This window comes from Elephas maximus, chromosome 17, assembly GCF_024166365.1.
Source record: "Elephas maximus indicus isolate mEleMax1 chromosome 17, mEleMax1 primary haplotype, whole genome shotgun sequence".
In the NCBI taxonomy this organism is placed as follows: Eukaryota; Metazoa; Chordata; class Mammalia; order Proboscidea; family Elephantidae; genus Elephas; species Elephas maximus.
The window spans coordinates 44,491,232-44,635,410 of record NC_064835.1 but is presented as its reverse complement, the minus strand read 5'-3'; the positions used below and the strand labels follow the sequence as shown (position 1 = coordinate 44,635,410).

The 144,179-nt window shown below is 39.8% G+C and overlaps 3 gene segments (V, D, J or C); all 3 read right to left on the bottom strand.

Annotated features, from left to right (window-relative positions):
- Positions 1-44,643: 44,643 nt before the first annotated feature.
- LOC126060235 (immunoglobulin kappa variable 4-1-like) lies at positions 44,644-45,390 on the bottom strand. The segment is given in 2 exon segments: positions 44,644-45,098; positions 45,312-45,390. Coding segments are annotated over 2 exon segments (504 nt in total).
- A 24,907-nt stretch (positions 45,391-70,297) lies between these two features.
- On the bottom strand, positions 70,298-119,310 carry LOC126060234 (immunoglobulin kappa variable 4-1-like). The segment is given in 3 exon segments: positions 70,298-70,446; positions 118,613-118,984; positions 119,208-119,310. Coding segments are annotated over 3 exon segments (570 nt in total).
- A 21,409-nt stretch (positions 119,311-140,719) lies between these two features.
- LOC126060233 (immunoglobulin kappa variable 4-1-like) lies at positions 140,720-141,912 on the bottom strand. The segment is given in 3 exon segments: positions 140,720-140,760; positions 141,151-141,624; positions 141,849-141,912. Coding segments are annotated over 3 exon segments (564 nt in total).
- Between the last annotated feature and the right edge of the window lie 2,267 nt (positions 141,913-144,179).

Genomic DNA, 144,179 nt, shown 5'->3' with positions numbered 1-144,179 from the left:
TGCTGTGTAAGAGCCAATGGTTTTATATGCTAAGGGATCACCTACCACTTCCCTGTGTCTTCTTAACTCTAAACTCAACTGTTTAAAGCCTTCCCAGACTCTTTTCCTTCCTCCTGCCCCTGTTGTTATTCTCAAACCGGGGAGCTTTCCCTTCAGATTTCAAACCTCCACCAAAAACCCTAGTATGCTTGTCTCCCTCTCTCCCTCCTGAACCCTCTTTTCAAGCCAGGCTTTTCTGCTTCGTGTCTTCTGATCGTGCTTTCTGCAGTCCTACTTCAGTTCCTTGGCTCAGTGCTGCCCTGTCTTTGAAAGCAAACTAACACAAAATAAACAATATAGGAAAGTCATCTCTCTCAGTCCTTCTACTCCTCTTAAGGTTCCTCTCTAAGCTATGATCCTAACCATCAATAAATGTGTACAGATTTCCCATGACCTTCATCCCTTGGGTATGATTTTTTTTTTTCTTACAGCTCTGACCCTTCCTTGCCATGGATTTTTGAATGTAAAATGGGTAAAATAATTCTACCTCTTTTGTCGGTTTGTTGTGAAGCAAATGAGTCAATAAACATAAAGTGCTTTGAGCAACACCTGGCATATAAAATTCTTGAATACTACCATCGATGCTATTTTTAATCTCTCCTGTATACGTGGTTATTGTTTCTCAGATTTTTATTACTGCATTAATTTCAGTGGTTGCTGTAACGAATTACCACAAACTTGTGTGCTTAAAACAGTAATTTTACTCACTCACCTTTCTGAAGCCCAGAATTCTGAGATCAACATCATTAGCCTGAAATCAAGGTGTAGGCAGAGCTGTCAATATTGCACAATTACAGTGATTCTTCCAACCATGTGGTTTCATCTGCCTAGAGCTATAAGCATGTGCTGTTGTTTTCTTTGCCGCCGGTGTTTTTATGGTTGCTGGTTTGTCAAACTTTCTGGTGTTTTAGCTATATTCTTGCATTTGTATTAGTAATTACTGTTTGCAAACCTATATCAAGAACTTTTTTGAGAATGAAGTAGTAATTAAAGGTTAAAAAAAAAAGACAGTTGTTGTTGAATCCATTCAGACATACAGCGACCGTATAGGACAGAGTAGAAGTGCCCCATAGAGATTCCAAGGAGTGCAGTTTGCTGACCTTTTGGTTAGCAGCTGAAGCTCTTAACTGCTACACCACCAGGGTTTCCCAGCCCACTGCCATCACATTAAAAATGTATCCTCAAACCTCATGAGTCCTCTGGCCACTGACCTTACTTCCATTTGTTGTTTCCATTTCTTACGTGTTCGTCTCTTGAATGCTCTGCAACTTTTCACCCACCATGTCGTGAAGGTCAGCCATGGACCCTTAGTTTCCAAATCAAATAGACATTTTCAAACATTATCCCAGCTTTCATTACTTTGAGATTTGTACACATACAATAATGATCAACTCTTAAGGTATGCTTTACATATCTCATTTAATCCTCATAAGGTGTATTGAAGGGATGTTACAGAAGGAATTGGCTCCCGAGTTGATGGATGCTCAATGAAGTGGGTATGAGGACATTTTGTCCCACCCACACACAGATCATATGTTCCCTTGGTAACTTTGCAGCCCTTACACAGCCTGGTGATCACCTTTGCATAGCCCTCTTAACAAGGACACTGTGCTTCCAGGTTTCCCTTCTACACCAGTATCCCCAATCCCTCTGCATAGCTGCCCACCCCACCAGCTACTGTGGCTCTCCTGTGTAGGTCTGTGCCCTGGAGGAGGACTTCTTCCTTGCTAAGTGACTACAGTCCAGCTCTGGCCTGTGCAAACTAGTGAACTTCTCTGCCATCCAGTGGGTACAACTACACTTTCTCCAATGAGATCTGAACATCAAGATTTGTTCAGAGCTCCTAGGGCTCCTCCAGCCCCAGGGTGCCATGCAGATTTCTCTTACGACTTATAGTTATTCTTGTAAAAAATAATCAACACTCACTGAAATTTGATCATGAGGTTCATTCTAAGCAGTCGTTCTATATGCATATAGGGATTCCAGAAAGAGCAAACAGATTGAAGAAGCTAGGTACGATGGTGCTTATAAAGAGGAGTGATTAATACAGAAGATAAACCACTGGCTAATCTTAACATGACTGACTGAATGCTGCCCTAGCTCCTTAATGAGATCAATGGATATCAGTTCACAAGATGGTCTCTGCACCGCCACCCAGCCTTATCTTTTGAGATTCAAATTTCGTAAGCCTGGTTTCCAACAGGAAAGGAAGGATTTGCAATTTAGGGTGAAAGAAAAGCTTCTGGTAGATAAGTTTTTGTCAGAGATTCCCTTAAAGTGAGTCTTTGGTTTCGTAGATTTAAAAAACCCAAAATCAAAGAAAAATACCTGCTATCTATTTCCTTCTTCGACAGTCTTTTATCATCTATTAATAATTCTTTGAATTAAACTTCTCTTTTCCTACTTGTTGACTCTCCTCCAGAACCTATCTGGTTTTGTTCATGATCTAGAGGCTTCAAGTGGATGCTTTTTGAATTTTGTCCAGAATGTATACCTGTGGGGTATCCTGTCGTGTCAGTGCATGGTTGATCACATCAGAAGCAGAACATAGATGTGTTTTTATTAATTTATAAACACACAGATATTCTCTAATTATGTTTTATTATTGATCTTTAGCTTAGTTGTAAGCTGCCCAGAAATATATTTTCCTTATTTTTCAGTGCTTATAATTTACTTTTTGGCTCAGCATAGATCAATGTTCGCGTGGTTCCATATGTGCTTGGGAAACCCTGGTGACAGAGGTTATGAGTTTGGCTGCTAATCAAAAGGTCAGCGGTTCGAATCCACCAGAGGCTCCTTGGAAACCCTATGGGGCAGTTCTACTCTGTCCTATAGGTTTGCTGTGAGTCAGAATTGACTCTACAGCAATGGATTTGGTTTTGGTATATGTGATTGAAGAGAATGTGTGTTCTGGAGTGTGGCTGCCATCATGTTTTGGTCTTGTTATTTAAATCATATATATATATATATATATATTTCCTGTATGATCTTCAAATTTCATGTTCTTATTAATTTTATTCTTCTTGTTCTATAAAATACTAAGAGTGGGGAGCTAATACATCCCTGTATGATTGTATTTTTTCTCCTTTAAGTTTTGTGACATTTTGCTTTATATATTTAGAGGTTCAGCTATTAAACGGATGCAATTTAAAGTTGTTATATGTACAAGGTGGATTGAACAATTTATCATCAGGAACTGAAACTTTTTCCTTGAGCAAGGTTTTATGTATTGAAGTATATATGTACTGGAGATTATTGCAGCTAATTTACTTTTGTTTTAGAGAATATGAGAGTAAAAGGGAAAGGAAGAGGATGATATTAAACAAAACAAAACAAAAAACATAAAACAAACAAACGTTTTCCCCTGCAGTTGATTCCGACTTATACCGACCCTGTGTCACATAGGACAAGATAGGGCTGTCCTTCAGGGTTTCTAGGGTATAATCTTCACAGGAGCAGATTGCCAGGTCTTTCTCCCCAAGTGTGCCTGGTGGGTTCAAATCTCTGACTTTTCTGTTAGCAGCCTAGTGTTAAACCACTGCTCCACCAGGGCTCCTGGGTGATATGTATATTAAAAAAAAAAAAAAAAAAATCACTGCTGTCCAGTCGATTCCGACTCATAGTGAACTTATAGGATAGAGTAGAACTACTTCATTGGATTTCCAAGGAGCAGCTGGTGGATTCGAACTGCTGACCTTTTGGACAGCAGCCAATCACCAATTAATATTCAAAACACCTTGATTGCATGTTTGATCAATTTCAGACTGCAGAATTTGGTAAAAATCTTCAGTTTCTTCATACTTGGTATTAGTAAATTTGAATATTAAGTGTACTAACTGGTCTTCCCTGTAGGCTTGTGGATATCCTATAATAGCATTGTACTTCAGGATAGATCTTGAATTGTTCTTTTTAAGAATGAATGTGATGCCATTCTTCTTCGATTTGTCCTTCCTGGCATTGTAGACAATATAATTGTCTGATCATAATGACCAATACCAGCCAATTTCACCTCACTAATGCCTAGGATGTCGATGTTTATTTGCTCTATTTAATTTTTGATGCCTTTCAATTTTCTTAGATTCATACTTCTTACATTCCATGTTTCTATTATTAATGAATACTTGCAGCTTTCTTCTCATTTGAATCGTGCAGCCTAAGCAAACGAAGGTCCAGAAAGCTTTCCTCCATCTACGCCACTAAGGTCGATTCCATTTTGAGGAGGAAGCTCTTCCCCAGTGGTAACTGGAGTAACTTCCAACTTGAGGGGCTCCTCTTCTGGCGCCATATCAGAAATTGTTCTGCTGCTATTCACAAGGTATTCACTGCCCAGTTTTTTCCACAAGCAGATCACCTGGACTTTCTTCCTTGTCTGCCTTAGTCTGGAAGTTCAGCTGAAATGTGTCCACCATGGGTGACCCTGCTGGTTTTTGAAATACAGATGGCATAGCTTCCAGCATCACAGCAACACACAAACCACCAAAGTACCACCAACTCACAGACAAGTGGTGGAAAAAAAAGTCCTTAGATAGTCTTTATTCTTGAAGGGCATCTTTATATGTAGAATGCTTTCTATGTAGTTATTTTCTTGCATTATTTTAAAAATATCATTCTACCGTCCTCTTGTTTTCATGGTTGCTAAGAGTAGCTCCACTGAAGAAGATCTTTTTCCTCTCTTTGCTTCTAAGATTTTTTTTTTTTTTTTTTGTCTTTGCTTTCCTGCAGTTCTCTGAGATTTGTTTAGGTGTGAAATATTTTTTGTATTTATTTGGTTTGGGGTTTGCTGGACCTTTGAGTCTGCAAATTGGTGTCTTTTACAAGTTTTGGCAATTCTCAAACATGATTTGTGCAAATATTGAATCTGCCCACTAACTCTCACCTCTCCTTCAAATCTGTATTAGATAATTTCACTGTTTCTGTCATGTCTGTATTTTCTATTGCTTCTGTCTCCACGTTATATTTTGAATGATTCCTTCTGCTTTGTCTTCTACTTCAGTCTAGCTCAGACAATAAATCTCTTACCATTTTCAATTACCTCCATTAAGATTTTATTCTTGGATATTCTAGGTCTACTTTCTAGAAATTCTAGTTGATTCTCTTTAAGAGTGTAATGTACCTTTTACACTCTTTTTTGTTATTCATTTCTGTAAATGAACTCAGTGATAATATTGAAATCTGCAGTGTAAGGGGGACTTTTCTGACGTTTGTAATTCTGCTGCTGTTCATATCATTCTTGTTCATGCAGTCTTGTGTCCTTGGAGTCAGAAATTGCTGACAACATGATGATATTGACCCTTAAGAAATTATTTTTGGAGTTTCCTGACACAATAGAATGGATGTGCCCTCCCTCAAGAGGACTTTTACAGTTTCTGCCAGGTACTTGAGGACTCGTCCAGTAGGTGGAGCAGCTAAACCAAGTTCAACGCTGCCAAGTTCCAGACCCACCTGGGCATGCATAGGTGGAGTGAGAATCCATGCAGGAACTGATCTGCAATCAGGACTTCTTAGGGAAGTTTTCATTTTCACCGTCTGCCTTTCCTTTTTCATCTTGTGTTCTGTAACAAACTTAAGCAGTTCTCCTTATAGTTCCAAGATACTAAGGGGAGTGGGGGTCAGAAAAGATCTGGTTTGTTCTTACCCTGAGAGTGGAGCCCCCAGGGGTCTTAGGGTCATGTAGGATTGATTTCCCTCAGAAACCCCATCTGGGTGAGCTCTGGCCACTTGTACTACTCTGGCCTTACAAGGTCCTGGAACCCAAACTCACTTCTTTGTACTGTTGTTTTCTTTTTAGCTTCCAAACATTTTTTCACTATTTTTTTTAAATTAATTTTTATTGTGCCTTAAATGAAAGTTTACAAATCAAGTCAATCTCGCATACAAAAATTTATATACACCTTGCTATATACTCCTAGTTGCTCTCCACCTAACAAGACAGCACACTCCTTTCCTCCACTCTCTCTTTTCGTATCCATTCGGCCAGCTCCTGGCCCCCTCTGCCCTCTCACCTCCCATCCAGACAGGAGATGCCCACAAAGTCTCATGTGTCTACTTGATCCAAGATGCTCACTCTTCACCAGTATCATTTTCTATCCCATAACGAGTCCAATCCCTTTCTGAAGAGTTGGCTTTGGGAATGCTTCCTGTCTTGGGCTAACAGAAGGCCTGGGGGCCATGACTTCCAGGGTCCTTCTAGTCTCAGTCAGACCATTAAGTCTGGTCATTTTACAAGAATTTGGGGTCTGCACCCCACTGCTGTCCTGCTCCCTCAGGGGTTCTCTGCTGTATTCCCTGTCAGGACAGTCATTGGTTGTGGCCAGGCACCATCTAGTTCTTCTGGTCTCAGGCTAATGTAGTCTCTGGTTTCTGTGGTCCTTCCTGTCTCTTGGGCTCATAACTACCTTGTGTCTTTGGTATTCTTCATTCTTCTTTACTCGAGGTGGATTGAGAGCAATAGATGTTACTTAGATGGCCACTTGCTGGCGTTTAAGACCCCAGACGCCACTCATCAAAGTGGGATGCAGATTATTTTCTTAATAGATTTTATTATGCCAATTGAATTAGATGTCCCTTGAAACCATGGCCCACAGACCCCCTCCCCAGCTACGCTGGCCCTTGAAGCATTCAGTTTATTCAAGAAAACTACTTTTGGTTTAGTCCAGTTGTGCTGACCTCTCCTGTATTGTGTGTTGTCTTTCTCTTCACCTAAAATAGTTTTTACTTACTATCTAATTAGTGAAAACCTCTCTCCCTCCTGTCCTTCCTCCCTACTCTCGTAACCATCAAAGAGTATTTTCTTCCCTGTTTAAACTATTTCTTGAGATCTTATAATCGTGGTATCATACAATATTTGCCTTTTTGCAACTGACTAATTTCACTCAACATAATGCCTTCCAGATTCCTCCATGTTATGAATCTATCACAGATTCATCATTGTTCTTTATCGATGCAAAGTATTCCATTGTGCAAACATACCATAATTTATTTATCCATCCATCTGTTGATGGGCACCTTGGTTGCCTCCATCTTTTTGCTATTGTCAAGAGTGCTGTAATGAACATGGGTATGCATGTATCTGTTCTTGTAAAGACTCTTATTTCTCTAGGATATATTCTAAGAAGTGGGATTGCTGGATCCTAGGGTAGTTCTATTTCTAGTTTTTTAAGGAAGCGTCAAATCGATTTCCAAAGTGGTTGTACCATTTTACATTCCCACCTGCAGTGTATAAGTGTTCCAGTCTATCTATAACCTCTCCAACATTTGTTATTTTGTGTTTTTTTTTTTTTTTTTGATTAATGCCAGCCTTGTTGGAGTCAGGTGGAATCTCATAGTAGTTTTGATTTGCATTTCTCTAATGGCTAATGAGTTTCCAAGGAGCACCTGGTGGATTAGAACTGCCGACCCTTTGGTTAACAGCTGTAGCACTTAACCACTATGCCACCAGGGTTTTTTTTTTTTTTTTTTCAGTGATGGTGAGCATTTCCTCATGTATCTGTTAGCTACTAGAATGCTGTCTTTGGTGAAGTGTCTGTTCATATCTTTTGTCCAGTTTTTTATTGGGTTATTTGTCCTTTTGTAGTTGAGTTTTTGCAGTATCATGTAGATTTTAGGGATCAGAAGCTTATCTGAAATGTCATAGCTAAAATTTTTTTCCCAGTCTGTAGGTAATCTTTTCACTCTTTTGGTAAGTCTTTGGATGAGCATAGGTGTTTGATTTTTAGGAGCTCCCAGTTATCTAGTTTCTCTTCTGCATTGTTAGTAATGTTTTGTATATGGTTTATGCCATGTATTAGGGCTTCTAACACCATCCCTATATTTGCTTCCATGACCTTTAGTATTTTAGATTTTATATTTAGGTCTTGGATCCATTGTCAGATAGCTTTTGTGCTTGGTGAGAGATAGGGGTCCTGTTTCATATTTTTTGCAGATGGATATACAGTTATACCAGCACCATTTGTTAAAAAGACTGTCTTTTCCCCATTTGACTGACTTTGGGCCTTTGTCCGGTATCAGCTTCTCATATATGGATGGATTTATGTCTGAATTCTCAATTCTGTTCCATTGGTCGACGTATACATCTCCAATAAGATTTATTCCTAAGTATTTTATCTGCTCGGGTGCTAGTATAAATGGTATTGATTTGAAGATTTCCTCTTCGATGTTCTTTTTGTTTGTGCAGAGGAATCCAATTGATTTTTGTATGTTTCTCTTGTATCCTGACACTCTACCGAACTCTTCTATTAGTTTCAGTAGTTTTCTTGAGGATTCTTTAGACTTTTATGTGTATAAGATCATGTCATCTGCAAATAGAGACACTTTTACTTCTTCCTTACCAATCTGGATGTCCTTTATTTCTTTATCTAGCCTAATTGCTCTGGCTAGGACCTCCAGCGCAATGTTGAATAAGAGTGGTGATAAAGGCCATCCTTGTCTGGTTCCGGTTCTCAAGAGGAATGTTGTCAGGCTCTCCCAATTTAGGATGATGTTGGGTATTGTCTTTGTATAAATGCCGTTCATTATGTTGAGGAATTTTCCTTCTATTCCTATTTTGCTGAGAGTTTTTACCATGAATTTGTGTTGAACTTTGTCAAATGTCTTTTCTGCATCAATTGATAAAATCATGTGATTCATCTTTTGTTTTATTTATATGATGAATTACATTAATTGTTTTTCTAATGTTGAATCATCCCTGCATACTTGGTATGAATCCCAATTGGTCAAGGTGAATTATTTTTTTGGTATGCTGTTGAATTCTATTGGCTAGAATTTTCTTGAGGATTTTTGCATCTAAGTTCATAAGGGATATAGGTCTGTAATTTTCTTTTTTTTGTAGAGTCTTTGCCTGGTTTTGGTATCAGGGATATGCTGGCTTCATAAAATGAGTATGGGGGTATTCCATCCTTTTCAATCTCTGAAATACCTTTAATAGTAGTGTTGTTAATTTTTCTCTGAACGTTTGCTAGAACTCTCCAGTGAAGCCGTCCAGTCCAGGGTTTGTTTTTTTTTGTAGTGAGTTTTTGATACATTTTCAATCTCTTCTTTTGTTATGAGTCTATTTAGTTGTTCTACCTGTTTGTGATAGTTTAGGTAGGTAGTGTGTTTCTAGGACTTCATCCATTTCTTCTAGGTTTTCAAATTTGTTAGACTACAATTTTTCATATTAATCTGATATGATTCGTTTAATTTCAGTTGGGTCTGTTGTAATATCGCCTATCTCATTTTTTAATAGGGTTATTTGCTTCCTCTCCTGTTTTTCTTTTGTCATTTTGGCCAATGGTTTATCAATTTTGTTAATTTTTTCAAAGAACCAGCTTTTGGTCTTGTTAACTCAATTTTTTTTCTGTTTTCTATTTCATTTAGTTCTGCTGTAATTTTTATTATTTCCTTTCTTCTAGTGCCTGAAGGTTTCTTTTGTTTCTCTCTTTCCATTTGTTCAAGTTGTAGGGATAATTCTTTGATTTTGGCCTTTTCTTCCTTTTGTATGTGTGCATTTATTGGTATATATTGACCTCTGATCACTGCTTTTGTTATGTTTGAAAGGTTCTGATAGGTGGTGTTTTCTTTCTCATTGGATTTTATGAATTTCTTTACTCCCTCCTTTAATGTCTTCTATAACCCAGTCTTTTTTGATCAGGGTATTGTTCAGTTTCCAAGTGTTTGTTTTCTTTTCCCTGTTTTTTCTGTATTGATTTCTACTGTTATGGCCTCATGGTCAGAGAAGATTCTTCGTAATATTTCTATGTTTGGATTCTGCTAAGGCTTGCTTTATGACCTAATATGGGGTCTATTCTAGAGAATGTTCCATGTGCCCTAAAAAAGAAAGTATACTTGACTGCTGTTGTGTGGAGTGTTCTGTATATGCCTATAAGGTCGAGTTGATTGTGACATTTAGATCTTCTGTGTCTCTAGTGGGCTTCTTTCTGGATGTCCTGTCCTTCACTGAATATGGTATGCTGAAGTCTTCTACTATAATTGTGGAGCTGTCTATCTCACTTTTCAGTGTCGTTAGAGTTTGTTTCATGTATCTTGCAGCCTTGTCATTGGGTGCATAAGTATTTCATATGGTTATATGTTCCTGGTGTGTTGCCCCTTTAACCAATATATAGTGTCCTTCCTTATACTTTGTGGTGGATTTAACTTTGAAGTCAATTTTTTCAGAAATTAATAATGTCACACCTGCTCTTTTTGATTGTTTTTTGCTTCGTGTATTTTTTTCCATCCCTTGAGTTTTAGTTTATTTGTGTCTCTAAATCTAAGGTTTGTCTCCTGTAGGTTGCGTATAGACGGATCGTGTTTTTTTAATGCATTCTGCCAGTCTCTGTCTCATCGTTGGTGCATTTAGTCCATTAACATTCAGCGTAATTATGGATGGGTTGAGTTTACTGCTGTCATTTTGATGTCTTTTTTTGTGTTGTTGACAGTTTCTTTTTCACACTTAATTTTTCATGCTAAGTAGTTTACCTTTATATATTGTCTTTTCATCTTATTCGTTGTTGTTGATTTTGTGTCTGCCAGGTCTCTATTTTTTTCTTGTATTTTATTTTGATGAGTAGGATAGTTTGTCTCCTTTGTGGTTGCCTAATTATTTACCCCTATTTTTCAAAGTTTAAACTTAACTTTTATTTCTTTATATTGTCTTGTCTTCCTCTCCATATTAAAGATCTATAACTACATTTCTTAGTCCCTCTTTATTAACGTTTTCTTCTTTTACATATTAACATCACTGTTTCCCTGTTTTGAGCTTTTTTTTTTTAATTTTGATTTATTTTTGTGATTTCCCTTTCTGAGTTGACATCTGATTACTCTGCCCAATGTTCTAGTTTTGGGTTGATACTTGATATTATTGATTTTCTAACCAAAGAACTCCCTTCAGTATTTCTTGTAGTTTTAGTTTGGTTTTTATGAATTCCCTAAACTTCTTTTTATCTGGAAATGTCCTAATTTCTCCTTCATATTTGAGAGACAGTTTTGCTGGATATAAGATTCTTAGCTGGTAATTTTTTTTTTTTTTTTCCTTCAGGTTTTTATGCAAGTCATCCCATTGCCTTCTTGCCTGCATGGTTTCTGCCAAGGCGTCTGAGCTTTTTCTTAATGACTCTCATTTGTAGGTGACTTTTCACTTATCCCTAGCTGCTCTTAAAATTCTCTCTTTATCTTTGGTTTGGACAACTTTGATTATATAGTGTATTGGTGATTTTCTTTTAAAATCTACCTTATGTGGAGTTTGATGAGCATCATGGATAGACATCTTCTCATCTTTCATGATATCAGGGATTTTTTTTTGCCAACAAATTTTCAACAATTCTCTCTGTATTTTCTGTTATCTCTCCCTGTTCTGATACTCCAACCACTCGCAAGTTGTTTCTCTTAATAGAGTCCCACATGATTCTTAAGTTTTCTTCATTTTTTAAAATGCTTTTATCTGATTTTTCTTCAAATATGTTGATGCCATGTGCTTTATCTTCAAGGTCCCCAGTTCTGCCTTCCACTGGCTTGATTCTGCTCCTCTGAGTTTCTATTGAGTTGTCTAATTCTGTAATTTTATTGTTAATCTTCTGAATTTCTGATTGCTGTCTCTCTGTGGAATCTTGCAGCTTATTATATTTTTCATTATGTTCTTGAAGAACCTTTTTAATTTCTTCAACTGTTTTATCTGTGTGTTCCTTGGCTTGTTCTGCGTTCTCCTTCCTTATGTCTTGAAGAGTTCTGTTTATTAATCTTTTGTATTCTGCATCCGGTAATTCCAGGAAGGCACCTTCATTCGGAAGATCCTTTGATTCTTTGTTTTGAGAGCTTGTTGAAGCAATTATGGTCTGTTTCTTTATGTGGTTTGATATTGACTGTTGTCTCTGAGCAGTCTGTAAGTTATTGCATTAGTTTATTTATGTTTGATTACTGTATCCAAGCTTCTCGTTTTGTTTTGTTTTGATATACCCAAATGGGTTGCTTGAGGGAACTAGCTTGTTTTTTTTCACCTTTTGGGCTCTGATGTCCTGCCACCAGATGGCTAGAGCTGTTATCAGGTATTTGAGTTTGTGAGTCCATTAACTTTTCTTGTGTGGATTCACCTCAGGAGTCCAGGTAGTGGTGATCAAGGGTGTGGTACAGGCTCTTTCCTACAGTCTTAGAGGGGCAGGGGTGTTTGCTGTAGGTGCCGGTACCTGGTTGGAGCAGGGAGTCAGTCTCTGAACCAGGCAGGGGGCTGAGAACCATCCCCCAAGTGTCTCTGATGAAAGCGTGCCCCTGTTCCCTACAGTGTACAGGTGGGTGGGTTCTGCAGATGGATCATGGGCACCCAATGCTTTTGGTCATAAGGTCTGGGAGGTACCAGTTATCCTTGGACCCCCGTCATGGGAACTGGGTGACCTGAGAGGAGCCACCAGTGTTTAGGCCCCTGATGTGGGTAGGTGAGGACTCCGTTTAATTGACAAAGTGGTGTCAAATATCAAACACACCCATCTTTACCACACAGCTTAAACAGTAGCAATCTGCCAGCAAGGGCCTATTCTTCTGGAATAGGCCCACACAGGTCCACGCAGGGGGGGGAAAGGTAGTCAAAGTCCATGGACTGTTTACACCTGGACAGGAGCTGCTTCTGTCCTGAACTCCCCAGGTTAGTGGAGCTGGCAAATTATCTTTTCCCCCTTTTGTGAATTTATTCCTTCTCAACATCCAGAAGCATGGCTCAGGGTGCTCAAATGGGCCTATCTCAGGCCCAGGGAAATCAACAACCTCTGAAGTCAGCTTGTGGGCAGGGGGCACAGTAAAATGTACACAAGTACTTAGCTTTGGCCGAGAGTGCTGTTCTTCTCTGGTTCCGGAGGTGTAAGTACTTTGTGCAGCTGGCTGCTTTTCCCTGAGGAAACTGCATATGAATGCTACCACCAGCCCACCGCGTCCACTTCCAGGAATGGTGCCTGAGAGATCCCAGCAATTCAGGTCTGGCAACTCCCTCTGGTTCTGAACTGTCTCACTCTCTCCCTGCCACTTAGTCTGTTTTCTAACTTTTCTTTGATGTTCTGGGCTCCTAGCTTGTCGTAAATATAATCATTTCACTTCATTTTTCATGTCTTTGTTGTAAGAGGGCTTGCAAGAAGCATCTGGCTATTCTGCCTTCTTGGTCCCTCCTCACCAGTCCCATAAAAAAAAAAAAAATTGACAAATACATAAAGTCATCTCTCCACCATTATAAGATCATACACCACCACCTGAAAAAAGCCCTGTGCTCCACCTATTCATCCCTCCCTCTTCCTCCTGAATTCTTTGCAACCATTTACTTTTTATTGTCTTTATCATTTTGCCTTTGGCCTCAGATTTTTAATTTTCTAATAAAGTATCATTTTTAAATTTTCATATACAGTCATTATGAGGTAGAATCAACTCAACAGAAATGGGGTTCATTTTTTGTGGGTATTTAAATGACTTTGATGGTTTTAAGATCTCTCCCTCCAACCCACCTTAGCGTCTACCATGGTCTTAGCTGATGAGACCCATGCATCTTGCACAGAGCTCTCCCTTTAATATGAGGTTAAATCTTAGACTAGAAATAACCAATCTCAATTTTCCCTGTCTTTTTCCTCTTCATCTTGGGATCTTAATCCCTTAGGCACCAATATTTTGATAATTTTTGACGAGCTTTTCTCAGTCGCAGGTGGTGATGGGTGAAATATAGGTTGCTTCTGTTCTCACCAGTCATGTGGTTTGCCAGCCAATTGTGCCTTGGCCTGCAGCATGTCCAAAGCTGCCAGGCTGCCACTCAGGAGGCAGTGGAACATGTTAGAAATAATAGCCTAGTTATAAGGAAAATATGTGGTGGAAGTGGAAACTCTGCAGTTCTGCCATGAAAGTAATGGAGAACAGTCTGTAGTCTCTTACCACAGTGGTTTTGTCACTTAATGTATGATGTGAATTTGTTACTCTTTTATTGCTTGGTAACCGTTTTTTTTTTTTTTTTTTTTTTTCAGGCAGCAATAAGATAAAAAATAAAAGTCCATGCTTGACACAAAATTAACTATTGAATTTTTGTGTTTCAAATAGAAGATAATGAATGTGTAAATTGCAGACAATGTTTGTTGACATTTACCATACACCATGGGATTGACCACATGAAAACAAGCAGACACAAATTTGTTAAAGGATCCTGTTGTTTTTAGTTGCTGTTAAGTTGGTTCTGACTCATGGTTACGCTATGTGCACAGAATAGAACCGCACTCCATAAGATTTTCAAGGCTGTGACCTTTTAGAAGTCAATCTCTAGGCCTTATTCCCAAAGCAAGAGACTCTGGGTGAGTTTGAAATGCCAGCCTTTTAGTAGTCTAGAATGTAACCATTTGCATCACCCAAGTAATCCTTTGTTAAAGAATATTAGCATCTATTTCAAATGTAAGTTTTTTTTTTATTTTCAGAGTACTGGGCCCAACTGCATCTGAAGCGGTTTTTATTTGGATCTTCTGAATTAATTTTTCTCATCCTTGTTTTCGTGTTTGACTGGGGAGTGGAAAAGATTATATTGGTAGTTACCCAGTGCTCTTTCTCCTGGTGGGACCCCTGTGAAGCTGCTTTCCAGTATGTCCTGTCTGCTGATCTCAAACAGGAGTCCAAGATGGCAAATCTGTGCTGCCTTAGTTGATAGGAGGCCTCTGCTCGAATTTCTCCTCATTCTCTGATCGCTGTCTTTTTCTTATTCCATTTGGTTCTTGGCTGAGTTGCTTATCTTTTCTTTTGATGCTTAGGGTTCCAGGATTGATGTTTGTCTCTGGCTCACTTAGTTTTTCTGGTCTTTGCTGTGGAGGGACAGTGTGGTGCTTCTGTCTATAGTGCCATGTGGGTTCCTCCTTTTCTTTCTTTTTATGACAATAAAATACCAAAGTCATCATCTCCAAAACATTGTTTAGCTTAAAAATAAAAGAAATTTCCATTTCCAAGTAGAAAATTGCAGGAGTTGGAAGACCAGCACAACCATTGTAAAAAATACAAAACCAAAAACAATAAAATGCAAAAGTGTTATTTTAGTGATATCAGAGGCTGTAGAGAAAATGAGAATTAGATCATCTAAAATTTCAGAGAGGAAAAACCATTCATAGCTGTGAAGATATTCAATTGACTTTTCGTTCTCCTGCAGTATTTACCAAAAATATGTGTAGCCAGAATTCTGACCTTGCCCTGATGGAGAAACACAGCTAGGAAAGAATCCACAGACCAATAGCTGGCCTCTGTTATGTGCCCTTAATGATTCCATTTTCTGCAGTCCACCCACAGTCTTAAAATTTTTACCTTTGGAAAGAAAAACACTCCTGTCACTCTGTATCCTTCTAGTAGTTGATGGAGTAAATTCTTTCAGTTTCTTCTTGTTTTTTAGAAACTCACCTTATAAAATCCAAGAAATCCTTATTTTTCTCAAAATGAAGTAATTGGAGAAATTCAACCCTTGTGGAATTAGCATCATGTGTCTGATATACATTTACATTCATGCTTCAGCCAGAGATTGAACAGACCCATGGAGGAAAACAAGACTAAAGGAGTGCACCAGCACTGGGGCAGGAACTGGAAGGCAGGAGGGAATAGAAAAGATGGTAATAGGGAACCCAGCATTGAGAAGCGGAGTGTTGACATGTCGTGGGGTTGTTGACCAATGTCATAGAATGACGTGTGTACTAACTGTGTGATGAGAAAATCATTTGTTCTGCAAACCTTCATCTAAAGTACAATAAAAAAAAAAAAGATTACCAGTAAAAAAAGATTGTCTGGTATCTGCTGATACCAGGCTAACTGTTTAAGAGTATTAGAATCAAGTACTACAGATTCTATTTCCCTGGGACCCAGTGAATTAAACTAATAAAGAGCACTCAAGTAAAAAGAGCTTAATAGAGAAGAAAAAAGATTGTCTTTTACACGAAGACAGCTAATACCCAGTTTAAGGCATGGGGAAAAGAGGAAAGGACTTTTATGCCTCAGGTAGTAAATATGATATTCCTGGTAACCACGTCTTAAAATTGATGAATATCCTATCTTATTTCTCTCTCTTTCTTTACATGTATATTTAAAGTTGTTGTTAGATGCTGGCAAGTTGGTTCTGACTCATGGCAACCTTGTGGACACCACAACAAGACACTGCCCAGTCCAGCACCAGCCTTAGAATCATTGTTATGTTTGAGCCCATTTTTGCAGCAACTGTGTCAATCCATCTTGCTCCTCTTTTTTGCTAGTCCTCTACAAAGCATGAAGTCCTTCTCCAGGGACTGGTCCTTTCTGATAACATATCCAAAGTGCATGAGAAGAAATCTCACCGTTCTGGCTTCTAAGGAGCATGCTGGCTCTACTTCTTCCAAGACAGATTTGTTTGTTCTTCTGGAAGTTCATGACATATTCAATATCTTTCGACACAGCATAATTCAAAGGCATCAATTATTCTTCGGTCTTCCTTATTTATTGTATAACTTTCACATGAAAGTTAGGCAAGTGAAAATGCTATGGTTTGGGTCAGGTGCACTGTAGTCCTCAAAGTGACATGTTTACTTTTCAACACTTTTTAAAGATTTCTTTTGCAAGAGATTTGTCCAATGCAATAAGTTGTTTGATTTCCTGACTGCTCCTTCCATGAGCGTTGTTTGTGGACTCAAGTAAAATGAAATCCTTGACATTGTCAACCTTTTCTCCATTTATCATGATGATGCTTATTGGTCCATTTGTGGGGATTTTTGTTGTCATTATGTTGAAGTGTAATCAAAATTGAAGGCTGTAGTCTTTGATTTTCATCAGTAAGTGCTTCAACTCTTTCTACAAGCATAGTTGTGTCATCTGAATATTACAGATTATTAATGAGTCTTCCTCCAATACTGATGCTGTATTTTTCTTCACATAGTCCAGCTTTTAAATTATTTGCTCAGTATTCAGATTGAATAAATATGGTGAAAATATGCTTCCCTAATCTATACCTTTTCTGATATTAAACCATGCAGTACCTCTTTCCTCTGTTTGAATGACTGCCTCTTGATCTATGTACAGTTTTCTCAGAAGCACAATTAAGTGTTCTGGAATTCCATTCTGAACAATTTTTTTGATTTCCTAATACGTTGAATTAAAATATCCAGAAAATGAAAAATCTTGTAAAAAATATTTCTTGCTCAGAAAATGACTTGAAATTTTCTTATGTTACCTATACACAGACAGTATAATATTCCTAATTCTAAAAGAATCACTGTCTTGTGTATGTTATGAAACCATACTCTGGCTTGGACGACAAAACTGACCAACAGTCAAAGGTGGTCACTCCACACTGGACACAAAGAATAAGAGTTGGTAAAAGAATGGTAAAAAAAAAAAATCCTCCATTTGGTCCAGGTGGGGTGCAGCAGACCCCTCTAATTCTCTCATCTTGATCATACTTGAAAGAATGAGGAAACTTATATAGGTAGGTCGTATAGTAGATTTTCTCTGTTGCCAGATGCTGGTAGTTTGGTGTGCATTGAAAGGGAAGATAGGGTATGATTTGTAGGATTGGGAAGACAGCTATAGAGGTGGAAGTCTTTGAGTCTGTTACCCTAGTGTCAGTGTTTATGGGACGGAGAGTGTGATACTCTCCCACACTCTCTAGACTTTGTTCTGTAGACTTTGTTACCCAAATAGCCCAAACCCTCACAGATTTATACAAGAGCCCAATTTCCCATCTAAAACCAAATGGAGGTTCTTTCTGATAAAAGGTGAGAGTTTTTTCTTGGGTAGGGTTTGAGATCAAGCCCCTAGCAAAGGGAGATTTCCAACTGCAGGTGATCTTGAGTGGATTCCTAAGGTTCGAGGCACCTGTGATTAAAGCTGATTGCCTTTAATAAATAACAGCAAATTGTCACCCACTAGTTTTTTTTTTTTTTTTTTAGGGGATACATTCATGGAAAAATATTCTGACTGCAGGGAGGTCAGGACAGCTCTGTGAATGTGTTTATCTTCTGAGTTTAGATGTTCTCTCTAACCTCTGTGAAAAATATCGATGTTAACATGCCTGTCTTTTCTGGAGGCTCAAAACCCTATTCTCCATCTTCCTAATCTGAGTCTGTTTCCAAATATATGAATTATTTTTCTTTCTTTTTTCTTCGAATAAATACGAAAATCCCATAGAGACACATATCTGAGTCTTAGGAGAGGTGGCAGAAACATGTGCTGGCTCTTTCTGCTGATCCCCAGCTCACTGCAAAGAAAGAAAAAAAAAATTAAAGGGGGCCTTAATTCCATTGACTATCTGGGCATTCTCTGGCTTGTAAGTTATTTGCCTCATCTGAGATCCCCTCTCAAGACTCACCCTTGAGGAAAAGGGCCCCTGTCTTCAAAACAGGGCCTCCTTAGAAGTCGCTACTTGCATGGAAGTTTAATGGTGATGTCTGTCTTTTTGTCTGACCTTGTAAGAAGGCTCGGTTCACCTTAGAGTTAGAAAGTGGAAGACCCAAGAAAACTTTGGGGGCCAAAAGGGAATTCTAGTCTTTGTAAATTGTTGCTGCAACTGCCTTTGTCACGAGAATTTGTGTGGATATGTCAAGATGACAACGAAAATGCTGTTTTTGAAATAGTTTTATTTTGATATTACGGTTTACCTGCATTAAAATAAAATAGACTGACTGAGTTCTCCAATTCCATGATTCTTCTTCTATATTAAACAGTTTCAATAATTCTAAAAACTGCTTATATGGAGTTTAATAAGGACATTTTCGACCCTCTGGGAAATCGAACACGAATTAAATCACTTAAAATGATCTCTGAAGTCAATTGATTCTGCCTTAACCACTTTGTCTCACCACCCATTAGCAAAAGTTGAAAACTGAGAGCGAGAGTCAAGGGCTCAATGAATTATCTAGTAGCCTTTCTTTTTCTTATAATAATAATGCAATCTATTAATTAACAAGTGGAAACAGCAGCTTTCTGCTTTAAGAAAGAAGCATTCCCTCAGCAGTAAACTACAGCCCTATCTTGGACTACTTGATCAGGACCAAGGATAACCCAAAATTGCTGCTCTTTGAAGCGTAAACTACTCATCTTTCAGTACTTCATTGATAGAATTATGTACCCCCCAAAATGCGTGTATCAGCTTGTGTGGCTGTCCTCCATTTTGTGACTGTAATTTTATATTGAGAGGATTAGGGTCGATTGTAACATCAGCCTTACTCAGGTCACTTCCCTGATCCAAGCCAAAGGGAGTTTGCCTGGGGTATGGCCTGAACCACCTTTTATCTCTCAAGAAATAAAAGGTAAGGGAAGCAAACAAAGAGTTGGGGACCTTATACCACCAAGAAAGCAGCACCGGGAGCAAGAGTGTGTCCTTTGAACCTGTGGTCCCTGCGCTTGAGAAGCTTCTACACCAGGGGAAGATTGATGACAAGGACTCTTCCTCCAGATCCAATAGAGAGAGAAAGCCTTTCCCTGGAGGCAACACTCTGAATTTGGACTGGTAACATCCTAGGGTGTGAGAAAATAAATCTCTCTTTGTTAAAGCCATCCACTTGTAGTATTTCTGTTATAGCAGCACTAGATGACTAAGACACAGTACTTCTAGAAATTTTTATGCTCCTCTACAACACCTCTTAGGCCAAGGGGAGAATGGAGGGTCAGTAATAAATTGAATATAATTGAATCAAATTGAATTAAATAGGATAGAATGAAATAATACCATAAGATAATATAAAACAAAACCAAATCAGATTTGAGCTCTCTAGAATAATAAGGAGGTAAAACCATAGAATTTAACAAAAAGTTAGAGGCTATATAGACAATTCCTTGGGCAGATCTTACTCCTCTTTCACATTCTTTTCCTTGGAAACTAAGAACCTCCTCATTCGGTTCTCTCATACGCGAATATCCTGGAAGCCCTAGGTGAAATTTGAAACTGATTATGAGAATTAAGCTTCAACCACAGAATGCACAAGCATCACTTATTTAAGGCAAAGTAAAGATTCAAATAGTCCCTGGGTGGTGCAAATAGTTTGCACTCACCCACTAAGTGAATGATTGGTGACTCAAACCTCCCCCCATTGGTGCCACAAAAAAAAGGTCTGGAAATCAGTTTCTATAAAGATTAAAAAAAAAAAAAAACAGAAATCCTGTGGAGTTTGCTTCTACTGTGACACGAATGGAGTAAATATTATTTGGAAATACTATGAAGATAATGGGTTAGGTATTTTTAGAAGTTATTTTTGTTTTTAAAAGGGCAGAACATGTTGACTATACGAAAAAAAGTATAGCAAATATTTGCTTGTCAGTAATATTTCTGAGGAGCAAAAGAGCAATATCTTTTGTTTCTGGCTTAATAACTTAAGTTCGAGGGAGGATAATTCATATTATGCATTCATCAGCATGTGTGAGCCCTAAAGTAAACTAAGGACTTTAGTTAATGATAACATACCCTCATTGGTTCATCAATTTTACCAAATGTAGCACACTCACTGGAGATGTTAATAATAGAGGAAACTGAGTTGGGAGAGAGCGTATACGGGAACTTTCTGTACATTCAGTTTATTTTTTTCTGTAAACTAATAGCTACTCTATGAAATAAAGTCTATGATAAAAAAAGTGAAACTATTCAAAAAAAAGAAGAACAAAATAAGGTGAAAAACAACAGAGACTTTGGGAATTTACATCCATAGATATGCGGGAGTGTAACATGTTCAAGTTCGTACCATTAGGAAAGTACCAGTCTGAAAGTAAAACATAGACATTAGCCACTTCACAAAAAACTGAACGGGCAGACTTGAGTAACTTCTCAGAAAGGATTCCATGACAGGAAAAGTCATATGGAATCTTTAGGCAAAATTATTATTGCACTGTACAGACGTGAGACTCCTGTGAGTCTTGACTTGGTCAAAAGTCAAAAATCATGAAAGTTCAGACAGCTTTCTATTCTTCTGATAGTTAAATGAGACCAATGATTCATTTGGCAAAGGCACAAAAATGTGCAATGAATAGGTTAAGGGGCAGCAGGTGATTCCAACCAGCACAACAAAGGACTCATTCAATACTATAGAAGGAATTATGATCAATTGACTAAGGTAGTCTCCCAGGTTTCTCCATTGTGAAAGTTACTCTTTCTCTACGTATAATTTTGTATTTTGTTGGCCATTATTTTATAATCATGTAAATATCCCCCTTCTTATCAAACTTTTAATTTATTATTGGATTTATTCATGTCATGGGCTCATATATTCTCATTTTTTCATTGAGTTATAATCCATTATCAAAGTAGTTTACCTTGATTCTTATATTGTCCCAGATCATGCCAGTGTGTACCTTTCTGTGTCTTTTGACATATCTCATTGTTTTCTGAGCTCTTCCTTGATTGCTACCACAAAATGTGCAATGCTTATATAGCACTTTCCTGGAAAGTGCAGTTTGGAAATGGCCATTTCTCTGAGGAGAGTGGGTTCTTTTTACTGGAGAATGGTACTTAAAAGCCAAGATTTGTTATTAGGTGCACAAATCTCTATTGAGGTGCATTGCTGACAGGCTCTTCAGTCAATAATTTTAACCTAATTAATTTATTAGTATGAATCAGTGTATGTAAATTTCCTCAACTTTTCTTCCTCAGGCTATGACCCATGCGTTTTCACAGGTGATATCTCTGACAAAGACTCTTCAGGCACAGCTGAGTTAATCTCATCAGATGGGGTTGGAAAGGATAATGGTTTTACTTGGGAGGACAGCTTAACAGACAAAGAGGGAGTGATCTCTTCATATGGGAGTAAGAGGTCTGGTTCTGTTGGCAGGAGTGATTCAAAGGAATTTAGTGGGTCATTGTCCCCAGCTTCCTGATTATCTGCCCTTATGTCCCCATCCCATATTTCAGGATCTCAGTTCTTCCCAATTAATACCTTCACTTTAACTTCAGACACAATTTGAAATTGGGAATTCAATTGGTGTTGTAATTCAGCCACTCTTATGATAAGACTCTGGGTTTAGTTTTCAGCAATATCAGCACTACAAGAGATAAGGATTTTTTTTTTTTTTAGGACACAAGTGGCAACGTCCAGGTCTTTTTATATTACACTTGAGCTGTGATTCTGAAACCCTGAGCTCATCTCTCTCTTTTACAACTTTGTCTGTTGAAACCAGGACCAACTAACCAGCTTTCATATGCTCCTCATTCTGTCAAAATTAAAGACAAGTATCAAATATGCAATGACACAGTGCATATATAGTTGTATCAGTGAGCACATGCATACACAGTTTTGTATGTGCTGCATGTTTGTCCACATATATAATAAACCACATAGGGGCACGGTTACAAAGCCGTCCTAGATATATCTAAAAAACTCATGGGGTCGGTTTACTGGGTCAAGGGGCTTGAGATCATAATCTCAAGGGACAACTTAGTCAATTGTCATAACATAGATCACAAAGATAAAGTTCTATGTCTGAGCTTGGTGAGTAGCACCTGGGGTCTCAAAAGCTTGGGAGCAGCCATCTAAGATCCAACTATTGGTCTCTACGCACATAGAGCAAAAGAGAATGAAGAAAATGAAAAGCTCAAAGAAGAAACTAGTCCATGAGACTAATAGCCCATATGAAACACAACCTTTTCTAACCTGAGGCCAGAAAAACTACATGGTGTTCAGCTACCACTACTGAATGTTCTGGCTGGGGACACAATAGAAGATCCTGGATAGAATGGGAGAAAAACATAGGGCAAAACTTAAAGTCTAAAAAAGCCTGGAACTAGTGGACTGATAGACACAAGAAGAACCCCTGAGACTATCGCCCTAAGATACCCTTTGTACTTGGAATTGAAACTATTTTTGTAGGTTGCCTTTCAGCCAAATAATAAATTGGTGTATAAAATAAACAGTATTGCCTATGAGTAATGTGCTCCCTTAAACAATTAACTATATGAGGCTAATCTGACAAAAGCAAAGATGAGAAGGAAAGTACAGGAACGGAAGGAAGATCAAGGGAAACAGAACAACCTGAATGTAGATAATGTGAATACTGATACATTGAGAAAATTGTAATCAATGGCACAGAACAATTTATATAAAAATTGTTATAAAAAAATCGTTATAGGGGAACCTAATTTGCTGTGTAAACTTTCACCTAAAACACAATAAAATATTATTTAAAAAAGTGAAGTGGAATGTTTTGAAGTCCAGTGTAACAGGAGTGGGGATTTGGGGACCATGGTTTCAGGAGACATCTAAGTCAATTGGCATAAAAAAATCTACTAAAAAAACATTCTGTACCCCACTTTGGAGAGTGGCATCTGGGGTCTTAAACAAAAGCAAACAGCCATCTAAGATGCATCAACTCGTCTCAACCCACCTTGAAAAAAGGGGAATGAAGAACACCAAGGACACAAAGTAATTACAAGCCCAAGGCACAGAAAGGGCCACGTAAACCAGATACTACTTCAGCTTGAGACCAGAAAAACTAGATGGTGCCCAGCTACAACCAATGACTGCCGTGACAGTGAACACAGCAGAGAACCCCTGAGGGAGCAGGAGAGCAATGGGATAAAAAAAAAAAAAAAAAAAAAAATTTTAATGGGATGCAGACCCCAAATTCTCATAAAAAGACCAGATTTAATGGCTTGACTGAGACTGGTGGTCATGGACTCTGGTGGTCATGGCCCCCAGACCTTCTGTTGGCCCAGGACAGGAACCATTCCCAAAGCCAACTCTTCAGACAGGAATTGGACTGGAGAATGGGTTGGAGAGGGGTGAGCTTCTTGGATCAGGTGGACGCTTGAGACTATGTTCGTATCTCCTTCCAGAAGGGCTGATGAGAGGATAGAGGGGGTTAGAAGCTGGTGAAATAGATGGGAAAAGACAGAGTGGAGGGAGGGAGCAGGCTGTCTTATTAGGGGGACAGCAATTGGAAGTATGTAGCAAGGTGTATATAAGTTTTTGTGTGAGAGACTGACTTGATTTGTAAACTTTCACTTAAAGCATAATAAAAACTAAAAAAAAAAAATAGTTGCATATAAGATGCCTCAACAGCTGCTCCTTTTTTTTCTTTTCTTTTGTAAACAATATTTTCTAATTCAACATTTTTCAGGTGTACCTCTTAGTGATATCAAGTACAGTAATCAATTGCACAAACCATTACCGTTAATCAGTGTTAAATTTTCCATCATTATAAACAGAAACTCACCACTTCTCAAAAAATGGTTACACTTGTCCCCTTCCCTCCCAACCCTGTTATCCACTAATAAACTTTGGTCTCTATATATTTGCCATGTCTTGTCATTTTATGTAAGTGAAGTCATACAATATTTGTGCTTTTGTGATTGACTTATTTTACTCAGCATAATGTCTTCAAGGCTCATGAGAACATGTACCAGCACTTTGACTCATTTTCAGACTAAATCTTATTCCATTATATGTATGTATCACAGTTTGCTTATCTATTCATCCATTGATGGACATTTAGGTTGTTTTTCACTTTTTGGCTACTTTGAATAGTGCTGCAGTGAACATAAGTGTACATACGTCTGTTCGTATTGCTGCATAGGAACTGCCAAATTATCTTCCACAAAAGTTTTATCATTCTGCATTCCCACCAGCAGGGGATAAGAGTTCCAATTTTCCCACATTCTCATCCACATTTATTTCTATTTTTGTGTGTGGGTGTGTGTGAAATAATAACAATGATCTCATTACATAACTCAGCAGTGATTAGATTTTGGACTCATCCTACTTTGGTATGGCCTCATTAACATAACAAAATAAAAACCCTATTTCCAAACAATACATAAGTACAGGGGTCTTGACTCCAATACATATTTTTAAGAGCACATAATTCAATCACCAACAATAATAAATAAGAAAATGAGATGACATTCTTGAAGGAAAATGGGCAAAGAATAAATAAGAGGCAGGTCAACATAAAAGAAATGTAAATGGGGAAGAATTTTGTTGAAATTATTCAAACTCATTGTAATTTAATAAATAAAAATAAAGATGCTTGGAATATTCACCAAAATAGATCAACCCAGAGTCATAAAATAAACCCTAACAACTTTTTAGAATTAGAAATCTTATGTAATATGTTCTCTGATCAAATATGGAGTCTAGACTTACAGCCAACATGCCACCATAGACAGAAGCACCACGTCATCCCTCCACAACAAAGACCCAAAGAACTAAGTTAAACAAAGATGAATGTTATTCCTGGAATACGAAGTGTCAAATGAAGAGATAACGAACTCCATTAAACACTGAATGGAATAAGAAGCTGACAGAGAACAGAATGAGGAGAGATATGTATGGAGGTCCCCTATCGGCTAATGTAGCATGGATATGCCATCTTGGACTCCTGTTGGAGACTGGTGGAGAGGGAGCATGGGAAAGCAGCTTTACAAATTTCCCAGCCAGAGAAAAGCACCTGGTAAGCAGCAATATATCCTTTCCTAACCCCTATACTTTCCCCTCCTTTCACCTCCTCTGGTTTCTGCAGGCTGCAATCTTTTGGCTGGGAGGCAACTGCTTTGGCCCCAGGCCATTTGGATTCACCCCACTCACACTGGCTGGCTCCCTGAGTGTTGTTTGTATGTTGCTGATGTTGCTTTATTCTGTTTCTTTTGGTTTCTTCCCTTCCTCCCACAACCTCCTCCTCCTTTCTCTTGAACACCTGGCTCCATGTGCCATCTTTGCTTTTTCTTGAAAGTCTCTGAAGTGCTGCTCAGCTGGGGAACCACTCCCATGACCTGCCATACCATGCTTGTGGGATCCCAGGGGCTTTTTTTTTTTTTTTTTTTTTTTTGCTTTGTTCTTTTGCTTTTCTTTTTGAGGCTAGGGAGCCACTTCTAACCAGGCTGTACTACAAGGCTTAGGAGCCACTTCCCCAGTCTACACAGCCCCTGGTGGCATTTCTTTTTTCATTTTTTTCTCTCTCTTTTTCCTTTTGATAGGGGCAGCATGAAAGATTATAGGGACCTAAAGTCCTGGGTATTGTAGCATTGTTTCTACGTGGCTTTCATAGTTAGCTTTTGTATACCCAGGAGATTTTGTGATTTGTGGTTTGTTTCCTCCCTTCCCTCTCCCATTCTCCATAATTCTATGAAGTTTAAAATTAACCTATGTTCTTCTTGGAGAAGCAGAACAGCAATCAATAAGATCTGAGATGAGACAGCTAGACAATGGGGGCCATCATATCACTGAATCCAGGATGGCATCAGAAGACCTCTAAGAATACCCACAGAAGGTCAACATGCCCCATTAAAGGGAAACTGCCATTCTCCAGACTCTTCAAACCTAAGCCCTAACCCTATAAAACCACCTGGTCTGTCTCTGAGAGACAAATTTTGTGCTTACCTCACCCTGTCTCAGTATTAGCTTTGTGGCGGGTAGCTCGAATTCGTGTTTTGCAGTAACAAATTTTGATGCCCAATGTTGGGTCGCATCTTTGAGACACAGCAGCCCCGGGGGCAGGGCCTGGGACTGATTGACAGCCCTCCCAGTAAAGCGGCCGCAGGAGGTCCCATTCACCTCCAGGGAGGCCATTGGCCAGTCCCACCCCTTTCACAGCACCGCTGGTCTCTAACCACGCCGAACAAGGTGAGGAAAAGCAAGATTGACTTAGGAAAAATCCCCAAGGGGTGAGTCCGTGATTTCTCTCCATGTTGTGCTCAGGGCCGGGGCAGATAGGGTAGGCTTAGGGGAAGCCTGAACCTTTGGTTTTTGGAGCAAGTGGCACTTCAGATGACTGACCCCATGAGTAGGATTGCAAAAAGGGACTCGTGGTGACTCTAGATTCTTGGTTTTTGGGTGTGTGAATGAGCTTAAGGCTGTCAAGACCACCTCTGTCACTCTAGCGATTGTCTAAAAGGTTGAGATTGCCAAGAGTGAGTGTGAGGCTGGCCAAGTAGCTGAGTGTGTGTGTGTGTGATCTGTGTGTATGACAGTGGAATTGTCCTTGTGAAGCTGAGGAGATCTAACATCGTCTTCGTCATTGTGCTAACCCCTATTTGTACAAAACCTGTAGTCAGACTCATGAAAATTTTTGGTCCCAGTTCTTTAATCATGACAATTGGTCCCATAGGTCATTGGAAGTCTACCATGCCCAAGGTGTCTCAGAGGAGCATCTCAGAGGAGGTTGGAGACCCAGGGTATGGGTAAGGGGGGTTCTGGCTGAATTAAGTTTAATTAGAAAACAGCAGGTAGACTTCCAGGTAAACCTTGAAATTAACCATCATCAGGTTCAAAAGGGAAGAACCTGCCCATTAATAACTACTAAACATTTGAAAAGGGCACCCAGTATGGGGGTAGACTCATTAATCCATGCTGAATCCCCCCTGGGGTGCATCCTAGCAAACTGGAAAAGGTAGAGCTATGAACCCATGACATAAAAAAAAAAATAAAGTTTTTATACAATAATGTTTGGCTTCAATATCAGCTGAGAAATCAGGAATGTCGGCAAGGGTATGGTTTCTTGATTTTAAGTATGATTCTTCAGCTTGATTTATTTTGCAATAGACAAAAAAAAAAATGAGATGAAATCACCTATATCCAAAATTTTATGTCTCTTTGCCAATCTTTAACCCCTCTAACCAGGTTATTTTCCAGGGGAAGCAGAAACCAAAGGAGCTTTTCAATTCCTCAAATGAGGACCCCTTTTTGAAGGATGGGCTCCAGCCTCAGCTTTGGCTCCCTATCCCCTGAACAGGGGAGGTGTGCTAGAAGCCGAGGGTTCTGACTGTGGAAAGAAAACAAGATCTCCTACTAGGTAGTTGAGCCTGATTCTAGCCTGGCCAGCCCACCGGGGCAGACAGGGAAAGAAGATCAGACAGTGTGGGTCCAAGTTCATCAGTTATGGTCTCCCCCTCTCATGCCCGTCAGGGTACTGTTTCCATGAGGATGCCCCAGGAGTCCAGGCAGGGCAATATCACTTGAGGTAAGTAAACTCTGAGGGGTGACCATGAAGACAAATGCTAGTTGCCTTTAAGGTCTTCAATAATAGAGACCAAGCAGCAGAAACAAAAGGAGAAACAGAGAATGAAACAAAAGGCTGCCTTGCTGGCCAATGTCTTAACCCCTTCAGGCCCAGGAAAGAGGCTGGGAGCCAAAAAAAAAAAGAGAGCGAGAGACAAATCCAGGTCATAGAGCGAGACCACCGCTAAGACTGAACCAAGGTGCTTCATTTTCAGTGTTAGATTTAAAAGATGCCTTCTTTTACATTCCCCTTCGCCCTGAGTCTCAGCCTCTATGTGCCTTTGAATGGATTGACTTACAACAGAGACTAAGAGACATCTTACATGGCAGGTTTGGGTTCAGGGATTCAAAAATTCCCCCACCATTTATGGAGGAGTACTAGCCAAGGACCTAAAAACATTCAGACTAAAAAGGGGTCTTGTCTTACAATATGTAGAATAGTATATGTGCCAATATCCTAGAGGCAAGTGAGACTGAGGAAGGTTCTGACCAGATACTATTTCCATTCTAAATCACCTGGCTAAGTGTGGTTACCAGGTATCCAAGAAAAAGGCCCAGATTTCACAACAACAGGTAAGATACCTGGGATTTCAAATCTCCCAGAGACAATGGGACCTTCTTCAAGATAGGAGGGAGGCCATCATGCAAGTGGCATCTCCAACCTCTAAGCAACACCTGAGAGGTTTCCTTGGGATGGCTGGGTTTTGTCAAACCTGAATACCAGGATTTGACTTATGGCAAGTTTTTAAGCCCCTATATGAGGCTGTTAAAAGAGAAGAAAAAGAGCCCTTGTTATAGACAAAACAGTGTCGACAGGCCTTTGAAAAGTTTAAGTACAAACTGATGACGGCTCCAGCACTAGGGTAGCCTGACCTCCAAAGCCTTTAGAGCTATTCATACATCAAAGGCAGGGGATTGCTGCGGGAGTATTAGCTCAAACTCCAGGACTGGCCAGGGGCCCTGTAGCTTATTTTTCCAAACAGCTGGACAGAGTATCCCAGGGGTGACCCCCTTGCCTTCAAGCTGTGGCCGCGACCTGTGACCTGCTACAAGAACCCGAGAAGTTCACTCTTGGACAAAAGGTAACAGTGAAAACACCACACACGGTTTCACAATGTTTAGAACAAAAGGGGGGCTTCTGCCTCAGGGCAGACCAGATGAGAAAATATCAGGCAATCTTGTTGGACAACCCAAATGTAGTTTTAAAGGCTGTCTCCTCCCTGAATCCTGCTACACTGTTGCCTGTTTCAGAAGACGCTCCCATACTTGAATGCCTGGAAATAATTGAAGAAGTCTATTCTAGCAAGCCGGACCTCTCAGATGTCCCCTTGAGTGACTCAAAGATTAAAATGTATACAGACGTCAGTTGTTTTCTATATGAGGGGTGTCGTAAGGCAAGATATGTGGTAGTAACATGAACTGAGGTTTTAGAAGCAGCTTCACTTCCTCCTGGCACTTTGGCTCAAAAGGCTGACTCATAGCTTTCAGGTGAGCCCTACAGCAAGGGGCAGGAAGGTGTGTAACTGGGTATACCAATGGCAAATATGCCCACCTTGTCCTTCACTCACACGATGCCCTGCAGAAAGAAAGGGGACTTCTGACATCTGTCAACAAAGAAAGAAAACATGTACCAACAATTCTTGAACTCCTAGAAGCAGTCACCCATCCCCGCCAGGTGGCGGCAGTGTGTTCTCCCAGACACCTGGAAACTTCAGTTATCCGTTGGTCTTTATAAACACCTACCCAAGATGGGTAGAGCCTTTCCCCTGTAGAACTAAACAAGTTCGAGAGATGACCAAGATATTGCTTAAAAAAAATCATTCCTCGGTTTGGCCTGCCACTTTCAATTCAAAGAGACAATGGGGAGACTTTATGGCACAAATAACTCAAGAGGTCAGTAAAGCCCTAGATATAAATTGGAAGTTATATTCTGCCTGGAGCCCACAGTCAACAGGAAAGACTGAGAAGTTGAACCACAACCTAAAAAGGACCTTGGCAAAGCTTTGTGAAGAAACAAGCTCCACGTGGATACAAGTTTTACCCACTGCCCTGCTTAGAATCCAGGTGGCCCCTCAAAGTGGGCTTAAGTTAAGCCTTTAGAAATTAATATATGGCAGACCATCCCTAAAAAGATCGACTTTCTGCACTTCTGTGATCTTTGAGGTAGGAAAGAGAGACTGAGTCTGCTCTTTGAGAGTTGTCATAGGCACCATTAATCAACATGCTTCTCATCTATCCTTCCCCTCTGATGTGGCCCTCCACAGGTTTCAGCCAGGAGATCAGGTCCTGCTAATGGTTTAGAAAAACCAACGTCCAGAAGAGCAGCTGGCCCCCACCTGGGAAGGACCACTGGAAGTTCTCCTGACCACTCACTTGTCCTTTAAGCTGGTGGGAGTGGCAGCTTGGGTACATCACCCGAGGGTGAAGGCAGTTCCTCCGGAAAAAGAAGAACAGAATGAAGAAACTACAGTCATCATACACTTGTACTCCTGTCCGAGGCCTAGAAGAATATAAGTTCACAAAACCTGTAAAATAATGATCTTAACTTTCATTCTTTTATTCCAGACAAAATATCATGTTGCCTCTGGGAAAATGGATCCAGAGCCTACAATTCTTCAACGCAGAGGAAGTTTAACCCTACAAGTAGGAGATACCCTAACCCTACCGTGTGTAATTTCCTCTCTGACCTTGGTGGGCCCTGTCGAATGATACAAAAAATTTCCAGAGAGAAGACAAATAGTGGTTTGAGAGGTTAACAATAATTCTCCCTGAGTAGTCCCGATGACTGACACAGAAAAAAACCAAGACGTTTTGATTTACATTTGTGTTCCTTGTTCTGTAAAATCTTGTCAAAAGGGACTACAAACACTCTCAAAGCTAGAGAAATCTTTGTTCTAATAAATCAAGGCACTCCTTTATCACATCAGGGACATGCCTGTTAATTAATCCACCAAGACGCAGCTGCTTTGCACTCTAATCTACCTCCTGACTCTCACCCTTGATGAATATGAGAAGTGTCTCACCCCAATATATGCCCCTAATCAGCAGGAAGTAGCCAGAAAAGAATGGCACCCTGTTTCCCAAGATTGAGAAACTTCCAATAAAAAGGGGGACTGAAAGGCACAGCATAAAAAAGAGGTTGGAGGGGCCTAATGTCCCGGTATTTTAGCATTGTTTCTACATGGCTTGCATAGTTAACTTCTTTTTTTATATATAATTTTTATTGAACTTTAAGTGAAAGTTTACAAAACAAGGCAGTCTCTCCCACAAAAACTTATATACACCTTGCTACATACTCCCAATTACTCCCCCCCCCCCCAATGAGACAGTCTGCTCCCTCCCTCCACTCTCTCTATTTCTGTCCATTTCGCCAGCTTCTAACCCCCTCTACCCTCTCATCGACCATCCAGGGAGGAGATGCCAACATAGTCTCAAGTGTCCACCTGATGCAAGAAGCTCACTCCTCACCAGCGTCCCTCTCTCTCCATCCCATTGTCCAGTCCAATCAATGTCTGAAGAGTTGGCTTTGGGAATGGTTCCTGTCCTGGGCCAACAGAAGGTCTGGGGGCCATGACCACCAGGGTCCTTTAGTCTCAGTCATACCATTAAGTCTGGTCTTTTTATGAGAATTTGGGGTCTGCATCCCACTGCTCTCCTGCTCCCTCAGAGGTTCTCTGTTTTGTTCCCTGTCAGGGAAGTCATCCATGGTTGCCGGGCAACATCTATTTCTTCTATTCTCAGGCTGATGTATTCTCTGGTTTATGTGGCCCTTTCTGTCTCTTGGGCTCATAATTGCGTTGTGCCCTTGGTGTTCTTCATTCATTTTTGATCCAAGTGAGTTGAGACCAATTGATGCATCTTAGATGGCTGCTTGCTAGTGTTTAAGACCTCAGATGCCACTCTCCAAAGTGGGATGCAAAATGTTTTCTTAATAGATTTTTTTATGCCAATTGACTTAGATGTCCTCTGAAACCATGGTCCCCAAACCCCTGCCCCTGCTACACTGGCCTTCAAAGCATTCAGTTTATTCAGGAAACTTCTTTGTTTTTGGATTAGTCCCGATGTGCTGACCTCCACTGTACTGTGTGTTGTCTTTCCCTTCACCTAAAGTAGTTCTTATCAACTATCTAATTAGTGAATACCCCTCTCCCACCCTCTCTTCCTCCCCACCCCTCGTAACCATAAAAGAATGTTTTCCTCTCAGTTTAAACTATTTCTCAAGTTCTTATAATAGTGGACTTACACAATATTTGTCCTTTTGCAACTGACTAATTTCACTCAGCATAATGCCTTCCAAGTTCCTCCATGTAATGAAATGTTTCACAGATTCATCACTGCTCTTTATCGATGCGTAGTATTCCATTGTGTGAATATACCGTAATTTATTTATCCACTCATCCATTGATGGGCACCTTGGTTGCTTCCGTCTTTTTGCTATTGTAAGCAGCGCTGCAATAAACATGAGTGTGCATACACCTGTTCGTGTAAAGGCTCTTAGTTCTCTAGGATATATTCTGAGGAGTAAGATTGCTGGATGGTATGATAGTTCTATTTTTAGCTTTTTAAGGAAGTGCCAAATCAATTTCCAAGGTGGTTGTACCATTTTGCATTCTCACCAGCATCGTATAAGTGTTCCAATCTCTCCACACCCTCTAAAACATTTATTATTTTGTGTTTTTTGGATTAATGCCAGCCTTGTTGGAGAGAGATGATATCTCATTGTAGTTTCAATTTGCGTCTCTCTAAGGGCTAGTGATCGTGAGCATTTCCTGCTGTATCTGTTAGCTACCTGAATGTCTTCCTTAGTGAAATGTCTCTTTATATCCTTTCCCCATTTTTCAATTAGTTTGTCTTTTTGTAGTTGAGTTTTTGCACTATCATGTAGATTTTAGAGATTAAGTGCTGATCAGAAATGTCATGGCTAAAAACGTTTTCCCAGTCTGTAGGTAATCTTTTTATTCTTTAGGTGAAGTCTTTGGATAAGTATAGATGTTCGATTTTTAGGTGCTCCCAGTTATCTAGTTTTTCTTCCGCATTCTTAATAATGTTTTGTATACTGTTTATGCCATGTATTAGGGCTCCTAACACTGTCCTTATTTTTTTCTTCCATGATCTTTATTGTTTTAGACTTTATATTTAGGTCTTTGATCCATTTTGAGTTAGTTTTTGTGCATGGAGTGAGGTATGAGTCTTGTTTCATTTTTTTGCAGGTGGATATCCAGTTATGCCAGCACCATTTGTTAAAAAGACTGCCTTTTCCCCATTTAACAGTTTTGGGGCCTTTGTCAAATATCAACTGCTTATATGTGGACGGATTTATGTCTGGATTCTCAATTCTGTTCCACTGGTCTATGTATCTGTTGTTGTACAAGTACCTGGCTGTTCTGACTACTGTCGCAGTATAATAATCCACCCAGTGCCATCGTGTCGAGCAGTATAATAGGTTCTAAAATCCGGTAGGGTAAGGCCTCCCACTTTGTTCTTCTTTTTCAGTAATGCTTCATTTATCTGGGATCTCTTTCCCTTCCATATGAAGTTGGTGATTTTTTTCTCCATTTTATTAAAGAATGTCATTGGAATTTGGATCCTAATTGCCTTAAATGTATAGACTGCTTTTGGTAGAATAGATATTTTTATAATGTTAAGTCTTCCTAGCCATGCGCAAGGTATGTTTTCCATTTATGTAGGTCTCTTTCGTTTTCTTGCAGGAGAGTATTGTAGTTTTCTTTGCATAAGTCTTTTACATCTCTGGTAAGATTTGTTCCTTAGTATTTTATCTTCTTGAGGGCTACTGTAAATGGCATTGATTTGGTGATTTCCTCTTCAATGTTCTTTTTGTTGGTGTAGAGGAATCCAATTGATTTTTGTATGTTTATCTTGTATCCCAATACTCTGCTGAACTCTTCTATTAATTTCAGTAGTTTTCTGGAGGATTCCTTACATTTTTCTGTGCATAAGATCATGTCATCTGCAAATAGAGATACTTTTACTTCTTCCTTGCCAATCTTGATGCCCTTTATTTCTTTATCTAGCCTAATTGCTCTGGCTAGGTCCTCCAACACAATGTTGAATAAGAGTGGTGATAAAGGGCATCCTTGTCTGGTTCCCAATCTCAGTGGGAATGCTTTCAGGATCTCTCCATTTAGGGTGATCTTGGCTGTTAAGAAAAAATAGTAATTTGTATAATAAAAAAAAAAATACCCTTTATTATGTTGAGGAATTTTCCTTTTATTCCTACTTTGCTGAGAGTGTTTCTCATGAATGAGTGTTGAACTTTGTCAAATGTCTTTTCTGCATCAACTGATAAAAAATGTAATTCTTGTCTTTTGTTTGTGATGGATTTCATTAATTGTTTTTCTAAATGTTGAACCATCCCTGCTTATCTGGTATGAATCCCACTTGGTCATGGTGAATTTTTTTTTTGGATATGTTGTTGAATTCTATTGGCTAGAAATTTCTTGAGGATTTTTGCATCTAAGTTCATGAGAGATCGCATAAAAATGAGATATAGGTCTATAATTTCCTGTTTTTTTGTGGTGTTTTTTTATACCTTATTTTGGTATCAGGAATAAGATGGCTTCATAGAATGAGTTCGGTAGTATTCCATCTTTTTCTATGCTCTGACATACCTTTGGTAATAGTGGTTTCAACTCATCTCTGAAAGTTTGGTAGAACTCTGCAGTGAAGCCATCCAGGCCAGGGCTTTTTTCTTTGTAGGGAGTTTTTTGATTTCCTTTTCAATCTCTTGTTTTGTTATGGGTCTATTTAGTTGTTCTACCTCTGTTTGTGTTAGTTTAGGTAGGTAGTGTGTTTCTAGGAATTCATCCATTTCTTCTAGGTTTTCGAATTTGTTAGAGTATAATTTGTCACAGTAATCTGATATGATTCTTTTAATTTCAGTTGTGTCTGTTGTAATATCACCCATCTCATTTCTTATTTGGGTTATTTGCTTCCTCTCTTGTTTTTCTTTTTTCAGTTTGTCCAGGGGTTTATCAATTTTGTTGATTCTTTTCAAAGAACTAGCTTTTGGTCTTGTTAATTCTTTCAATTGTTTTTCTGTTTTCTATTTAATTTAGTTCTGCTCTAATTTTTATTATTTGTTTTCTTCTAGTGCCTGACAATTTCTTTTGTTGTTCTCTTTCTATTTGTACAAGTTGTAGGGAGAATTCTTTGATTTTGGCCCATTCTCCTTTTTGTATGTGTGCATGTATTGATATAAGTTGGCCTCTGAGCACTGCTTTTGCTGTGTCTCAAAGGTTCTGATAGGAAGTGTTTTCATTCTGTTTGTATTCTATGAGTTTCTTTGTTCCATCCTTAATGTCTCTTAATGGCTTCTATAATCCAGTCTTTTGTGAGCCGGGTATTGTTCAGTTTCCAAGTGTTTGATTTCTGTTACTGATTTCCACTTTTATGGCCTTATGGTCAGAGAAGGTGCTTTGTAATATTTCAATGTTTCAAATTCTCTTAAGGCTTGCTTTATGCTCTAATATGTGGTCTATTCTAGAGAATGTTCCATGTGCACTACAAAAGAAAGTATGCTTGGTTGTTGTTGGGTGGAGTGTTCTGTATATGTCTATGAGGTCAAGTTGTTTTACTGTGGCATTTAGATCTTCTGTGTCTTTATTAATCTTCTTTCTGGATGTCCTGTCCTTCACTGAAAGTGATGTGTTGAAGTCTCCTACTATTATTGTGGAGCTGTCTATCTCACTTTTCAATGCTGATGGAGTTTGTTTTATGTATCTTGCAGTCCTGTCATTTGGGTGCATAAATATTTAATAAGGTTATATTTTCTTGGTATATTGTCCCTTTAATCATTACATAATTTCCTTTCTTATCCTTTCTGGTGGATTTCACTTTAAAGTCTATTTTGTCAGAAATTAATATTGCCACTCCTGCTCTTTTTTGACTGTTTTTTGCTTGATATATATTTTTTCCATCCTTTGAGTTTTAGTTTGTTTGTGTCTCTAAGTCTAAGGTGTGGTCTCTTGTAGGCAGCATATACACAGGTCTTGTTTTTTAATCCATTTTGCTACTCTTTGTCTCTTTATTGGTACACTTAGTCCATTTACATTCCAGGTAATTATGGATAGGTAGGAATTTAGTGCTCTCATTTTGGTGTCTTTTTTTATGTGTTGTTGACAGTTTCTTTTTTCCACTCAATTGTATGTGCTGAGTAGATTATCTTTATATATTGTCCTTTCCTCATATTTGTTGTTGTTGATTTTGTTTCTGCTGAGACTCTATTTTTTTCTTGTATTTTATTTTGATGAGTAGGATAGTTTGTCTCCTTTGAGGTTGCCTTATTATTTACCCCTATTTTTCTAAATTTAAACCTAACTTTTATTTCTTTGTATTGCCGTGTCTTCCTCTCTGTATGGAAGATCTATGACTACATTTCTTAGTCCCTCTTCATTGTTTTAATGTTGTCTTCTGTTTCATAATAACATCACTGTTACCTTACCCTGTTTTTAGCTTTTTTTTTTTTTTTTAATCCTGCTTTGCTTTTTTTGATTTCCCTGTCTGGGTTCACTTCTGATTGCTCTGCCCAGTGTTGTAGTCTTGGGTTGATATCTCATATTATTGATTTTCTAACCAAAGAACTCCTTTTCATATTTCTTGTAGTTTTGGTTTGGTTTTTACGAATTCCCTAAACTTCTGTTTATCTGGAAATGTCCTAATTTCACCTTCATATTTGAGAGACAGTTTTGCTGGATATATGATTCTTGGCTGGAAATTTTTTTCCTTCAACTTTTAAAATAAGTCTTCCCATTGCCCTCTTGCCTGCATAGTTTCTGCCCAGTAGTCCAAGTTCATTCTTATTGACTCTCCAATGTAGGTGAGTTTTCGTTTATCCCTAGGTGCTCTTACAATTCTCTATCTTTGGTTTTGGCAAATTTGATTATAATATGTTGTCGTGACTTTCTTTTAACATCTGCCGTATGTGGAGTTCGATGAGCATATTGCATAGATATCTTCTCATCTTTCATGATATCCGGAAAGTTTTCTGCCAACAAATCTTCAACAATTCTCTCTGTATTTTCTGTTATCCCTCCCTGTTCTGGTACTCCAGTCACTCAAAGGTTATTTCTCTTGATAGAGTCCCACATGATTCTTAAGGTTTCTTCATTTTTTTTTTAATTCTTTTATCTGAGTTTTCTTCAAATTTGTTAGTGCCAAGTGATTTATCTTCAAGTTCAGAAATTCTGGCTTCTACCTGCCCAGTTCTGCTCCTCTGACTTTCTACAGAGTTGTCTAATTCTGTAATTTTTTTGTTAGTCTTCTGTATTTCTGATTGCTGTCTGTGTATGGATTTTTCCAGCTTATTAAATTTTTCACTATGTTCCTGAATAATCTTTCTAATTTCTTCAATTGCTTTATCTGTGTGTTCATTGGCTTGTTCTGTGTATTGCCTTATTTCCTTCCTGATGTTTTCAAGGGTTCTGTATATTAATCTTTTGTATTCTGGCCCTGGTAATTCCAGGAATGCACTTTCATCTAGAAGATCCCTGGATTCTTTGATTTGAGAGCTTGTTGAAGTGATCATGGTCTTTTTCTTTATGTGACTTGATATTGACTGTTGTCTCTGAGCCATTTATAAGTTGTTGTATTAGTTTATGCTTGCTAACCGTGGCATAGCTTCTTGCTTTGTTTTGTTTTGATGTACACTAATGGGTTGCTTGAGTGAGCTAGCTTGATTATTTTCAGGTTTGGAGCTCTGACATCCTGTCCCCAGATGGCTAGAGGTGTTATCAGGTATTTCAGTCTAGGAGTCCATTCACTTTTCTTGTATGAATTCAACTCAGGTGTCCCAGTAGCTGATCATCAAATGTGTGGTACATGCTCTGTCCCACAGTCTTAGAGGGGCAGGCATGATTGGTGTATGTACTGGTATCTGATTGCAGCAGGGGGTCACTCTCTGATCAAGGCAGGAGGCTGACAACTGACTCCTGAGTGTCTCTGAGGAAAGCGCATCCCTCTTCCCAAGAGTGTGCAGGTGGGTTGGTTCTGCAGACCGACCATGGACACCCAACATTTTTGGTTGTAAGGACTGGGAGGTACCAGTCATCGTTGGAACCCTGTTGCAGGTGGCTGGGTGACCTGAGTGGAGCTGCCAGTCCTTAGGTCCCTGATGTGGGTAGGTGAGGACCTTGTTTAATAGCAAAGTAATGTCAAACATCAAAGACCCACCTCTCCGCTGCACGACGGAAATTGTTGAAGACTTCCAACAAGGGTCTATTCTCCCAAAATAGGCCCACACTGGACTATGCAGAAGGGAAATATGCTCAAAGTCCATAGACCGTTTATGCCTGGACAGGAGCCGCTTCTGTCCTGAGCTCCCCCAGGTAGTGGAGCTCGCAAATTATTTTTTCCCCCAATTGAATTTTTTTTCCTTCTCCAAGGCTGGGAGAATGGCTCTAGGTGCTCAACAGGGAATTCAGCACCTGAAGCCAGATTGGGGTTGTGGGGGCGCCGTGAAATACATGCACGTACTTAGCTTTTGCTCAGAGCGCCATTCTTCTCATGTTCCAGAGGTGTGAGTAGCCTGTGTGGCTGGCTGCTTCTCCCTGAGGAATGTCCAGCAGAACACTAGTATCACCCCTCCACCACCACTCTGGGAATGGTGCCTGAGGGCTCCCCGTGACTCAAGTCTGGTAACTTCTCTCCGCTTCTGAACTGTCTTTTCCTCCCCCTGCCCCTCAGTTTGTTTTCTAAGCTTGCCTTTGAAGCTCAGAGCTCCGAGCTTGTGGCAAATATACTCATTTCACTTGTTTTTTTTCAGGTCTTTGTTGCAAAGAGGGCTCTCAGGAAGCGTGTGTCTATTCTGCCACCTTGGCTCCCGCATAGTGAATTTTGCATACCCCGGTGATTTTGTGATTTGTGGTTTGTTTCTTCCCTTCCCTCTCCCATTCTCCATGGTTCTATGAAGTTTAAAATTAACCTGTGTTCCTCTTGAACAAGCAGAACAACAGTCAATAAGATCTGGGATAAGACCACCAGACAAGGGAGGCCCATCTTGAGACTGAAAACAGAATGGCATCAGAGGACCTCCAAGAATACCCACAGAAGGTCAACATATCTGTAACGTGCTCAACGTGCTCCCTCAAAGGGGAACTGCCATTCTCTAGATTATTCCAGCCTAGCCCCAACCCTATAAAACCATCTGGCTGGTCTCCAGCAGACAGACAGTCTTTGGAGGAGTGCTATCCCCCCTTTCTCTTGTATACCCATATACAATAAAGGCCTCTCGCTGCTTACCTCATCCCTGTCTCAGTGTTGGCTTTGTGACAGGGGGCTCTAATCTGTGTTTTGTGGTAACAATGTGACTTCTTACCAGAGCAGAGGTAGGGGAAGTGTCCCACTTACTAGGCACTGTCACAGAGACTGCTGTGTTTTATTTGTTTGTTTTGGCCACACAAAAAAGTTGGCATGAAGTAGTCAGAAAATCAACAGCTGGGTTGCCTCTGGCTCCAAAATGAGCAGGCCTTCTGGTCTTCCTGCTCACTTCCTTTAAATCTACTCTCAGCCATCACTCTGGGCTTTAGCCCATGGCAACTTGCATGCCCATCTGATCTTCTCTAGCCTGACCTGAACTCTGACTCCTAAACGCCTTTACTGCTGCCCAGGAACAGCAGCTCCTCTCTAGGCCAAAGGCTAGAGCCCCTATCCCCTGATCATTCCTGTTGCTGCTTCCCTGCTGAAGTTTATGCCAGAGAAAATACCTCAGGAATGAGAAAACACTAGATCCATGCTTGCCCTTGTGTAAAAGCAATGCAAGTATTATTTTACCAAAAACGTTTTAACAGAAGGATTACTAGTACAAAACTCTGAAGAGAAAATGTTTCTTTAAACATAAGAAAAAATTAAAAATATAGTATTTGCTCTTTCTTATATTTGTATGAATCAGAATTTTACCACTTTCTGAAGTTTTCAATAAATATACTTTGGCTGTCTCTGTACCCCTCGCATTCCCATATCCCCACTTGTTGTTGTTAGCTGACATTGAGTTGATTTTCACTTCATACCCATTGCAAATGCTAATATTCTCCTTTATAATAATTCCCTCCCTGGAACCAAGAACACCATGGCCCCTATCTTATTGCAACATATTCATCTTGTAAAACCTAAACTTTGTGAAAAACTCCACCCACCACATACCTGCCTCCATGTCCCTAAAGTGGCTAGAGAAAAGCACGTAATTATTCTGATTCGTCTCACCATAAATTTATGCACACTACCACAGGACAGCCTTTAATCCTGCCTCACAGTTGTACTTCATTTACCTGGCTCATCCACCCTTTCTCTTTTCTTTTCTCCTCAAGTTTTAACATGGACTTCTCATCCTGACTTTCAGCAAATGACCTCATTTCCTGTTTCTAGGAAGAGCTTCTACTAGCTCCCCTCATGCACCTTCAGATCCACGGGTGTCTACATCCCCATTTTCTGCCTTCCTTCCTTCCTATTACTGTAAATGAGCAGACAGCCTTCTTAGTTGAGGCCAATCCCTCTGCTCCTACACCGCTGTTCCCCCCAAGGGCATTCTTGGCATTTCTCACCCCTCTTTGTTGAACTATCCATGTTCCCCTCACTTTAGCATTGTTTCTGTCCTCATGAGACATCATTTTTAAACTCTCTTGACTTCACATCTGCCTCCAATTTTGTCCTGTTTCTCTCTTCTCCTTTACATTAAAGCTCATTGAAAGACTTTTTTGTAGTCACAAAACCTAGACCATCTCTTTTCATACACCCTAAATCATGCAATCTCTGGCATCGTTTCTATCACCAAGGACATATTTTCCAAACTCTGATTCTTCTTTTTTCCAGATTTTGCATTCCAATCAACAGTAATTATCAGGGCATCCTGATTACATTTCTGATCAGTTTCAGACTTCAGAACTAGGTGAAAATCTTCTAATTCTTCATCTTTAGCCTTGGTGTTGGTGGGTAAATTTGAATAATTGTCACATTATCAGGTCTTATTTGTAGGCCTGTAGATGTTATTTTATCACTGACAGCGTTGTACTTCGGGACAGATCTTGAAATGTTCTTTTTGATGATGAATGCAGCACCATTCCTCTTCAAGTTCTCATTCCCGGTAGAGTAGAACATATAGTTTTCTGATTCAAAATGACGAATACCAGCCCATTTCAGCTGACTAATGCCTAGAATATTGGTCTTTATGCATTCTAATTCATTTCTGACAATTTCTCATTTTCCTAGACTCATACTTCTTACATTCCACATGTCGATTATTAATGGATGTTCAGCTGTTTCTTCTCATTTTGACTCATGCCCCATCAGCACATGAATGTCCCAAAAGACTAACTCGATGCCCCTCATTAAGGTCAACTCTACTTTTAGGCGGCAGCTCTTCCCCCGTCATGTTCTGAGTGCCTTCCAACCTGAGGGGCTCCTCTTCTGACTGTATAAAAGACATAGTTTTGCTGCTCTTAATTAGGCTTTCAATAGCTAATTCTTTCAGAAGCAGACCACCAGGTCTTTCTTCTTAGTCTGTCTTAGTCTGGAAGCTCAGCTGAAACCTGTCCACTGGGCTGAACCTGCTGGTATTTGTCTACTGGCAGCATAGCAACCAGGATCACAGCAACATGTGAGCCCCCTAAGTATGACAAACCGATAGACGTGTATTCTGAATGTAATTTCTGGAATTTTTTTCTCAGATCTGATGCACCCTGCTTTTATTTTTCTGTGCCTTGTACACAATGTAAATTTTATCATTTATTTCTTTAAATTAACTCACATAACTCCCAAATCTAAAGTGTGAGGAGAACACTGTTTTTTTTCTCTGTTATTTCAGTTGTATCACATTTGTATTCATATCCTAGTTATTTTCTTGGAAGTCAAGAATCTCTGATGTCTTGGTGGTATCAGTCTTCCCAAAATTATTAATGAGGATTCCTGAGGATTTATGATGGGTGTGCCCTCTTCTAGAGCAGTTTCCGATGGATTGGGCTTTCTTAAACTAATTAGAAGGAGAGTTCCAGACACACCTAGGCCATACATACCCGGAGGGAAACTCCTTGGAAGGTTGACTTTCAGACACATCTTCCCAAGGAAATCTTGCTTATTTTTTTCTGCCCATTTCCACAATAAACCTAGAGACTTTGATAATTTTCTAGCAGCTCTGAGAAGGATAGGTTCAGTTTCTCTAGTTCACACTGACTTTGAGATTACAGCCCACTCCCCTGGTTCAAGCACAGCGTAGGGACCCTCAGGACTCCCACATAGGTAATTTCTGGGCCTGTCTTCCATTTTCCTGGGTTTTACAAATCCCTAGACTTAAAACTTTAGCACATGGAGTGATTTTAAACTGTCCTTCAGGATAAAATTGGGTTTAGAGCTCAGACATTTTCTGGCCATAAATTTTTATCAAAAAGTGAACCAAAAGTTCTCCACTGTAATCACTTATATACTCTTCTTTCTTTCTTTTATATATCTCCAGCATTTTGTATTATTTCAGGAGAATTGTAGCAATCAGGAAACCAGCCCTAGACCCTTTTCAATTTTTTTGCCTGATTTTAAATAGAAGGTCTTCTTAAGAGAAGCTACTGTTCCTAGTTTTAGAGCTTCTAAGTTGACTACTTTGTCTTTTCTAGTCTTTGGTCTTGATTTACATTGGTTGGTTTCACAACCCACTGCCCATGCAGTTTGCTTTCACATTCAATGATGGCTTTGCAGAGACGATCCAGGCCCAGTCTGGCTGCTCAGGTTCTATAAATGGGGACTTTGCAGTGTGCATAGATCTTCATCAGGCAGATGGAGGCAGGAAGCTGATGTTACAAGGTCCTTTCCTCATGTCCCTGTTGCTCTGGGTCGCTGGTGAGAAAAGAAAAGTGCCTCAATCCCTTTAGAGAAGTATCTTTACAGAGCTGAAAAATGATTTTAGGGCATAGTGGTAAATGATGGGTCACTTAAGTTTGAAGTGTATTCCACTAAAATGCACATTTAAAATGGCATATTTTAATGTGCGTATGAAAAGCTGTGTATATATATGTGCATGGTAATTGTCTTCTCTGATTGCAAGTGCCAGTGTGGACATTGTGATAACACAGTCTCCCTTCTCTTTGACTGTGTCTCTAGGAGAAATGATCACCATCAGTGCAAGCCCAGCCAGAGTGCTGGCAGCATCTTAGCCTGCTATCAGCAGAAACTAGCACAGGCTCCTAAGCTGAATATCTCCTTTGCACATTAACCAGGCATCCAAGATTCCTGACTGCTTTAGTGGCAGTGGGCCTGAGACAGTCTTCACTCTCACAATCAGCAGCTTCCAGGGTGAGGATGTGGTAGATTATTGCTGTTTGCAACATTAAGCCTACGCTCTCACAGTGTTTCAGTCTTGAACACAAGCTCTTCCCCAGGGATAGAGGCCTGTGAACCTTCACTGCACCAGCTGCTTCCTTCACACTCCTGAACATGTACAGTTCCTTTATCTGGCCCAGAAGCCTCATCTCCTAGAGATGGAGTTTTCTCTCCAGAGGGACCCTCCTATTCAGATAGGTCTACATTTTGAAGTGAGATATGAAATAGATGCTTCAAGCCACATAGGCCTGTGTACTTGTTCCAGTTAGAGACCATTTTGGTTTGATTTTCCTTCTGTACTCGATTAGACAGTAACTCTGGATCATCCTTGTGTGCCTTTCATTTTAATTTCAAGAGGACAGATCCTGCTCAGTAGGTGCCAGAATCTCTGCTGTCTCCCAGGAGAGAAAGTCTCTATTAGCTGCAGAGCCAGAGTCTTGTCTACATCGATTGGAAACACTACTTGGGTTGTCATCAGCATCAACCTGATCAGGGACCTACAGGCCTCACTCACCATGCTTCCTCTACACGAGTTGTTGTGATGCTGAGCAGGTTTCAGTAGCACTTACAGACTAATACAGACTAGAAAGAAAGTCCTGGTGACCTACTTCTGAGAAATCAGCCAGTGAAAACCCTATGGATCACAACAATCAGATAATATTATGCATTGAATTTTCATGAGTCAGGGACTCACAAGATGGCAAGTAAAAACGAGAAACAAACATGATTTCCTTCAGTCACTAAATTAAACTTGGGCACCCAAGGGATTAATGTAAAGAGGAATTGACAAATAATGAAAAAAGGAATGGGAAAACTATTACATATTTCTAGAGTGATATGGTTAATGAGTTAGAGTCTGGCCTTTGAAAGAATGAGTGACACTGAAAAACACGGACAGAGGAGAAAGGGGCAGTAAAATGGGATCTTAGAGCAGGAAAATACCTTCACTGATGTTGACCAGGAAGTCTTGGCTGAAAAGCAGGATCCATGGAAGGAAAATGTAAGAGAGGAATACTACGTTCTGTGAGGGAGATTTTAAATACGAAGGGCCCAAGTTTAATATTGGGTTCGATCCAGAGTTATGAGGCATAATGGAAGAGAAAGGAAAAAGTCCAGGAAAACAAGGAAATAAACCGGGAATATTCCAGAGTCAAGAATGCACGGGGAAGAGAAAACTGATCTTTCAGCGTGTAAAGCACACTGGGCACTACCCCAAATCAGTCATGTGATATATCCATGTGAAACATGCAGGTTCCTATGATATGAAAACTCCTGACAAAGTCTACAAGAGATTTTTAGAGTATTTTTTTTTCTTTAGTTTACCACAAAATGGGATCCAGAAGAAGCCACATCCCTTAATTTTCTCCAGGTACCTGCAAATACTCCAAGGAATTCGTCAGGAGATGCAGTCTTTGGGGCAGACAGAGGAAGCGTGCATGTTCAGGGCTGAGCAGAAAGGAAGCAGCTGGTGCAGTGAAGATTCACTGGCCTGTAGCCCCCAGGAGGAGGTTTTTGTTCGAGGCTGAAGCACTGTGGGTGGATCATCATAATCTTGCATACAGTAATAAACTGCAGTGTCTTCAGCCTGGAAGTTGCTGATGGTGAGAGTGAAGTCTGTCCCAGACCCACTGCCACTGAACCGGTCAGGGACCCCAGAATCCCGGTTAGATGCCCCATAGATGAGCAGCTTAGGAGCCTGTCCTGGCTTCTGCTGGTACCAGTTTAAATAGTCTTTGTTGCTGGAGCTGTCAAAAAGACTCTGGCTGGCCTTGCACTTGATGGTGACCGTTCCTCCTGGAGATGCAGCCAGGGAGGCTGGAGACTGGGTCATTATGATGTCCCCACTGGCACCTGTATTCAAAGTGGACAATTACCATGCATACATATACACACACTTCTTCATAGGCACGTGAAAATATCCCCCAACACAACATCTACTGATATTAGGTATCAGCACATAATTGGTTCCAGTTTGGAAATAACCATCATTTCCCACTATTTGTAAAAATCATTTTTCAGCTCTGAAAAGATACTACTCTAGATTGAACACTTTTAACTTCTCACCAGAGGCCCAGAGCAGCAGGGACAGGAGGACGAGAGTCTGTGGCACCATCTTTCTGCCCCTGCCTGCCTGTTGCAGATCAGCTCCCATTGCACAGGCCCCGTTTATAATATCTGAGCAGCCAGCGTGGGTGTTGGAGGGGCCTATGCAAAGCAGTCAGTGAACTGAAAGCAGATTACATGGACCACGGTTTGTGAAAGTATCTAATGTACATCGACAACCAAAACTATTACACAAAGTATAATTTTATCACTGGAACAGACACAGCAGTGTACTTAGAAGCTCTAATATCAGCTTAAAACCTCTCACAGTCCAGTGGATTCCAACTCAGGTCAACCCCATGTGTTACACAGTAGAGCTGCTCCATAGGGTTTTCTTGCTTGTATTCTTTATAGAAGCAGATTGGCAGGCTTATATTCCAGGGTACATCTGGGTATGTTCAAACTGCCAACCTTTAGGTTAGTAGCCCGTCACAACTGCTTGAAACACCCATGATCTAATAAATAGCTTTAGTTTCAACTTAAAAACAGTTATAAATGGGTTCAGGTTCCATAAATGATGGAGTAGTTTCCTCAAATCAACAGTTTTGGGAAATAATAAAAAAGGCTGGAAAATAATATCGAAGGAAACGGAAGAATATGGGAAATTTTTTCCTCAATGTTTGATAAAAATTTATAGCTAGAAAATGTCTGAGCTCTAAAGACACTTGTATCCTGAAGGATAGCTAAAAGACACTGCAAGCATTTGAGATTGGATTCCAGGGCTATGCAAGGCCCAGAGAAATGGAAGACAGGCCCAGAATTCACCTGTGTGGAAAGTCCTCATTGATTCCATATTGAGCTAGCTCTTACGAGGGCTCAGATCAGAAAGGAAGTGTCAACCAAAGAGAAAGTAGAACCTATCATGTCCACAATGGCTAAGATCTAAGAAGAGGGCTCTAGATTCATTGTGGAAATGGACAGGAAAAAACAAACAGGATTTCCTTGTAAAGTTGTGATTGAATATCAACTCTTCGAGGAGTTTCATTCCAGGTATGCATGGCCTTGGTGTGCCTGGAGCAGCTGAATCTTCAAGGTGAGACACCATCTCTCTTACTTTGGATATATTATCAGGAGGGGCCAGTCCCTGGAGAAGGACATTATGCTTCTTATAGTAGAGGGTCAGCGAAAAAGAGAAAGAGCCTGAAAGAAATGGATTGACACAGTGGCTGCAACATAGGGCTCAAGCATAGCAAAGATTGTGAGGATGGCTCAGGGTCATGGAGTGTTTTGTTCTCTTGTATAAGGTCACTGTGCTGATTTGAGGGCACATAACTACAACAATAGCATGATATGAATGCCAATGTGATGCAACAAAAATAACAGAACAAAAGGAATTCTGTTCTTTCTTCAGATTTGGGCATTACATGAGTTTATTTAAACAAATAAATGATAATCTTGACATTGTGTGCAAGGTATAGAAAACTGAAAAGGAGGCACTTCAGATCTGAAAAAGAATCAACTGAATTTCTAGAAATTAGAAATAGAATTACCAAAATTTTAAAACTCAGTAGGAGACTTCCACTTGTAGGCTAAATGGAATATCAAGGATAAGATTTACCCTCAAGCATGAAAAAACCAAAAAAATAATTTAATTAACTAAAATTTTATTTAATAGTTAACTCACTCATCTCCGAGTCCACCAACAGTGGTCTCAAAAACAAAACAAAGCAAAAAAAACCCTGGGGCTCTACTTCTGAAAAATCAGTCTTTGAAAACCATATCGATCACAGTTCTACTCAGACACACGTGGGGTCACCATAAGTCAGAAGCAACTCAGTGGTGAACTCTTTTTAATCTTACAGATCTAGATTGCCAGGCCTTTCTTCCTAGGCCCCATTGTTGGATTTCAACTGCTAACCTTTTGGTTAGTAGTCGAGCACAAAACATTTGCTCCACATCACTAGCTTAATTTTAGTTTGGGGCAGATAATCCAAGATGATATGTGGCCTTTACTGCCATATTCAAAAAGTAAGTCAGAAGAGAGCACCCTACAAGATTTTCCACCACAACCCTGTGCTCTCAGACTTCACCATCATACTCCCTGGCTCTTGGCATAAATGCCCCCATGCCAAACCCCATCGTGGGCTCGGCCCTGCTTATCTGAGCCTCATAAAGGAAGCCTTTTCTAAGGAATGGAACCTGAGCAACATTACACAAGAGAGAAGCTTCAGGGTGGTGACACCATCCAAATCCTCAGTCTCCTGCTCTACTCTGTTCCAGGTCAGAAGATATTTACAAACCTGGAATTGGTGTTTTCTCTACAGAGTAATCCTTCCATGAAGACCTACAATTTTAAAAAGAGATATGAAATAAATGCTACAGCCACACAGGCCTGTCCACCTACCACACTTACACTATTTTGGCTGGATTGTTTCTTCTATCCCTGATTGCACAGCATCTCTGCATCATCCCCATGTGCACGCAGTGCCCTGTTGGGTGGTCTGTGGTAAGGTAGTCCTCAGGTTGGGTCACAATGCAAAATCATCAAGGAACCATGTGTTCGAAGTATGTGACTGGGACTGAGAACCAACAAGTGTCCTCACAGTCACCCAACTGACCGACTAGGCAGTCAGCACAGCCCTTCTTCTGCAATGTCCCTCAACACCTTTTATTGGCTGGAATTTTTTTGAGGATATTATTCTGTAATTTTCTTTTTTTGTGGTTTCTGCGTCTGGCTTTGGTATCAGGTTATGCTGGCTTCCTGTAATGAGTTCAAGAGTATTCCTACCTTTTTTACACTCTGAAATACCTTTAGTAGCACTGATGTTAACTCTTCTCTGAATGTTTGGTAAAATTCTCCAGGACAGCCTTCTGGGCCAAGGATTTTTTTTTGGCGGGGGGATGGGGGGGATTTTTTTTTTTTATTACCTCTTTAATTTCTTCTTTTGGTATGGGTTTATTTTTTTTTTCTACCCAAGTTTAGTGTTAGTTTAGGTAAGCAGTGTCTTTCTAGAAAATTGTCCATTTCCACCAGGTTTTCAAATTTATTGGAATACAATTTGTCATAGTATTCTGTTATGATCCTTTTTATTTCAGTTGGGTCTGTTGTGATATTGCCCATCTCATTCAGGTTATCTGTTTCCCCTCCTGGCAGTGGGTTTGGTTTTTGCTTCCTGTTTTTCTTTTGTCAGTTTGGCCAATGATTTGTTGATTTTGCTGATCTTTTCAAAAAAAACCCAGCTTTCGGTCTTGTTGAATCTTTCAATTGTTTTTCTATTTCATTTATTTCTGCTCTAATCTTTTTTCCTTTCTTCTGGTGCCCAAGAGCTCCTTTTTCTGCTCTCTATTACTTCAAGTTGTACGGGTAATGTTTTGATTTTGGCCCTTTCTTCTTTTTCGGTGTGTACATTTATTGCTGTAAATTGATCTCTAAGCACTGCGTTTGCTGCATCCCAAAAGTTCTGGTAAGATGTCTTTTCATTCTCATTTGATACTATGAATTTCTTTATTTTCTCCTTGATTTCTTCTGTAACCCGGTAGCTTCTTTTTTTTCTTCTAAATAGAACTCTAGATGAAGCTTTTCTGAGCAAACTAGTTTCTCATTAAACAGTACACACACTGTTTTATGACATTGGTTAACAACTCCACAACATGTCAACGCTCTCCTTTCTGAAACTTAGGTTCCCTATCACCAGCTTTCTTGTTCCCTTCTGCCTTCTAGTCCTTGCCCCTGGGCTGGTGTGCCCCTTTACTCTTGTTTTGTTTTATGGGCCTGTCCAATCTTTGGCTGAAGGGTGAACCTCAGGAATGACTTCATTACTGAGCTGAAAGCATATCTGGGGGCACAGTCTCAGGGTTTCTCCAGTCTCTGTAAGGCCAGCAAGTCTCCAGCTCTCTCCAGGACCCTCTTTTGTGATTCCTGTCAGAGCAGGCATTGATGGTATCCAGGCACCATCTAGTTGTACTGGATTCAGTCTGCGGGGGGCAGTGGTAGATGTGGTCCTTTAGTCCTTTGGATTAATCTTTTCTTTATATCTTTAGTTTTCTTCATTCTTCCTTGCTCCCGAAGGGGTGAGGCCAGTGGGGTATCCTAGATGGGTGCTCACAGGTTTTTAAGACCCCAGATGCTACTCACCAAAGTAGAGTGTAGAACCTTTTCTTTATAAACTATGTTACTCCAATTGAGAGAAATATTCCCAGGGACAATGGTCCCCACAGCCCTCAGCCCAGGAATTTGATCCCTCAGGGAGTCTGGATGTGTTTATGGAGCTTCCATGACCTTGCCTTGTACAAGTTGTGCTGTCTTCCCCAGTATTGTGTACTGCCTTCCCCTTCACCAAAGTTACTACTTATCTATTGTCTATTTAGTGTTTTTCCATCTCCACCCCTCCCCTCCCTCTTAACCATCAAAGATTTCTTCTTTTTGTGTGTAAACCTTTTTGTGAGTTTTTACAGTAGTGATGTCATACAATATTTGTCTTTTTGTGAGTAACTTATCTCACTCAGCATAATGCCCTCCAGGTTCATCCATAGTAGGAGATACTTCACAGATTCATCATCCTTCTTCATCATCCTGTAATACTCCATTGTGTGTATGTACCACAGTTTCATTATCCATTCATCTGTTGATGGACATCTAGGTTGTTTCCATGTTTTTCCTAGTGTGGAGAATCGTGCAATGAACATGGTTGTGCATACGTCTATTGGTGTAATGACTCTTATTTATCTAGGATATGTTCCTAGGAGTGGCATTGGTGGATCATATGGTATTTCTAATTTTTTTTTTTTAAGGAAGAGTCATGTTATTTTCCAAAATGGTTATGTTATTTTGCATTCCCATCAGCAGCACATAAAAGTTCCAATCTCCCTGCACCCTCTCCAACATATGTTATTTCCTGTTTATTTTGATTGGTGACAGTAATGCTGTGGTGCGATGGTATTTCATTGGGGTTTTGATTTAAATTTCTCTAATGGTTTTTTTTTTTTTTAATGGCTAGTGATTGGGATCATGTTCTCTTTTGTCTGTTAGCTGCTTGAATGTCTTTGGTGAAGTGTCTGTTCATTTCCTTTGCCCATTTTTGAATTGGATTATTTGTCTTTTTGCTGTAGAGGTATTGGATTTTCTTGCAGATTTTAGACATTAGACCTTCGTCTGATTTGTAACTGTGAAATTTTTTTTCCTAGTCTGAATTTCTCTGTTTACTGTTTTGCTGAAGTCTTTTGACGAGCATGTGTTTAATTTTTACAAGATCTCAGTTATCTGGCTTATCTTCTGGAGTTTGTGTGTTGTTGGTTGTGGTTTGTATCCTATTAATGCCTTGTATTAGGACCTCTAGCATTGATCCTATTTTTTCTTCTATGACCTTCATATTTTTTGGCTTTATATTTAGGTCTTTGTTCCATTTTGAATTAATTTTTTTATATGGTAAGAGATATGGGTCCTGTTTCATTTTTTTCATATGGAAATCCAGTTTTGCTAACATCAGTTGTTAAAAGGAGTATCTTTTCCCTATTTGATGGACTTTGGACCCTTCTCGAAGATCAGGTGACCAAAGATGGATGGACTTACATCTGCGTTCTCAATTGTGTTCCATCAGTCAATGTGTCTGTTGCTGTACCAGTACGGAATGTTTAGATTACCGTACTCTAGCTGTACAGTAGGTTCTGAGGTCAGGTAGGGCTAGTCTTCCTACTTATTCTTCTTCTTCGATAGTGCTTTACTTATCTGGGGTTTTTCCCTTTCCATATAAACTTAATGATAAGTTTTCCCATCTCTTAAAGTGTATTGGTATTTTGATTGGGGTTGCACTGTACATGTAAATCACTTCGAGTAGAATTGTTGTTTTCACAATGTTGATTCTCCCTATCCATGAACATGGTATGTTTTTCCATTTATGTAGATGTCTCTTGTTTTCCTGCAGGAGTATTTTGTAGTTTCTTTGAATAGGTCCTTTACATCCTTGTTTAGACTTATTCCTAAATTTTTAAATTTTTTAGGGGCTATTATAAATGGTATTGTTTTCCTGATTTCCTTTTCATTATTGTCTTTATTGTTGTATAGATAACCAACTGATTTTTGTATGTTTATCTTGTATCCTGGGACTGTGCTGAATCTTCCTATTAGGTCCAGTAGTTTTCTTGTGGAGTCTTTTGGGTTTTCTGTGGAGAGTATTGAATCATCCACAAAAAAGGACCGTTTTACTTCTTTAATAACAATTTGGATGCCCTTTGTTTCTTTTTCTTTCCTTCTTGCTCTAGCTAGAAGTTCCAGGACAACGTTAAATAGGAGAGGGGATAACTGGCATCCATATCTTGTTTCTGTTCTTGAGGGGAATGTTTTCAGCATCTCTCCATTAAGAATGATTTTGGTCTTTGGCTTTGCATAGATGGCCTTTATTATGTTGAAAAATTGCCCTTCTATACCTATTTTCTACACCTATTTTATCGAGAGTTCCTATCAAGAATGGGTGTTGGACTTTGTCAGACTCCTTTTCTGCATCTATTCAGATGATCGTGTGATTCTTAGCTTTCCTTTTACTAATGAGGAGGAGTGCATTGATTGATATGCTAACGTGGAACCATCCTCGCATACATGGTATGAGTCCTGCTTGGTTGTGGAGTTTTTTTTTTTTAGTATATTTTGCTGAATTCTATTGGGTAGAATTCTGTTGATAATTTTTGCATCTATATTCATGAGAGAAATTGGTATGTAATTTTTTTTTCAGTCTATTTTTTGTGTCAGGGTTATGCTGGCTTCATAGAATTTATTTGAAAGTATCCCTTCCTTTTCTGTGTTCTGAAATATGTTGAGTGATAATGATGTAAGCTCTTCTCTGAATGTTTGGTAGAATTCTCTAGTAAAGCCATCTGGGCTGAGTCTTTTTTGTTGTTGTTGGGAGTTTTTTTCTTACTTTTTCTATCTCTTGTCATGGGTCTGTTCATATTTTCAACATCATTTTGTTTTAAGAGGTGTAGGTTGTGTGTTTGTAGAAATTTGTCCATTTCTCTAGGTTTTCAAATTTGTTGGAGTATACTTTTTCATAATACTCTGTTATGATTCTTTTTATTTCCCTTGGGCCTGGTGTAATGATTCCCATTTCATTTCTTATTTGTATTATTTGTGTCTTCTTGTATTTTTCTTTTGTCAATTTGACCAGTGGTTTGTCAATTTTGTTGGTCTTTTCAAAGAACCAACTTTCTATTGTTTTTGTAGCCTCTATTTCATTTATTTCTGCTTTGATTATTTTTTTCCTTTCTTCTGGTAGCTGGGGGCTTCTTTTGCTGTTCTCCTTCTATTTGTTCAAGTTGCGTAGCTAATGTTATGATTTTGTCACTTTCTCCTTTTTTGATGTTTGCATCTATTGCTATAAATTAACCTCTGACCACTGCCTTTGGGAAGATGTGTTTTCGTTCTCATCTGATTCTAGGATTTTTTTTTTTTTTATTCCATCTCTGATTTCTTCACTTTCCATTTAATTGATGTTGTCTTTTGTTCTTCCTGTTGTTAATTTCTACTTTTATGACATTGTGGTCAGAGAAGATACTTTGTATTTCTCAGTGTGTTGCATTTTGTTGAGTGTTGCTCTGTGTGCTAATATGTGGTCTATCCTGGAGAACATTCCATGTGCATTGGAAAAGAATGTGTACTTTGCAACTGTGGGGTGGAGTGTTGTATATATGTCTATGAGGTCAAGTTGGCTGATTGTGCCCATTAGTCTTCTGTATCTTTGTTGAGTTTCTTTCTAGATGTTTTGTCCTATAACAAAAGTGGTGAGTTGAAGTCTTCTACTATTACTGTGGAACTGCGAATTTCTCTTGTCAGTGCTGTTAGAGTTTGTTTTATGTATTTTTAGCTGTGTCATTGGGGGCATAGATGTTTATTATGGTTAAGTCTTCACTCTGGATCATCCCTTTAGTCATTATATAGTGCCCTTCTTTGTCTTTTATGTTGGGTTTTGTTTCAAAGTCTATCTTATCTGAGATTAGTATTGCCACTCCTCCTCTTTTTTGGTAGTTATTTGCTTGATATATTTTTTCCATCCTTTGATTTTTAATAAATTTATATGTTTCTTTCTAAGGTGTGTCTCTTGCCTTGTAGACCGTATATTGATGGATTCTGTTTTTTTTTTTTTTTTAAATCCATTCTGTCACTCTGTGTCTCTTTATGGGTGCATTTAGGCCATTTACATAAAGTGTTAATACTGATAAAAAAAATAGGTGTGATTTTATTTCTGTGTTGTGTATTGCTTTTATTTTTGTAGTGCTAACATTTTCTTCTTTGTTCCTCTTACTCTGCTGTGCTGAGTTCCTTTTGTTTGTGGATTTCTTTTTCTTCTCTTTTGTTTATGTATATTTTGTTTTTATTGAGGCTTTATCTTTTTTATTTTGGTGAGTAGGTTCTTTAAATTTCTTTGGGATTACGTTGAAATTTACCCTTATCTTCCTAGTTTGAGCCAGTCTAGTATTACTTGGTATCACCTTGCCTACCTCTTTATTAGAAAGTTCTATACCTGAACTGTGTATTCCCTCTTTAATTGTTCTAACATTGTTCTCATTTACAGATTAGTCTCTCTGGTTCCCTGTTGTAATTATTTTGGTTTTGGATAGCCCTTGAAAGTTTATTTTCTATGTTGGTATCTGGCTGGTAAAATCTTGTGTCCTAGGTTGAGGCTGTGGTCCGATGTCATTTGTTCTCAGGATGAAGGACTCCCTTTAATAATTCTTGTAAATTTTGTGTCATTTTCACATATTCCCTTAATTTCTGTTTATCTGGAAATGTCCTAATTTCACCATCATATTTGAATGAGAGTTCTGAAGGATATAGTGTTTGTGGCCAGCAATTTTTTTCTTTCAAGGTTTTATATATGTTATCCAATTGACTTCTTGCTTGTGTGGCTTCTGCTGAATAATCAGAGGTTAGTCTCATTGTTTCTCCTCTGTATGTGACTTTTTGTTTTTCTCAGGCTGCTTTCAGGATTTTTTCTTTACTTTGGTTTTAGTGAGTGTGATTGTGATATGCCTTGACAATTTTCTTTTGCTATTTATCCTAAACGGGATTCATTGAGCTTTTTCGGTGGATAGCTTTTCATTTTTCATATTAGAGAAGATTTCTGTTAGTAATTCTTCATTGATCCTTTCTGTGTTTTCCATTTTCTCTCCCTGTTCTGGTACTCTGATCACTTGCAAAATTTAACTTTTGATTGTATCCCACATAATTCTCAGGGTTTCTTCATTCTTCTTCTGATTTTTTTTCAAAGAGAGTTGTACCCAAGTCTTTGATTTCAATTTCACTAATTCTATCTTCCATCATTTAGAACCTGGTCCTCAGCCCTTCTATGACACTGTTTATTTCTGAAATAATGTTGTTTCCTTTGGGTTTCTTACTTTTTTCTTAATGATTTCTAGTTGTGAATGTATTTTGGTATTTTGTTCCTGTATTATTTTCCTGAATTCTTCCATTTTTTGTCTTTTTTCCATGAATTTTTCTACCTTTTCCATAAATTTGCCTATTTTTTCCTCATTTTTGTCTTTTTGTTTCTACTCTTGAACAGTTCCAGATATTAGAGATTTGAATTCTGTGTCAGGTAATTCTAATGCCTTTCTGCTACTGGAAATTCATTTGGTGTTTTATTTTGGATGCCTATTGGAACCGTCTTATCCTTTTTTATGTTTTGATATTGTCTGCTATCTCCAGGACGTTCAGTAGTCATTTTCCTCATTTACTGTTGTAGATCTGTTCATTTTGTCCTGCATTTTTATTATTATTATTATTATTATTTGGTTACATCTACTGGGTGGCCTGTGATTCTTTGTTGTTTTCTCGTCCATGGTCATTATATTTTTCACGTCCTTATCCAATGGGCAAGGCCAGTCACTCAGCTATGGTGCAGCAGGGCAGGTCCTGCTGAAGGTGAGTGGCAGGAGGTTTTGTGTGTGGCACGTACTATGGCCAACAGAGTGGAATGGTAATAAGGGCTGGGCAGGTTCACCAGTTGCTGAGTTGTCAGCTGAGACTCATGGTGACCACATATGTGTAACAGAAGATCTGTGCTCCGTAGGGTTTTTAGTGTCTGACTTTTCGGAAGCAGGTCACCTTGCATTCTTCTGATAAGCCTCTTGTAGACTGAAACCTCCAACCCTTCATTTAGCAGCCAAGTGTGTTATCTGTCTGTACCACCCAGGGACTCCTGTGCTGTAGGTTAATAACCGCTGCCATTGAGTCAATTCTGAGTCATAGAAATCTTTTTGGACACAGTGAATTTTCCCCAAAGCTTCCAAAGTATAATCTTTATAGAAGCAGATGCTCTACTTCCCTGGAATTTATTTTGACTCATAGTGACCCTATAGGACAGAGTTAAAGTGCTCCATAGAGTTCCGAAGGCTTTAAATCTTAACGGGAAGTGGAATGCTACATCATACTCCTGCAGAGAAACTGGTGGGTTCAAACCACAGACCTTTAGGTTAGCAGCCAAGCACTTTACCCACTGTAAAACTAGGGCTCCTTGTTAGGAGGGCCAAAAATTTGAGAGTGTAAATCCTGTACTTCTTTTTAATTTAGGAAACGCTGGTGGTGCAGTGATTAAGAATTTTGCTGCCAACAAAAAGATCGGCAGTTTGAATATAGCAAAAAACCCTTTGAAACCTCTTGGGGTGATTCTACTCTGTCCTATAGGGTCGCTATCAGTACCATTCCACTCCACCACAGGTTTGTTTTTCGGTTTTTGGTCCTAAGTTAACAGCACACTAGGGGGCACTCAGGTCAAATTCTTGACGTGTTTATCCTGTTTCAACTTGCAGTCTAGAATGTTTTCTGTATTTCCCTGACTCATTAAAGTGTTACTGTTGTAAAACCAAAAGAAAAGAAAGAAACCAATTCACTGCCATCAAGACAAATTCTTCCTCTCTCTGTCTATTTTTTCCTCTCACCCTTTCTCTGTTTGTCCGCAAATTTTAATCTCAGGCAACTTTCATAAGAGATTTTCCACTGTCTTTTTTTCTGTACAAGTTATGAGGGTAGAAGAGCTACTGTTATGACCAATATTAATTGCGTAGTTTGAATCCAAGGTACATCAGTTTTACTGAATCTTCTGACTTTACTGTTAAGCAAGACACAAAAGATATTGCTGTTTTGGTACTCAGAAATATTATTGACAAATATTTGCTTTTTTAATATAATCAACAAGTTTAGCCCTTTTAAAAACAAAAATTATTAAAAAAATACCAAACCCATTGTCTTCATGGTACTTCCAACTAAAGGTTACACCAAATGTGTCACAGTAGAAGTGATCTCCACAGGGCTTCCCTGGCTGTAATCTTTATACAAACTGATTTCCAGGACTTTCTTTGGTGGCACCATTTTGGGGGTTGAGTCACCAATCTTTCAATTAGTGGATGATGGCAAACTGTTTGTGCCACCCAGGAACTATTTGAATCTTTACTTTGCTTTAAATAAATAATGTTTGTGCATTCTTGGATGGAATATTAATTCTCATAATCAGTTTTAAATTTCATGTAGGGCTGCTAGGATATTCCTCTATGAGAGAACCAAATGAGGAGGTTCCTAATTTCCAGTTAAAAGAATTTGGAAGAGGAGTTAGATCTGCCAAATTAAGTTTCTATGAAGTTCTTATACCATTTAAATTTTTGATCAACATTGTGGTTTTTTTCCCCAAATTATTCCAAGGAGCTCAAATTTATTTGATCTGGTTTTGTATAATCTTATCTTTTTGTGTTATCTCATTCTATCTTTTTTGATTCAATTCAATTTGATTTGATTATATTCAATTATTACTGACTCTCCATTCTCCCCTTGGCTTAGGAGCTGTTGTAGAGGATTCAACATAAAAATTTCTAGAAATACTGAAATGTGAGTAGTTTATGCTTCAAAGAGCAGTAATTTTGGGTTATACTTGGCTTCTGATCAAGAAGATCAAAATCGGTCTTAAGTTTTCTCTTAAGAGAATGCTGCCATCTTTAAAGCAGAAAGTCACTGTTTCTACTTGCTAATGAAGAGATGGCATTACTATAAGACAAAGAACGGTTACTAAATAATTCATTGAGCCCTTGACTCTTGCTCACAGTTTTCAATTTTGGCTAACAGTTGATGAGACAAAGCGGTTAAGGCAGAAGCAACTGATTTCAGAGATCATTTTAAGTGATTTAATTTCGTGTTTGATTTTTCCAGAGGGTCTTAATATTTTCTTATTAAAATTCATATAATCAGTTTTTAAAATTCTTGAAACTGTTTAATATGGAAGAATATTCATGGAATTGGAGAACTCTCAGTCTTTACTCTCCATTATTCTGCAGGCAAACTACAATATCCAAATAAAGCTATTTCAAAAATAACATTTTTCTTTGTTATTTTAGCAAATCCATACAAATCCTCATGGCAAAGGCAGCTTCAGCAATAAAGTAAAAAGACTAGAATTCCCTTTTGTCCCCCAAAGTTTTCTTGGGTCCTGCAATCTCCATCTGTCAGGTGAAGCAGACTTTCTTACAACGTCGGACAAATAGACACACCTCCCCACCAAACTTTCAGGCAAGTTGTGACTTCTAAGAACGCCATCTGTTGAAGATAGAGGCCCCTTTCATCAAGGGTGAGTTTTGAGAGGGGATCTCAGATGAATTAAATAACTTTCAAGGCAGAGAATGCTCAGATACTCAATGGAATTAAAGTCCCCTTCGCGGTGAGCTTGGGATCAGCAGAAAGAGCTAGCACATGTTTCGGCCACATATCTTAAGCCTCAGTTGTGTGTCTCTGTAGGATTTTTCCATTTATTCAAAGAGAAAAGAAGGAAAAATAATTCAGACATTTGGAAACAGACGCAGATTAGGAAGATGGAGAATAGGGTCTTGAGCCACCAGAAAATCAGACACATTAACATTCCCTCTTTTCACAGACGTTAGAGAGAACATCTAAACTGGGAAGATAAACACTTTCACAGAGCTGTCCTGACCTCCCTGCAGTTAGAATATTTATCCACGAATGTATCCCCTAAAAAAGTGGGTGACAATTGGCAGTTATTTTTAGAGGGCAATCAGCTGTAATCACAGGTACCTCAGAGCCTAGGAATCCACTCAAGGTCACCTGCATGTGGAAACTTCCCTCTGCTGGGGGCTTGATCTCAATTCCTACACAAAGAAAAACTCTCACCTTTTTCCAGAAAAAACCTCCATTTGGGTCCACTTGGGGAAATGATCTCTTGTGTAAATCTGTTTGGTTTTGGGCTATTTGGGTAACAAAGTCTACAGAACAAAGCCTACAGAATGTGTGAGAGTTTCACACTCTACACCCCAGAAACACTGACACTAGGGTAACTGACTCAGACAGTTCCACCTCCACAATTCTCTTCCTAAATCCTACAAATCACACTCTAGCTCTCAGTTCAGTGCACACCAAACTCCCAGTATCTGACAACAGAGATAATCTACTGCAGAACCTACCTGTATAAGTTTCCTCCTTCATCTGAGTATGATCAAGATGAGAGAATTAGAGAGGTCTGTTGCCCCCCACTTGGAACACATGAAGGTTATTTTTAATATTCTTTCCCCAGCTTTTGTTATTTGTGTCCAGTGTGGAGTGGCCATCATTGACTGCTGGTCAGTTTTGTTGTCCAAGGCTGAGTATGGTTTCATAACGTACAAGAGACAGTGATTCGTTAGAATTAGGAATATTGTGATGGCTCTGGGTAGTAGGTAACATAAGGACATTTCAAGGCCATTTTCTGAGCAAGAAATATTTTTTACAATATTTTTTATTTTCTAGATATTTTAGTTCAGCATATTAAGAAATCAACCAACAATTTAAAATGGAATTTAAGAACTCTTAATTGTGCTCATGAGAAAACTGTACATAGACCAAGAGACAGTCTTTCAAACAGAGCAAGGATATACTGCATGGTTTAAATCAGAAAAGGTTTAATTCAGGTTAGTAGCTATCCCCCAAACTTTTTCAATCTGTATGATGATTTTTTTTTTTTTAATGATGAAGAAATAATTTGAAAAGGTGGACTATGTGAAGAAGAATGCAGCATCAGGATTGGTAACAACCTGCAATATTTAGATGACATAGCCATGCTTGTTGAAAGAGAAGACATGAAGCACTCACTGATGAAGATTAAAGACTGCAGCCTTCAGTTTTGATTACACTTCAACATAAAGACAACAAAAATCCTCACAAATTGACCAATAAGCATCACCGTGAAAAACGGATAAAAGATTGACATTGTGAAGGATTTCATTTTACTTGAGTCCATAAACAACACTCATGGAAGAAGCAGCCAGGAATCAAACAATTTATAGCATTGGGCAAATCACCTACAAAAGAATGCTTTAAAGTGTTCAAAAGCAAACATGTCACTTTGAGGACTACAGTCCACGTGACCCAAACCATGGCATTTTCATCTGCCTCATTTTCATGTGAAAGCTGGACAATGCCTAAGGAAGACCAAAGAAAAATTGATGCCTTTGAATTACGCTGTGGTGAAAGATACTGAACATGTCACAGGTTTCCAGAAGAACAGACAAGTCTGTCTTGCGAGAGGTAGAGCCTGAATTCTTTTTAGAAGCCAAAATGGGGAGGCTTCGTCTCATGTACTTTGTACATGTCATCAGGAGGAACCAGTCCCTAGAGAAGGACTTCATAATTAGTGTAGTAGAGGACCATCGAAAAAGAGGAATAAGATGGATTGACACAGTGGCTGCAACAATGGGCTAAAACATAACAATGATTCTAGGCCTGGTGCAGGCTGAACTGTGTATTGTTGTGCTGTACACAGGGTTTCCATGAGTCAGAACCAACTCGCCAGCATGTAACAACAACAGCTTTATATATATGTATAACGAAAGAGAGAGTAATAAGATAGGGCATTCATCAATTTTAACAAATGGTTACCAGGAATATCATATTCACTACCTGAGGTATAAAATTGTTTTCTTCTTTTCCCCTTGCCTTAAACTGGCCTATCAGCAGTCTATGTCTAAGAGATTTTTTTTCTTCCCTTTCAAGCTCTTTTGACTTGAGGGCTCTTTAGGAGTTTCATTCACTGTGTCCTAGAGAAAAAGAGTTTGTAGCATTTGATTCAAACATTCTTAAACAATTAACCTGGTATCAGCAGACACCAGACAACCTTGAATGACCCGAAGGCCATCTCATTATTTACAGACACCCTGTGGATCAGCACAGTGAGTGTGGGAGTTGCTTCCTTTTATAGATTAGCTGAGAGATAACCATGCAGGATGGTCATTCAGGGTCCCAGAGGCCAACCCTGGACAATCATCTATACATCATCAGGGTCTCTGATGGTTTCTTACAGTGTCAGGGCCATGTACATTGTGTCATTGACATGAATACATCCTTTTCCAATCCAAAGAGACCACTACTGCAGGCAGAACCAACCTTACCTCTGTTGATTTTCCTCCAAACACAGAAGACACTTTGTTATTTGCTCACCGGAGAGGCCCACCTTCCCCTTGGTTCTCTCCACACTGCTGCGCCCACCAAGGGATTTGCATGTTGTTTCCCAGGGAGGACCTTACCTGGCAAAGTCTGATATAAAAAGTCAGCTCTAATCTGCTTTTACTTATCAGGATTTATTCCTTCAACTTCAAAATGAGGTTTCCTGCTCAGCTCTTGGGGCTGTTAATGCTCTGGATCCCTGGTGAGGACAGAGCGGGGGATGGGAAAGGAGCAGGAGGTGGGGAGGGTGAGCTCTGGGGGCACCTCAGGTTCCTGTGTGTATTCTGTTCTCAAGTTAGATGAGTAAGCCACACCCACTCTGAGAGGTATGTGGTGTTTAGATCAGTGAAACTGAGGAGAACACAAGAGTAAGAGGGACCTACTCCCTGGTGAAGATTTTCACAAAGAAAACCAAAAATCAAGCCAAGCCCACTGCCATCGAGTCAATTCCAACTCATAGTGAAATCCCCGTGGCACAGTGGTTTAGAGTTCAGCTGCTATCCAGAAGGACAGCAGTTCAAATGAACCAGGTGCTCCTTGGAAATGCTGTGGGACAGTTCTACTCTGTCCTATAGGGCCACTATGAGTCGGAATCAACTCGAATGCAATGGCTTCACAAAGAAAGAGCTTCTTTTATGTCTGGTAGTATCAGAGTTTGTTTGTTTGTTTTTTTTATTGCACACACAGAATTTAGCCCGAAATAAATAGCAGAAGGAAATCTTGAAAATGGTTCTTAGTATTGGTACATAACCTTGCTCTTCTCTCTTGTCATTTTAGCATTCAGCAAGGATATTATGACGACTGAGACCCCACTCACTCTTCCGGTCACTCTTGGAGAGCTAGCCACTCTCTCCTGCAAGTAGAGTCAGAGCCTCCTACATAGTAATGGTAAACCTATTTGTACTGGTACCAGCAGAAGCCAGGCCAGGCTCCACAGCTCCTGATCTCTCTGGTTTCTAACCAATTCTTAGGGGTCCCAGAGAAGTTCAGTGGTAGTGGATCAGGGACAGATTTCACTCTGAAATTCAGCAGGGTGGAGGCTGAGGATGTTGCAGTTTATTACTGCATGCAAGCTACAAAATATCCTCCCACAGTGGAGCAACCTTGCACAAAAACTTCTCTGCTTGGGGTAGACCAGCTGCCCAAATGAGTGGCCTGTGTGGGGAGTCAGCCCAGCAGGTAGGTTCTCTGAGTCTGCTAAGAGGAAGATGCTGGAGACCTCAGGGGAATTTGTTGCCTCTGAGGACTCTGCACCATGAGTGACTCTGCTACACCTCAAAAGGCTGCTCCGTTGTGGCCCATCAGGTGGACTAGTCTTAACATGGCAGAGCCAGCAGGGATGATGGAGGAGGTCCAGATGTTCCTGAGAAACTAGACCTGATGCCAGGAGAGCCGACTGAGAGCTCATCCTAAGTCTCCCACCTGTGTACATTTGTCGGTTAAATTTAGTCAGCATGACAGGCAGACAGTTGACACAGACTGTAGCAACACAGGTTGAATACATGTGGAGGTTTAGTAGGCTTCTTTGTATATTTTATCAGGATGATATTTAGAAATTAGTCTTGTCCCACTCTCCCAACCCCCTGCTTCTCATTTTACCACTTACACTTCCCCTTGAATTAAGGTAGTTGAAATATCATTCTATATTAGCTGTCTTCAGGGGAGTGTGGCTGAGAAGGATTTGTGAAGATGTTGGTTATTGAGTCTCCAAAAAGCCTTTTATAAATTTATCAAAGACACAAGATCCTAATTCCATCCGTCTTCAAATTTCCCCAGTTGCTTCCTGTAGAGAAAAATAAGGAGTTCTTAGAATTTTAAAAGTTGTGTTTTTTTTAAAAAGAAAACAAAACATAGACTGAAAGATATAGAACATAGAATTTTATCAATCAAATACTAGAAGGATACAAAATGACAGAAAAGTTTTTCATTCCAAAAGTAAGAATTTTAAGACTGTGGTGGACTGCAAAAAATGGAATCATGAAGGGCACATAACAGAGGTCTACTATTGGCCTGTGGATTCTCTCCCAGTAGTGTTTCTCTGTCTGGGAAAGGTCAGAATTCTGTCCAAGCATATTTTTGGAAAATTCTAAAAAGGAACAAAAAGTCACATGAATATCTTCACAGCTATAAATTTTTTTTTTTCTTTTTGAAACCTTAGGTGATCCAGTTCTCGTTTTTTCTACAGCCTCTGATATCACTAAAATAACATTTTTGCATTTTATTCCTTTGGTTTTGTAGTTTTTATAATGGTTGTGTTGGTCCTCCAACTCCTGTAATTTTCTACTTAGAAATGGTACTTTGTTTCATTTTTTAAAATAAATAATGTTTTGAAGATGATGACCTTGGGATTTTATTGTCATAAACAGAACAAAAAGGAGGAGCTTACATGGCACTATAGACAGAAGCACCACACTGTGCCTCCACAGCAAAGACCCGAAAAACTAAGTGAAACAGAGAACCATCAATCCTGGCACGTGTAGCATCACAGGAAGAGATCAAGAATTGAGCCAAGCACCAAATGGAATAAGAAACTGAGAGAGAATAGAGAGCAAGGAGAAATTAGAGCGGCGGTCTCCTATCAGCTAAGGCAGCATGGATTCACCATCTTGGACTCCAGTTGGAGATCAGCAAACAGGAAGTATACGAAAGCAGCAACACAGAGCTCCCAGTAGGAGACAGAGCATCTAGTAACGAGCAATATAGGCTTTCCCACTCACGATTCAAACATGAAATCAAAAATGAGAAAAATTAATTTAGAAGCACCACCATTTTATCTAAATGAAAACTGCTTCAGATATTGTGGGCCCAGTGCTCTGAAAATAAACAAGTTGCATTTGAAATGGATGCTAATATTCTTTACAACGGGTTACTTGAGTGATGCAAATGGATACATTGTAGACTACTAAAAGGTGGGCGTTTCAAACTAGCAAGAGACTTCTTGGGGATAAGGCCTAGAGATCTGCTTCTGAAAGGTCACAGCCTTGAAAACCCTATGGAGTGCAGTTCTATTCTGCACATCTGGTGTAACCGTGAGTCAGAATCAATTTAGCAGCAACTGAAAACAACAGGATCCTTTAACAAATTTGTGTCTTCTGGCTTTTTTCAAATGGTCAATCCCTTGGTGTATGGAAAATGTCAGTAAACATGGTCTGCCATTCACACATTCATTATCTTCTGTTTGAAAAACAAGAATTCAATAGTTAATTTTGTGTCAAGCATGCTCTATTATGTTTTATTTCATTACTGTCCAAAGGTAGAAAAAAAAAAAAACACTTTTACCCAGCAATAAAAAAGTGACACAAGTTCACATCCTCATTAAGTGAAAAACCACTGTAACAAGAGAATACAGACTGTTCTCCGTTACTTTCACGGCAGAACTGCAGAGTCTGCACTTCCCCCATGAATTTTCCTTATAACTAAGCTATCATTTTGAACAGGTTCCACTACCTCCAGTGAGTGGCAGCCTGGCAGCTTTGGACATAGGCAGGTCAAGGCATAATTGGCTGCAAACCAAATGACTGCAACCAATATTTTACCCATCACCACCTGCAAGTAAGAGTAGCTCATCAAAAATTATCAAAATATTAGTGCTTAAGGGATTAAGGTCCCAAGATGACAAGGAAAAAAGATCAGGAAAAGTGAGGTGGGTTATTTCTAGTCTAAGGTTTAACCTCATGTTAAAGTGAAAGCTCTCTGCAAGTCACATGGGTCTCATCACCTAAGTCATGGCGAAAGCCAAGGAGCTGGGAGGGAGAGGTCTTAAAACCATTGTACTCAGTTAAATAAAAAAAAAAAAAAAAAAAAGCATTTTGGTGGAGTACATTCTGACTCCTAATGGACCTATACAATTTAAAATGATGCTTTATTAGAAAATTTAAAAAAAAATGAGGGAAAAGGCAAAACTATAGAGACAGTAAAAAGTAAGTGGTTGCAGGCAGCTCAGGAGGAAGAGGGAGGGATGAATAGGTAGAGAACAGGGCATTTTTCAGGCAGGAATGTATGATCCTGTAATGGTCGAGCCATGATTTTATGCATTTGTCAAAACCCACAGGACTGTAGAAGACAAAGACTGCACCCTAATGTGAATTAAGGACATCAGCTAGTACTAATGTATCACTATTGGCTCATCACTGGTAATGAATGTACCCTGTGACTGTAAGATGTTAAGAAGAGGAGAAACACCACACAGGGGAGAACAGGTGTGTGTGATAGCTCTCTGCACTTTCTGCACAATTTTTCTGTAAACCTGAAACAGCTCTAAAGAATAAAGTCTAATTATAGACCTATATCCCTCATGAAAATAGATGCAAAAATCCTCAGCAAAATTCAGCCAATACAATTCAAGAACATATCACAAAAAGAATTCACCAAGACCAAGTGGGATTCATATCAGGTGTGCAGGGATGGTTCAACATTAGAAAAACAATTAACGTAATCCACCACATAAAAAAAAACAATAGACAAGAATCACATGATTTTATCAATTGATGCAGAAGAGGCATTTGACAAAGTTCAACACTCATTCATGATAAAAACTCTCAGCAAAATAGGAATAGAAGGAAAATTCCTCAACATAAAAAAGGGCATTTATACAAAGCCAATAGCCAACATCACCCTAAATGGAGAGAGCCTGAAAACATTCTCATTGAGATTGGGAACCAGACAAGGATGCCTTTTATCACCGCTCTAATTCAGCATTGTGCTGGAAGTCCTAGCTAGAGCAAACAGGCTAGATAAAGAAATAAAGGGCATCCAGATTGGCAAGGAAGAAGTAAAAGTATCACTATTTGCAGATGATGTGATCTAATACACATAAAGCCCTAAGGAATCCTCCAGAAAACTACTGAAACTAAGAGAAGAGTTCAGCAGAGTATCGGGATACAAGATAAACATACAAAAATCAGTTGGATTCCTCTACACCGAGAAAAAGAACATCGAAGAGGAAATCACCAAATTAATGCTGTTTATAGTAGCCTCGAAGAAGATAAAATATTTAGGAATAAATCTTACCAGAGATGTAAAAGACTTATACAAAGAAAACTACAATACACTTGTACAAGAAACCAAAAGAGACTTACACGAGTGGAAGAAAATACCTTGCTCGTGGATAGGAAGACTTAACATTATAAAAATGTCTATTCTACCAAAAGAGATCCGTACATTTAGTGCAATTCCGATCCAAATCCCAAGGACATTCTTTAATGAGATGGGGAAACAAATCACCAATTTCATATGGAAGGGAAAGAGGCCCCGGATAAATAAGGCATTACTGAAAAAGAAGGACAAAGTGGGAGGCCTTATTTACATGCTTTTAGAACCTATTATACTGTCAGAGTAGTCAAAACAGCCTGCTACTGTTACAACAACAGACACATGGACCAATGGAACAGAATTGAGAATCCGGAAATAAATCCATCCACATCTGAGCAGTTGATATTTGACAAAGGCCCCAAAACAGTTAAATGGGGGAAAGACAGTCTTTTTAACAAATGGTGCAGGCATAACTGGATATCCATCTGCAAAAAAATGAAACAAGACCCATACCTCACTCCATGCACTAAAACGAGCTAAAAATGGATCAAAGACCTAAATATAAAATCTAAAACGATGAAGATCATGGAAGAAAAAATGGGGACAACATTAGGAGCCCTAATACATGGCATAAACAATATACAATACATTATAAAGAATGCAGAAGAAAAACTAGATAACTGGGAGCTCCTAAAAATCAAACACCTATGCTCATCCAAAGGCTCACCAAAAGAGTAAAAAGACTACCTACAGACTGGGAAAAAGTTTTTAGCTATGACATTTCTGATCAGTGCGTGATCTCTAAAATCTACATGATACTGCAAAAACTCAACTGCAAAAAGGTAAATAACCCAATTAAAAAATGGGCAAAAGATATGAACAGGCACTTCACTAAAGAAGACATTCAGGTAGCTAACAGATATATGAGGAAATGTTCACAATCATTAACCATTAGAGAAATGCAGATCAAAACTACAATGGGATTTCATCTCACTCCAACAAGGCTGGCATTAATCCAAAAAACACAAAATAATAAATGTTGGAGAAGCTGTGGAGAGATTGGAACACTTCTACACTGCTGCTGGGAATGTGAAATGATACAATCACTTTGGAAATCGACTTGGTGCTTCCTTAAATAGCCAGAAATAGAACTACCATACGATCCAGCAATCCCACTCCTTGGAATATATCCTAGAGAAATAAGAGCCTTTACACAAACAAATATATGCACACCCATGTATATTACAGCACTGTTGACAATAGCAAAAAGATGGAAGCAACCAAGGTGCCCATCAAAGGATGAATGGAAAAATAAATTATGGTATATTCACACAATGGAATACATACATTGATAAAGAACGGTGAGAAATCTGTGAAACATTTCATAACATGGAGGAACCGGGAAGGTATTATGCTGAGTGAAATTAGTCAGTTGCAAAAGGTCAAATATTGTATAAGACCACTATTATAAGAACTTGAGAAATAGTTTAAACTGAGAAGAAAACATTCTTTCGTGGTTGAGAGAGGGGGGAGGGAGAGAGGGAGGGTGGGAGAGAGGCATTCACTAATTAGATAGTAGATAAGAACTACTTTAGGTGAAGGGAAAGACAGCACACAATACAGGGGAGGTCAGCACAATTGGACTAAACCAAAAGCAAAGAAGTTTCCTGAATAAACTGAATGCCTCAAAGGCCAGCCTAGCAGGGGCAGGGGTCTGGGGACCATGGTTTCAGGGGACATCTGAGTCAATTGGAGTAATAAAATCTATTAAGAAAACATTCTGCATCCCACTTTGAAGAGTGGTGTCTGGGGTCTTAAACGCTACCAAGCAGCCATCTAAGATGCATCAAATGGTCTCAACCCACCTAGATCAAAGGAGAATGAAGAACACCAACGACACAAGGTGATTACGAGCCCAAGAGACAGAAAGGGCCATATAAACCAGAGACTACATCATCCTGAGACTAGAAGTACTAGATGGTGCCCGGCTACAACCGATGACTGCCCTGACAGAGAACACAACAGAGAACCCCTGAGGGAGCAGGAGAGCAGTGGGATGCAGACCCCAAATTCTCATAAGTCCAGACTTAATGGTCTGACTGAGATTAGAAGGAACCCAGTGGTCATGGCCCCCAGACCTTCTGTGGCCCCAGAACAGGAACCATTCCCGAAGCCAACTCTTCAGACATGGATTGAACTGGACAATGGGTTGGAGAGGGATGCTGGGGAGGAGTGAGGTTCTTGGATCAGGTGGACACTTGAGACTATGTTGGCATCTCCTGCCTGCAGGGGAGATGAGAGGGTAGAGGGGGTTAGAAGCTGGCAAAATGGGCACAAAAAGAGAGTGGAGGGAGAGAGCAGATTATCTCATTAGGGGGAGAGTAATTGGGAGTGTGTAGCAAGGTATATATGTGTTTTGTGTGAGAGACTGACTTGATTTTTAAACTTTCACTTAAAGCACAATAAAAATTATTAAAAAAAAAAAGAATAAAGTCTTTTGAAAATGAAATAAAAAATTCTGGGACAAAGGCTAAACTGGACAGGACCCTGAGGCAGTTGATACATACCAGGAATGTTTCAAACAATTCTGAATACATAAGGTTATACAAAAAACAAACAGATTGACCCCCAGAAAATAAACTAGGCAATATAATCAAAAAGGATAATCATGATTTCCTAGATTAGTTGCATATCAGAATCATCTAGGAACGTATTTTGACTATGAATATTGAGAGCCACAGTTGGCCAAATTGGTGAGAATTCCCCGAACTGGGGTTTGGGAATCTGTATTTTAGCAAGGTCTCCAGATTGTTCTTTTGTCGTGTGTGGCACCAATCCTTGAAATGGCATATACAGACCACTGCTGCATCCCACACAAGCATCCCAGTGATACTGGGGAAAAATAAAACCTGCTTCGTATGGTATTTATGAGGATTAAAAGAGATGCAGAAGGCATATCAAAAATGTTAATCATTATCATTTTTATTCAAATATAAAAGTAATGAAAACACAGCTAAGAATTTTAAATGACTACTTGACTTGGAAATTAAGGGTGCATTGCTAACTTTACTGTAGGCTGTGTAAAAAGGCAAGACATTGCAGAGTATTCAAGAGAAGATCAGATAAATAAGTGGAGGCAACAAATGAAAGGAAGGCCAATAGGGAGATGATGAATGTGGTTTGAAGTTGCCTTTTTACTGTGATAGGAGGAGACTGAATTAGGGACCCCAAAGCTATGAGGTGCTAATTCTAGAATGAGTATATGTTCCCATCCATAGCAAAGAATTTGCAGATGTGATTTGCAGGTAAGGATCTTGAGATATGGAGATTATCCTGGATAATCAGGATGGACCCTAAATGCCACTGCATATATCCTGTTAAAAGAGGAAGATATGATCACACACAGAAAAGATGGCTACCTGAAAACGGAGCAGAGAAAGATGTAAAGATGCTGGCCTTGAAGACCACAGTGATGTGGCCACAAGACAATGAATGACAGCAGCCACCAGAAACTGGAGGAGGGAAGGAACAGATTCTCTACTAGCGCCTTTGGAAGAATCATGGTCCTAACAACATTTTGATTTTAGCCCAGTGATACTGGGACCATCCTAATGGCATGAATCCTTAAAAGCAGAGATCCCATCTCAACTACGGTCAGAGCGAGATGTGAAATCTAAAGAAGAATCATATAGATGCCATGTTGCTGACTAAAGATGGATGTAGGAGACCATGGGCCAAGAAATGCAGGAGTCTACGAAGAACCAGAAAAAACAAGGAATTTGATTTTCCCCTAGTGTTGCCAAAAAGAATAGAACCCTGCCAACAGGACTTCTGTAAAATGACGATTTTAGTCTGTTTGTTTTAATCCACTAAATCTGTGGTAATTTGTTACAGCAGCAATAGAAAACTGATACAGAGGGTTAGAGTGCATGTTGCTACAGGGACTTTCCACCACAGGGAGCCCAAATCAAATCAAAAACCAAACCTGTTGCAGTTGAGTCAGTTCCAAATCACAGTGACCCTAGGACAGAGCAGAAGTGCTCTAAAAGTTATCCAAGGCTGTTATCTTAATGGAAGCTGATGCTACATCTTTCTCTTGCTGAGCAGTTAGTGGGTCCAAACCACCAACATTTTGCTTAGCAACCAAGAATTTAACCATCTACAGGCAACCAAAGAGACATTGAACCCCTGAATTATCCCCTGAGCCCTGCAAACATTCCTGTAGGTAAGTCAGGAGACACAGGCTCTCACCAGATGGAGGAAGTGTGGGAACCCAGGGCCTGTGGGTGGAAGCAGTTGCCCGTGCAGAGACTCGCTGACACACAGCCTGGGGAGGAGGTTTGTGCTCACACTAAAGCACTGTGACAAGAATGCCATTATTTTTCTGACAGTAATAATCTGCCACATTTTCAGGCTGGAGGCTATTGATGGTGACAGTGAAATCAGTCACAGGCCCATTGCCACTGTACCAGATGGGGCCCCAGATGTCTGGGTGAATGCTGAGTAGACGAGCAGCTTAGGAGCCTGTCCTGGTTTCGGCTGGTACCAGGCTAAGTAAGGAGCTCTTCACACTCTGACTGCACTTGTAGTTGAAGGTGACCATTTCTCCTGGAGCTGCAGCCAGGGAGACAGAAGACTGGGTCATGAAAATGTCCCCACTGGCACCTGCATTCAGAGGGAACAATTACCATACACACTTACATTAGGTCAACACATTTAAACACATCATTTTCGTGTTGTGTTTTTTTATAGCATTGCATGTGTAACAGAGTCTGTTTAGGTAATAAACATTGTTTCACTCCACACCTAAAATCATTTTTCCTGAGCTACAAAGATATTAATCTGGATGCATGGATGGGTTTTTTGATCTGTCACCTGAACCCAGAGCAGCAAAACCATGAGGAGCTGGGTCTGTGCCATCATCATTGTGCCATTGCCCTGCCTGATGCAGATCATTCACACCGAGATGACAGAAACTTTTTGAAAAGCTCAAAGCAGACAGCCTTTGGTGCAGTGTTTAAGAGCTATGGCTGCTAACCAAAAGACTGGCTCTGTGAATTCACTAGCTGAAATTTGGGAATCCTTGGGAAATTCTACTCTGTCCCATAGGGTTACTGTGAGTGAGACTTGACTCCACAGAAACAGGTTTTTTAGCAGCTGGCCAGGGCCAGAGGGGCCTATGCAAAGCAGACAGGGGTTCTGGAAGTAAAAGGGGTGGGCAGTGAGTCGTGGAGGTATATGATGTAAACAAAGACTTCAATGTATCATCACAAGAAGTAGCTGACTATGAAGGATGCAGAAACCAGTTTAGAAAGTTTAATTGTAAATCAAATCTTCAGAAGCAAGTTGAAATAAAAAATGCATTTCAAGATGAATAGCCTTGAGGGGCAGAGTAGCAGCGGCCGGGGTTTGGGGACCATAGTTTCAGGGGACATCTAGATCAATTGGCATAAAAAAGTATAGCAAGGAAACGTTCTACATCCCACTTTGCTGAGTGGCATCTGGGGTCTTAAAAGCTAACAGGCAATCATCTGAGATGCATCAATTGGTCTCAAGCCACCTGGAGTAAAGGAGAATGAAGAACAGCAAAGACACAAGGAAAACAGGAGCCCAGGAGACAAAAAGGGCCTCATAAACTAGAGATTCCATCAGACTGGGGCTGGAATAGCTAGGTGGTGCTGGGCCACCACCAACGACTGCCCTGACAGGCAACATAACAGAGAATCCCTGATGCAGCAGGAGAAAAGTGGGATGCAGAACTCAAATTCTAGTTAAAAGACCAGACTTAATGGTCTGAGACTGAAGGGACCCCAGAGGATACGGACCCCAGACTCTCTGTTAGCCCAAAACTAAAACCATTCCCGAAGCCAACTCTTCAGACAAAGACTAGACTGGACTAAAAGGCATAAAATGATACTGGTGAGAAGTGTGCTTCTTAGCGCAAGTAGACACATGAGACTGTGTGGGCAGTTCTTGTCCAGAGGTGAGATGAGAAGGCAGAGGGTTACAGAAGCTGGTTGAATGGACACAGAAAATACAGAGTGGAGAGGGCGAATGTGCTGTCACATTGTAGGGAGAGCAAATAGAGTTACATAACAACATGTGTATAAGTTTTTGTATGAGAAACTGACTAGAATTATAAACTTTCACTTAAAGCACTCTACCAAAAAAAAGAAATAAAATTAATAGCATTCTCTTACACATGTACCAACCAACAAGACAATCTAAACATTCTCTTTTTAAAATAGAAATATGCATATATTTTTCCTTATATGTATATAAAGGTGAAGCAGATAGTTATACACTCAACTAGTAGCTGGAAGTTTGGTGGTTCGACGCTACACAGTTGCCCCTCAGAAGACAGGTCTGGAGATCTTCCAAAAGCTCATAGCCTTGAAAGCCCGATGGAGCAGTCCTACTTTGCACACAGTGGGTCACCATGAGTTGGAATCTTCTCAACAGGAACTAATAACAACATATATAAGTATATATGTATATATATGTACATACACATATACAGATAGATAGATATAGGTATTCATCCATAAATATTTTTGAGAAATGCCGACATAAATCATGAGGTGGTTTGCCTTCCCTATAACTAAGAAATGTGTTAGTACTAAAGCTGATTTTTCCTGAAGGTGACTGAGGATTGTGTAAACAAATGGGCTTGAGTTCCAGGGCCATTGAAAGGCCAGGGAAGCAGAAGTGGGGACCAAGAGTCCATCCAAGTGGGGAGTTCAGAGTGAGATCATCCTGCATTAACCTGAGGTCCCATGTGGTCTCCACTTCAGGTACCAATGAGCCAGATTTAGACTGAATCCAATGCTTTTCTCATTTTCAGAGAACTCCAGAAAAAGGTGCTTAGGTTTATTACAGAACAGGAGAGGAAAAGGTGAAGGAAGAGAGGAAAAAAGAAACCTCCCCTAGGAAGTTCTGACTACAGATCAATCCCTGCAGGGATGTGTACCCCACATACGCATGGCCTGATTGGGTGTGACCCTTTGCAAACTTAAACTTGTTTAGCTGCACCTACTAATGTCAGTGCCCCCTAGAAGCTAGCAGACACATAGATAAAACTTCTCTTGAGGAAGGCATATTCATTCTAGTTTTTAGAAACCCCAGAGATAATTTTTGAAGGGCCAATATTAGCAAGATGCTAGAGATTTCTAGATATCCAAGAAAACAAGACTTTCTGAACATGAACACCTTTCATAAAGAGCATCACAGAGAGCAGTGATGTCCCCTTAGATTTCAGATTTTAAAATTGTCACAAATAGAATTTATTTAAAGAAGTGAATAACGAGCAAGAATGTATGTATAGGGAAAAGAGAAATATAAATGTGACATTACACTTTCAAAAATAGAATGTTCAACTTCATTTCTTGAAATTAGATATGTGAAACCAATACCACAAGGTAATCGGCAGCAGTAAAGGATTCACTGAGCTAGAGGATAAAGCAGAAGAAATGATCCATAATACAACATGGAGAAAGAAAAATATGGAAAAAACAGGCAAAGCAGATGTAATGAAAAACAGTGTGATTACCTAATACTGATTTGAAAGACAAGAGATAGAGTAAATGGGCCTTTACAACATTTAAACCGAGAATGATCAAGCATTAAGCACAATTAGGAAAAGACCTTTTTCCATAGACCCAAGTGCTAGAAAATTACAACCTAAATAAATAAAAATGATTTCAAGCCTACACATATTACAGAGAGCTGTAGAAAACCAAAAACAAAGAGAAAACCTTAGAAGTGGACAGAGAAAGGGACGGGTCACCTTCAGAGGGGCTTGCACAGATCTGATTCTCTCAGTCAAAACCAAACCCAGTGCTGTCAAGTTGATTCCGACTCATAGTGACCCTACAGGACAGAGTAGAACTGCCCCATAGAGTTTTCAAGAAGCTCGTGGCACATTCAAACTGCGGACCCTTTGGTTATCAGCCTTAGCACTTAACCACTAGCCACCAGGGTTTCCAATCTCTCAGTAGCAACGACAAAAACAAGAGGCGAGTAGAATGAGATTTCAAAGAGTTGGAAAAGATAACTACATATCTAGGATTCTATACACAAAAATATCATTTTAGAATGAAGGCCACGTAAGGACATTTTTGGACAAACAAAAGCTAAAATTGTTTATTAACATCAGACCGTCTCTGTAGATGTGCATTGATTCATCTTTACCCAAAATGACACTAAAATACAGGTAGAATTACTATACACTGTGTTGTTGTTGTTAGGTGCCATCGGTTCGGTTCTGACTCAAAGGGACCCTGTGCACCTCAGCAGGAAACACTGCTCCATCCTGAACGTCCTCAAGGTTATTGTAACGCTTGAGCCCATTGTTGCAGCCAATGTGTCAGTCCGTCTCGTTGAGGATCTTCCTCTTTTTCACAGACCCTCTACTTTACCAAGCTTGATGTCCTCTTCCAGGGATTGATCCCACCTGATAACATGTTCAAAGTATGGGGAATGAAGTCTCCCCACTCTTGTTTCTAGGGAGCATTCTGGCTATACATCTTCCAAGACAGATTTGTTCATTCGCCTGGAAATCCGTGGTATATTCCATACTCTTTGCCAGCAGCATAATTAAAAGGCTTCAATTCCTCTTTGATCTTCTTTATTCTTCGTCCAGCTTTAACATGTCTGTGAGGCAATTGGAAATACCATGGCTTGAGTCAGGAACACCTTAGTCCTGAAAGTGACATCTTTGCTTTTTAACACTTGTAAGAGGTCTTTTGCAGCAGATTTGCCCAATTGCAGTATGTCATTTGAATTCTTGACTGCTGCTTCTGTAAGCGTTGATTAGGGATCCAAGGAAAATTAAATCCTTAGCAACTTACAAATTTAAAAATATAGCCTTTGCTCTTTCTTTTATTTGTATGAGTCATAATTTTACCATTTTCTGAAAAGAAGTGTTTAACCAATGTATCTTGGCAGTCTCTGCACCACTCACATTCCCATTTCCCTACTTCTTGTTGTTAGCTGCCCTTGAGTTGATTTTAAATTTGCAATTCCAAGCTTCTCCTTTATAACAATCCCCTCACCAAAACCAAGAATGCCATGGCCCCTCCCTTATTTCATTACATTCATCTTGTAAAACCTAAACCCTGGGAAAAACTCCACCCTCCACATACCTGCCTCCATGTCCCTAATGTGGCTGGGGAAAAAACACATAATTATTCTGATTCTCTCATCGTAAATTTATGAACATTACCTCAGGACAGCCTTTAATCCTGCCTTAGAACCATACTTCACTTACCTGGTTCATTCAGTCTGCACCCTTTCTCTTTTCTTTTCTCTTCAAATTTCACACCGACTTCCCACTCTGGTGGTGGAATGGTTAAGTGCTAGGGCTGCTAATCAAAGAGTTGGTAGTTCCAATCCACCAGTTGCTCTTCAGAAACTCTATGGGGCAGTTCTACTCTGTCCCTTAAGGTTGCTAGGATTTGGAATAGACTCGAAGTCACTGGGTTTTTTAGTTTTCTAATCCTACTTTTCAGCAAATGACCTCATTTTCAGTTTCTTAGAAGAGCTTCCCCTAGCTCCTCTCAGGCATCTTCTGATTCACAGGCATCTGCACCCCCATATGCTACCTTCCTTCCTTCCTTCCTTCCGATTACTGTAGATGAGCAGACAGCCCTCCTACCTGAGGCCAGGCTCTCTGCTCCTATACCCCTGTCCCTCCAAGGGCATCTTGGCATTCCTCACCTCTCTTTTCTGAACTATCCATGTCCCTCTCACTTTAGCATCCTTTCCATTAGCATGAAACGTCACTTTGAAAAACTCTCCTGATTTCAAATCTCCCTTCAGTTATGTCCTCTTTCGCTCTTCTCCTTACCTTAAAGCTCATTGAAAGACTCGTATGTAGTCACCAACCTAAACCATCTCTTTTCATACACCCTAATCATGCGATCTCTGGCATTGTTTATATACCATGGCCATATCTTCCAAATACCGGTCCTTCTTTGTTTCCACTTTCACATTCCAATCACCAGTAATTACCACTGCATCCTGATTGCATGTTCGATCAATTTCACAGATCATATTTTGGTAAAAATCTTCTATTTCTTCATCTTTGGCCTTAGTGGTTCGAGGGTAATTTTGAATAGTAGTCATATTAGCTGGCCTTACTTGTAGGCGTGTGGGTGTTATTCTATTACTGACAGGGTTGTAACTCAGGATAGATCTTGAAATTTTCTTTCTGATGATGCCTGTAATGGACCATACAATTTTCTGACTCAGAATGACAAATACCAGTCCACTTCAGCTGAATAATCCCTAAGATATTGATCTTTATGAATTCTTTTTCATTTTTCACAATTTCTAATTTTCTTAGACTCATACATTGTACATTCCAAGTTGACGTTATTAATGGGTGGTTTCAGGTGTTTCTTCTCATTTTGAGCCACACCACATCAGCACATGAATGTCCCGAAATCCTGACTCCATGCCCGTCATTAAGGTCAACTCTACTCTAAGGAGGCACCTCTCCCCCAGCCGTGTTTTGTGTGCTTTCCAACCTGAGAGGCTCCTCTTCTGGCAGTGTAACAGGCACTGTTTTGCTGCTGTTAGTAAGGGTTTCACTGGTTAATTCTTTCAGAAGCAGACCGCCAGGCCCTTCCTCCTAATCTGTCTTAGTCTGGAAGCTCCACTGAAACCTGTCCGCTGTGGTGATCCTACTGGTATTTGTCTATCGGTGGCATAGCTTCCAGCATCACAGGAACATGCAAGCCCTCACACTATGAAAAACCGAGAGATGTGTATTCTGTATCTATTTCCTGAAAATTTTATTTTTCAGATCTGTAGTGTGCCTGCTTTTAGTTTTCTGTGTCTTGCATGCAATGTAAAGTTTATCATTTACATTCTTTTAATAAACTCACATAGTTCCCATATCAAAAGTGTGAGGAGGACTTTTCTTGTGTGTTATTTTTGTTGCATCACATTCGTATTCATACCCTAGTTACGTTATTTTCTTGGATGTCAAGAATCTCTGACTTCTTGGTGGCAGTAGTATTTGAAAAATTATTCCTGAGGTGTCCTGAGTATTTGTGATGGGGATGCCCTCTTCCAGAGCAGCTTCAACTTGCTGCTCCTATCAGTTGGGCTATCTTAAACTAATATCTTGATCACAGAGTGCCAGACACACCTACACCATATACACCTACAGTGAAACTCCTTGGAGGTTTGGCTTTCAGACATAACTTCCCAAGGAAATCTTGCTTATTTTTTTGTGTCCATTTCCACAGTGAACCTAGAGCCCTTTGATCATTCTCTAGCAGCTGTGGGAAGGATAGATTTAGTTTCTCTGGTTCACAATGACTTTGAGATTAGAGCCCACTCCCTTGGGCCGAGCTCAAAATAGCTTCCCTCAGGACTCCCCACACTTCTGGGCTTGGCTTCCATTTCCCTGGATCTTACATACCCCTAGAATTAAATCTTTAGTGTATGCAGTGATCTTAAACTGTCCTTCAGAGTAAAGGTTCTCCATTTTCATGTCTTTCTTTTATTTATTTCAAGTGTTTTGTATTAGCTCACCAGGATTATAGATCTCAGGAAACTAGGTTATCATTTAAGAAAATGAACACGTTTCAACATTTTTTCTCATTTTAAATAGAGGCTCTTCTTAAAAGAATCTACGGTTTGTAGTTTTAGAGCTTCTAAGTTGGTAATAGAGCTTCTCAGTTGACTACATTGTCTTTTCTAATCATTGGTTCTTGATTTGCACTGGTTACTTTCACAACTCACTGCCCATGTAGTTTGTTTCCACATTGACTGCTGGCTTTCCATAGACCGACCAGGCCCAGTCTGGCTGCTCAGATTTTATAAAAGGGGACTATGCAATGGTAGATGATTCTTATCAGGCTAGTGGAGGAAGCAGGATGGTGTTACAGGCTCCTGTCCTCATGTGCCTGCTGCTCTGGGTTTCTGGTGAGAAATGAACAGTGCCTCAATCCCTTTAGAGAAGTATCTCTGTAGAGCTGAAAAATGATTTTAACACGTGGTGGGAAATGCTGGCTGTTTCCAAAACTGACTGAATAATGTGTGACATGCATACCCCTAAAACGCACATTTAAAGTGGCATATGATAATGTGCCTATGAAAAAGCGTGTGTATATATGTACGTATGGTAATTGTCTTCTCCGATTGCAGGTGCCAGTGGGGACATCGTGATAACATAGTCTCCTGTCTCCTTGACTGTGTCTCCAGCAGAAACGGTCACCATCAGTGCAAGTCCAGCCAGAATGTAGGTAGCATCTTAGCCTGGTACCAGCAAAAACCAGCACAAGCTCCTAAGCTGCTTATCTCCTTGGCATCCAACTGGGCATCTAAGACAGCTGACTGGTTAAGTGGCAGTAGGTCTGACAGTCCTCTTTCTCACCATGAACAGTCTCCAGGTTGAGGATGAGGCAGGTTATTGCAGTTAGCAATATTATGGCTACCCACTCACAGTGCTTCAGCCTCAAACACAAACCTCCTCCCAGGGCTGGAGGCCTGTGAATCTTCACTGCACCTGCTGCTTCCTTCCCACACCATCCTGAACATGCACACTCCCTCTATCTGCCCCAGAAGCCTCATCTCCTAGACATGGAGTTTTCTCTCCAGAGTGATCCTACTATTAAGATAGGCCTACAATTTGCTATGAGATATGAAATAAATGCTACAAGCCACACAGACCTGTCCGCTTGTCCCAGGTAGAGACCCTTTTGGTGTGATGTTTCTTCTGTCCCTGATTGTATAGCATCTCTGGATCATCCTCGGGTACCTGTCGTTTCAGGTTCCAGCAGGCAGATCCTGCTCAGTAGGGGCCAGAATCTCTACTGTCTCCCAGGAGAGAAAGTCTGCATTAGCTGCAGGGCCAGTCAGAGTCTCGTCTACACTGACTGGAAACACTACTTGGGCTGGCGTGAGCATCAACCTGAGCAGGGGCCGAGGCACCTCGTTTAGCATACTTCCTCTATGCATGTTGCTGCCATGCTGAACAGGTTTCAGCAGCACTTTCAGACACTAATACACACTAGAAAAACATGCCTGGTGATCTACGACTAAAAAATCAGCCAGTGAAAACCCTATGGATCAAAACAGAGGTCTCACTGTTCATGGAGTTGTCATGAGTTAGAGACCAATAGGTTGTCAATTAACAATAACAAAGAACCATGATTTCCTTCAGTCACTGAATTAAACTTTGGTGCCCAGGGGATAAATTTAAAGGCAATTGACAACTAAGGAAAAAAGAATGTGGGAAAGCTGTCATGTATTTCTGGAGTGATAGAGTTAATGAATTAGACGGTGGCCTTTGAAAGAATGAGAGTCACTGAAAGACATGGAGAGAGGAGAATAGGGCAGGAAAATAGGAGCTTAGAACAGGAAATCACCTTCATTGAAATTGACCAGGAAGGCCTGGCTGGAAAACAGGATCCATGGAAGGAAATGTAAGAGAGAAATAGTATCTTCTATGAGGGAGATGTTTTAAATATGAAAGGCCGAGTTTTAATATTGGTTTAGGTCCAGAGTTATGAGGGGTGTGCCTGCAGAGAACCTAAAAAGTTAAGAATATCCAGGAAATAAAATGGGAATATTCCAGAGTCAAGAAGGCACAGGGAACAGAGAACTGATCTTCCAGGGTACAAAACACACTGGACCCTTCCCCAGATTAGTCATGTGATCTATCCATGTGAATTGTGCAGATTCCTGTGATATGAAAATGCTTGACAATGTAAACAAGAGATGTTTACACTGTGTTTCTTATATAATTTACCACAAACGAGGATCCAGAAGAAGCCACATCCCTTAATTTTCCCTTGGAACCAGGCAAATACTATAAGGATTTAGACAGGAGATGTGGCCTTTGGGGCAGACAGAGGAAGTGTGCATGTCCAGGGCTGAGCAGAAAGGAAGCAGCTGGTGCAGTGAAGACTCACTGGCCTGTAGCCCTCGGGAGGAGGTTTGTGTTCTAGCCTGAAGCACTGTGGGAGGTAGGTTATTATACCGCTGACAATAATAAACTGCGGCATCATCAGCCTGGAAATTGCTGATGGTGAGAGTGAAGTGTGTCCCAGACCCACTGCCACTGAATGGTCAGAGACCCCAGACGCCCGGTTAGATGCCAAGTAGATGAGCCACTTAGGAGCCCGTCCAGGTTTCTGCTGGTACTAGGCTACATTGTTGCTCACACTCTGATGGCCTTGAAGTTGATGGTGACCCTTTCTCCTGGAGACACAGCCAGAGTAGCTGGAGACTGGGTCATCACAATGTCCCCACTGGCACCTGCAATCAGAGTGGACAATTACTATGCATACAGATATACACACACTTATTCATACACAGTTTAAAATAGCATTTATACCACAACATCTAGTGATATTACATATCAGCACATAATTTGTTCCATTTCGGAAATAGCTATCATTTCCCACTATGTCTTAAAGTCATTTTTCAGCTCTACAAAGATACTGCTCTAGAGGAATTGAAGCACTTTTAGTTTCTCACCAGAGGCCCAGAGCAACAGGGACATGAGGACCAGAGTCTGTGGCACCATCTTGCTGCCCCTGCCTGCCTGATGCAGATCAGCTCCCATAGCAAAGGCCCTGTTTATAGTATCTGAGCAGCCAGCCTGGTGTTGGAGGGGCCTATGCAAAGCAGTCAGTGAATTGAAAGCAAATTACATGGACCACGGGTTGTGACACCATCCAATATAAATCAAGAGCCAAAAAATCACAGAAATGATAATTTTATGGCTACAAAAGACACAGAAGTGTACTTAGACGTTCTAATATCAACTTAAAACCTCTCATAGTCCAGTGAATTCCAGCTCAGGACAACCCCATGTGTTACACAGTAGAGCTGTTCCGTAGGCTTTTCTTATCTGTATACTTTATAGAAGCAGACAGAAAGGCTTTTCTTCCAGGGTACCACTGGATGTGTTCAAACTGCCAACCTTTAGGTTAGCAGCCTATCACAACTGCTTGAAGGACCCAAGATCTAATGAATAGCTTTAGTTTTAACTTAAAAAAAAAGTCTCAGTTGTGTTCAGGCTCCATAAATGATGGACTAGTTTCCTCAAATCAACAGTTTTTAGAAATGATAAAAAAAAATGCCAATAAATAAATAACAAAGGAAAGGGAAGAATATAGGAAATTTCCGCCTCAATGTTTGATAAAAATTTATAGCTAGAAAACATCTGAGCTCTAAAGATACTTGTATCCTGAAGGATACCTAAGAGAGACTGCAAGCACTTGAGATTGGATTCCAGGGCTACGGAAGGGACAGAGAAATGGAAGACAGGCCCAGAATTCACCTGTTTGGAAAGTCCTCAGGGAGCCTGTATTGAGCTAGGGCTCAGGAGGGTTCAGATCACAAAGGAAGTGGGAACCAAAGACAAAGTGGAACCTATCATGCCCACAATGGCTAGGACCTGAGAAGAGGGCTCTAGATTCATTGGGAAAATGGACAGGGAAAACAAACAGGATTTCCCTGTAAAGCTGTGATTGAATGCCACCTCTTCAGGGAGTTTCATTCCAGGTATGCACGGCCGCAGTGTGCCTGGAGCAGCTCAGCCTTGAAGATTAGACTCCATCTGTTTTACTTTGGACACGTTATCAGGAGGGACCAGTTTCTGGAGATGGACATCATGCTTCACTAAGTAGAGGGTCAGCGAAAAAGAGAAAGAGCTTCAAAGAAATGGATTGACACAGTGGCTACAACATTGGGCTCAAACATAGCAAAGATTTTGAGGATGGCTCAGGGCCATGGAGTGTTTCATTCTGTTGTGTATGAATTTGCTACAAGCTGGAACTGATTTGACGGCACATAACAACAACCACAACATGAATACAAATATGATACAATAGAAATAACAGAGAACAAAGGAGTTCTGCTCGTACTTTAGATTTGGGCATTAAAAAAAAAAAAAATTGGGGCATTACATGAGGTTTTTTAAAGAAATACATGACAAACTTGACATTGTAGGCAAGGTACAGAAAACTAAAAAGGAGACACTTCAGGTCTGGAAAAGAATCAACTGAATTCCTAGAAAGTAGAAACAGAATTACCAAAATTTTAAAACTCAGTAGAAGAGACTTCCATTTGTAGGCTAGAGGGAATAACAAGGACAAGATTCACCCTCATGCATGAAACAAGCAAAACATAATTAATTATGAATTATATTTAATGGTTAACTCACTGAACTCCTAGTCTACCAACATTGGCCTCAAAAAAAAAAAAAAAACCTGGCGACCTCCTTCTGAAAAATCAGTCATTGAAAACCATACAGATCACAGTGCTACTCCAACATACATGGGGTCACCATAGGTCAGAATCAAATCAATAGTGAATGGTTTTTAATCTTACAGAAGGAGATTGCCAGGCCTTTCTTCCAAGGCCCCAATGGTGGATTCAAACTGCTAATCTTTTGGTTAGTAATCCACATCACTAGTTGAATCTTAGTTTTGGGCAGAGAATCCACGATAATATGTGGCCATTCCTGCCATATTCAAAAAGTAAGTCAGAAGGGAGCAACCTACATTATTTTCTACCCCAACCCTGTGCTCTAAGGCTTCACCATCATACTCCCTGGCTCTTGGCATAAATGCTCCCTTGCCAAACCCCACCCTGGATCAGCCCTGCTAACCTGAGCCTCATAAATGAACCTTTTGTGGGGAGTAGAACCTGAGCAACATCACACAAGAGAGAAGCTGCAGGATGGTGGCACCAGCCAGGTCCTCAGGGTCCTGCTCTACTCTGTTCCAGGTGAGAAAATGTTAGCAAATCTAGAGATGGAGTTTTCTCTGCAGAGTAATCCTTCTGTTCAGAGATACGATTTTAAAATGAGATGAGATAAATGCTACAGCAACTCAGGCCTGTCCACCTATCACAGGTAGGCTATTTTGGCTTGACTGGTTCTTCTATCCCTGATTGCACAGCATCTCAGCCTCATCCCCGTGTGCACACAGTGCCGTGTTTAGTGGTCCATGGTAATGTAGTCATAAGGCTGGGTCACACTGCAAAGTCATCAAGGAACAATGTGTTCTAAGTATGTGCCTGGGACAGAGAACCAACAAGAGTTCTTGCAGACACACTACTGACCAACTAGGTGATCAGGAGAGCCCTTCTCCTGCAATGTCCCTCCAACACCTTTTATTGGCTGGGATTTTATTGAGGATTTTTGCATCTATGTTCACGAATGATATTAGTCTGTAATTTTTCGTTGTTGTTGTTGTGGTTTCTATGCCTGGCTTTGGTATGGCTGGCTTTGGTATCAGGGTATGCCGGCTTCCTATGATGAGTTTGGGAGTATTCCTTCCTTTTTTATGCTCTGAAATACCTTTAGTAGTACTGGTGTTAACTCTTCTCTGAATGTTTGGTTAAATTCTCCCGGGAAGGCTTCCAGGCCAGGGTTTTTTTTTTTTTTTTTTCTTGGGAGTTTTGTTTACTTACCTCATTAATCTCTTATTTTTTTTATGGGTTTATTTATTTTTTTCTACCAAAGTTTAGATTTATTTTAGGTAAGCAGCATATTTCTAGAAAATTGTCCATTTCCTCTAGTTTTTCAAATTTGTCAGAGTACAATTTTTCATAGTATTCTATTATGATCTTTTTTATTTCAGTTGGGTCTGTTGTGATATTGCCCGTCTCATTCAGGTTATTTGCTTGCGCTCCTGTTTTTCTTTTTTCAGTTGGACCAATGATTTGTCAATTTTGTTGATGTTTTCAAAGAAGCAGCTTTGGTTGTCTTGAATCTTTCAATTGTTTTTCTATTTCATTTATTTCTGCTCTAATCTTTATTATTTCCTTTTTTCAGGTGCTCCAGAGCTCTTTTTGCTGCTCTCTATTGGTTCAAATTGTAGGGTTAATATTTTGGTTTCAGCCCTTTCTTCTTTTTGGATGTGTGCATTTATTGCTATAAATTGACGTCCAAGCACTGCTTTTGCTGTGTTCCAAAAGTTCTTTTAGGATGTCTTTTCTTTCTTCTGTGATTCTATGAATTTCTTTATTCTGTCATTGATTTCATCTATAACCCAGTAGTCTGGTTCTGTTTTTCCTTTTTACTAGTCCTTTAGATGAAGGTTTACAGAAGAAACTAGTGTCTCATTAAAGAGTGCACATATTATTTTATGACATTGGTTAAGAACGTCACGATGTCAACACTCTCCCTTCTCAAACTTGGGTTCCCTATTATTGGCTTTCTTGTTCCCATCTAGTCCTTGCCCCTGGGCTGGTGTGCCCCTTTACTCTCGTTTTGTTTTTATGGGCCTATCCAACCTTTTGCTGAAAGGTGAGCCTCAGAAATGACTTCTTTATTGAACTGAAAGTGTATCTGGGGGCCATACTTTCAGGGTTTCTTAAGTCTCTGTAAGGCCAGCAAGTCTGGTATGTCTTTTTGAGTTTGAATTTTGTTCTGCTTTTTTCTCCCACTCGGTCCAGAACCATCTATTGTGATCCCTGTAGAGCAGTCATTGGTGGTAGCAGGGCACCATCTAGCTGTGCTGGAGTCGGTCTGGTGGAAGCCATGGTAGATGCGGTCCATTAGTCCTTTGGGCTAACCTTTCCTTTGTATCTTCAGTTTTCTTCATTCTTCTTTGCTCCTGAAAGGGTGAGACCAGTGGAGTATCCTAGATGGTCGCTCACAGGCTTTTAAGACCCAAATGCTACTCACCAAAGTAGAATGTAGAACTTTTTTTCTGTATAAATTGTATTATGCCATTTAAGCTAGATATTTCCCAAGACAATGGTCCCTACACCCTCAGCCCAGCAATTGGGTCCCTCAGGGAGTTTGGATGTGTCTCTGGATCTTCCATGACCTTGCCTTGTACAAGTTGTGCTGGCTTCCCTAGTATTGTGTACTGCCTTACCCTTCACCCAAATTACCACTTCTCTATTGTCTATTTAGTGTTTTTCCATCCCTACTGCTCCCCTCCCTTGTAACCATCAAAGATTGCTTCTTTTTGTGTGGAAACCTTTCCATGAGTTTTTACAGTAGTGCTCTCACACAATATTTGTCCTTTTGTGATTGAGTTATTTCCCTCAGCATAATGTCCTCCAGATTAATCCATGTCATGAGATGTTTGACAGATTTGTCGTTGTTCTTTATCATTGTGTAATACTCCATTGTGTGTATATACCACAGTTTGTTTATCCATTCATCTGTTTGATGGTGAGCTAGGTTGTTTCCATCTTTTTCCTGTTGCAAAAAACACTGCAATGAACATGGGAGTGCATATGTCTATTCCTGTGACTACTCTTATTTCTCTAGGATATAGTCCTAGGAGTGGGATTGCTGGATCATATGGTATTTCTGTTTCTTGCTTTCTAAGGAAGCGCCATATCATTTTGCAAAATGGTTGTATGATTTTGCATTGCCACTAGCATCACATGAGAGTTCCGATCTCCCTGCAGCCTCTCCAACAGTTTTTATTTCCTGATTTTTTAATTGGTGCCAGTAATGCTGGGGTGGGATGGTATCTCATTGTGGTTTTGATTTGCATTTCTCTAATGGCTAGTTTTTAATGGCTAGTGGTTGGGAGTATTTCTTCATATTCCTGTTAGCCACTTGAATGTCTTCTTTGGTGTACTATCTGTTTATTTCCTTTGTCCAGTTTTTAAATTAGATTCTTTGTCTTTTTGTTGTAGAGGTGTTGGATTTTCTTGTAGATTTTAGACATTAGAACTTTGTCTGATTTGTAATAGACCAATTTTTTTTTTTTTTCCCAGTCCAAAGGCTGCCTGTTTACTCTTTTGGTGAAGTCTTCTGATGAGCAAAAATGTTTAATTTTTGTAAGATCCCAGTTATCTAGCTTATCTTCTGGAGTTTGTGTGTCGTAGGTTGTGGTTTGTATCCCATTAATGCCTCGTGTTAGGGCCTCTAGTGTTGATCCTTTTTTTTCTTCTATGACCTTCATACTTTTTGGCTTTATATTTAGGTCTTTGATTCATTTTGAATTAGTTTTTGTATATAGTGTGAGATATGGGTCCTGTTTCATTATTTTGCAGATGGACATCCAATTTTGCCAGCACCATTTGATAAAAAGAGCGTCTTTTCCCGATTTGATGGACTTGGGGCTCTTGTTGAAGATCAGGTGACCGTAGGTGGATGGATTTACATCTGGGTAGTCTTTTTTTTTTCCATTGGTCAATGTATCTGTCATTGTGCCAGTACTAGGGAGTTTTGATTACTGTAACATAGCTGTATGGTAGATTCTGAGTTCGGGTAGTGTGAGTCCTTCTACTTTATTATTCTTCTTCAATAGTGCTTTACTTTTCTGGGACTTCTTCCCTTTCCATATAAAGTTAATGATAAGTTTTTCCATCTCTTTAAAGAATATTGTTGGTATTTAGATTGGCATTGCATTGTCTTTGTAAATCAGGTAGAATTGTCATTTTTACAATGTTGAGTCTACCTATCCATGAGCATGGTATGTTTTCCCATTTATATAGATCTCTTTTGGTTTCTGGCAATAGTGTTTTGTAGTTTCTTTGTATAGATCTTGACATTCCTGGTTAAACTTATTCCTAAGTTTTTTTTTTTTTGTTTGTTTGTTTGTTTTTAGGGGCTATTATAAATGGTATTGTTTTCCTGATTTCCTTTTCATTGTTGTTTTTATTGTTGTATAGAAATTCGACTGATTTTTGTATATTTATCTTGTGTCCCGGGACTGTGCTGAATCTTTCTATTCGTTGCAATACTTTTCGCATGGAGTCTTTTGGGTTTTTTATGTAGAGTATCATATAATCCAAAAATAGGGACAGTTTTACTTCTTCATTTCCAATTTGGAAGCCCTTTGTTTCTTTTTCTTTCCTTCTTGCTCTAGTTAGAACTTCCAGCATAATATTAAATAGGAGTGGGGATAAAGGACATCCTTCTCTTGTTCTTGTTCTCACGGGGAATGTTTTCAGCCTCTCTTGTTTAAGAATGACGGCCGCCTTTAGTTTTGCATAGATGTCCTTTATTACGTTGAGAAATTGCCCTTCTATACCTATTTTATTGAGAGTTCTTATCAGGAATGGGTTTTGGACTTTGTCGAATGCTTTTTCTGCATCTATTGAGATGATCATGTGATTCTTTTCTTTCCTTTTATCAATGTGGTGGATTATGTTGATTGATTTTCTAATGTTCAACCACCCTTGCATACCTGGCGTGAATCCTACTTGGTTGTGGTGTATTTTTGTTTTTGTTTTTGATATGATGCTGAATTGTATTGGCTAGAATTTTGTTGAGAATATTTGAGTCTATATTCATGAGAGAGGTTGGTTGGTGTTTTTTTTTTTTTTTTGTGGTGTCTTTGCCTTGTATTCGTATCAGGGTTATGCTGGCTTCATAGAAGGAATTTGGAAGGAGCCCTTACTTTTCCATATTCTGAAATATGTTGAATAGTAATGGCATAAGCTCTTCTCTGAATGTTTTGTAGAATTCTCCAGTGAAGCCATCTGGGCCTGGGCTTTAATTTGTTGGGAGGTTTTTTCTTACCTTTTTTATCTCATTACTTGTTATGGGTCTGTTCAGACTTTCAACATCATTTTGTGTTAATTTGGGTAGGCAGGGTGTTTCTAGAAATTTGTCCGTTTCTTCTAGGTTTTCTGATTTGTTGGAGCATACTTTTTCATAATACTCTGTTACGATTCTTTTTATTTCAGGTGGATCTGCTGTAATGACCCCCATTTCATTTCTTATTTGGGTTATTTGCAACCTCTTGTGTTTTTCTTTTGTCAGTTTGTGCAGGGGTTTTTCAATTTTGTTGATCTTTTCCAAAAAACCAACTATTGCTTTTGTTGATTCTTTCTTTTTTTATCCTCTATTTCATTTTTTCTGCTCTGATCATCCTTATTTCCTTTCTTCTGGTGGCTGTGGGCTTCTTTTGCTGTTCTCTTTCTATTTGTTCAGGTTGTATAGCTAATATTCTGATCTTATCACTTTCTTCTTTTTTTTCTTGTGTGCTTCTATTGCTATAAATTGACCTCTGAGCTTTGCCTTTCCCATGTCCCAAAGGTTTTGGTATGAAGTGTTTTCATTCTCATCTGATTCTAGGAATTTTTTTATTTCATCTCTGATTTCTTCTATTACCCAGAGATTTTTAAGCAGGTTGTTGTTCAGTTTCCATGTAACTGATTTTTTCCCTTGTTCTTCCTGTTGTTAATTTCTATTTTATGACATTGTGGTCAGAGAAGATACTTTGTATTATCTCAATCTTTCAATTGTGTTGAGGGTTGCTCTGTGGCCTAACATATGGGCTACTCTGGAGAATGCTCCCTGTGCACTGGAAAAAAATGTGTACTTTGCATCTGTTGGGTGGAGTGTTCTATATATGTCTATAAGGTCAAGTTTGCTGATCGTGCCTTTAGTTCTTCTGTATCTTTGTTGAGTTTCTTTCTAGATAATCTGTTCTTTACTGAGAGTGGTGTGTTTAAGTCTCCTACCATTATTGTGGAGCAGTCAATTTCTCTTCTTATTGCTGTTAGGGTTTGTTTTATGCATTTTGGAGCCTTGTCATTGGGTGTGGAGATGTTTATTATGGTTAAGCCTTGAAGATGGATTATTCCTTTAGTCATTATATACTGCCATTCTTTGTCTTTTTTGGTGGAGTTTCTCTCAAAGTCTATCTAATCTGAGATTAGTATTGCTACTCTCACTCTTTTTTGTAGTTATTTGTTTGATTTTTAATAAATTTACATCTTTGTTTCTAAGGTGTGTCTCTTGTAGACAGCGTATAGATAGTTCCTGTTTTTTTTTTTAATGCATTCTGTCACCCTGTGTCTCTTTATGGGTGCATTTGGGTCATTTACATTCAGTTTAATTATTTATTAATAGTTTTGAGTTTATTGCTGTCATTTTGTAGTGCTTTTTTCGTGTGTGTGTGGTGCTAACATTTTCTTTGATCCTCTTATTCTCTTGTGCTGAGTTCCTTTTGTTTGTGAATTTCTTTTTCATTTCTTTTGTTTTTGTACATTTTGATTTTATTGATACTTTATGATTTTCTTCTTCTTTTTTCTTTTTTTTTGGTGAGTAGGTTCGTTAACTTTCTTTGGGATTACCTTGAAATTTACCCTTATCTTTCTAGTTTGAACAGTCTATTATTACTTGGTATTGCCTTGCCTTCTTCTCCATTAGAAAGTTCTATACCTACACTGTTTATTCCCTCCTATTGTTCTGATGTTGCTGTCATTCACAGATTAACCTCTCTGGTTTCCCATTGTAATTCTTTTGGTTTTGTATCATCCTTGAGAGTTCGTTTCCTACATTGGGATCTGGCTGGTAAAATCTTGTGTCCTAGATTCAGGCTGTGGTCTGATGTTTTTTTGTTCTCAAACCGAAGGACTCCCTTTAATAATTCTTGTATGTTTGGTTTGGTTTTCACATATTCCCTTAATTTCTGTTAATCTCAAAATTTCCTAATTTCACCATCATTTTTTTTTAACTTTTATTGAGCTTCAAGTGAACGTTTACAAATCAAGTCAGACTGTCACATATAATTTTATACACACCTTACTCCATACTCCCACTTGCTCTACCCTTAATGAGTCAGCACTTCCAGTCTCTCCGTTCATGACAATTTTGCCAGCTTCCAACTCTCTTTATCCTCCCATCCCCCCTCCAGAGAGGAGATGCCAACACAGTCTCAAGTGTCCACCAGATACAAATAGCTCACTCTTCATCAGCATTTCTCTCCTACCCACTGTCCAGTCCCTTCCATGTCTGATGAGTTGTCTTCGGGAATGGTTCCTGTCCTGTGCCAACAGAAGGTTTGGGGACCATGACCACCAGAATTCCTCTAGTCTCAGTCAGACCATTAAGTATGGTCTTTTTGTGAGAATTTGGGGTCTGCATCCCACTGATCTCCTGCTCCCTCAGGGGTTCTCTGTTGTGCTCCCTGTCAGGGCAGTCATCGGTTGTGCCTGGGCACCGACTAGTTCTTCTGGTCTCAGGATGATGTAGGTCTCTGGTTCATGTGGCCCTTTCTGTCCCTTGGGCTCTTAGTTATCATGTGACCTTGGTGTTCTTCATTCTCCTTTGATCCAGGTGGGTTGAGACCAATTGATGCATCTTAGTTGGCCGCTTGTTAGCATTTAAGACCCCAGACGCCACATTTCAAAGTGGGATGCAGAATGTTTTCATAATAGAATTATTTTGCCAATTGATTTAGAAGTCCCCTTAAACCATGGTCCCCAAACCCCTGCCCTTGCTCTGCTGACCTTTGAAGCATTCGGTTTATCCTGGAAACTTCTTTGCTTTTGGTCCAATCCAGTTGAGCTGACCTTCCATGTATTGAGTATTGTCCTTCCCTTCACCTAAAGCAGTTCTCATCTACTAACTAATCAGTAAAAAACGCTGTCCCACCCTCCCTCCCTCCCCTCCTCGTAACCACAAAAGTATGTGTTCTTCTCCGTTTTTTCTATTTCTCAAGATCTTATAATAGTGGTCTTATACAATATTTGTCCTTTTGCCTCTGACTCATTTCGCTCAGCATAATGCCTTCCAGGTTCCTCCATGTTATGAAATGTTTCACAGATTCATCACTGTTCTTTATCGATGCGTAGTATTCCATTGTGTGATTATTTAACCATTCATCCGTAGATGGACACCTTGGTTGCTTCCAGCTTTTTGCTATTGTAAACAGAGCTGCAATAAACATGGGTGTGCATATACCTGTTTGTGTGAAGGCTCTTATTTCTCTAGGGTATATTCTGAAGAGTGGGATTTCTGGGTTTTACGGTAGTTCTATTTCTAACTTTTTAAGATAAAGCCAGATAGATTTCCAAAGTGGTTGTACCATTTTACATTCCCACCAGCAGTGTATAAGAGTTCCAATCTCTCCACAGCCTCTCCAACATTTATTATTTTGTGTTTTTTGGATTAATGCCAGCCTTGTTGGTGTGAGATGGAATCTCATCGTAGTTTTAATTTGCATTTCTCTAATGGCTAATGATCGAGAGCATTTTCTCATGTATCTGTTAGCTGCCTGAATATCTTCTTTAGTGAAGCACGTGTTCATATCCTTTGCCCCCTTCTTGATTGGGTTGTTTGTCTTGTGGTGGTTGAGTTTTGACAGAATCATATAGATTTTAGAGATCAGGCGCTGGTCGGAGATGTCATAGCTGAAAATTCTTTCCCAGGCTGTAGGTGGTTATTTACTCTTTTGGTGAAGTCTTTAGATGAGGATAGGTGTTTGATTTTTAGGAGCTCCCAGTTATCGGGTTTCTCTTCGTCATTTTTGGTAATGTTTTGTATTCTGTTTATGCCTTGTATTAGGGCTCCTAACGTTGTCCCTATTTTTTCTTCCATGATCTTTATCGTTTTAGTCTTTATGTTTAGGTCTTTGATCCACTTGGAGTTAGTTTTCGTGCATAGTGTGAGGAATGGGTCCTGTTTCATTTATTTGCAAATGGATATCCAGTTATGCCAGCACCATTTGTTAAAAAGACTATCTATTCCCCAATTAACTGACACTGGGCCTTTGTCAAATATCAGCTGCTCATACGTGGATGGATTTATCTCTGGGTTCTCAATTCTGTTCCACTGGTCTATGTGTCTGTTGTTGTAACAGTACCAGGCTGTTTTGACTACTGTAGCTGTATAATACGTTCTGAAATCAGGTAGAATGAGGCCTCCCACTTTCTTCTTCTTTTTCAGTAATGCTTTGCTTATCCGACGCTTCTTTCCCTTCCATATGAAGTTGCTGATTTGTTTCTCTAACACATTAAAAAATGACATAGGAACTTGGATCAGAAGTGCATTGTATGTATAGATGGCTTTTGGTAGAATAGACATTTTTACTATGTTAAGTCTTTCTAACCATGAGCAAGGTATGTTTTTCCACTTTTTTATGTCCTTTTGAATTTCTTGTAGTAGAGCTTTGTAGTTTTCTTTGTGTAGGTCTTTTACATCCTTGATAAGATTTATTCCTAAGTATTTTATCTTCTTGGGGGCTACTATGAATGGTATTGATTTGGTGATTTCCTCTTCGGTGTTCTTTTTGTTGATGTAGAGGAATCCAAGTGATTTTTGTATGTTTATCTTATAACCTGAGACTCTGCCAAACTCTTCTATTAGTTTCAGTAGTTTTCTGGAGGATTCCTTAGGGTTTTCTGAGTATAAGATCATGTCATCTGCAAATAGAAGTAATTTTACTTCCTCTTTGCCAATCCGGATGCCCTTTATTTGTCTAGCCGAATTGCTCTGGCTAGGACATCTAGCACAATGATGAATAAGAGCGGTGATAAAGGGCATCCTTGTCTGGTTCCCGTTCTCAAGGGAAATGCTTTCAGGTTCTCTCCATTTAGAGTGATGTTGGCTGTTGGCTTTGCATGGCTGCCCTTTATTATGTTGAGGAATTTTCCTTCAATTCCTATTTTGGAGAGAGTTTTTATCATAAATTGGTGTTGGACTTTGTCAAATGCCTCTTCTGCATCAATTGATAAGATGATGTGGTTTTTGTCTTTTGTTTTATTTATATGGTGGATTACATTAATTTTTTTCTAATATTAAACCAGCCTTGCATAAAAAAAAAAAATCCCACTTGCTCGTGGTGAATTAATTTTTGATATGTTGTTGAATTCTATTGGCTAGAATTTTGTTGAGGATTTTTGCATTTATGTTCATGAGGGATATAGGTCTGTAATTTTCTCTTTTTGTGATGTCTTTACCTGGTTTTGGTATCAGGGAGATGGTGGCTTCATAGAATGAGTTAGGTAGTATTCCGTCTTTTTCTAGGCTTTGAAATACCTTTAGTAGTAGTGGTGTTAACTCTTCTCTGAAAGTTTGGTAGAACTCTGCAGTACAGCCATCCGGGCCAGGGCTTTTTTTTGTTGGGTGTTTTTTGATTACCGTTTCAATCTCTTTTTTTGTTATGGGTCTATTTAGTTGTTCTACTTCTGATTGTGTTAGTTTAGGTAAGCACTGTTTTTCCAGGAATTCATCCATTTCTTCTAGGTTTGCAAATTTGTTAGAGTACACTTTTTCATAGTAATCTGATATGATTCCTTTAATTTCAGCTGGGTCTGTTGTGATGTGGCCCATCTCGTTTCTTATTCGGGTTATTTGTTTCCTTTCCTGTATTTCTTTAGTCAGTCTAGCCAATGATTTATCAATTTTGTTACTTTTTTCAAAGAACCAGCTTTTGGCTTTGTTTTTAATTCATTTAGTTCAGCTCTAATTTTTATTATTTGTTTTCTTCTGGTGCCTGATGGGTTCTTTTGTTGCTCACTTTCTATTTGTTCAAGTTGTAGGGACAGTTCTCTGATTTTGGCTCTTTCTTCTTTTTGTATGTGTGCATTTATCGATATAAATTGGCCTCTGAACACTGCTTTTGCTGTGTCCCAGAGGTTTTGATAGGCAGTATTTTCATTCTTGTTGCATTCTATGAATTTCCTTATTCCCTCCTTGATGTCTTCTATAACCCAGTCTTTTTTCAGGAGGGTATTGTTCAGTTTCCAAGTATTTGATTTCTTTTCCCTAGTTCTTCTGTTATTGATTTCTAGTTTCATTGCCTTGTGGTCTGAGAAGATGCTTTGTAATATTTCGATGTTTTAGATTCTGCAAAGGTTTGTTTTATGACCTAATATGTGGTCTATTCTAGAGAATGTTCCATGTGCGCTAGAAAAGAAAAGTATACTTTGCAGCAGTTGTATGGAGAGTTCTGTATAAGTCAATGAGGTCAAGTTGGTTAATTTTTGTAATTAGGTCTTCCGTGTCTCTATTGAGCTTCTTACTGGATGTCCTGTCCTTCTCCGAAAGTGGTGTGTTGAAGTCTCCTGCTATAATTGTGGAGGTGTCTATCTCACTTTTCAGTTCTGTTAAAATTTGATTTATGTATCTTGCAGCCCTGTCATTGGGTGCATAAATATTTAATATGGTTATGTCTTCCTGATCAATTGTCCCTTTTATCATTATATAGTGTTCTTCTTTATCCTTTGTGGTGGATTTAAGTTTAAAGTCTATTTTGTCAGAAATTAATATTGCTTCTCCTCTTCTCTTTTGCTTATTATTTGCTTGATATATTTTTTTCCATCCTTTGAGTTTTAGTTTGTTTGTGTCTCTAAGTCTAAGGTATGTCTCTTGTAAGCAGCATATAGACGGATCGTGTTTCTTTATCCAGTCCGAGACTCTCTGTCTCTTTATTGGTGCATTTAGTCCATTTACATTTAGCGTAATTATAGATAAATAAGTGTTTAGTGTTGTCATTTTGATGCCTTTTTATGTGTGTTGTTAACAATTTCATTTTTCCACATACTTTTTTGTGCTGCGACTTTTTTCTTTGTAAATTGTGTGATCCTCATTTTCATAGTATTTGACCTTATGTTTGTTGAGTCGTTACGTTTTTCTTGGCTTTTATTTTGAGTTATGGAGTTGTTATACCTCTTTGTGGTGACCTTAATATTTACCCCTATTTTTCTAAGTAAAAACTTAACTTGTATTGTCCTATATCGCCTTGTATCCCTCTCCATATGGCAGTTCCATGCCACCTGTATTTAGTCCCTGATTATTGTGATCTTTTACATTTTGACTTCAATGATTCCCTGTTTTGAGCATTTTTTTTTCTTTTTAGATTAATCTTAATTTGTTTTTGTGATTTCCCTATTTGAGTTGATATCAGGATGTTGTGTTCTGAGACCTTGTGTTGTGCTGGTATCTGATATTATTGGTTTTCTGACCAATTTCCTTTAGTATTTCTTGTAGCTTTGGTTTGGTTTTTGCAAATTCTCTAAGCTTGTGTTTATCTGTAAATATCTTAATTTTGCCTTCTTATTTCAGAGAGAGTTTTGCTGGATATATGATCTTTGGCTGGCAGTTTTTCTCCTTCAGTGCTCTGTATATGTCATCCCATTGCCTTCTTGCCTGCATGGTTTCTGCTGAGTAGTCTGAACTTATTCTTATCGGTTCTCCCTTGACGGAGACCTTTCTTTTCTCCCTGGCTGCTTTTAAAATTTTCTGTTTATCTTTGGTTTTGGCAAGTTTGATGATAATATGTCTTGGTGTTTTTCTTTTTGGATCAATCTTAAATGGGGTTCGATGAGCATCTTGGATAGATATCCTTTCGTCTTTCATGATGTCAGGGAAGTTTTCTGTCAGCAGATCTTCAACTATTTTCTCTGTGTTTTCTGTCCTCCCTCTCTGTTCTGGGACTCCAATCACACGCAAGTTATCCTTCTTGATAGAGTCCCACATGATTCTTAGGGTTTCTTCATTTTTTTTTTAATTCTTTTATCTGATATTTTTTCAGCTATGTTGGTGTTAATTCCCTGGTCCTCCAGATGTCCCAGTCTGCATTCTAACTGCTCGAGTCTGTTCCTCTGACTTCCTATTGCGTTGTCTAATTCTGTAATTTTATTGTTAATCTTTTGGATTTCTGCATGCTGTCTCTCTATGTATTCTTGCAACTTATTAATTTTTCCACTATGTTCTTGAATAATCTTTTTGAGTTCTTCAACGGTTTTATCAGTGTGTCCCTTGGCTTTTCTGCAGTTTGCCTTATTTCATTTCTGAGGTCATCCCTGATGTCTTGAGGCATTCTGCAAATTAGTTTTTTATATTCTGTATCTGATAATTCCAGGATTGTATCTTCATTTGGGAAAGATTTTGATTCTTTTGTTTGGGGGGTTGTGGAAGCTGTCATGGTCTGCTTCTTTATGTGTTTTGACATCGACTGCTGTCTCCGAGCCATCACTAAGATATAAAAAAATAGCAGTGATTTATTCTATATTTACTCACTGAGTCTTATCTTGTTTTGATTTCTATCAGTATATGTGGATGGGCTAGTAGATTGTGCTGTCTTGTTTGTTTTAGCCCTTGCTTACTTATGACCTATTACCAGCTGGTTTGGGCTGTTGCCAGATATATATGCCTGAGCCTATTCACTATTCTTGAGTAGAATCTGATTTTGGGTCATCAAGTGTGTGCTGCACCCTAACACCTATCCACCTCGAGAAGTAGTGGTGATAGTTGTGTGCACCAGATTCTATTAGCAGCTGGGGTTCACACTCCAGGGGGACAGGATGCTGAGAGGCTTTCCCCAAGTGTCAGTGAGGTAGGTGTGTCACTATTCCTAAAGCACCTTGGTGGGAGGGCTCTGCAGCTGAACCTTAGGCCCCCAATGCAAGTACCTCTACTGATTGGTAGGTGTCACCCTCCTTAGACCCCTAAGGCAAGAGGCTAGGTGGTCTGGGGAGAGCTTCAGCCCTCAGTTCCCTGTTTTTGGTCATTTAGGGCTCTGTTGAATAAGCACAGATATCAGACCTGGGAAACTTGTTTTTCCAGTGAATCTGTTAAAAAAAAATGCAGTCACATCCCTATCAGAACTGCCTTTGCATTATAGCAGTCACTTTGTTCCCTGTAAGGAAGAAAGCCCGAGATTTGGAACATATATGCTTGGCTCGAGCTGGTTCTGTGTTTTTAGTCCAATTAGGGAAGGATTTTTGGTCCCTGGGTTTTTTGTGGTTGCTTCTCTCAGGCCGGAAGAATGGGTTAGGAAAAGACCGAAAAAAAAAAAAGGGAAAAGCAAAGCCGTGGAGCTGGAGCCATGCTCCCTCTGGCTCAGGAAATTCCAATGTTAATGAAGCCGCCTGGGAAGGGGAGGGGAGGGTTCAGAAAAACAGGAGAGAGTAGCACCCCGGAATATAGCCAAAGTTGCTTATCTTGCTTGGGATGACTATTTTATCTGAGATTCCCAAGGGGCGTGTCGCCTATGTGTCCTGGCTGTGTGGAGATTGTCCCCGAGGGTCTGGCCCGCTGAAGCCAAGGTCGGATCTTCCGCTGGCAGTCCAAAGCCCAGCGTCAAGGTTCCCCTGCTGGGACGCTGCACTCCCAGCTCCAAAATCAGTCGCTGCCTCCCGGGGACTTCTCGCCCAGCCGGCCACACTGCCGCACCACCCCGTGGACTGGCTGGGCCCCCTCCCGGGATTAGTTTAGGGGAGTAGGGCTGCGCCCCTTGTTTGTGCCATGACCGTATGCCGTGTTCAGCTCCCCTGTTCCCAGTCCAAAGCCCGGCGCCAAGGTTCCCCGGCTGGGACGCTGCACTCCCAGCTTCAAAACCAGTCACTGCCTCCCGGGGACTTCTCCCATCAGCCGCTTTGCCACGCCGCCTGCGCGGACCAGCTGGGCCCCCTCCCGGGGTCAGTTCAGGGGGGTAGGGCTGCTCCCCGTGTTTGTGCCATCACAAGATGTTGTGTTCAGCTCTCCTGCGCCCAGTCCTAAGCCTGGCGCCGAGGTTACCTGACTGGGACGCTGGCTTCAGGCTCCGAAAACAGTCGCTGCTTCCCCGTAGTTCTTCGTTCTCCATCTCTGTGACTCAGGTCCACTCTTTAAATCTGTGTTTGTTGTTCAGGGTTCGTAGATGGTCATGTATGTGATCGATTCACTTGTTTTTCCGAGTCTTTGTTGCAAGAGGGATCCGAGGTAGCGTCTACCTAGTCAGCCATCTTGCTATTGTCGACCGTCACTTTTCATACACCCTAAATCATGCACTATCCAGCATCCTTTCTATGGCCAAGGACATATTTTCCAAACTCTGATTCTTCTTTTTTCCAGCTTTCTCATTCCAAACACTAATTATCAGGGCTTCCTGATTGCATTTCCGATCAGTTTCAGACTTCAGAACTTGGTGAAAATCTTCTAAATCTTCATCTTTAGCCTTAGTGGTTGGTGCGTAAATTTGGATAATTGTCGTATTATCTGGTCTTATTTGTAGGCCTGTAGATGTTATTCTGTCACTGACAATGTTGTACTTCAGGACAGATCTCAAAATGTTCTTTTTGATGTTGAATGCAGCTCCTTTCCTCTTCAAGTTATCATTCCCGGTATAGTAGATCATATTGTTTTCCGATTCAAAATGACGAATACCCATTTCAGCTGACTAATGCCTAGAATATTGATCTTTATGCATTGTATTTCATTTCTGACAATTTCTCATTTTCCCAGACTCGTACTTCATACATTCCACATGTCGATTATTAATGGATGTTCAGCTGTTTCTTCTCATTTTGAGTCATGCCTCATCAGCACATGAATGTCCCAAAAGACTAACTCCATGCACCTCATTAAGGTCAACTCTACTTTTAGGAGGCAGCTCTTGCCCAGTCATGTTTTGAGTGCCTTCCAACCTGAGGGGCTCATCTTCTGGCCGTGTAAAAGACATAGTTTTGCTGCTCTTAATTGGGCTTTCAATAGCTAATTCTTTCAGAAGCAGACCACCAGGTCTTTCTTTTTAGTCTGACTTAGTCTGGAAGATCAGCTGAAACCTGTCCATTGGGGTGAACCTGCTCGTATTTGTCTACTGACAGCATAGCAACCAGGATCACAGCAACATGTGAGCCCCCTAAGTGTGACAAACCCATAGACATATATTCTGAATCTAATTTCTGGAATTTGTTTTTCAGATCTGTTGCACCCTGCTTTTATTTTTCTGTGCCTTGTACACAATGTAAATTTTATCATTTATTTCTTTAAATTAAGCCATATAACTCCCAAATCTAAAGTGTGAGGAGAACAGTTTTTTTCCTTCTGTTATTTCAGTTGCATCACATTCGTATTCATATCCTAGTTATTTTCTTGGAAGTCAAGTATCTCTGATGTCTTGGTGGTATCAGTCTTCCAAAAATGATTGATGAGGATTCCTGAGGATTTATGATGGGTGTGCCCTCTTCTAGAGCAGCTTCCTATTGATTGGGCTTTCTTAAACTAATTTCAAGGTTAGAGAGTTCCAGACACACCTAGGCCATGCACACCCAGAGTGAAATTCCTTGGAAGGCTGACTTTCAGACATATCTTCCCAAGGAAATCTTGCTTATTTTTTTCTGCCCATTTCCACAATGAATCTAGAACCTTTTGATAATTTTCTAGCAGCTGTGAGAAGGATAGGTTCAGTTTCTCTAGTTCACACTGACTTTGAGAATATAGTCCCACTCCCTTGGTTCAAGCACAACGTAGGGACCCTCTGGACTCCCTCATAGGTAATTTCTGGGCCTGTCTTCCATTTTCCTGGGTTTTTTATACCCCTAGATTTAAAACTTTAGTGTATGGAGTGATTTTAAACTGTCCTTCAGGATAAAAGTAGCTTTAGAGCTCAGACAGTTTCTGGCCATAAATTTTTTTCAAAAAGTGAAACAAAAGTTCTCCATTGTAATCACTTCTATACTCTTCTTTCTTTCTTTTATATATTTCCAGCATTTTGTATTATTTCACGAGGATTGTAGAAATCACGAAAGCAGCCCGTCACTTACGAGCCCTGAAGGGGTTTCAATTTTTTTCCCTGATTTTAAGTAGAAGTTCTTCTTAAGAGAAGCTGCTATTCCTAGTTTTAGAGCTTCTAAGTTGATATTAGAGCTTCTAACTTGACTACTTTGTCTTTTCTAGTCTTCCGTCGTGATTTACATTGGTTGGTTTCACAACCCGCTGCCCATGCAGTTTGCTTTCACATTCAATGCTGGCTTTCCATAGACCCTCCAGGCCCGGTCTGGCTGCTCAGGTTCTATAATTGGGGACTTTGCAGTGTGTGTAGATCTTCATCAGGCAGATGGAGGCAGGAAGGTGGTGTTACAAGCTCCTTTCCACATGTCTTTTTGCTCTGGGTCTCTGGTGAGAAATGAAAAGTGCCTCAATCCCTTTAGAGAAGTATCTTATGGAGCTGAAAAATCATTTTAGGGCATAGTAGTCAATGATGGGTCAATTATGTTTGAAGTGTATGCCACTAAAATGCACATTTAAAATGGTATATTTTAATGTGTGTATGAAAAGCTGTGTGTATATATGTGTGCGTGGTAATTGTCTTCTCTGATTTCAAGTGCCAGTGTGGACATTGTGATAACACAGTCTCCTGTCTCTTTGACTGTGTCTCCAGGAGAAATGATCACCATCAGTACAAGCCCAGCCAGAGTGTTGGCAGCATCTTAGCCTGCTATCAGCAGAAACTAGCACAGGCTCCTAAGCTGAATATCTCCTTTGCACATTAACCAGGCATCCAAGATTCCTGACTGCTTTAGTGGTGGTGGGCCTGGGACAGTCTTCACTCTCACAATCAGCAGCTTCCGGGGTGAGGATGTGGTAGATTATTGCTGTTAGCAGCATTAGGCTTACGCTCTCACAGTGTTTCAGCCTTGAACACAAGCTCTTCACCAGAGCTAGAGGCCTGTGAGTCTTCACTTCACCAGTGGCTTCCTTCCCACACACTCCTGAACATGCACACTTCCTCTATCTGGCCCAGAAGCCTCATCTCCTAGAGATGGAGTTCTCTCTCCAGAGGGACCCTCCTCCTCAGATAGGTCTACATTTTGAAGTGAGATATGAAATAGATGCTACGAGCCACATAGGCCTGTGCACTTGTTCCAGTTAGAGACCATTTTGGTTTGATTTTCCTTCTATACTCGATTGCACAGTAACTCTGGATCATCCTTGTTTGCCATTCATTTTAGGTTCAAGAGGGCAGATCCTGCTCAGTAGGTACCAGAATCTCTGCTGTCTCCCAGGAGAGAAAGTCTCTATTAGCTGCAGGGCCAGAGTCTTGTCTACACTGACTAGGAACACTACTTAGTTTGTCATCAGCATCAACCCGAGCAGGGACCTACAGGCCTCATTTACCATACTTCCTCTACATGTGTTGTTGTGATGCTGAGCAGGTTTCAGTAGCACTTGCAGACTAATACAGACTAGAAAAAAAGGCCTGGTGACCTACTTCTGAGAAATCAGCCAGTGAAAACCCTATGGATCAGAACCATCAGATAATATTGTGCATTGAATTTTCATGAGTCAGGGACTCACAAGATGGCAAGTAAAAACGAGAAAGAAACATGATTTCCTTCAGTCACTAAATTAAACTTGGGCACCCAAGGGATTAATGCAAAGAGGAATTGACAAATAATGAAAAAGAAATGGGAAAACTATTATATGTTTCTAGAGTGATATGGTTAACGAGTTAGATTCTGGCCTTTGAAAGAATGAGTGACACTGAAAAACATGGACAGAGGAGAACAGGGCAGTAAAATGGGATCTTAGAGCAGGAAAACACCTTCACTGATGTTGACCAGGCAGGCTTGGCTGGAAAACAGGATCCATGGAAGGAAAATGTAAGAGAGGAATACTCCCTCTGTGAGGGAGATTTTAAATATAAAGGGCCCAAATATACAGCAACACAGGCCTGTCCACCTACCACACTTACACTGTTTTGGCTGGATTGTTTCTTCTATCCCTGATTGCACAGCATCTCTGCATCATCCCCGTGTGCACACAGTGCCCTATTGGGTGGTCTGTGGTAAGGTAGTCCTCAGGCTGGGTCACAATGCAAAATCATTAAGGACCCATGTGTTCTAAGTATATGGCTGGGACTGAGAACCAACAAGTGTCCTCGCAGTCACCCAACTGACCACCTAGGCAGTCAGGACAGCCCTTCTTCTGCAATGTCCCTCCAACACCTTTTATTGGCTGGAATTTTGTTGAGGCTATTGGTCTGTAATTCTCTTTTTTTGTGGTTCCTGTGTCTGGCTTTGGTATCAGGTTATGCTGGCTTCTTGTAATGAGTTCGAGACTATTCCTTCCTTTTTTACACTCTGAAATACCTTTAGTGGCACTGGTGTTAACTCTTCTCTGAATGTTTGGTAAAATTCTCCAGGACAGCCTTCTGGGCCACGGATTTTTTTTTTTTTTTTTCTGGTGGGGTGGTTTTTTTTAATTATTATTACCTCTTTAATATCTTCTTTTTTTATGGGTTTACTTATTTTTTTTCTAGCAAAGTTTAGTGTTAGTTTAGGTAAGCAGTGTGTTTCTAGAAAATTGTCCACTGCCACTAGGTTTTCAAATTTATTGGAGTACAATTTTTCGTAGTAATCTCTTATGATCCTTTTGTCTATTTTTTCCTCATTTTTGTCTTTTTATTTCTACTCTTGGTTAGCACAGAATATTGGAGATTTGAATTCCCTGTCAGGTGGTTCTAGTGCCTTTTCTTCTACAGGAAATTCATCTTTTGTATTATTTTGGACACCTACCGGACCCATCTTGTCCTTCTTTTTATATGTTTTGATATCGTCTGCTATCTTCAGGACATTCAGTAGTAATTTTCCTCATTTATTGATTGTAGATCTCTTTGTTTTGACCTGCTTTTTTGTTTTATTTGGTTAAGTCTGAGTGGGTGGGCTGTGCATTCTTTGTTGTTTGATTATCCACTGTCATGACAGTTTTCACCTCATTGTCAAATGGGCAAGGCCAGTCCCTCAGCCATGGTGCAGCAGGGCAGGTCCAGCTGAAGGGGAGGGCCTGGGATGGGCTGTTTGTGGCACATGCAAATGCTGAAAGAGTGGACTGGTGATAAGTTCTGGGCAGGTTAACCAGTTGCTGAGTGTTCAGCTGAGATTCCTGGTGACCACATATTTGTAAGAGCAGAACTGTGCACCATAGTGTTTTCAGCAGCTGACTTTTCTGAAGCAGGTCACCATTCCTTTCCTCTGATAAGCCTCTTGTAGACTCGAACTTCCAACCTTTTGCTTAGCAGCCAAGTGTGTTCACTGCTTGCGTCACCCAGGGACTCCTGAGCTCTAGTTTAATAACCTTCTGCTGTTGAGTCAATTCTGAGTCATAGAAACCTTTTTGGACAGAGCAGAATTGCTCCAAAGATTTCCAAAGTGTAATCGTTATGGAAGCAGGGGCTCTGGTTAACCCACTGTCCTTGAGTTGATTCCAACTTATAGTGACCCTCTAGGACAGGGTTGTACTGGTCCATATAGTTTCCAAGGCTGTAGCACTTAACAGGAAGCAGAATGCCATATCTTTCTCCTGCAGAGCATCTCGAGGGTTCAAGCCACACACCTATTAGTTAGCAGCCAAGCTTTTTAACTACTGCAAAACCAGTGCTTGTTGTTAAAAAAAAAAAATAGGACAGCCAAAAAATTAAGAGCCTGAATTCTGTACTCCTTCTGTACTTAGGAAACTCAGGTGGCGTAGTGGTTATGAGTTTGGCTGCTAACCAAAAGGTCTGCAGTTAGAATCTACCATGCACTTCTTGGGAAACTTATGGGGTGATTCTACTCTGTCCTATAGGGTCACTATGAGTTGGATTCCATTCCACCACAGGTTTGGTTTTTGGTCCTAAGTTAACAGCACACTAGGGGGCACTCAAGTCGAATTCTTGACATGTTTATTCTGTTTCAAATGGCAGTCCAAAATGTTTTCTGTATTTGCCTAACTTACTAAAGTGTTACTGTTACAAAACAAAAAGAAACAAATTCAATGCCATTGAGTCAAATTCTTCCTTTCTCTCTCTGTCTCTGTTTTCATCTCCCACTCTGTCTGTTTGCCTGCAGATGTTAATCTCAGACAACTTTCGTAAGTCATTTTCCACTATCTTTTTTCTCTACAAGTTCTGAGGGTAGAAGAGCTACTGTTATGACCAATATTAATTGTACAGTTTGAATCCAAGGTGCATCAGTTTTACTGAATCTTCTGACTCTCCTGGTAAGCCAGAAGCAAAAGATATTGCTCTTTTGCTACTCAGAAATATTATTGACAAGCAAACATATGCTTTTTTTTCATATAGTCAACAATTTTAGCCCTTTTAAAAACAAAAATAATTAAAAAAAAAATACCAAACCCATTGTCTTTGTGGTACTTCCAAACAATGGTTACACCAAATGTGTCACAGCAGAAGTGATCTGCACAGGGTTTCCGTGGCCGTAATCTTTATCAAAACTGATTTCCAGGCCTTTCTTTGGTAGCACCATTGGGGGGGGCTGAGTCAAAAATCTTTCTATTAGTGGATGAGAGCAAACTGTTTGTGCCTCCAAGGACGTATTTGGATCTTTAGTGTGTTTTAAATAGATAATGTTCGTGCGTTCTAGGATTGCAGATTAATATTTATTCTCATTATCAGTTCCAAATTTCATGTAGATCTCCTAGGATATTCGCCTTTGAGAGAACCAATGAGGAGATACCTAATTTCCAAAGAAAAGAATATGAAACAGGAGTCAGTTTCTATGAAGTTCTTATAGCCTCTAACTTTTTGTTAAACTTTATGGCTTTATCCCCTGACTCTTCCAGGGAGCTCAAATTTATTTGATTTTGTTTTGTATTATTTTATCTTTTTGCATTATCTCATTCTATCCTTTTCCATTCAATTTGATTTGACTATATTCAATTATTACTGACCCTGCATTCTCTCCTTGGCCTAAGAGGTGTTGTAGGAGAGTCAACATACAAATTTCTAGAAATATTGAAAGGCGAGTACTTTATGCTTCAAAGAGCAGTAGTGTTGGGTTATCCTTGGCTCCTGATCAAGAAGACTAACATGGGGCTTATGTTTCTGCTAAGAGAATGCTGCATTCTGAAAGCAGAGAGTCGCTGTTTCCAATTGCTAATCAAGAGATGGCATTATTATTATAAGACAAAGAATGGCTTCTAAATAATTCATTGAGCCCTTGACTCTTAACTCACAGTTTTCAATTTTGGCTAACAGCTGATGAGACAAAGTGGTTAAGGCAGAATCAACTGACTTCAGAGATCATTATAAGTGATTTAATTTGGTGATTGATTTTTCAAGAGGGTCTTAATATCTTCTTATTAAAATTCATACAAGCAGTTTTTAAAATTCTTGAAACTGTGTAATATGGAAGAAGAACCACGGAATTTAAGAGCTCTCAGTCTATACTCTCCATTTTTCTGCAGGTAAACTATAATATCCAAATGAAACTACTTCAAAAATAACATTTTTCTTTGTCATCTTGGCATATTCGTACAAATCCTCATGGCAAAGGCAGCTTCAGCAACAGATTAAAAAGTCTAGAATTCACTTTTGCCCCCAAAGTTATCTTGGGTCCTGCAATCTCCATCTCTAAGGTAAACCAGGCCTTCTTACAAGGTCATACAAACAGACAGACTTCAGCATCAAACACCCAGGCAAGTTGTGACTTGTAAGGAGGCCATGTTTTAAAGACAGAGGCCTCTTTCCTCAAGGGTGAGTCTTGAGAGGGAATCTCAGACGAGGTAAGTAACTTATAAGGCAGAGAATGCCAAGATAGTCAATGGAATTAAGATTCCCTTTGTGGTGAGCTGGGGATAGGCAGAAAGAGCCAGCACATGCCTCCCCGACCTATCCTTAGACGCAGTTGTGAGTCTCTATGGGATTTTTCCATTTATTCTAAGAAAAAAAAAAAAAATCAGACATGAGGAAGCAGACTCAGACCAGAAAGTTGGAGAACAGGGCCCTGAAACTCCAGAGAAGTCAGGCATGTTATCATACCTCTTTTTTACAGGTTAGAGAGAACATCTAAACTTAGAAGATAAACACAGTCACAGAGCTGTCCTGAGCTCCCTGCAGTCAGAATATTTATCCCCTAGTGGGTGACAATTTGCAGTTATTGATAAAAGACAATCAGCATTAACCACAGGTGCCTCAGAGCCTAGGAATCCACTCAAGCCCACCTGCAGGTGGAAAGCTCCCTCTGCTGGGGGCTTGATCTCAATTCCTACCCAAGGAAAAACTCTCACCTTTTAGCAGAAAGAACCTCCATTTGGGTCCAGGTGAAAATTGGCCTCTTGTATAAATCTGTGTGGGTTTGTGCTATTCTGGTAACAAAGTCTACAGAACAAAGTCTACAGAATATGTGAGGGTATGACACTCTCTGCCCCATAAACACTGAATCTAGAGCAATCAACTCAAACAGTTCCACCTCCACAACTGTCTTCCCAGTTCCTACAAATCACAACCTAGCTTCCAATTCAATGCACACCAGACTACCAGCATCTGGTAACAGAGGTAATCTACTACATGACTTATCCATATCAGTTTCCTCACTCCTTTGAGTATGATCAAGATGAGAAAATTAGAGAGGTCTGCTGCTCCCCACCTGGACCAAATGAAGTTTATTTTACCTACTCTTGTTCTTTGTGTCCAGTGTGGAGTAACCATCTTTGAATGCTGATCAGTTGTGTTATCCAAGTGAGAGTATGGTTTCACAACACACAAGAGACAGTGATCCTTTTCCAATTAGGAACATTGTGCTGTCTATGGATAGGGAACATTAGAAAATTTCAAAGTCATTTTCTGAGCAAGAAATATTTTTTATAAGATTATTCATTTTTAGATATTTTAGTTCAACTTATTAAGATTTCAAACACTCCTTCAGAATGCAATTCCAGAACACTTAATTGTGCTCGTGAGAATACTAAACATAGACCAAGAGGCAGTCATTGGAATAGAGCAAGGAGACACTTCATGGATTAAAATCAGAAAAGGTATAGAGCAGGGTAGCATCTTTTCACCATACTTATTCAATTGTATGCTGAGAAAATAATTGGAAAAGCTGGACAATGTGAGGAATAATGCAGCATCAGGATTGCAAGAAGACTCATTAACAACCTGCAGTATGCAGATGACTTGAGGCACTTACTGATGAAGATCAAAGGCTACAGCCTTCAGTTTTAATTATACTTCAAAATAAAGGCAACAGAAATCCTCACAAATGGACCAATAAGCATCTTCATGATAAATGGAGAAAAGACTGATATTGTCAATGATTTCATTTTACTTGAGTCCCCAAACAACACTCATGGAAGGAGCAGTCCGGAAATCAAATTACTGCATAGGGCAAATCTCCTGCAGAAGAATTGAAGTGCTAAAAAGTACAAATATCACTTTGAGGACTACAGTGCTCCTGACCCAAAGTGTGGCATTTTCAATTGCCTCATTTTTATGTGAAAGCTGGACAATGAATAAGGAACCTGAAGAAAACCTGATGTCTTTGAATTACTCTGGGATGAAAGATACTGAATATGTCATGAACCTCCAGTAGAACAAACAAGTCTGTCTTGGAAGAAGTAGAGCCAGAACGCTCCTTAGAAGCTAGAATGGTGAGACTTCATTTCATGTACTTTGCACATGTTATCAGGAGGGACCAGTCGCTGGAGAAGGACTTCATACTTAGTAAAGTAGAGGATCAGCCAAAAAGAGGAATAAGATGGATTGACACAGTGGCTGCAAAAATGGGCTCAAACAAAGCAATGATTCTAAGGCTGGTGCATGATGGCCAGTGTCTCCTTGTGCTGTACACACGGTGACCATGAGTCAGAACCAACTAACCGGCACGTAACAGCAACAAATTTATATATACATATAAAGAAAGAGAGAGAAATAAGATAGGATATTCGTCAATTTCATTAAGTTGCAACCAGGAATATCATATTCACTACCTGAGGCATATAATTTCTTTCCTCTTTTCCCCTTGCTTGATACTGGTCTATTAGCTCTTTATGTATAAGAGACAATATTTTTCTTCCCTACCAAGCTTTTTTGACTTGCGCGCTCTTTAGAAATACAATTCACTTGGCCCCAGGGATAGTTTGCAGCACTTGGTCTAACATTCTTAAACAATTAACCTCGTATCAGCAGATACCAATCTTTTTTTACAAGTAATCTTATTTTTTAAAAAGTTTAATTGTGCTTTAAGTGAAAGTTTACAAATCAAGTCAGTCTCTCACACAAAAACTTATATACTCCTTGCTACATACTCCCAACTGCTCTCCTCCTAATGAGACAACCCGCTCTCTCTCTCCACTTTCCCTTTTCATGTTCATTTTGCCAGCTTCTAACCCCCTCTACCCTCTCACCTCCCCTCCAGGCAGGAAATGCCTACATAGTCTCAAGTGTCTACTTGATCCAAGAAGCTCACTCCTCACCAGCATCCCTCTCCAACCCATTGTCCAGCCCAATCCCTGTCTGAAGAGGTGGCTTTGGGAATGGTTCCTGTCCAGGGCCAGCAGAAGTTCTAGGGGCCATGACCACAGAGTCCTTCTAGTCTCAGTCAGACCATTAAGTTTGGTCTTTTTGAGAATTTACTGTCCGCATTACACTACTCTCCTGCTCCCCCAGGGGTTCTCTACTGTGTTCCCTGTCAGGGCACTCATGGGTTGTAGCCAGGCACCATCTAATTCTTGTGGTCTCAGGATGATGTAGTCTCTGGTTTATGTGTCCTTTTCTGTCTCTTGGGCTTGTAATTACCTTGTGACCTTGGTGTTCTTCATTCTCCTTTGACCCACATGGGTTGAGACTAATTGATACAACTTACATGGCTGCTTGGTAGTGTTTAAGACCCCAGGCGCCACTCTCCAAAGTGGGATGAAGAATATTTTCTTAATACATTTTATTATGCCAATTCACTTAGTTGTCCCCTGAAGCCATGGTCCCAAAACCCCTGCCCCTTCTACGCTGGCCTTGGAAGTATTCAGTTTATTCAGAAAACTTTTTTGCTTTTGGTTTAGCCGAGTTGTGCTGACCTCACCAGCATTGTGTGTTGTCTTTCCCTTCACCTAAAGTAGTTCTTATCTACTACCTAATCAGTGAATACCCCTCTCTCACCCTCTCTCCCTCCCCCTCTCGTAACCATTAAAGAATATTTTCTTCTCTGTTTTAACTATTTCTGGAGTTCTTATAATAGTGGCCTTACACAATAGTTTTCATTTTGCAATGGACAAATTTTACTAAGCATAATGCCTACTAGTTTCCTCCATGTTATGAAAAGTTTCACAGATTCATCACTGTTTTTTATTGATGGGTAGTATTCCACTGTGTGAATATACCATAATCTATCCATTCATCCATTGGTTAATGGGCACCATGGTTGCTACCATTCTTTTGCTATTTTAAACAGTGCTGCAGTGAACAAAGGTGTGCATATATCTGTTCATGTAAAGGCTCTTATTTTCTAGGATATATTCCAAGGTGTGAGATTGCTGGATTGTATGATAATTCTGTTTCTAGGTTTTTAAGGAAGTGCCAAATAGATTTCCAAAGTGGTTGTGCCATTTGACATTCCCACCAGCAGTGGATAAGTTTTCCAGTCTCTCCACAGCCTCTCCAACATTTATTCATTTGTCTTTATTGGATTAATGCCAGCCTTGTTGGAGTGAGTTGAAATCTCATTGTAGTTTTGATTTGCATTTGTCTAATGGCTAATGATCATGAGCATTTCCTCATGTATCTGTTAGCTACCTGGATGTCTTCTTTACTGAAGTATCTATTCATATCTTTTGCCCGTTGATTAATAGGGTTATTTGACTTTTCGTAGTGGAGTTTTTGCAGTATCATGAAGTCCTTGGACTTGGTGTTTGATTTTTAGGAGCTCCCAGTTATCTACTTTTTCTTCTGCATTGTTAGTAATGTTTTGCATAGGAATTATGCCATGTATTAGGGCTCCTACTATTGTCCTAATTTTTTCTTCCATGATCTTTATCGTTTTAGAATTTATATTTAGTTTTTTGATCCATTTTGAACTTGTTTTTGTGCATGGAGTGTGGTATGGGTCTTGTTTCATTTTTTTACAAATGGATATTCCGTTATTTCAGAACCATCTGTTAAAATGACTGTCTCTTCCTCATTGAACTGCTTAGGGGCCTTTGTCAAATATCAACTGCTCATTTGTGGATGGATGTATGTCTGGATTCTCAATTCTGTTCCATTGGTCCGCATATCTGTTGTTGTACCAGTACCAAGCTGTTTTGACTACTGTGGCTGTATAATAGATTCCAAAATCAGGTAGAGTAAGGCCTCCCACTTTGTTCTTCTTTTTCAGTAATGCTTTACTTATCTGGGACCTCTTTCCCTTCCATAAGAATTTGGTGATTTGCTTCTCCATCTCATTAAAAATGTCGTTGGAATTTGGATCGGAATTGCATTAAATCTATAGATCGCTTTTGGTAGAATAGACATTTTTGTAATTTTAAGTCTTCCTATTCATGTAAAAGGTATGCTTTTCCCCTTATGTAGGTCTCTTGCAGAAGTGTTTTCTAATTTTCTTTGTATAAGCCTTTACATCTCTGGTAAGATATATTCCCATGTATTTTGTATTCTTGGGGGCTACTGTAAACGGTATTGATTTGGTGACTTCCTCTTTGATGTTCTTTTTGTTGGTGTATAGGAATCCAACAGATTTTTGTATGTTTATCTTGTATCCTGATAATCTGCTGAACTCTTTTATTAGTTTCAGTAGTTTTCTGGAGGATTCCTTAGGCTTTTCTGTGTATAACATCCTTTTATCTGCAAACAGAGATCATTTTACTTCTTCCTTGCCAACCTGGATGCCCTTTATTTCTTTACCTAGCCTAATTGATCTGGAAAGGACCTCCAGCACAATGTTAAATAAGAGTGGTGATAAAAGGCATCCTTGTTTGGTTCCCGATCTCAAGGGGAATGCTTTCAGGCTGTCTCCATTTAGGATGATGTTGGTTATTGGCTTTGTATAAATGCCCTTTATCATTTCTACTCCTATTTTGCTGACACTTTTTCTCATCAATAGGTGTTGCACTTTGTCAAATGCCTTTTCTGAATCAATTGATAAAATCATGTGATTCTTGTCTTTTGTTTTGTTTATATGATGGATTACATTAATTGTTTTCCTAATGTTGAGCCACCTGTGCACACCTGCTATGAATCCCACCTGGTCATGGTGAATTATTTTTTTGATACGTTGTTGAATTCTATCAGCTAGAATTTTGTTGAGTTTTTTTGCATCCAAGTTCATGAGGGATATAGGTTTGTAATTCCTTTTTTTGTGATATTTCTTTACCTGGTTTTGGTATCAGGCATATGCTGGCTTCTTACAATGAGTTTGGGAGTATTCCGTCCCTTTCTATGCTCTGAAATACCTTTAGCAGTAGTGGTGTTAACTCTTCTCTAAAAGTTTGGTAGAACTCTGCAGTGAAGCCATCTGGGCCAGGGTTTTTTTGTTGTTGTTGTTGGAAGTTTTTTGATTACCTTTTCAATCTCTGATTTTTTATGGGTCTATTAAGGTGTTCTACCTCTGTTTGTCCTCCACATGTCTGTCAGTTTGTTGTACTGTGGGAGCTTGCATGTTGCTGTGATGCGGGAAGCTATGCCATCAGTATTCAAGTACCAACAGGGTCACCCATGGAGGACAGGTTTCATGTGAGTTTCCAGACTAAGACAGACTAGGAAGAAAGACCCAGCAGTCTACTTCTGAAATACATTAGCAAGTAAAACCTTATGAATAGCAGTGGGACATTGTATGATATAGAGCTGTAAGATGAGCCCCCCAGGTTGGAAGGCACTCAAAACATGACTGGGGAAGGGCTGCCTCCTCAAAGTAGAGATGACCTTAATGACGTGGATGGAGTAAAGCTTTCAGGATCTTCATTTCCTGGTGTGATATGACTCAAAATGAGAAGAAACAGCGCCAAACATCCGTTAAAAATTGGAACCTGGAATGTATGAATCTCGGAATACTGGAAAGGGTCAAAAATGAAATGGAACACATAAACATCGATATCCTAGGCATTAGTGAGCTGAAATGCACTGGTATTGGCCACTTTGAATCAGACAATCATATAGTGTACTCTGCTGGGAATGACAACTCAAAGAGGAATGGTGTTGCGTTCATCATCAAAAAGAACATTTCAAGATGTATCCTTAAGTACAACGCTGTCAGTCATAGGATGATATCCATATGCCTACAAGGAAGACCAGTTAATGCGACTATTATTCAAATTTACGCACCAACCACTAGGACCAAAGATGAGGAAATAGAAGATTTTTATCAGCTGCTACAGTCTGAGATTGATCGAACATGCAATCAAGATGCATTCATAATTACTGGAGATCGGAATGCAAAAGTTGGAAGCAAAAAAGAAGGATCAGTATTTGGAAAATATGGTCTTGGTGATAGACACAATGCTGGATATTGAATGATAGAATTTAGCAAGACCAACGACTTCCTCATTGCCAATACCTTCTTTCACCATCATAAACGGCGACTATATACGAAGAGTATACATACAGAAATCATTGATTATATCTGTGGAAAGAAATGATGGAAAAGCTCAATATCTTCAGCCAGAACAAGGCCAGGGTCCGACTGTGGAACAGACATCAATTTCTCATATGCAAGTTCAAGCTGAAACTGAAGAAAATCAGAGGAAGTCCATGAGAACCAAAATATGACCTTGAGTATACCCCACCTGAATATAGAGACCATCTCAAGAATAGATTTGACTCATTGAACACTAGTAACCAAAGACCAGACCAGTTGTGGAATGACATCAAGGACGTCATCCATAAAGAAAGCAAGAGGTCATTGAAAAGACAGGAAAGAAAGAAAAGACCAAGACAGATGTCAGAGGAGACTCTGAAACTTGGTCTCGAAAGTCAAGCAGCTAAAGCAAAAGGAAGAATTGATGAAGTAAAAGAACTGAACGGAAAATTTCAAAGGGGATCTCGAGAAGACAAAGTAAAGTACTACAATGACCTGTGCAAAGAGCTGGAGATGGTAAACCAAAAGGGAAGAAAACGCTCAGCGATTCTCAAACTGAAAATTCAAAATTCAAGCCTCATGTTGCAATAGTGAAGGATTCTATGGGGAAAATATTAAACTACACAGGAAGCATCAAAAGAAGATGGAAGAAATACACAGAGTCATTATACCAAAAACCTAAACCCTAGGAAAAAATCCACCCTCCACTTACGTGCTTCCATGGCCCTAACGTGGTTGGAGAAAAACACATAATTATTCTGATTCATCTCACCATAAATTTTATGCACACTACTTCAGGACAGCCCTTAATCCTGCCTCACAATTGTATTTCATTTACCTGGTTCATTCAGTCTGCACCCTTTCTCTTTTCTTTTCTCTTCAGTTTTAACAGCTACTTGTCATTCTTTGTTTTCTTTGCTGTTAGATGTCATCAAGTCGGCTCCGACTCATAGCGACCCTATGCACAACAGAATGAAAACCTGCCTGATCCTGCACCATCCTTACAATCGTTGTTATGCTTGAGCTCATTGTTGCAGCCACTGTGCCAATCCACCTTGTTGAGGGTCTTCCTCTTTTCTGCTGACCCTGTACTCTGCCAAGCATGATGTCCTTCTCCAGGGACTCATCCATCCTGACACCATGTCCAAAATATGTAAGACGCAGTATCGCAATCCTTTCCTCTAAGGAGCATTCTGACCTCACTTCGTCCAAGACAGATTTGTTCGTTCTTTTGGCAGTCCATGGTATATTCAATATTCTTCGCCAATACCACAATTCAAAGGCGTCAACTCTTCTTCAGTCTTCCTTATTCATTGTCCAGCTTTCACATGCATATGATGCAATTGAAAAAACCATGGCTTGGGTCAGGCACACTGTAGTCTTCATGGTGACATTTCTGCTCTTCAACACTTTGAAGAGATCCTTTGCAGTAGATTTTCCCAATGCAATGCGTCTTCCTGACAGCTGCTTCCATGGCTATTGATTGTGGATCCAAGTAAAACAAAATCCTTGACAACTTCAATCTTGTCTCCGTTTATAATGATGTTGCTCAGTGGTCCATTTGTGAGGATTTTTATTTTCTTTATGTTGAGGTGTAATCCATACTGAAGGCTGTGGTCTTTGATCTTCATTAGTAAGTGCTTCAAGTCCTCTTCACTTTCAGCAAGAAAGGTTGTGTCATCTGCATAACGCAGGTTGCTAATGAGTCTTCCTCCAATCATGATGCTCCATTCTTCTTCATATACTCCGGCTTCTCAGATCATTTGTTCAACATGCAGATTAAATAGATGTGAAAGAATACAACCCTGACGCACACCTTTCGTGACTTTAAACCAATCAGTATCCCCTTGTTCTCTCCAAACAACTGCCTCTTGATCTATGTAAAGGTTCCTCATGAGCACAAATAATTGTTCTGGAACTCCCATTCTTCACAGTGTTATCCATAGTATGTTATGATCCACACAGTCAAATGTCTTTGCATAGTCAGTAAAACACGGGTAAACATCCTTCTGGTATTCTCTGCTTTCAGCCAGGATCCATCTGACATTAGGAGTGATATCCCTGGTTCCATGTCCTCTTCTGAAACCAGCCTGAATTTCTGGCACTTCCCTGTCGATATACTGCTGCAGCCATTTTTGAACGATCTTCAACAAAATTTTGCTTGTTTGTGATATTAATGATATTGTTGTATAATTTCCACATTCAGTTGGATCACCTTTCTTGGGAACAGGCATAAATATGGATGTTGGATCACCTTTCTTGGGAGCAGGCATAAATATGGCCAGGAAGCTGTCTTCCATATTTCTTGGCATAGACGAGTGAGCACCTACAGCATTGCATCTGTTTGATGAAACATTTCAATTGATATTCCATCAATTCCTGAAGCCTTGTTTTTCGTCAATGACTTCAGAGCAACTTAGACTTCCTCTTTCAGTACCATCAGTTCCTGATCACATGCCACCTCTGGAGATGGTTAAATTTGGGCTAATTCTTTTTGGTATAATGACTGTGTGTATTCCTTCCATCTTCTTCTGATGCTTCCGGCATCATTTAATATTTTCCCCACAGAATTCTTCACTATTGCAACTCAAGGCTTGAATTTTTTCTTCAGTTCTTTCAGTTTGTGAAATGCCAAGCAAATGACCTCATTTCCTGTTTCTTAGAAGAGCTTCCACTAGCTCCTCTCATGTATCTTCTGATCTACAGGCATCTACATTCCCATGTTCTGCCTTCCTTTCTTCCTGTTACTGTAGATGAGTAGACAGCCCTCCTACCTGAGGCCAGTCCTATACCACTGTCCCTCCCAAGGGTATCTTGGCATTTCTCACTTCTCTTTTCTCAACTATCTGTGTCTTCCACACTTTAGCATCATTTCCGTCAGCATGAAACATCTTTTTTAAAAACTGTCCTGATTTCACATCTCCCTCCAGTTATGTCCTGTTTCACTCTTCTCCTTTACCTTAGATCTCATTGAAAGACTTCTATATAGTCACCAAACCTGGACCATCTCTTTTCGTCCCCCCTAAATCATGCAATCTCCAGCATCCTTTCTGTCACCAAGGCCATAGTTTTCAATTACTGATCCTTCCTCTTTGTTTCCAACTTTCACATTCCTGTCACCATACTGATTGGGTATTCGATCAATTTCAGACTGCAGAACTTGGTAAAAATCTTCTATTTCTTCACCTTTGGCCTTAGTGGTTAGTGGGTAAATTTGAATAATACTCCTATTAACTGGTCTTACTTGTATATGTGTAGATGTTATTCTCTCACTGTCAACATTGTATTTCAGGATAGATTTTAAATTGTTCTTCTTGATAAATGCAACACCATTCCTCTTCAAGTTATCATTCCTGGCATAATAGATCATATGATTTTCCAACTCAAAATGACCAATACCAGTCCATTTTGGCTGAATAATATCTAGGATATTGATCTTTATGCATTCTATTTCAATTCTGACAATTTCTCTTTTCCTAATTACAGTTCGTACATTCTACATTTCCATTATTAAAGGATGTTCACCTGGTTCTTCTGACTTTGAGTCATGCCATATCAGCACGTGAATGTCCCAAAAGCTAGACTTCATGCACAGCATTAAGGTCAACTCAAGTTTAAGGAGGCAGCTCTTCCCCAGTCATCTTTTGAGTGCCTTCCAACCTGAGGGGCTCCTCTTCTGGCAGTGAAACAGACATTGTTCTGCTGCTATTAATAAGGCTTTCACTGGCTAATTCTTTCAGAAGCAGACCACCAGGTCCTTCATCCTAGTCTGTCTTACTCTAGAAGCTCAACTGAAACCAGGCCCACTGTGGTGACCCACCTGGTATTTGTATATTGGTGGCATAGCTACCAGCATCACAGCAATATGCAAGCCCTCACGGTATGACAAACTGATGGAAGTGTATTCTGCATCTAATTTCTGGATTTTTTTTTTCAGATACATAGTACCCTGCATTTAGTTTTCCATGCCTTTCATACAATGTAAAGTTTATCATTTATTTCTTTAAATAAGCTCACATAGCCTCCAAATCTAAAGTGTGAGGAGAACACCTTTTGTTTTCTGTTATTTCAGTCGCTTCACATTCATATTCATATCTTAGTTATCTTATTTTCTTGGATGTCAAGGATCTCTGACTTCTTGGTGGTATCAGTCTTTGAAAACTTATTTGTGAGGTGCCCTGAGGGTTTATGATGGGTATGCCCTCTTCTAGAGCAGCTTTCTATTGATTGGGCCTTCTTAAACTAATTTCAAGGTTGGAGAGTTCCAGACACGCCTAGGACATACATAGCTGGAGTGAAACTCCTTGGAAGGCTGACTTCCAGACAAAACTTCCCAAGGAAATTTTGCTTATTATTCCCTGTCCATTTCCACAATGACCCTAGAGCCCTTTGACCATTTTCTAGCAGCTCTTTGAAGGATACCTTTAGTTTCTCTGGTTCATAGGGTCTTTGAGATTAGAGCCACCATCCCTTGGCTCTAGCACAACATAGGGTCCCTCAGGACTCCCCACATTGGTAATTTCTAGGTCTGTCTTTCATTTTCTTGGATTTTACATATCTCTAGAAGTAATTCATTACTGTATACAGTGACTTCAACTGTCCTTCAGGATAACATTGGGTTTAGAGCTCAGACATTTTCTGGCCATAAATTTTTATCAAAAAGTGAACCACAATTTCTCCATTGTCATCTCTTCTTACTCCTCACTCTCTTTTATATATTTCGAGCATTTTATATTATTTCACCAGGATTGCAGAAATCAGGAAACTAGCCCATCGTTTATGGGCCCTGAACCCATTTCAATTTTTTTTCTTATTTTAAGTAGAAGCTCTTAAGAGAAGCTACTGCTTGTAGTTTTAGAGTTTCTATGTTGATATGAGAGCTTCTAAGTTGCCTACTTTTTCTTTTCTAGTGATTCGATCTTGATTTACATGGGTTACTTTCACAACCCACTGCCCACGTCCTTTGCTTCCACATTCAATGAAGGCTTTGAATAGATCCTCCAGGCCCAGTCCGGCTGCTCAGGTTTTATAAATAGGGACTTTGCAATGTGTACTGATCTTTATCAGGCAGGTGGAGGCAGCAAGATGGTATTACAAGCTCCTGTCCTCATGTTCCTGTTGTTCTGGGTCTCTGGTGACAAATGAACACTGCCTGGATCCCTTTAAAGAAATATCTTTGTAGAGCTGAAAAATGATTTAAGACATAGTGGGAAATGATGGCTATTTCCAAAAATGACTCAATTATGTGTGAGAGGTATTCCACTAAAATGCCCATTCAAAATAATATATTTTAAAATGCCTATGAACAAGTTTGTGTATACATATATGTATGGTAATTGTCCTCTCTGATTGCAGAAGCCAGTAGAGACATTGTGATAACACAGTCTCCTGTCTCCCTGACCATGTCTCCAGAAGAATGATCCCCATCAGTGCAAGTCCAGGCAGAGTGTTAGCAGCGTCTTGGCCTGGTATAAGCAAAAACCAGGGCAGGCTCCGAAGCTGCTTTTCTCCTTTGCATCCAACTAGGCATCTGAGATCCCTGACCTGTTTAGTGGCAGTGGGTCCATCATAATCAGCATCTTCCAAACTGAAGACATGGCAAATTGTTGCTGTTAGAAACATTATGGCTAACCTCTCACACTGTTTAACTTCAAATACAAGTTCCTTCCCAGGGCTGGAGACCTGTGAGTCTTCACTGCACCAGCTACTTCCTCTCTGCACAGTCCTGAACATGCACACTTCCTCTATCTGCTCCAGAAGCCTCATCTCTTAGACATGGAATTTTCTTCCAGAGTGATCCTCCTATTTAGATAGGTCTACATTTTGAAATGAGATATGTAATAAACACTAGAAGCCACCAAGTCCTGTCCACTTGTCCCAGTTAGAGAACATTGGTTTGATGTTACTTGTATCTCTGATTACACAGTATCTCTGGATCATCCTCATGTGTCTGACATTTTAGGTCCCAGTGGTCAGATCCTGCTCACTAGGTGCCAGAATCTCTGGCTTTCTCCCAGGAGAGAAAGTCTCCATTAGCTGCAGGGCCAGTTAGACTCTCAACTATACTGACAGGAAACACTACTTGGGTTGTCATCAGCATACAACGTAGCAGGGACCTATGGGCCTCCCTCACCATACTTCCTCTACAAGTGTTTTTGTGATGCTGAGCAGGTTTCAGTAGCACTTGCAGACTAATACAGACTAGAAAGAAAGGCCTGGTGACCTACTTCTGGGAAATCAGCCAGAGAAAACCCTATGGATCACAACAATCAGATAATATTATGCATTGAATTCTCATGAGTCATGGACTCACAAGATGGCAACTTGCAAACAGAAAGAACCATGATTTCCTTCAGTCACTAAATTAAACTTGGGTACCCAAGGGACTAATGCAAAGAGGAACTGACAACTAAAGAAAGCGAACATGGGAAAGCTATCACATGTTTCTAGAGTGATAGGATTAATGAGTTAGAGTCTGGTCTTTAAAAGAATGAGTGCCCCTGAAAGACATGGAGAGAGGACAAAAGGCAGTAAAATGGGAGCTTAGAGCATGAAAATGCCTTCATTGATGTTGGCCAGGAAGACTTGGCTGGAAAACAGGATCCATGGAAGGAAAACAGAAGAGAGAAATACCACTTTCTGTGAGGGCGATTTTAAATATGAAGGGTCCAGGTTTAATATTGGGTTAGGTCCAGAGTAATGAGGGGTAAAGGCACAGAAAGGAAAAAAGTCCAGAAAAACAAGGAAATAAAATGGGAATGTTCCAGAGTCAAGAAGGCACAGGGAAAAGAGAACTGATCTTTCAGGGTATAAAGCACAGTGAACCCTTCTGAAATCAGTCACATGATCTATCCATATGAAACATGGAGGTTCCTGTGACATGAAAACTCCTGACAAAGCTTACAAAACATTTTTAGAGCATTTTTTTTTTTCTTTAATTTATCACGAAAGTAGATCCAGAAGAAGCCACATCCCTTCATTTTCTCCTGGAACCTGCAAATACTCCAAGGAATTAGTCAGGAGATGCAGGTTTTGGGGCAGAGAGAGGAAGCATGCATGTTCAGGGCTGAGCAGAAAGGAAGCAGCTGGTGCAGTGAAGACTCACTGGCCTGTAGCCCTCGGGAGGAGGTTTTTGTTCGAGGCTGAAGCACTGTGGGAGGTAGCTCTTTACCCTGCTGACAATAATAAAGTGCGGCATCTTCAGCCTGGAAGTTGCTGATGGTGAGAGTGAAGTCTGTCCCAGACCCACTGCCACTGAACCGGTCAGGGACCCCAGATGCCCGGTTAGATGCCCCATAGATGAGCCGCTTAGGAGCCTGTCCTGGTTTCTGCTGGTGCCAGGCTAAGAAGTCCCTGCTGGAAAACATCATGCTTTTAGAAAGACTCTGGCTGGCCTTGCATTTGATGGTCACTGTTTCTCCTGGAGACGCAGCCAGGGAAGCTGGAGACTGGGTCATTATGATGTCCCCACTGGCACCTGTAATCAGAGCGGCCAATTACCATGCATACATTTATACACACACTTTTTCGTACACACATTAAAATATCCCCCCAATAGAAAAACATTTAGTGATATTAGGTATCAGCACATAATTGGTTCCATGTGGAAATAACCATCATTTCCCACTATATCTTAAAATCATTTCTCAGCTCTACAAAGATTCTGCTCTGCAGGGATTGAAGCACTTTTAATTTCTCACCAGAGGCCCAGAGCAACAGGGACATGAGGAACAGGGTCTGTGGCACCATCTTGCTGCCCCTGCCTGCCTGATGCAGATCAGCTCACATTGCAGAGGCCCCGTTTATAATATCTGAGCAGCTAGCCTGGGTGTGGAGGGGCCTATGCAAAGCAATCAGTGAATTGAAAGCAAATTACATGGACCACAGTTTGTGAAACTAACCAATGTACATCAAGAGCCAAAAATATCACAGAAAGTATCATTTTATCAGTAGAAACACAGTACTTAGAAGCTCTAATATCAACTTAAAATAAAACCTCTCACAGTTCAGGGGATTCCAACCATGGCAACCCTATGTGTTACACAGTAGAGCTGCTCCATAGGGTTTCCTTGCCTGTTTTCTTTACAGAAGCAGGTTGACAGGCTTTTATTCCAGGGTACCACTGGGTGTGTCCCAATTGCAAACCTTTATGTTAGTATGTTAGTAGCCCATCACAACTGCTTGAAGCACCCATGATCTAACGAATACCTTCAGTTTTAACTTAAAAACAGTCTTAAATGGGTTCAGGTTCCATAAATGAGAGACTAGTTTCCTCAAATCAACACTTACGGGAAATGATAAGAAATACTGGGGAAAAAAAATAACAAAATAAAGGAAAGAATATGGTAAATTTTTGCCTCAATATTTGATAAAAAATTATAGCTAGAACATGTCTGCACTCTAAAGACACTTGTATCTTGTAGGATACCTAAAAACACTGCAAGTCCTTGATATTGGATTCCAGGGCTACGCAAGGGCCAGAGAAATGGAAGACAGGGCCAGAATTCACCCATGTGGAAAGTCCTCAGGGACCCTACATTGAATTAGGCTGGGGAGGGCTCAGATCACAGAGGAAGTGTGAACCAAAGAGAAAGTGGAACCTATCATGTCCACAAAGGCTGGGACCTAAGAAGAGGGCTCTAGATTCATTGTGGAAATGGATAGGAAAAAACAAACAGGATTTCCTTTTAAAGTTGTGATTGAATATCAAGTCTTCAAGGAGTTTCATTCCAGGTACACGCAGCCTTGGTCTGCCTGGAGCAGCTTAATGTTTAAGGTGGGACTGAAACTCTTTTACTTTGGACATGTTATCAGGAGGGACGAGTCCCTGGAGAAGGACATCATGCATCATAAAGTAGAGTGAATGAAAAAGAGAAAGAGCCTCAAAGAAATGGATTGACACAGTGGCTGCAACGTTGGGGTCAAACAGCAAAGACTGTGAGGATGGCTCAGCACCATGGAGTGTTTCATTCTCTTGTGTATAAGGTCACTATCAGTTGGAACCGATTTGAGGGCACAGAACAACAGCAATAACATGATATGAATACAAATGTGTTGCAGCAGAAATAACAGAATAAAAGGAGTTCTGCTCATACTTCAGATTTGGACATTACACGAGTTTATTTAAAGAAATAAATGACAAAGTTGACGTTGTATGCAAGAGACAGAAAACTAAAAAGGAGACAGTTCAGATCTGAGAAAGGCCAACTGAATTTCTAGAAATTAGAAATAGAATTACCAAAATTTTAAAAGTCAATAGATGAGAGACTTGTACTTGTACGCTAGATGGAATAACAAAGACAAGATTTACCCTCATACATGAAATAGCCGAAAAAATAATTAAAAATTATATTTAACGGTTAACTCACTCAACTCCTAGTCCACCAACAGTGAGTGGTCTCCAAAAAAAAAAAAAAAAAAGCCTGGCAATCTAAACAACAACAACAAAAAACCAAACCCAGTGCCGTCCAGTGGATTCCGACTCATAGCGACCCTATAGGACAGAGTAATCAGTCTATGAAAACCCTGTGGGTTTATTTAAATAGGAGTGGGGATAAAGGACATACTTTTTAAAAATCTTGTTTCTGTTCTTGAGGGGAAAGTTTTCAGCATCTCTCTGTTAAACATGATGTTGGCCTTTGGCTTTGCATAAAAAAAAAGAAAAATAGATGCCCTTTATTACCTTGTGCAATTGCCCTTGTATACCTATTTTATCGGGACTTCTTATTAGGAATGGGTGTTGGACTTTGTCAAATTCCTTTTCTGCATCTATTCAGATGATCATGTGATTCTTATCTTTCCTTTTATTAATGTGGAGGATTGCATTGATTGATTTTCTAATGTGGAACCATCCTTGCATGCCTGGTATGAATCCTACTTGGTTGTGGTATATTATTACTATTATTTTTTGGTATGTTGCTAAATTCTATTGGGTAGAATTTTGTTGAGAATTTTTGCATATATATTCATGAGAGAAATTGGTCTGTAATTTTTTTTTTTTTTTTTTGTGGTGTATTTTCCTGGTTTTTGTGTCAGGGTTATGCTGGCTTCATAGAATGAATTGGGAAGTTTCCCCTCCTTTTCTATGTCCTGAAATATGTTGAGTAGTAATGGTGTAAGCTCTTCTCTGAATGTTCAGTAGAATTCCCCTGTGAAGCCCTCTGGGCTGGGTCTTTTTTTTGTTGTGAGTTTTTTTTTCTTACCTTTTCTTCCTCTTCTCTTGTTGTGGGTCTGTTCAGATTTTCAATATTATTTTAAGTTGTGTAGGTAGTGTGTTTGTAGAAATTTGTCTATTTCCTCTAGGTTTTCAAATTTGTTGGAGTATACTTTTTCATAATATTGTTATGATTCTTTCTATTTCAGTCGGGTCTGTTGTAATGACTCCCCTTTCTTTTCCTATTTGGATTATTTGCATCCTCTTGTGTTTTTCTTTTGTCAGTATCATCAGTGGTTTGTCACTTTTCTTGACCCTTTCAAAGAACCAATTCTTGGTTTTGTTGATTCTTTCTATTGTTTTTCTATCCTGTTTCATTTATTTCTTCTCTGATTATTATTTCCTTTCTTCTGGTGGCTGGGGGCTTCTTTTGCTGTTCTCTACTTGTTCAGGTTGTGTAGCTAATGTTCTGATTTTGTCACTTTCTTCTTTTTTGATGTGTGCATCTATTGCTATAAATGGACCTCTGAGCACTTCCTTTGTTGTGTCCCCAAGGTTTTTTTTTTGATGCGCTTTCATTCTCATCTGATTGAAGGCATTTTTTTATTCCATCTCTGATTTCTTCAGTGTCCATTTAATTGATTTTTCCCTTGTTCTTACTGTTTGTTAATTTCTACTTTTATGACTTTGTGGTCAGAGGAGACACTTTGTGTTTCTCATTGTCTTGTATTTTGTTGAGTGTTGCTCTGTGGCCTAATTTATGGTCTATCCTAGAGATTATTCCGTGTGCATTGGAAAAGAATGTGCACTTTCCAGCTGTTGGGTGGAGTGTTCTATATATGTCTCTGAGGTCGAGTTGGCTGACTCTGCCCATTAACTCTTCCATAGCTTTGCTGAGTTTCTTTCTAGATGTTCTGTCCTTTACCAAGGGTGTTGTGTTGAAGTCTCCTACTATTATTGTGGAGCTGCCAATTTCTCTTTTCAGGGCTGTTTGAGTTTGTTTTATGTATTTTGGAGCCCTGTCATTGAGTGCATAGATGTTTATTATGGTTAAGTCTTGATGACGGATTGGCTCTTTAGTTTTTATATAGTACCCTTCTTTGTCTTTTACGGTGGGTCTTGTATTAAAGTCTACCTTATCTGAAATTAGTATTGCCGTTTCTGCTCTTTTTTGGTAGTTATTTGCTTAATATATTTTTTTCAATCCTCTGATTTTTAATAAATTTGCTTCTTTGTTTCTAAGGTGTTTCTGTTGTAGACAGCATAGTGATGGATCCTGTTTTTTTTTTTTTTTTTTCTTCTCCATTCTGTCACTCTGCCTCTCTTTATGGGTGCATTTAGGCCACTTACATTCAGTGAAATTATTGACAGGTGTGAGTTTATTGCTGTATTTTGTATTGAATTTTTTTTTCTTATTGGTGTTAACATTTTCATTGTTCCTCTTACTTTCCTCTGCTGAGTTCCTTTTGTTTGTGGATTTCTTTTTCTTTTCTTTTGTTTCTATAGACTTTGTTTTTATTGAGACTTTTTGTCCTTTTTTTGTTCCTTCCATGAGATGTATTGTTTTAGATTTTATATATAGGTCTTTGATCCATTTTGAGCTCTTTTTTGTGCAGGGACTGAGGTATGGGTCTTGTTTCATTTTTGTGCAGATGGATATCCAGTTATGCCAGCACCATTTGTTAAAAAGACTGTCTTTTCCCCATTTAACTGTTTTGGGGCCTTTGTCAAATATCAACTGCTCATATGTGGATGGATTTAGGTCTGGATTTTCAATTCTGTTCCACTGGTCTATGTATCTGTTGTTGTACAAGTCCCAGGCTATTCTGACTACTGTGGCAGTATAGTAGGTTCTAAAATCCGGTAGGGTGAGGCCTCCCACTTTGTTCTTCTTTTCTAGTAATGCTTTATTTATCTGGGATCTCTTTCCCTTCTGTAGGAAGTTGGTGATTTTTTTCTCCATTTCATTAAAGAATGTCATTGGGGATTAGGGCGGGGCCAAGATGGCGGACTAGGTGGACGCTACCGTGGATCCCTCTTGCAACAAAGACTCCGAAAAACAAGTGAATCGATTACATACATAACAATCTATGAACTCTGAACAACAAGCACAGACTTAGAGATGGAAAATGAACAAATACAGGCAGACAGCGACCATTTTCAGAACTAGGAGTCAGCGTACCAGGTAGGTAACCTTCGGAGCCTGATCTGGGGCAGAGCTCAGGGGGGCAGACGGCACAGACAAGGGGCCCAGCCCTACCCCCACCGAACCCATCCTGGGAGAGAGTCTAGCTGGTTGGCGAGGGCGGCGTAGCAGCACAGCCGTAGGGAGAAGCACCCAGGAGGCAGTGACTGATCTTGGAGCGGGGAGAGCAGCATCCCAGCCGGGGAGCCATCCCACTGGGAGTTTGGCGGGAAGCGGGAGGGGCGCGAGCAGGGGGGGGTCAGCTATATTTCCCTAAAGCGAACCTGGGGCGGGGCCCACACGTTCGTGCGGGGGGACGCCCACCCAGTTCGCGCGTGTGGCGCGGCGCACCAGAGGGAGAAGTCCCCGGGAGGAAGTGACTGGTCTTGGAGCGGGGAGAGCAGCGTTCCAGCCGGGGAGCCGTCCCGCTGGGATTTTGGTGAAAGTGGGCGGGGCGTGAGCGTGGGGTCCAATTATATTCCCCTGGATTGACCCAGGGGGCGGGCCCAACTGGTCGTGCGGGTGATGCCCACCCAGTTCGAGAGAGCGGTGTCGCGCACCGGAGGGAGAAATCCCTGGGAGGAAGTGACTGGTCTCCGAGTGGGGAGAGTAGCGTTCCAACCGGGGAGCTGTCCCGCCCAGATTTTGGCGGACCGGGGCAGAGTGTGAAAGCGGTGATCAGCTCTATATTCTGTGGTGCTACACTCCTAGCTCTCTGATCCCTCCCCCACCCTCCCCAGGCGGCTCCATTAACATCCAAATACCTGGAGCCAGAGGGAGAATTCAGATAGGGATATGACTGCATTTTTTTTAGCTGATTACCTGGAAAATCTAGTTTCCAGTGATGGCTCAGAGACAGCAGTCCATATCAAACCACATAAAGAAACAGACCCTGACAGCTTCTCCAACCCCACAAACAAAAGAATCAAAATCTTTCCCAAATGAAGATACAATCCTGGAATTATCAGATACAGAATATAAAAAACTAATTTACAGAATGCTTAAAGATATCACAAATGAAATTAGGATAAATGCAGAAAGAGTCAAGGAACACACTGATAAAACTGTTGAAGAACTCAAAAAAGATTATTCAAGAACATAGTGGAAAAATTAATAAGTTGCAAGAATCCATAGAGAGACAGCATGTAGAAATCCAAAAGATTAACAATAAAATTACAGAATTAGACAACGGAATAGAAAGTCAGAGGAGCAGACTCGAGCAATTAGAATGTAGACTGGGACTTCTGGAGGACCAGGGAAACAACACCAACATAGCTGAAAAAAAATCAGATAAAAGAATTAAAAAAAATGAAGAAACCCTAAGAATCATGTGGGACTCTATCAAGAAGGATAACTTGCAAGTGATTGGAGTCCCAGAACAGGGAGGGGGGACAGAAAACACAGAGAAAATAGTTGAAGAAATCCTGACAGAAAACTTCCCTGACATCATGAAAGACGAAAGGATATCTATCCAAGATGCTCATCGAACCCCATTTAAGATTGATCCAAAAAGAAAAACACCAAGACATATTATCATCAAACTTGCCAAAACCAAAGACAAACAGAAAATTTTAAAAGCAGCCAGGGAGAAAAGAAAGGTTTCCTTCAAGGGAGAATCAATAAGAATAAGTTCAGACTACTCAGCAGAAACCATGCAGGCAAGAAGGGAATGGGACAACGTACACAGAGCACTGAACGAGAAAAACTGCCAACCAAGGATCATATATCCAGCAAAACTCTCTCTGAAATATGAAGGAGAAATTAAGATATTTACAGATAAACACAAGTTTAGAGAATTTGCAAAAACTAAACCAAGACTGCAAGAAATGCTAAAGGCGATTGTTTGGCCGGATGACCAATAATATCAGGTACCAGCACAATACAAGGTTACAAAACAGAACATCCTGATATCAACGCAACTCAGATAGGGAAAGCACAAAAACAACCAAATTAAGACTAATTCTAAAAAATAAATAAATAAACAAAATAATACACATAACAGGAAATCATGGAAATCAATAGATAAACGATCACAATAATCAAAAAGAGGGACTAAATATAGGAGGCATTGAACTGCCAGATGGAGAGTGATCCAAGGCGATATAGAAGGATACAAGTTATTTTTTTACCTAGAAAAATAGGGGTAAATAAAAAGGTAACCACAAAAAGGAATATCAATTCCATAACTCAAGAAAAAAGCCAAGAAAAACGTAACGACTCAACAAACACAAAGTTTAACATTATGAAAATGAGGATCTCGCAAGCTACTAAGAAAAACATCTCAGCACAAAAAAGCATGTGGAAAAATGAAAAGGCCAACAACACACATGAAAAGGCATCAAAATGACAGCACTAAAAACTTATTTATCTATAATCACGCTGAATGTAAATGGACTAAATGCACCAATAAAGAGACAGAGAGTCACGGACTGCATAAAGAAACACAATCCATCTATATGCTGCCTACAAGAGACACACCTTAGACTTAGAGACACAAACAAACTAAAACTCAAAGGATGGAAAAAAATATATCAAGCAAACAATAAGCAAAAAAGAAGAGGAGTAGCAATATTAATTTCTGACAAAATAGACTTTAGACTTAAATCCTCCACAAAGGATAAAGAAGGACACTATATAATGATAAAAGGGACAATTGATCAGGAAGACATAACCATATTAAATATTTATGCACCCAATGACAGGGCTGCAAGATACATAAATCAAATTTTAACAGAATTGAAAAGTGAGATAGACACCTCCACATTTATAGTAGGAGACTTCAACACACCACTTTTGGAGAAGGACAGGACATCCAGTAAGAAGCTCAATAGAGACACGGAAGACCTACTTACAACAATCAACCAACTTGACCTCATTGACTTATACAGAACTCTCCACCCAACTGCTGCAAAATATACTTATTTTTCTAGTGCACATGGAACATTCTCTAGAATAGACCACATATTAGGTCATAAAACAAATCTTTGCAAAATCCAAAACATCGAAATATTACAAAGCATCTTCTCAGACCACAAGGCAATGAAGCTAGAAATCAATAACAGAAAAACTAGGGAAAAGAAATCAAATACTTGGAAAATGAACAATACCGTCCTGAAAAAAGACTGGGTTATAGAAGACATCAAGGAGGGAATAAGGAAATTCTTAGAAAGCAACGAGAATGAAAATACTTCCTATCAAAACCTCTGGGACACAGCAAAAGCAGTGCTCAGAGGCCAATTTATATCGATAAATGCACACATACAAAAAGAAGAAAGAGCCAAAAGCAGAGAACTGTCCTGACAACTTGAACAAATAGAAAATGAGCAACAAAAGAACCCATCAGGCACCAGAAGAAAACAAATAATAAAAATGAGAGCTGACCTAAATGAATTAGAGAACAGAAAAACAATTGAAAGAATTAACAAAGCCAAAAGCTGGTTCTTTGAATAAATTAACAAAATTGATAAACCATTGGCTAGACTGACTAAAGAAATACAGGAAAGGAAACAAATAACCCGAATAAGAAACGAGAAGGACCACATCACAACAGAGCCAAATGAAATCAAAAGAATAATTTCAGATTACTACGAAAAATTGTACTCTAACAAATTTGAAAACCTAGAAGAAATGGATAAATTCTTGGAACAATACTACCTACCTAAACTAACACATGCAGAAGTAGAACAACTAAATAGACCCATAACAAAAAAAGAGATTGAAACGGTAATCAAAAAACTTCCAACCAAAAAAAGTCCTGGCCCAGACGGCTTCACTGCAGAGTTCTACCAAACCTTCAGAGAAGACTTAACACCACTACTATTGAAGGTATTTCAAAGCATAGAAAAAGACGGAATACTACCCAACTCATTCTATGAAGCTACCATCTCCCTGATACCAAAACCAGGTAAAGACATTACAAAAGAAGAAAATTTTAGACCTATATCCCTCATGAACATAGATGCAAAAATCCTCAACAAAATTTCTAGCCAATAGAATCCAACAACACATCAAAAAAATAATTCACCCTGATCAAGTGGGATTTATACCAGGTATGCAAGGCTGGTTTAATATCAGGAAAACCATTAATGTAATCCATCACATAAATAAAACAAAAGATAAAAACCACATGACCTTATCAATAGATGCAGAAAAGGCATTTGACAAAGTTCAACAGCCATTTATGATAAAAACTGTCACCAAAATAGGAACTGAAGGAAAATTCCTCAACATAATAAAGGGCATCTATGCAAAGCCAACAGCCAATATCACTCTAAATGGAGAGAACCTGAAAGCATTTCCCTTGAGAACGGGAACCAGACAAGGATGCCCTTTATCACCGCTCTTATTCAACATCGTACTTGAAGCCCTAGCCAGGGCAATTAGGCCAGACAAAGAAATAAAGGGTATCCAGATTGGTAAGGAGGAAGTAAAGCTATCACTATTTGCAGATGACATGATCATATACATGGAAAACCCTAAGGAATCCTCCAGAAAACTACTGAAACTAATAGAAGAGTTTGGAAGACTCTCAGGTTATAAAATAAACATACAAAAATCACTTGGATTCCTCTACATCAACAAAAAGAACACCGAAGAGGAAATAACCAAATCAATACCATTCACAGTAGCCCCCAAGAAGATAAAATACTTAGGAATAAATCTTACCAAGGATGTAAAAGACCTATACAAAGAAAACTATAAAACTCTGCTACAAGAAATTCAAAAGGACATACTTAAGTGGAAAAACATACCTTGCTCATGGATAGGAAGACTTAACATAGTAAAAATGTCTATTCTACCAAAAGCCATCTATACATATAACACACTTCCAATCCAAATACCAATGTCATATTTTAAGGGGATAGAGAAACAAATCACTAATTTCATATGCAAGGGAAAGAACCCCCGGATAAGCAAAGCATTACTGAAAAAGAAGAAGAAAGTGGGAGGCCTCACTCTACCTCATTTCAGAACCTATTATACAGCCACAGTAGTCAAAACAGCCTGGTAGTGGTACAACAACAGGCACATAGACCAATGGAACAGAATTGAGAACCCAGATATAAATCCATCCATGTATGAGCAGCTGATATTTGACAAAGGACCAGTGTCAGTCAATTGGGGAAATGATAGTCTTTTTAGCAAATGGTTCTGGCATAACTGGATATCCATTTGCAAAAGAATGAAACAGGACCCATACCTCACACCATGCACAAAAACTAACTCCAAGTGGATCAAAGACCTAAACATAAAGACTAAAACGATGAAGATCATGGAAGAAAAAATAGGATCAACCCTAGGAGCCCTAATACAGGGCATAAACAGAATACAAAACATTACCAAAAATGATGAAGAGAAACCAGATAACTGGGAGCTCCTAAAAATCAAACACCTATGCTCATCTAAAGACTTCACCAAAAGAGTAGAAAGACCACCTACAGACTGGGAAAGAATATTCAGCTATGACATCTCAGACCAGCACCTGATCTCTAAAATCTACATGATTCTGTCAAAACTCAACCACAAAAAGACAAACAACCCAATCAAGAAGTGGGCAAAGGATATGAACACACATTTCACTAAAGAAGATATTCAGGCAGCCAACAGATACATGAGAAAATGCTCCCGATCATTAGCCATTAGAGAAATGCAAATTAAAACTACGATGAGATTCCATCTCACACCAACTAGACTGGCATTAATTCAAAAAACACAAAATAATAAATGTTGGAGAGGCTGTGGAGAGATTGGAACTCTCATACACTGCTGGTGGGATTGTAAAATGGTACAACCAGTTTGGAAATCCATCTGGCGTTATCTTAAACAGTTAGAAATAGAACTACCATACAACCCAGAAATCCCACTCCTCGGAATATACCCTAGAGATACAAGAGTCTTCACGCAAACAGATACATGCACACCCATGTTTATTGCAGCTCTGTTTACAATAGCAAAGAGCTGGGAGCAACCAAGGTGCCCGTCGACGTATGAATGGGTAAATAAATTGTGGTATATTCACACAATGGAATACTACGCATCGATAAAGAACAGTGACGAATCTCTGAAACATTTCATAACATGGAGGAATCTGGAAGGCATTATGCTGAGCAAAATGAGTCAGTTGCAAAAGGACAAATATTGTATAAGACCACTATTATAAGATCTTGAGAAATAGAAAAAATGGAGAAGAGCACATACTTTTGTGGTTACAAAGAGGGGAGGGAGGGAGCGAGGGAGAGGGCTTTTTATTGATCAATCTGTAGATAAGAACTGCTTTGGGTGAAGGGAAAGACAACACTCAAAACAAGGAAGGTCAGCCTAATTGGACTGGACTAAAAGCAAAGAGGTTTCCGGGATAAAATGAAAGCTTCAAAGGTCAGCGGAGCAGGGGCTGGGGTCTGGGGAACCTGGTGTGAGGGGACTTCTAAGTCAATGGGCAAAATAATTCTATTATGAAAACATTCTGCATCCCACTTTGAATTGTGGCGCCTGGGATCCTAAATGCCAACAAGCGGCCATCTAAGATACATCAATTGGTCTCAACCCACCTGGAGCAAAGGCAAAGGAAGAACACCAAGGTCACACGACAACTAAGAACCCAAGAGACAGAAAGGGCCACATGAACCAGAGACCTACATTATCCTGAGACCAGAAGAACTGGTTGGTGCCCGGCCACAATCGATGTCTGTCCTGTCAGGGAGCACAACAGACAACTCCTGAGGGAGCAGGAGACCAATGGGATACAGACCCCAAATTCTCATGAAAAGACCATACCTAATGGTATGACTGCGACTAGAGGAATCCCAGAAACAATGCTCCCCAGAACTTCTGATGGCACAGGACAGGAACCATCCCCGAAGACAAATCATCAGGCATGAAAAGGACTGGTCAGTGGCGGGGAGAGCGATGCTGATGAAGAGTGAGCTAATTAAATCAGGTGGATACTGGAGAGTGTGTTGGCAACTCTTGACTGGAGGGGGGATGGGAAGATAGAGAGAGAGGGAAGATGGCAAAATTGGCACGAAATGAGAGACTGAAAGGGCTGACTCAATAGGGGGAGAGCAAGTGGGAGAAGGGAGTAACATGTATGTAAACCTACATGTGACAGACTGATTGGAATGGTAAATGTTCACTTGAAGCTTAATAAAAAGTAATTAAAAAAAAAAAAGAATGTCATTGGAATTTGGATTGGAATTGCCTTAAATGTATAGACCGCTTTTGGTAGAATAGATATTTTTATAATGTTAAGTCTTCCTATCCATGCGCAAGGTATGTTTTCCACTTATGTAGGCCACTTTTGGTTTCTTGCAGAAGAGTATTGTAGTTTTCTTTGTATAAGTCTTTTACATCTCTGGTAAGATTTGTTCCTAAGTATTTTATCTTCCTGGGGGCTACTGTAAACGGCACTGATTTGGTGATTTCCTCTTCGATGTTCTTTTTGTTGGTGTAGAGGAATCCAATTGATTTTTGTATGTTAAGATACACTGCTGAACTCTTCTATTAGTTTCAGTAGTTTTCTTGAGGATTCCTTACGTTTTTCTGTGTATAAGATCATCTCGTCTGCAAACAGAGATCATTTTACTTCTTCCTTGCCAACCTGTATGCCCTTTATTTCTTTGTCTAGCCTAATTGCTCTGGCTAGGACCTCCAACACAATGTTGAATAAGAGCAGTGATAAAGGGCATCCTTGTCTGGTTCCCAGTCTCAGTGGGAATGCTTTCAGGATCTCTCCATTTAGGGTGATCTTGGCTGTTAAAAAAAAATTGTATAAATACCCTTTATTATGTTGAGGAATTTTCCTTTTATTCCTATTTTACTGAGACTTTTTCTCAGGAATGAGTGTTGAACTTTGTCAAATGCCTTTTCTGCATCAATTGATAAAAAAATGTGATTCTTGTCTTTTGTTTTATTTATGTGATGGATTACATTAATTGTTTTTCCAAATGTTGAACCATCCCTGCATATCTGGTAGGAATCCCACTTGGTCATGGTGAATTTTTTTGGATATGTTGTTGAATTCCATTGGTTAGAATTTTCTTGAGCATTTTTGCAATTCAGTTCATAAGAGATATAGGTCTATAATTTCCTTTTTTTTTTTTTTTTGGTGTCTATTTTATACCTTATTTTGGTATCAGGAGTATGATGGCTTCATAGTATGAGTTTGGTAGTATTCCATCTTTTCCTATGCTCTGACATACCTTTAGTAATAGCGGTGTTAACTCTTCTCTGAAAGTTTGCTCGAACTCTGCAGTAAAGCCATCCAGGCCAGGGCTTTTTTTTTTTGTAGGGAGTTTTTTGATTTCCTTTTCAATCTCTTGTTTTGTTATGGGTCTATTTACTTGTTCTACCTCTGTTTGTGTTAGTTTAGGTAGGTAGTGTGTCTCTAGGAATTCATCCATTTCTTCCAGGTTTTCAAATTTGTCAGAGCACAATTTTTCACAGCACTCTGATATGATTCTTTTAATTTCAGTTGTGTCTGTTGTAATATCACCCATCTCATTTCTTATTTGGGTTATTTGCTTCCTCTCTTGTTTTTCTTTTTTCAGTTTGTCCAGGGGTTTATCAATTTTGTTGATTTTTGCAAAGAAGTAGCTTTTGATCTTGTTAATTCTTTCAGTTGTTTTTGTTTCCTATTTCATTTAGTTCTGCTCTAATTTTTATTATTTGTTTTCTTCTGGTGCCTGACAGTTTCTTTTGTTGTTCTCTTTCTATTTGTACAAGTTGTAGGGAGAATTCTTTGATTTTGGCCCATTCTTCTTTTTGTATGTGTGCATGTATTGATATAAGTTGGCCTCTGAGCACTGCTTTTACTGTGTCTCAAAGGTTCTGATAGGAAGCGTTTTCATTCTCTTTGGATTCTGTGAATTTCTTTGTTCCATCCTTAATGTCTTCTATAATCCAGGCTTCTGTGAGCTGAGTATTGTTCCATTTCCAAGTGTTTGATTTCTGTTACTGATTTCCACTTTTATGGCCTTACGGTCAGAGAAGGTGCTTTGTAATATTTGAATGCTTGGAATTCTCTTAAGGCTTGCTTTATGGCCTAATATGTGGTCTATTCTAGAGAATGTTCCATGTGCACTACAAAAGAAAGTATGCTTGGTTGTTGTTGGGTGGAGTGTTCTGTATATGTCTATGAGGTCAGTTTGGTTCATTGTGGCATTTCAATCTTCTGTGTCTTTATTGAGCTTCTTTCTGGATGTCCTGTCCTTCACCAAAAGTGGTGTGTTGAAGTCTCCTACTATTACTGTGGAGCTGTCTATCTCACTTTTCAATGCTGAGTTTGTTTTATGTATCTTGCAGCCCAGTCATTGGGTGCATAAATATTTAATAGTAATATCTTCTTTGCATATTGTCCCTTTAATCATTATATAGTGTCCTTCCTTATCCTTTCTGATGGATTTAACTTTAAAGTCTATCTCGTCAGAAGTTAATATTGCTACTCCTGCTCTTTTTTGACTGTTGTTGTTTGCTTGATATATATTTTCCGTCCTTTGAGTTTTAGTTTGTTTGTGTCTCTAAGTCTAAGGTGTGTCTCTTGTAGGCAGTATATACACAGGTCTTGTTTTTTAATCCATTCTGCCACCCTCTGTCTCTTTATTGGTACACTTAGTCCATTTTTATTCAGGGTAATTATGGATAGGTAGGAATTTAGTGCTCTCATTTTGGTGTCTTTTTTTATGTGTTGTTGACAGTTTCTTTTTCCCACTTAATTGTATTTGCCGAGTAGATTAACTTTATATATTGTCCTTTCCTCATGTTCATTGGTTTTGATTTTGTTTCTGCTGAGTATTTTTTTCTTGTATTTTATTTTGATGAGTAGGAGAGTTGTCTCCTTTGTGGTTGCCTTATTATTTACCCCTATTTTTCTAAATTTAAACCTAACTTTTATTTCTTTGTATTGCCGTATCTTCCTCTCCATATGGAAGATCTGTGACTACATTTCTTAGTCCCTCTTTATTGTTTTAATGTTGTCTCCTTTTACATAATAACATCATTGTTACCCTGTTTTTAGCTTTTTTTTTTTTTTTAAATCTTCCTTTGCTTTTTTTGATTTCCCTGTCTGGGTTGACTTGTGATTGCTCTGCTCAGTGTTGTAGTCTTGGGTTGATACCTCATATTATTGATTTTCTAACCAAAGAACTCCTTTTCATATTTCGCGTAGTTTTGGTTTGGTTTTTCTGAATTTAAACTTCTGTTTATCTGGAAATGTCCTAATTTCACCTTCATATTTGAGAGACAGTTTTGCTGGATATATGATTCTTGGCTGGAAATTTTTTTCCTTCAATTTTTTAAATAAGTCTTCCCTTTGCCCTCTTGCCTGCGAAGGTTCTGCCGAGTAGACCGAGCTCATTCTTATTGACTCTCCAATGTAGGTGAGTTTTCATTTATCCCTAGGAACTCTTACAATTCTCTCTTTGGTTTTGGCAAATTTGATTATAATATGTCTTCATGACTCTCTTTTAACATCTCCCTTATGTGGAGTTTGATGAGCATATTGCATAGATATCTTCTCATCTTTCACGATATCCAGGAAGTTTTCTGCCAACAAATCTTCAACAATTCTCTCTGTATTTTCTGTTATCCCTCCCCGTTCTGGTACTCCAGACACTCGGAGATTATTTCTCTTGATAGAGTCCCACATGATTCTTAAGATTTCTTCATTTTTTTTTAATTCTTTTATCTGATTTTTCTTCAAATATGTTAGTGCCAAGTGATTTATCTTCAAGTTCAGAAATTATGGCTTCTACTTGCCCAGTTCTGCTCCTCTGACTTTCTGCGGAGTTATCTACTTTGTAATTTTATTGTTAATCTTCTGAATTTCTGATTGCTGTCTGTGTATGGATTTTTCCAGCTTATTAAATTTTTCTCTATGTTCCTGAATAATCTTTCCAATTTCTTCAATTGCTTTATCTGTGTGTTCCTTGGCTTCTTCTGTGTATTGCCTCATTTCCTTCCTGATGTTTTGAAGGGTTCTGTATATTAATCTTTTGTATTCTGGCTCTGGTAATTCCAGGAATGCACTTTCATCTAGAAGATCCCTGGATTCTTTGTTTTGACAGCTTGTTGAAGTGATTATGGTCTGTTTCTTTATGTGACTTGATATTGACTGTTGTCTCTGAGCCATTTATAAGTTCTTGTATTAGTTTATGCTTGCTAACTGTAGCATAGCTTCTTGCTTTGTTTTGTTTTGCTGTACACAAATGGGTTGCTTGAGTGAGCTAGCTTGATTATTTTCATGTTTGGAGCTCTGACGTCCTGTCCCCAGATGGCTAGAGGTGTTATCAGGTATATCAGTCTAGGAGTCCATTCACTTTTCTTGTATGAATTCAACTCAGGTGTCCCAGTAGCCGATCATCAAATGTGTGGTACATGCTCTGTCCCACAGTCTTAGAGGGGCAGGCATGATTGGTGTATGTACTGGTATCTGATTGCAGCAGGGGGTCACTCTCTGATCAAGGCAGGGGGCTGACAACTGACCCTGAGTGTGTCTGAGGAAAGCCCATCCCTCTTCCCTAGAGTGTGCAGGTGGGCGGGTTCTGCAGACCAACCATGGGCACCCAACATTTTTGGTTGTAAGGAATGGGAGGTACCAGTTATCCTTGGACCCTTGTTGCGGGTTGCTGGGTGACCTGAATGGAGCTACCAGCTCTTAGGTCCCTGAAGTGGGTAGGTGAGGACCTTGTTTTAGAGGAAAGGTGATGTCAAACATCAAATACCCACCTCTCCTCCGCACCGTGGAAATTGTTGAAGTCTTTCAGCAAGGGCCTATTCTCCCAATATAGGCCCACACTGGTCTACACAGAAGGGAAATGTGCTCAAAGTCCATAAACCATTTATGCCTGGACAGCAGTCGCTTCTGTCCTGAAGCTCCCCCAGTTAGTGGAGCTGGCTAATTATTTTTTCCCCCAATTGAAAATTTTTTCCTTCTCCAAGGCTGGGAGGATGGCTTTAGGTGATCAACAGGGAATTCACCTGCTAAAGTCAGCTTGGGGTTGTGGGGGCACCGTGAACTATATGCCCCTACTTAGCTTTGCTGAGAGCGCCATACATCTCAGGTTCCAGAGGTGTGAGTAGGCTGTGTGGCTGGCTGCTTCTCCCTGAGGAAAGTGTGGCCAAACACTAGTATCACCCCTCCGCCACCACTCCGGGAATGGTGCCTGAGGGCTCCCCGTGATTCACATCTGGTACCTCCTCTCTGCTTCTGAACTGTCTCTTCCTCCCCCTGCCCCTCAGTTCATTTTCTAAGCTTGCCTTGAAGCTCAGAGCTCCGAGCTTGTGACAAATATGCTCACTTCACTTGTTTTTTCAGGTCTTTGTGGTAAAGAGGGCTCTCAGGAAGCATTTGTCTCTTCCGCCATCTTGTGTAAAAGCAATGCAAGTATTATTTTACCAAAACCATTTTAACAGAAGGATTACTAGTACAAAACTCTAAAGAGAAAATAAGTTTCTTTAATCATAAGAAAAAATTAAAGATATAGTATTTGCTCTTTCTTGTATTTGTATGAATCAGAATTTTACCATTATCTGAAAAGAAGTTTTCAATAAATCTGTTTTTGCTGTCTCTGCACCCTTCACATTTCCATACCCCCACTTGCTGTTGTTAGCTGACATTGAGTCGATTTTCACTTCATACCCATTACAAATGCCAGTATTCTCCTGTATAAAAATTCCCTCTCCGGAATCAAGAACACCATGGTCCCTATCTTATTTCATCATATTCCTCTTGTAAAACCTAAACTTTGGGAAAAACTCCACCCACCACATACCTGCCTCCATGTCCCTAAAGTGGCTGGAGAAAAACACATAATTATTCTGATTCATCCCACCATAAATTTATGCACACTACCTCAGGACTGCCTTTAATCCTGCCTCACGGTTGTACTTTATTTACCTGGTTCATCCACCATTTCTCTTTTCTGTTCTCTTCAAGTTGTAACGCCTACTTCTCATCCTAACTTTCAGCAAATGATCTCATTTCCTGTTTCCAGGAAGAGCTTCTACTAGCTCCCCTCATGCACCTTCAGATCCACGGCATCTACATCCCTATGTTCTGCCTTCCTTCCTCCCTATTACCATAGATGAGCAGACAGCCTTCTTACTTGAGGCCAGTCCCTCTGCTCCTACACCACTGTTCCCCCCAAGGGCATTCTTGGCATTTCTCACCCCTCTTTTTTGAACTATCCACGTTCCCCTCACTTTAGCATTGTTTCTGTCATCACGAGACATCATTTTTAAACTCTCTTGACTTCACGTCTGCCTCCAATTTGTTCCTGTTTTTCTCTTCTCCTTTACATTAAAGCTCATTGAAAGACTTGTACGTAGTCACAAATCCTAGACCGTCTCTTTTCATATACCCTAATTCATGCGCTTTCCAGCATCGTTTCTATTGCCAAGGACATATTTTCCAAACTCTGATTCTTCTTTTTTCCAGCTTTCGCATTCCAATCACCAGTAATTATCAGGGCATCCTGATTGCATTTCTGATCAGTTTCAGACTGCAGAACTTGGTGAAAATCGAATTCTTCATCTTTAGCCTTAGTGGTTGGTGGGTAAATTTGAAAAATTGTCGTATTATCTGGTCTTACTTGTCGGCCTGTAGATGTTATTCTATCACTGACAGCGTTGTACTTCAGGACAGATCTTGAAATATCTTTTTTTAGGATGAATGCAGCGCCATTCCTCTTCAAGTTATTATTCTCGGCATAGTAGACCATATTGTTTTCTGATTCAAAATGATGAATACCAGCCCATTTCAGCTGACTAATGCCTAGAATATTGATTTTTATGAGTTCTATTTCATTTCTGACAATTTCCCATTTTCCTAGACTCATACTTCATACATTCCACATTTCGATTATTAATGGATGTTCAGCTGTTTCTTCTCATTTTGAGTCATGCCCCATCAGCACATGAATGTCCCAGAAGACTGACTCGATGCCCCTCATTAAGGTCAACTCTACTTTTAGGAGGCAGCTCTTCCCCAGTCATGTTTTGAGTGCCTTCCAACCTGAGGGGTTCATCTTCTGGCCGTAAAAAAGACATAGTTTTGCTGCTCTCAATTAGGCTTTCAATAGCTAATTCTTTTAGAAGCAGACCACCAGGTCTTTCTTCTTAGTCTGTCTTAGTCTGGAAGCTCAGCTGAAACCTGTCCACTGGGCTGAACCTGGTGGTATTTGTCTACTGGCAGCATAGCAACCAGGATCACAGCAACATGTGAGCCCCCTAAGTAAGACAAACCGATAGACGTGTATTCTGAACCTAATTTCTGGAATTTGTTTTTCTGGTCTGTTGCATTCTGCTTTTATTTTTCTGTGCCTTGTACGCAATGTAAATTTTATCATTTATTTCTTTCAATTAAGTTACACAGCTCCCAAACCTAAAGTGTGAGCAGAACACTATTTTTTTTTCTCTGTTATTTCAGTTACATCACATTCGTATTCATATCCTAGTTATTTTTTGGAAGTCAAGAATCTCTGATGTCTTGGTGGTATCAGCCTTCCAGAAATTATTGATGAGGATCCCTGAGGATTTATGATGGTTATGCCCTCTTCTAGAGCAGCTTCCTATTGATTGGGCTGTCTTAAACTAATTTCAAGGTTAGAGAGTTCCAGACACACCTAGGCCATGCACACCCGGAGTGAAACTCCTTGGAAGATTGACTTTCAGGCACATCTTCCCAAGGAAATCTTGCATATTCTTTTCTGCCCATTTCCACAATGAACCTAGAGCTTTTTGATAATTTTCTAGCAGCTGTGAGAAGAATAGATTCATTTTCTGTAGTTCACACTGACTTTGAGATTACAGTCCCACTCCCTTGGTTCAAGGACAACGTAGGGACCCTCAGTACTCCCACATATGTAATTTCTGGGCCTGTCTTCCATTTTCCTGAGTTTTATATACCCCTAGAATTAAAACTTTTGTGTATCGAGTGATTTTAAACTGTCCTTCAGGATAAAATTGGGTTTAGAGCTCAGACATTTTGTGGCCATAAATTTTTATCAAAAAGTGAACCAAAAGTTCTCCATTGTAATCACTTCTATACTCTTCTTTCTTTCTTTTATATATTTCCAGCATTTTGTATTATTTCACGAGGGTTGTAGAAATCAGGAAACCAGCCCATCCCTTACGAGCCCTGAACATGTTTCAATTTTTTTGCCTGATTTTAAATAGAAGGTCTTCTTAAGAGAAGCTACTGTTCCTAGTTTTAGAGCTCCTAAGTTGACTACTTTGTCTTTTCTAGTCTTTGGCTCTTGATTTACATTGGTTGGTTTCACAACCCGCTGCCCATGCAGTTTGCTTTCACATTCAATGCTGGCTTTCCATAGACCCTCCAGGCCCAGTCTGGCTGCTCAGGTTCTATAAATGGGGACTTTGCAGCAGGCTTAGATCTTGATCAGGCAGAAGGAGGAAGGAAGCTGGTGTTACAAGCTCATTTCCTCATGTCCCTGTTGCTCTGGGTCTCTGGTAAGAAATGAAAAGTACCTCAATCCCTTTAGAGAAGTATCTTTACAGAGCTGAAAAATGACTTTAGGGCATAGTAGTAAATGATCGGTCAATTATGTTTGAAGTGTATGCCACTAAAATGCACATTTAAAATGGCATATTTTAATGTGTATATGAAATGCTATGTGTATACATATGTGCATGGTAATTGTCTTCTCTGATCGCAAGTGCCAGTGTGGACATCGTGATAACACAGTCTCCTGTGTCTTTGACTGTGTCTCTAGGAGAAATGATCACCATCAGTGCAAGCCCAGCCAGAGTGTTGGCAGCACCTTAGCCTGCTATCAGCAGAAACTAGCGTAGGCTCCTAGGCTGAATATCTCCTTTGCACATTTACCAGGCATCCAAGATTCCTGACTGCTTTAGTGGCAGTGGGCCTGGGACAGTCTTCACTCTCGCAATCAGCAGCTTCCAGGGTGAGGATGTGGTAGATTATTGCTGTTTGCAACATTATGCCTACGCTCTCACAGTGTTTCAGCCTTGAACACAAGCTCTTCCCCAGGGCTAGAGGCCTTTGAGTCTTCACTGCACCAGCGGGTTCCTTCCCACACACTCCTGAACATGCACAGTTCCTCTATCTGGCCCAGAAGCCTCATCTCCTAGAGATGCAGTTTTCTCTCCAGAGGGACCCTCCTATTCAGATAGGTCTACATTTTGAAGGGAGATATGAAATAGATGCTGCGAGCCACATAGGCCTGTGCACTTGTTCCAGTTAGAGACCATTTTGGTTTGATTTTCCTTCTATACTAGATTGCACAGTAACTCTGGATCATCCTTGTGTGCCTTTCATTTCAGGTTTAAGAGGACAGATCCTGCTCAGTAGCTGCCAGAATCTCTGCTGTCTCCCAGGAGAGAAAGTCTCTGTTAGCTGCAGGGCCAGAGTCTTGTCTACACTGACTGGAAACACTACTTACTTTGTCATCAGCATCATCCAGAGCAGGGACCCACAGGCCTCATTTACCATACTTCCTCTACCCGTGTTGTTGTGATGCTGAGCAGGTTTCAGTAGCACTTGCAGACTAATACAGACTAGAAAGAAAGTCCTGGTGACCTACTTCTGAGAAATCAGCCAGTGAAAACCCTATGGATCAGAACCATCAGATAATATTGTGCATTGAATTTTCATGAGTCAGGGACTCACAAAATGGCAAGGAAAAACGAGAAAGAAATATGGTTCCCTTTGGTCACTAAATTAAACTTGGGCCCCTAAGGGATTAATGTAAAGAGGAATTGACAAATAATGAAAAAAGAAATGGGAAAACTATCACGTTTCTAGAGTGATAGAGTTAATGAGTTAGAGTCTGGCCTTTGAAAGACTGAGTGACACTGAAAGACATGGACAGAGGAGAACAGGGCAGTAAAGTGGGAGCTTAGAGCAGGAAAACACCCTCACTGATGTTGACCCGGAAGACTTGGAGGGAAAATGTAAGAGAGGAATACTCCCTTCTGTGAGGGAGATTTTAAATATGAAGGGCCCAAGTTTAATATTGGGTTAGATCCAGAGTTATGAGGCATAACAGAAGAGAAAGGAAAAAGTCCAGGAAAACAAGGAAATAAAATGGGAATATTTGAGAGTCAAGAATGCACAGGGAAGAGAAACCTGATCCTTCAGGGCGTAAAGCACACGGGACACTACCCCAAATCAGTCATGTGATCTATCCGTGTAAAACATGCAGGTTCCTGTGATATGAAAACTCCTGACAAAGTCTACAAGAGATTTTTAGTGGATTTTTTTTCTTTAGTTTACCACAAAATGGGGTCCAGAAGAAGCCACGTCCCTTAATTTTCTCCTGGAACCTACAAATACTCCAAGGAATTAGTCCGGAGATGCAGGCTTTGGGACAGAGAGAGGAAGCGTGCATGTTCAGGGCTAAGCAGAAAGGAAGCAGCTGGTGCAGTGAAGACTCACTGGCCTGTAACCCTCGGGAGGAGGTTTTTGTTCGAGGCTGAAGCACCATGGGTGGAGTATTATAACCTTGTTGACAGTAATAAACTGCAGCGTCTTCAGCCTGGAAGTTGCTGATGGTGTGAGTGAAGTCTGTCCCAGACCCACTGCCACTGAACCGGTCAGGGACCCCAGATGCCCTGGTCGATGCATAGTAGATGAGCCGCTTAGGAGCCTGTCCTGATTTCTGCTGGTACCAGGCTAATAAGTCTTTCTTGCTGAAGCTGGAATAAAGACTCTGGCTGGCCTTGCAGTTGATGGTGACCGTTCCTCCTTGAGATGCAGCCAGGGAGGCTGGAGACTGGGTCATTATGATGTCCCCACTGGCACCTGTAATCAGAGTGGACAATTACCATGCATACATATATACACACACTTTTTCATACACACATTAAAATATCCCCCCGAATACCAGAACATTTAGTGATATTAGGTTTGAGCACACAATTGGTTCCATTTGGAAATAACCATCATTTCCCACTATATCTTAAAATCATTTCTCAGCTCTACAAAGATTCTACTCTACAGCGATTGAAGCACTTTTAATTTCTCACCAGAGGCCCAGAGCAACAGGGACATGAGGAACAGGGTCTGTGGCACCATCTTGTTGCCCTTGCCTGCCTGATGCAGATCAGCTCACATTGCATAGGCCCTGTTTATAATATCTGAGCAGCCAGCCTGGGTGTGGAGGGGCCTATGCAAATCAATCAGTGAATTGAAAGCAGATTACACGGACCACGGTTTGTGAAACAGTTTGTGAAACTATCTAATGTACATCAAGAGCCAAATATATTACGGAAAGTATAATTTTATCACTAGAAAATACACAGAAGTGTACTTAGAAGCTCTAATATCAACTTAAAACCTCTCGCAGTCCAGTGGATTCCAACTCAGGACAACCCCATGTGTTACACAGTAGAGCTGCTCCATAAGGGTTTTCTTGCCTGTATTCTTCATAGAAGCAGACTGACAGGCTTTTCTTCCAGGGTACCACTGGGTGTGTTCAAACTGCAACCTTTAGGTTAGTAGCCCATCACAACTGCTTGAAAAACCCCTGACCTCATAAATAGCTTTAATTATAACCTAAAAACAGTCTTAAATGGGTTCAGGTTCCATAACTGATGGACTAGTTTCCTCAAATCAACAGTTTTGGGAAATGATAAAAAATGCTGGAAAAAAATATTAAAGGAAAGGGAAGAAGAGGGGAAATTTTTGCCTCAAAGTTTGATAAAAATTTAAAGCTAGAAAATGTCTGAGCTCTAAGGACACTTGTATGCTGAAGGATATCTAAAAGACACTGCAAGCATTTGAGATTGGATTCCAGACCTATGCAAGGCCCAGAGAAATAGAAGACAGGCCCAGAATTCACCTGTTTGGAAAGTCCTCAGGGATCCTATATTGAGCTAGGCCTTACCAGGGCTCAGATCAGAAAGAAAGCGTGAACCAAAGAGAAAGTGGAACCTATCATGTCCACAATGGCCAAGATCTAAGAAGAGGGCTCTAGATTCTTTGTGGAAATGGACAGGAAAAAACAAACAGGATTTCCTTTTAAAGTTGTGATTGAATACCAATTCTTCAAGAAGTTTCATTCCAGGTATGCACAGCCTCGGTGTGCCTGGAGCAGCTGAATCTTCAAGGTGAGACTCCATCTCTCTTACTCTGGATATGTTATCAGGAGGGGCCAGTCCCTGGAGAAGGACATTATGCTTCTTAGAGTAGAGGGTCAGCAAAAAAGAGAAAGAGCCTGAAAGAAATGGATTGACACAGTGGCTGCAGCATAGGGCTCAAACCCAGCGAAGGTTGTGAGGATGGCTCAGGGCCACAGAGTGTTTTGTTCTCTTGTGTATAAGGTCACTATACTGATTTGGGGGCACATAACAACAGTAACAACAACAATAACATGATATAAATACAAATGTGATGCAATGAAAATAACCGAAGGAATTCTGTTCATACTTCAGATTTGGGCATTACATGAGTTTATTTAAAGAAATAAATAACAATCTTGACATTGTATGCAAGGTATAGAACACTGAAAAGGAGACACTTCAGATCTGAAAAAGAACCAACTGAATTTCCAGAAATTAGAAATAGAATTACCAAAATTTTAAAACTCAGTAGGAGATTTCCACTTGTAGGCTAAATGGAATATCAAGGATAAGATTTACCCTCAAGCATGGAAAAAAAAAATAATAATAATTAATTAAAATTTTATTTAATGGTTAACTCCCTCAATCCTAGTCAACCAACAATGGCCTCAAAAACAATAATAATAATAGTAAATCTCCTGACAATCTACTTGTGAAAAATCACTCTTTGAAAACCATATCAATCACAGTTCTACGCAGGCACACGTGGGGTCACCATAAGTCAGAATCAACTCAGTGGTGAACTCCTTTTAATCTTACAGAACTAGATTGCCAGGCCTTTCTTCCAAAGCCCCATTGTCGGATTTCAACTGCTAACCTTTTGGTTAGTAGTCTAACATAAAACATTTGCTCCACATCACTAGTTAAATCTTAGTTTTGGGCAGAAAATCCAAGATGATATGTGGCCATTACTGCCATATTCAAAAAAGCAAGTCAGAAGAGAGCACCCTACAAGATTTTCTACCACAACCCTGTGCTCTCAGACTTCACCATCATGCTCCCTGGCTCTTGGCATAAATGCCCCCTTGCCAAACCCCACCGTGGGCTCGGCCTTGCTTATCTGAGCCTCATAAAGGAAGCCTTTTCTGAGGAATGGAACCTGAGCAACATCACACAAGAGAGAAGCTTCAGGGTGGTGACACCATCCAAATCCTCAGGCTCCTGCTCTACTCTGTTCCAGGTGAGAAGGTATTTGCAAACCTGGAAATGGAGTTTTCTCTGCAGAGTAATCCTTCC